Below are 137947 nucleotides of genomic sequence, written 5' to 3' on the forward strand. Positions count from 1 at the left end.
GTAGAAAGCAAGTTTTATAAGAGACACAGAAAGAACAGACTTCTCCAGAAAGAATTCAGGTTCCAGAGCCAGATGCCAGTGGGAGGGGATGGTCCCTTTACAGATCTCTTCTTCTCCCCACCTCCTCTTTCTATCCAGTGTATGTGCCCAAAGGCAGGAAAAGAGCAGCACAGGGGACATCTCCTTGTGTTGGGAGGAGTGATCCCCAGAGGGGTTAGCCACTTCTAGAGAGAAGGAATGCCTGGAGGGTGTGCATCCCATTTTCTTTTCTTTGGTAATTAATTAGTCCTTACCTTTTCCACCTCCTCATTCAATATCTATGCTGATTCCCTGTCCTTTGTCCCGTCTCAGAATCAAGGTAGAATGCAGAGTGATGGGCCTTGTGGGCAGAGTTCTAGGTCATTAAAATCACATCCATATCTCCCCTCCAGATCACCAATTTCATTATTCTAGCCTGACACTCTTGCAGGATATAAAGGATTTTAGTCAAGTTCCCCAGAGAAAGGGAAACGGAGTGCTTTGGCTGACCATCTGTGCCAGACCTTAGCGATGCCAACCAATAGATCTGCCATTTGACATACGTGCTGCCAACGACCCCATCATTTCAATTACATTCTGACTCTCAGGAGCAAACCGCTTCCCACCAGATTCCCATCACAAAAAGAACAATAGACTGAATAGATCTGTAGTACATCACATCTATCTGTGACAGGATGTTTTACATGGATGTTGGTACATGATGGATGTAGGAGAGAGGGAGATTCAAATAGAGATGTGGGGTGGACCCATCATTTTTCACACCTTCATGTGTCACAGGTACATCTTCCAGCCAGTGGATAACCATGTGTTTGTTTCTTGTGGAGAATTTTCATCAGCGTCCAAATTTTAATGAAGAATAAAAGCAAATCAATGTTTATTAAACAAATTATCTACCATTATTAAATGTGTTCTGTAGAGGGCAAAACTTGCAAACCTTCTGCAATAGGCAGTGTCATGGAAGCAACAGTCAGGCACTGCCCCCTCGTGGTCATGTAGAAAATGACACAAGAGCCGCAGAGCTAGGTGATTGTCTGCAAAAGGGAGACTTCTTCAGAAGCCTGCTGTCACATCATACCCAAATTCTGTAAGATCAATGCTTTGGTGGTGTCATCTTGAAATCACTGTTTTGTCACTTCAAATGATGACAAAGAGGAGCCTTTTTTTCAAGTGCAGTACTTCAAGAAATATTCTTAGGTCACCAGAGTCAGGACCTGGGTTCCAGGGCATAAATAGAGATGAGGTTTCTGTCTCACAGGAACAGTATGGCATGGGGAACAAAGTACTTACAGGTACTTACAGCCACTTTAAAGACAAAAGGACAACACACCAAAACATATGGATGGAATTCTTGTGCATACAGAATTTTAGATAATTTAAAAATTATCACCCCATACATCTCTAGATGTTCAACTAAATTTAGACAGTTTTACATACTTGGATAATCTGATAGTCCAGTTACTTTGATAATTCATTATGAGCATTTCTCCATGCCCTTCAGTGTTTTGAAAATAGAATTTAAGCCAGGCCTAGTGGCCCACACCTGTAATCCCAGCCACTTGGGAGGCTGAGGCAGGAGGATTCCAAGTTCAAAGCCAGCATCAACAACCTAATGAGGCTCTAAGCAACTTAGCAAGACCGTGTCTCAAAATTTTAAAAAATGAAAAGGGCTGGGGACGTGGCTCAGTGGCTAAGTGTCCCTGGGTTCAATCTCAACAATTAAAAAGTTTAAAAATAAAAATACATCACATGATATACCAATTTCATTTATCCACACTTGTTTTTAGTTTATTGCAACTATTTTTTTATCAGCCAATTATCAATTATATTTGATATGATTCGATTGCTTGTTCACATTAAAATCTACTTAGAGATCATGTCTCTTGAAGATTTAGGGATCACTCTTTGTGCATTTTCAAGTGTTCAGTCTGGGATAGATCCCAGACTTGCCCCTTTCTCTGGGATTGAAAAATCACTAAGAAAAGAGAGGCTGTGTAGGCATGGAACCAAGAGAACCCCAAATAAACTCTCCAGCTTCACTTGCTTTTAGTTACCAGCTTTTAGTTCACTTTAAAAATCACTAAATTTGGAGGTGGCACAGCTGAATGATGTTATTAGTCTTCAACTGAGTTCTGCTGTCGTGTGGATATGAGGTGTTCCTCAAAAGCTCTTGTGTTAACATAGGAAGGTAGAATGAGTAGATCGAGAGCTGTGGCCTATTCAGTCCATCCCAGTTCCAACAGGACTGACGAGAAGGTAACTAGGCAGACGGGGCATGACTGTAGGAGGTATGCCCCTAGGGATGTCCCTGGAGGGATGCCATCTTCCCTGTGGCCCTTTCCCTCTCCCCTCTCTCTGCTGACCAGGAAGTCTCAAACTGTGAGTCAAGACAAACTTTTCCTCCTCTAAGTTGTTCTTACCAGGTATTTTGGTCACAGTGATAAAAACCTAAGAAATCCCCTGGTGTGGGTGTCATATTGATAGTCATTGCTGAAGTCACTTTTCAGGGACTTGCAGGCTGCTATTGTAGAAACCACCAACTCTTCCATGGGGCCTGCCTGCATGCCCTCACCAGGAACACTGCTCTCCAGTAACCTCCACATGTTCAACTACCTGGAAGCTTCTCCATACTCCTTTTGCATTTTTATGAAGACTTTATTATGGAAGCAAGGTTGATTACATCCTTGGCCATGGGTGATCAACTTAACCTTCAGCCTCCCACTCCTTCAGCCTCCCAGCTCCTGAGTGGAGCTGAAAGTCCTAACCTTCTAATCCTGCTTTGCTTTTGGGGGGGACTATTCCCCACTCTGAAGCTTTTTAGGGACTGCCCACCACCAGTCAACTCATTAATATACAAAAAGACATTTTTTTGTTTGGTTTTTGTGGTACTAGGGTTTGAACCCTAGGGTGCTTTATTACTGAGTCACACCCCCCCCCCAGTCCTTTGTATTTTAAGATGGAATCTCGCTACATTGACAAAGCTAACCTCAAATTTGAGATCCTCCTGCCTCAGCCTCCAGAGTCACTGGGATGACAGGTATGCCTCACCATGCTCACAAGTCACATTACTTTGGAGAGTCTAAGGATTTTAGGAGTTACACGCCAGCAAAGAGGAATAAAGGTCAGATACATATTTCACAATATCACATATGTCAGTATCTCCCATCACTTCCTGGTCAATATTCTATATCAAAAACCTTGGTCTGCCTGGGTGCAGTGGCACATGCCTGTAATCCCAGCAGCTTGGGAGGCTGGGGAAGGAGGATCGATAGTTCAAGGACAGGCTTAGCAAAAGTGTGGTGCTAAGTAACTCAGTGAGACCCTGTCTCTAAATACAAAATAGGGCTGGAGATATGGCTCAGTGGTTGAATGTCGCTGAGTTCAATCCCTGGCACCAAAAAAACAAAAACGTCAGTCTAAGATAGGAATTTAGGGACACTGAATCCCAAAAGAGAACCACCCACAAATTCTTGGAATGCAAAATTAATAACTCAAGAGCAATCCTGCCCCAGTCCTTTCACCTGTGTCCTTGCCCACAACTTGGTGACTAACTGATAGAAAAACAAGACCACAGGACAACCAAAAGGCACCTACAGGAGCCATTCCTCTACTGGGAATGTGCATTAGATACTTTGGTGACCAAGAAATGACCCTACCTTCATTATAATCATGAAGGGCACAACCCTGGGTAGAGATTTAAGATGCTAATGACAAATGCAATGTAGGAAGTACCATGATTAAAATATGCAAGGGCAAGGAAAGACCCCAAGGAAAACGGACACAAAATTGCATCACCCTGCTAACTCCACCTCTAGTTCAGCCTCCTACCTACTCCATAAATGTTAGAATCAGATCAAATGAATACATAACAATAAAGCCTACTATTATGCATAATTATAATGTGCCACTAAAAAAAAAGGGAACCCCAGACTAAGATAGTAGGACTCACTCTCTCCAAGCTCACCCACACTCCCAGTCTCAAGTGTGTACTTTCCCTTTATAATAAATCTCTCCTTGCTCTGCTGCTCAGACCGGACATGTCCTTAATTTTTTTAGAGAGAGAGAGAGAGGGGGGGGGAGGGAGAGAGAGAGAATTTTAATATTTATTTTTTAGTTTTTTCAGCGGACACAACATCTTTGTTTGTATGTGGTGCTGAGGATCGAACACGGGTCACACGTGTGCCAGGTGAGCGTGCCACTGCTTGAGCCACATCCCCAGCCCCTCTCAATTTTTTTTTATATGATGTGGCCTATGACCTGGAAGGTATTTTGGCATGGTGGCACACACCTATAATCCCAGAAACCTGGGAGGCTGAGGCAGGAGGATCACAAGATGGAGACCAGCTTGGGCAACTCAGCAAGATCTTTAGCAACTTAGCAAAACCCTACCTCAAAATTAAAAAAAAAAAAAAAAAAGGCTAAGATTGTAGCTCAAGGGTAGAGAGCCCCTGGGTTCTATTCCCAGTGGTGGGGCTGTGGAGGTTCTTCCCCTTCCCGCTGAAACCACTCCCTGCTGCTCAACCCCACCACCACATGTAAATACAAGCAAGCAGGCATACAAGAAAGCCTCAAAGTGGGTCAACCAAATGCCCAAGTTTATTAACATGTCCCAGAAGCCATTTCACTGTTAGATGCAGGATAATTCCTGAAACCTACAGCTCCTGCGCTCCAGATCGAGATCCGAGTGGGCTGAACAGAGCTGTTGATCCTGACCTGCTTCTTGAGCTCTGGCTGCCTTCCATTAAGCATTAGATGGCACCAACAGGAGATATCTGGGCACCAAATAACATAAAGCTTTTCTTTCCCCTCTTCCTATATATCATCAGAAAGTGTTAGAAGACAGGAGAGTGAGCATGGGGCTTTCTAAGGGTGAGTCAGCATTAGGCTGTAGACTGTGCTCAGCACTCTCAGCCCAGCCCCTGAGGGTCCAAACCCCAACAGTGGCTGCTCCCACCACTGTCCATCTGTGTGGCTTTTCTTTTGGGGAAATGATTCTTCAGGTCTGCTTTTTCTATCTGTAAAATGAACAAGGGCTGGTGTAAGGATCCAATGAAGTAATGAATGTTAGACTGATATAAGCATGTCACTAAAACAGCCCCAAAGTCGGGTGCATTTGTGCACACCTGCAATCCAGCTACTTGGTAGGTTGAGACAGGAGGATCACAACTTCAAGGCCAGTCTTGGCAACTTCATGAGATCCTATTTTAAAATAGAAAAGAGCTGGGCTGGGATTGTGGCTCAGTGGTAGAGTGCTTGCCTAGCATGCATGAGGCAACAGGTTCAATCCTCAGTACCACATAAAAATAAAGAAATAAAATAAAGGTACTGTGTCCATCTAAAACTAAAAAAAATTAAAAAAAAATAAATAGAAAAGAGCTGGGGATATAGCTCAGTGTTAGAGCATCCCTGGCTCAATCTCTAGTACCACAAACCAAAACCAAATTGACCTAAAGAAAGTAACTCAGAGAACGCCTGAAACTGGGGTGGCGGATGGGTAAACAGCACAAAGGTGACTTTCCTGTAAGAACTAATCGTTTGAGCAGCTCCGGGTAGAGCACAAAGTCCAGGACATACCACAAACAAATGCAAAGCAAATTATTTTTCACCTGTTCCTGAAACAAATTGAAAACATGAGCAAAAAGATGACAATTACTTCAGTCGCAGCCATTACTAGGTTCTTACTTGTGCCAGGTGTTGTTCAAATAACTATGTTCATCAACTTATTCAATTCACCAACCAGCTCTTCAAGATTGGAACTCTTCAAGATTTAAACTCCTCAATTTGACAGATGTGAAGGGTTTAAAAAAATTGCCCAAGGACACACAGCTGAACAGGGCAGAGCTAAAGACCAAATGAACCCCTTAAGCTAAGTTGTCAAATTGAGTCACAGAAACCCCAAAGGAGGCAGATGTGGTGCTGTACACCTGTAATCCCAGCTACTCAGGAGGTTGAAGTGGGAAGATTATAAGTTTGAAGCCAGTCTGGGCAACTAAGCATGACCTTGTCTCAAAATAAAGGAGCATAGTGTTCAGTCCTTCAGTCCTTGCCTCCCCTGGCTCACAGGAGAAGGAGGCTGACATCAGAATCGAGCCACCAGGTCCACTCTGTCACAGCCACCTCCTGCTTTCTGTCACTTTCTCTTCTCAGCCTGCTTAGCTGGGAGGATTTTGCATGTGCAAGGAGAGGTGGAAGGAAAAGGTCTGGAATTGGCCTTCCCCCAGTCAGCTGTGTGAGCCATAAAGTGGCACACAGGTGTAGCTCAGCGATACCGCACTTGCCTAGTGAGACCCTACATTTAATCCCTAGTACCAAAGGAAAAAAAGAGAGAGAAAGAAAGAAATAAGAAATCCTAAAGTTGTAGAATGTAGTTTTCAATAGGCAAATGTTCAAGCTGGCATCTCCTAAAGGTATAAGTTAACAGTGCAAGAGCAGAACTGTCTCAGAGAGGCAGGCAGGCTGCGTGGAGCAGTATCACCCTGGACAGGTCTGCCCTGCCAAGCCCATGGCCCATCTGGCCCAGGGCTTAAAAGCCCTGTTGTAGTTTGGATACAAAATGTCCCCAAAAGCTCCTGTGTTAATGAAAGTAGTAAAATGATCAGATGAGAGCTTGAACCTAATCAGTGGATTAATCTATTTGATGAATTGATAATTTGGACAAATGGTGGTAACCATAGGCAGGCAGGGCCTGGCTAGAGGAAGTTAGGTTACTGGGGGTATGCCTTTGGAGTATATGTTTTGTTCCTGGCTCCTCACACACTCTGCTTCCCAGCTGCCATGAGATAAGCAGCTTTCCTCCACCATGCCCTTCTGCCATGATGCTCTGACTCACCTTCGGCCCAGAGCAATGGAGCCAGCTGACCATGGCCTAAACCTCTGAAACCATAAGCCGAAAATAAACTTTTCCCTCCAAGTTGTTCTTGTCAGGTATTTTAGAGCAATAGAAAGCTAACAGTCTCCATTACTCCAGATCCACTCTGGGAGGCACTAGGAGAGCTGTCAAGAAAGGATATATCAAATAATGAAGATCTTTATAGTATATGAAAATGGGGCTAAGAGGGCTTTCCACCATGCGACCAGCGCACTGGTTTCATTAAAGAGGTTCTTGGCATAAAAGTTAGCTAGTGAGATCGAAATAAACACACAGACTCAGTTACCTTTTTCTATGACCAGGTCCGAGACGGCTCCCCCTCTGGCTGTCACATCGAACCACCCGGTAGGGCAGCAGGGATTACTCAGGGCTAACAGGAGAGAGAGAGAGAGAGCAAGCCAGGGAGTGGCCTTTTATTGAGGAACAAGAAATTCAGGGGAGAATTCCATCCAATGAAGGTTGAGGGGGGCAGCACTCCAAGGTCAGGGTCAGTGATTGGCCCCAGGGTCAGTGGTCAAGTCACACCCCCACACGGACAGGCTCTTGCACCAGGAGAGGGTCGGGAAAGCTCCAACACAGTTTAGCCAGAGCACCTCAGACCCAAACCGGGAGTTGCCCAGTCACGTGTGAGAATGGCTCCCCACAAGGGCTTCTACAAAAAACAAGATCCTACAGGTAATGCCCTTGTACAGCACACTCAGGACAACAGGGCCAGGGCTCCCTGGGCTGATCCTTACTCCAGTCACCGCTCCATCAGGGCCTCTGCTGTAGACTGCACAAGATCATAATGGCAGCAAGAGATCAGCCTCTGCTGTTTGTTCTGATTGGTGAATCCACCTTATAAGTTTGCCTTCACCTCTAGCACAAATGCTGTGATTTTCTTTCTTTTTTTTTTTTTTTTAGTAGAGTTTTCCTGTATACAATGCTTTTATAGAGGGATCATTTCTGATACTTTCCCAATTCAGATAAGGAAGATATCATCTTGACTGGGTCTCCCCTCAAGGACAGTATCTCAAGGGCTTTGATAAACAAGAAAGTGACCTGGGAAGGTCCTTATGTAGTCATAGGACTACACAGCTTCAAGGGTCCAGAAGAAAATGGTCTAAAGCCACCTAGAAGTGGATGCAGATGCTTCAAAGATGCAGGTATCAGGTGTGACAAGATCAAGTTCTCTGAGCAGTAGCTGCTCCCTGTGAAGTAATCTTTTCTATGGAAACACCAATTGACCTTTCTTTATTCCAGAAAAAAAAAAAAAAAAACTTAAAATTGCTTACAGAGACTACAAGTGTGACTAGAAGTGTGAAGCTTTCCAACACAGCCTGTGCTCCAATCACACTACACAGCACCTCAAGGATTTTTAAGTAATATGAGCCCATGCCTTCATGCCCAGCAAGTCCAATTCAACTTTCTCTTTATCCTTGGACAGTGAGGCAGCCTGACCCTAACATTAGCTCCTCCTGAGCTGCTGCTAGGTCTGACTCTAGTGAGGACAGAAAAGCTCCTTTTGTGGGAACCAGGAAGCACTGGATCATAGGAAATAAGTCATCAGCCTTCACTGAATGTTATTTCTCTTAACTAAAATGATCAAAACTCAAAACTGGGTGTCGCCACCATGTATACGGCAGCAGGAGTGCTGTCACTGGGGTTTAACCCAGAGGTGCTCTACCAGTGAGCTATACCCCCAGTCTTTTTTTTTTTTTTTTTTTTTTCTGAGACAAGGTCTTATTAAGTTGCTGAGGCTGGCCTCAAATTTGATTCTCCTGCTTCAAATTCCCATGTCTCCAGGATTATAGTTGTGCATCACTGTAACCAGTTTGAATGTTGCCATTTTTTAAATATTTTTTTAGTTGTAGTTGGACACAATATCTTTATTTCTTTATGTGGTGCTGAGGATCCAACCCAATGCATCCCACATGCTCAGCGAGCCCTCTACCACTGAGCCACAACCCCAGTCCTGAATGTTGCCATTTTTAAACACAATATTCTCAGACCACAAGAGAAGCTACTGCAAATGCCAGCACAGAGGTGAGCTGGAGGGAGAAATACCATCCTTCCTGAAATGAAACAGTCTCAGGACAACTGAACCGAAACAGGAACCCAGACGTGTCAGATATATTGGTTTGGAAGCACAACTCCCATGTCCTCACGTCCACTGTATAGTATTCAACTTTCTCCTTATGACCCTTGCTGGCACTATGCCTTAACAATAGCCTCCTCCTGGTCTGGTTATTCCTCTCAGTGGAAGGAAGGGAACACAGGGATGTGAGAAATAACTATATCAAGATCTTCAAGACCAGTCAGTATAGGAGACAGTTAAAATAAATCTTAAGAGTAGGAATAGCTAACTAGCAAATTCATGATTAATTCCTCTATTTACATCTGTAATGGTCCACAATTTTCCAAGTATTAAGCCAGAGGTGCTCTACCGGTGAGCTATACCCCTAGTCATTTCTTTCTTTCTTTCTTTCTTTCTTTCTTTCTTTCTTTCTTTCTTTCTTTCTTTCTTTCTTTTTTTTTTTTTTTAAGACAAGGTCCTACTAAATTGCTGAGGCTGGTCTCAAACTTGTGATTCTCCTGCTTCAACTTCCCAAGTCTCCAGGATTAAAATTGTGCATCACTGTGACCAATTTGAATGTTGCCATTTTTTTCTACTTCATGAAATAGGTGGGGTAGGGAGGGGGAACATGGGAGGAATAGACAAATTCTAGATAGGGCAGAGGGGGAGGGAGGGGGCAGGGGGTTAGCAATGATGGTAGAATGTGATGGACACCATTATCCAAAGGTCATGTATGAAGACATGAATTGGTGTGAACATACTTTATATACAGAGATATGAAAAATTATACTGTGTACATGTAATAAGAATTGTAATGCACTCTGCTGTCATTTATTTTTTTTAAATCAATTAAAAAAAGAAATAGGTGATATGAAATTTAAAAATACACTAGGTGCACACCTGTAATCCCAGCTACTCAGGAGGCTAAGGCAGAAGGATCATAAGTTTCAGGGCAGCCTGAGCAACTCAGCAAGACCCTGTCTCAAAATTTAAAAAGAGCAGGAGATAGAGCTCAATGTGAGTACCCCTGCCAGTGTAATTCCCAGTACCCTCCCCCAACAAAAAAAGAAATTAAAAAATACTCATGGAAACATAAAGCACTTGTTTATTATTATTGCTATAATCAAGGCAAAAATCTCTTAAAACAATCAGCCTTGATAATGGAAATATAATCAGAACCATTACTCATAAATTTACAGTTTGTTCTCTGCTGTTGAGAGTTCACTGTTTCATACACACTAACAATAACAAGACCTTGACTACACAAGAGGAAGAAGAAAGAACTTGGAAGTTACAAAGAATGGCTTGACCACTTTCCTAGTTCCTGACTTCAGACTAATCACTTACCCTCTTTGAACCTGTTTCATCATGTGTTTAAAAAAAGTTAGAGAGGGGGCAGAATAACCCTACCCACCCACACAGAGGATCAACTGAGATAATACAGGGGAGAACATGGAGGAAAGTGTAAACTCTAAAAATTATACAAAAATACAGTATCACTAAGCAAGAAGGGGAAGTGATCATCAATTTATGGAAGCCTGAAATACAGTCACCAAGAATCTTAAATCCTGGGAAATCCTGGGATGTGGCAAAGGACCTTAATGACCAAGTCCCCAGACTAAGGAAGTATCTGCCTTGACCATTTAATATGGACCCAACTGTAACCTAGAAACACTGTCAGTTTTATTTTACCTTAATATACTTTTGTATAGGTAATAATAAAAAGGCTATTACACAACAATTCAGTGAGTTTTAACTAGTTTCAAGAATAACGCATGCAATTACAAATGAGAGGTAGAAAGACACTGTATTAAAGACCTAAAAATACAAACATCATATAAATAAATGTTCAAATTAACTGCTGGAATTTCATACAGATAAATAAAGTAGAAATTACATTACTTTGTCAAAGTAAAGGAAATCCATGTTTGTTTATTTTTATCAGTACATTAAAATTAGAGTAATGCTGAAGAGCTTCTGCACACTGTCAGTTCAAAATATTTTATGTAAAAGGCTTAAAATAATAGGATTAAAACTGGTGAATGGTTTATTCAAGTATTCAAGCAGGTAAGTAAAAGAAACCAAATAATATACAATGTATGAAACATTACTAAAAGGATGTTAACTGCCTGCTTTTCCATTACAAGCTATTTGGTGAACTGTCAAGATTAACATTAAAAATACACGTTAGGCTGGAGAGAGCTGCCATTTTCCTAAGAGAAAACAAACCTAATTTTTCACTAACTTCATGTAGAAACTCCACATCACTAACAAGCCTTTGATCACCAACTTTGTTTTGGCCCTATGAAAATTCTCAAGAGTATCTCTTGATTCATGATAGTTTTTCTAATACTGTCCAAATAAACCTATTCTTTAATAAACCTAAAGTCACAGGCATCAATGCACATTTTGCATGCACAAGGAAAAATGCAAACAAAGTAAACATCAGCAACTCAAAATATTACTAAGAAGATCTGTAGGTGTAAATAAACAAATAAAAAATGCAAAGATTCACATGAACACAAGTTTTGATCATTTAAAAGTTCAATAGTGATTACATGTGAATTCTGGAAAGAGTATATGTATATAATCAAGTAAAATACTTTAAACAAGTCCATTGTGCCTTCAGTTAGTTTTGAATTGCAAAATCCAATACACAGTTGTTTTAATAAATTAGTGCAATATGAAAGATTTTGGAAGAATTAACGAATGTCCATACTAGATCAAATTGAAGATTTCAAAATTTCTTCCAAGAGCCATCTTTTGCTTCTTCTTAAACTATTTCTTCCTGAGCTGTTGAAAGATGCATGCTCAGGTTCAGACAAACTCACCCCAAACATCAAACTGTCTGACGAGGTGTATATTCTTGCTTGTGTACACCTCAGCAAACACATGGCATTTCATACATTGCTCTATGAACTGAGTGAAGTGCCACTTGCCTTATTTCATGTTTAATTATCCATAAGAATAAATGATAATTCTAGTTCTAAGGTATGTTTATTTACCAAGTTCAAACAGGGAGCAAACTGGAATACTCTTGCTTCTGTTTCTACAAAGAAAAAGGGAAAAGGGAGTATCTTCTCCAGTAAGGCAGATTTTCTACAAATGTAGTTTTTGGATTGTTTTTCCTTTTTGAAATTGCTGCTTGTTCTTTGGTAGTCACCAGTTAAACTAGTTTCCTGGGGATGGGTGACAGAACCAAGCTGTAATCTCAAATGTATCACCTCATGCTCCCACGCCGGTCCATGGACATGCCTGCTTCTCACACAGTCGCAGTGCTACAGCAGAGTGCTGACAATCTTCTTTCAATACTAGATTTATCTAGAAATAATTTTTTTAAAAAATCAGAATTAAAAGTACTTATATTTTCAAAACCAAGGAAAGAACAACTAAGGGGAAAAAAATCACTAACTCTATTGGAATCATTGTCTCTTTTCAATCTTTTCCCGGAAGGTAATAGAATATATTTTCTTCTATCTGGTAATAGTTTAGATATATGATTTTTAACTTAGCGGTAAAATTCAGAGAAGCACATCGCATAGAGAACATTTGGATTTTAACATCACCTTCTCCTTGAAAATCAGATTGCTGGTCTTATATCTGATAAGTAGTAATATCCCCTGGAATCCCATCCATCTCTAGTACATATCCATTACATTCTCCATTACATATTCTATACAGTATCAATCTGCAATACATAGGCTCTTTATAGGATTCTTCAGTCACTAAGCCCAGGATGCTTAAGAGTGTTATGTTCAACAATAAAAACAACATTCTCCTACATACATGAGCACACACTTGCTAAAAAGGGATGCAGAGTAGAAATCTAAAAACCATCTGTAATTTACACGCATAATCTCTAATCTTCACAACTCTGCAAGGTAGGCATTGCTATCCGCATCATATAGTATAAGGAAAATAAGACAATAGAAAGGTTAAATGGTTTACTCAAGTTTGGAAATCCAAGATTCAACCTAGGCAGTATGTTTATAATCCCTAAGCTCTTTTGTTTTAATATTTTTTAGTTATAGGTAAACACAATATCTTTATTTCATTTTTATGTGGTGCTGAGGTTTGAACCCAGTGCCTCATGTGTGCTAGGCAAGCACTCTACCACTGAGCCACAACCCCAGCATCCCCCTAACCTGTTTTTATTATATACTGCAAGAGACTACTAAATTGCCATCAATAAATATAATGGTCTTTCCTTATCCCCAACGGATATATTCCAAGACCCCCAATGAATGCCTGAAAGCATCAAGAGTAACAAACTATCTATAAGCACTGCAATACTAAGACAAGAGATCTGATAACCAAGAGAGCTACTAAGTGACTAAAAGGTGGGTGGCATATCTAATAGCATGGATAGGCTGGACAAAGGGAAGGAGCAATTTATCACACTATGGATTGTTTGTTTCTGAGTTTTCCATTTAATATTTTTACACCTTGGTTGACCTTGGGTACTAAAAATGTGGAAAGCAAAACTGTAGATACTGGAAGACTACTGTGTAGGTCAGCTTACATTTATGTACATTTTCAATATCTGCAGGGTCTTGTAGAATCTTGGTTAGGCCTTCCAAGAGAAGGGCTGCCTTATGGTAACGATAAACAATATCTTCAGTCTGCTGAAACATCTCATCCAGGGCTGCAGACTGAACCTGGAACCAGTCAACAAAAAATTCTCAAATTTTCCAAGAAAATACAAATTTATCTTAGCAATGCAGCTTTTAAATAGCATCTACCTAAAATTAACACATTTTGATGAAATGCTATAGCCTACTAAACTATACAGAATTTAGATTCATCAGGATGAGCTACTTAAAGTAAACTTCATTAAAAGATTGTTACAGTAATATGATGAAATGATGTTAAAAGTCTAGTCAAAAGAATTTTCAGGTATGTGTAGTTATTCATTCATAGATAATTACTGAGCACCTACTAATGCCAGGCACTCAGCATATAAATAAAGGAGTGCTCACAGTCTAAAGCAAGACATAAGTCTGCAAAACATGCATTTCTTCTTTTCTTTGGTACCAGGCATTGAACCCAGGGGCACTTGACCATCAAGCTACAGCTATAGCTCTTTTTTGTATTTTATTTAGAGATGGGGTCTCCTGAGTTGCTTAGGGCCTCTCCATTGCTGACGCTGGCTTTGAACTCAAGATCCTCCTGCCTCAGCCTGAGTTGCTGGGATTACCATGCCGGGCCAAAATATGCATTTCTAATTCTAAGGGACAAGTCTTATTTCAGGAGAAAGCATCAGGATGGTACAGAATACACAGGAAGTCCACCTAACCCTGCAAGAGGATATTAGGGGAAGCCTCCAGAAGATAATGTTTAGGCTGAATTATAAAGAGGAGCAAGAATGAGCTGAGTAATGGGAAAGGTGGGAAGAGGTCTTTGCAGAAAGAGAGAATGGTAGTTATTCATACGGGTTTTCCCAACAGCATTCTTATGTTCTCTTTGATCACTAAATGCCAGAACTCTCAGTAATCTGGTATTCTAATTGTTAATATGCTCTTTCAAAAAATAATTTAAAGATATTTACAGTCAACCAAATAAAATAGATAAAGAAAATCAGAGCCATGAAAACGAAAGAGAAAAATATAACTAAAATGTAACTGTTGATACCTCTAAGCTTCCTAAGCACTAGGCAAAAAGAAGAACCTACTTAAGTTACAGGGCTGTTATTATCAGAAAGGAAAGAAGCATTATAATTCCTTATGAGAGGACATTTTTCTGGGCACAAAATTCTTAAAAAGTCTTTTTTTAGGGGGAGGGAGGTTGCTGGGGATTGAACCCTGGGGCACTTTACCACTGAGTTACATCTCCGGACCTTTTTATTTTTTATTTGGAGATAGAATCTCACTAAGTTGCCCAGGCTGGCCCTGAACTTGAGATCTCCTCATTAGCTGGGATCTTTTTCCCTGTTAAGAATACTGAATAACAGAATGCATCCTCATCAGAAACACTCTCTTCAGTGGCCTTATGAACTCTTAATTCAGTGTAAAGTAATACAATGCATATTATTCCTATCAACAGTTTAGAACAATAAAATATATATTATTCCTGTCATTTTATATTCTTGTTATTTTCATGTGACTATTCATTTTAATGGCTTTTGAAATAAGACAAAGAGTATAGTAATAGTACAATTCAAAGTACACAAATAGGTAAAATCAATTACATTACTATGGTTAAAAAAAAAGATTAGTCAAAAATAAACTTTCCCCACTTAATCACTTATTTAATAGCTTCTATTTTTATCTATGCTTCAGAGCAATTTTTCCCCAGTAGAGAAAGAAAACAAATTATTTTTGATATTATAACCAGACAATTAGAAAAGTAGATTTTACTTGATGCTTATACTTTAATAAGGTCAGTTAAGTGGAATCTGTGCCCATGAATTTTTATATTGGTTAACAAAGCAGTATATTTTCTAACAGTTTTACTAAGCTAAAATTTCTTAAATAATAGAAAATGTAGAAACAAGTCCAGTTAATGCTTTTAAATGCAAACTACTAAAAGATGACACCATGCCTAATCTTAGCAAAGTTTAGCAGCAGCTATAAAAAAATTCTGGGCTGGTGATGCAGTGATAGAGCACTTGCCTAGCACAAGGCCCTGGGTTTAATCACCATACCACAAAAATAAAAAGAGAAAAGAGAATTTTATCAAAAGTGGTAGCCAGACTTAAGGAAGTTCATTAAATAAATTATATTAAATGTTACTTCAATGTTGGTAAGGATGGGCGTGGTGGCACATGCTTGTAATCTCAGCACCTTGAGAGGCTGAAGCAGGAAGATCACAAGTTCAAAGCCAGCCTCAGCAATGGAGAGGAACTAAGCAACTCAGTAAGACCCTGTCTCTAAATTAAATACAAAATAGGGCTGAGGATGTGGTTTAGTAGTTGAGTGCCTGGTACCCTCAATCCCCAATACCCTCCCCCTACCAAAAAAAAAAAAATGTTAGAGAACTTCAATTCCTCCTTTTGTAGGATGTTATCACAATAATAATTACAATACTCTGGATTCAAAAGATAATCTTAGAGATAAGTACTGCCGTGCTATACAATATTAAACCTTAAAAAAGCTTACCATTTCCACAGCACAATTATAGATGAGTTTCTCTGCAGTTACACTGTTGATTTCATCAATAAATCTCTGTTTGTCAGAGAAGAAGCGAGTCAGCTTTTCTGTGAGTTTTTTGCACATGGTGATGCAGAGTTTATACCGATCGTTCAGATTTTTGACAACTGGAAAAAAAGTTGAGATGAGAACTAATTTTAATTTTCCTCTAGAAATGATGACACAGTGACACACACCTTTTGTGATGATTTAAGGAAAGTAACATTATATGATCACTGAAAGGAAGGATCAGAAATCCAGTTCTATGATCTCTATTTCAGTATGAAATGACAAAATAAAGCCCTTACAACCTTTCTGTATCAAATACATGTACCAAAAACAAAACACCAGCATCTTTTTCCCTATTAGGATACTGAATAGCATAGTGCCTCTCTCTCCACTGGACAGGAAGGGACGAACTCCAGGACTCCTAAAGCCACAGCTGCCATACCTTGTTTCACGGCTGAGGATGGGCTCAGCTTCCCGGACTTGATCTGAGCTTTGGCAAGATGCAGGGAAGCTGCAAGCAGCTGTGCTGCTTTCATGTATAACACCAGCTGTTCTACCCGCCTGTACCAGGAAGACAGGAATAGAGAGTTACCTTGAGAACCAACCCACCAGACTTGGGGCTCTAATATCAGGCCACCATTCAAATATCCTTTCTATAAGCATATTCTCCTCCTAGTTTTTTAATGCAAATATAACCCCTGAAGGGAGAAGATTTGACATGAAGACAGATGTGTGAACTTTGACTACAATAGAAATGCTCAGATAAAAATCCACACCATCTCCCAATAAAGGCAAGGCTTAAAATTATAAAATTCTCTTGGCTCATATAGTGGCATCTTACACAATGAAGTAACTTAGAGATTCCTTTGAAGATTTTAATAATATTTGACCTTCAGTAGCTGACAATGCCAGCAGCTCAGGCACAAGGTTACAGAAAGCATGAATATAGCAATAAAATGACAGGCGGTGGCACGTACCCCCAGTCTTTACTCAACTGGCTGATCTGGTCCACAACCACACTCTCTTGAATCTGGTACAAGGACACTGCAGATGTGCACAGCTCAGGGTTCCCCCCCCTCACAGCTGTTAGGTCCAGCACACACTCCGTGAACATCAGCATCACATTCAGATGGCGTAAGGTATCTGTGTGTTCTCGCTGCAGCAAAGACACTGTCTTAGAACATTCTAGATAAAGAATTTCTATATATAGCTGGGTATGGGGGCACACACCTGCAATTCCATCTACTTGAGAGGCTGAAGCAAGAAGACAAGTTTGAGGCCAGCTTGGATAACTCAGAAACAAACAAACAAAAGGACTGGAGATAAAGTTATGCAATTCACTGGTAGAGTGCTTGCTTAGGCCCTGAGTTCAATCCCCAGTACAGGAAAAAAGAAAGCTTGACTGTAGTTTTTCTATATGTAGTGTTTTTCCATACTTATGAATGTCAGAATAATCAAAGGAAATTGACATTTTTAAATTTCAAAAAGCTGGTAAGAAAACAAAAATGAAACCAATGTGGGTTTGTGCAAGTGTTTATGTATGTTTCAGAGCACTCACATAAGTTAGCTCCAAAAAGAGCAAGACATTGTGCTTTTACCAGAATTAAAACAAAAGAATTAAAAAAAAAAAAAAGATCAAATCAATATATTCACGACAAAACAGATATCAAGACTGCAAGGACAGCTACTTGGGAGGGTGAGACAAAAGGTTCAGAAGTTCGAGGCCAGCTTGGGCAACTTATGAAACGCTGTCTCAAAACAGAATTTTTAAAAATGGGCTGAGGATACAATCTCATCAGTGCTCAGTAGGAAAATACCTGCCTAGTCTATGTGAGGCCCTGAGTTCAATTTCTGGTACCAAAAAAAAAAAAAAAAAAAAATTAAATGCAAGGATACTCTGCACACTAAAATCACTTTTTTAAATTTTTTGAGATGGGATCCCTGCTATGTTGCCCAGGTCATCTCTTATCTCCTGGGCTCAAGGAATCCTCCTAAGTAGTTGGCATTACAGGTATGTGCTAGTATGCCCAGCTCTTAAATCACAATTCTTCATAGTTCAGTGAGTTGTTATTTTAGTTTCTGTTGATTTTTCAGTCAATAGTAGATTCCTAATACCAAAGCTCTAATTTTCTGTGTTCTTTTCAGTTAGTTAAAGAGAGGAGCATAGGAAGATAGAACAGCAATCTGAGGGATGCTGTAATTTTAAAATATGTAGTCAATTTTTGCTTTGAGATTTTTGTTTAGTTGTAAATGTATTTTGAAATCTTAAGCATGGCCTAAAAGTTAATTGAATAACTTACTCTCCTTTTATGATTAAAAGAAGAGAATAGTTTTCTTAGATACAAGAGAATAAACCATTCAATTTTTGAGTCTCTCTGCTCTGTGACAGCATATTGTCAACTATATGCTCCAACATGTTCAAACATGTACTGGAATGTAATTTATGTCTAATTGGATGTAGACTAAAAAAAAAAAAATACTCAAGTTTATTTTTTCCAACTTTAGATTGGACTAGATACACTTTCAAAATTACTACCACAAAATCACTACTAAAAATTTGCATGCAATATTTTGTAATTTTTATGTGAAAAGCTATTATTCATACAAAATATTAATATTAGAGATCCTAAATGGAGAAAAAATTTGCTCTTTAGTTGGTCCAGAAAGTTGATCATTTTAATTTAAACCTCAGGCTAAGTTAAGACCTCAGGCATTCAGGGACTGAGGACAGACACATCATCCTACAGAGTGTTTTCCTTGAGTCAGGATTGAGGAACTAAGCATACACAGCTCTGAAATCATAAAACATACTCTGGTTCTGGATTTACGCTCACATATTTCAGGTTATATACAATATGTTTCTTTTCTGGAGAAGTGGACCCACAGAGAAAAGGTACTAATCTATAAACATGAGCATCCAGTCCATTTGGCAGGTATATTACTTTGTTAATGAACAAAATATGTCATTACTGGTTTACTATTATTGTTAAAAATTTTAAATTAGCTGGGCGCCTGTAATCCCAGACTCAGGAGGCTGTGGCAGGAGGACGGAGAATTCAAAGCCAGCCTCTGGAACTTATCAATGTCCTAAGCAACTCAGTGAGACCCTGTCTCTAAACTTAAAAAAATACAAACAAGGGCTGGGGATGTGGCTCACGGGTTAAGTGCCCCTGGGTTCAATCCCCAGTGCCAAATAAATAAATGATGTTTTATTTTTAAAATTTAAAATTTGTAATTTAAAATAATAAATAAATTATGCCTATTTATTTTTATCAAAGAAAACTTTGAGAATAAAAGCTTACTTTTTAGGACACAGATTATGCTTCAAAATATTATAAATAGTAAATAAACTTTGGATAAAAAATTGAGAACACATAATGTGTCACTTCCTATGAACATGGTTGCTATGGATGAGTGTAGCAACATTATTTTGAAAATATAATATTAATGTTTTTCAAATAGAAAAGAAAGAAGCAGACATGGTGGTGCACGCCTGTAATCCCAACAGCTTGGGAGGCTGAGGCAGGAGAATTACGAGTTCAAAGCAGCCTCAGCAACTTAGTGAGGCCCTGTCTCTAAATAAAATATAAAAAAGGGCTAGGGACATGGCTCAGTGATTGAGTGCCTCTGGATGTCTGTAATCTCAGCAGCTTGGGAGGCTAAGGCAGGAAGTTCAAGGGCAGCCTCAAAAACTTAACAAGACCCTGTCTCAAAATAAAAAATTTTAAAAAGAGCTGGGGATGTAGCTCAACAATAGAATGCCCCTGGGTTCATGTTCCCAGTATGGGGGCAGGGGGAGGAGCATAATTTCAGAACTGCTCAATTTATTTTATCCTTTTGTCACCACTAGAACACTCACATCATATCAACATTATATTAACACACCACTGTAGTCTTTTCTCTACCTCCATCAGTGTCTCCTCTGGCAGTTCGGGGGCTTCAAAAGTGATAAGCCCCTCTAGGCTGGGGGGTGAAGCACCATAAGGCACATATCTCAGGCTGGGAGCTGCCTCTGCTCCCGGTGGGGAAGAGCCCAAGCCCGGGCCAGGTGGGGAGCCCACACACACACGGCCACTTGCAGAGCACAGAGAGCCTCCTGAGCTGCTGGACCCCACTGCAAGGAAACATAAAACACAGCACAGCGTCCTGAGTTAGGTCACAGAGGGGCTTTTACACCCACTGCTCCTCTTATTTACTGAACAAAACCTACTGAGTAATAAAGTTCAAACAAAAGTCCCTTATCCCCACCCAACTTTACCATACGAATAGTTTTTAGTTTTCCATGTTCACTTACAATCCTTGTCTATGTGTATATTTTACAGATATCAGAGCTAGTTTTCTTATATTCTACTCTAAAAAATTTGTACCATAAACATTTTTCCTGGTTGCTCCATCAGTTTCATAATTATAAGATTCAATAGATGTATAGTAATTTACAATCTGGAGTCATTTATACTATTTCTGATTTTTTTTCATGTTACAAATATCACTGCAATGAAATTAACCAAGTTTTTCCTTCTTTCAAATGACTTCTATGTGATAAATACTCAATAATGGTATTATAAACAAGAAAGGAATTACCAGATGAATATTATAAGCATTTTTACAGCTTTTCCTAAGAATTGACACATTATTTTCTATAGCAGCTGTAAGCACATATCCACTAAAGCTTGACAAGACTGGGCATTAAGTTTTTAAAAATGTCACTACAATTAACAGATATAAAATGTTACTGTTTTAAAATGGCATTTTCTTACTTATCGTATAAAATTATAAATATTTATAAAACTAAGATTTTAGTTCTACCTATCTTCTTTTATTGATAGCAATATCCTGATTAGCAACTTATTTAGAATAAGAGAACTTAAATAACACAAAGCACAATATATATGATGGTATTATATACTGACTTTGAGTCCAATCTAAATACTTTCTTATTTTCTCTATTAATAAACTACTTATAGAATATGGATAATAATAAAAATATATTAGCCTATCTAAACATAATGTGTCACTTCCTATGAACACGGTTGCTATGGATGAGTGTAGCAACATTATTTTGAAAATATAATATTAATGTTTTTCAAATAGAAAAGAAATACTGGTACCCAAAGTTCAAAAATAAAACTTAAGCTTCTAGAAAAAATAAACAAACAATATACTAAAATAAGATTTCAAAATATAAGTTGAGAATCACTATGGTTAGACAGCTGCTTCTTCATGGATCAATTATTTATATTTTATATTATATATATTACATATGAACATACAAGCATAATGGATATTTCTAGATATATATATATATATATACACACACACACACACACACACACACACACATAATGTAGCACTTTTACTTTACAAAGTCCCCCCATCCAAAATGCTGCCTCATTTAGTACTTCTAACCCTTGTTCACTGGCAAAGAAACTGAAGACCAAAGAAATTCAGTGACTTTAAGTTGTAACACTACATTACCCTCAGAATACCACACTCCAAATACTTGCCACAGATTGTCCTTGAATAGGACAAACATTTCTCACCTGAGGTGGTTCTTGTTCGTAGGACCATATGGGTACAAGTGGGGCCTGTGGCGCTGTGTGGAGGAGACCCCACAGTGAAGAGGACAGCCCTAGAATTTGTAGCGGTTCCTGCGGGTGGTGCCAGTACAACACCACAGGCTCCTGCAGGAGCTACAATAAAGAGTTTACAAAATGTCAGGTTACCTTGACAGTGTATTTACTATCTACAGGTGGAATTACAGGGAGACTTTAACTTTTGTATTAGTTTTCCTTAGCAAAAGCATTTATTACTCAAAATCAGAAAATTTGATGCCACACTTCCATTAAAATATTATAATCTCAGATGTGAATCTTCTTCATACCAAAGTCTAATATTTAGTTACTTTTGTTTTGTTGTAGTGCTGGAGATTAAACCTAGGACCTTGCACACACTAGAAAAACACTTCACCACTGAGCTACATCCCCAGCCCTTTTTGTTGTTTATTTCAAGACAGGGTCTCACTAAATTGCTGAGGCTGGCCTTGAACTTTACAATCCTCCAGCCTCAGCCTCCATAGTAACTGGTATTACAATTGTATGCCACCTTGCCTGGATCATCTCCAGTCCTTCATAGTTACTCCTGAATACTTCTAAAATACATGAACTGCCAAGTCATACCTGTTTAAGATAATTTGAAAAAGCAGAAACTGGGAACTGGGAATACAAATGTGAAGTCAAAGTGAAATGGTGATCAGAAATATCTATTGTAATACAGCTTCAGAAAAACACAAAAAGTTGAGACAAGTATAGAACAAAAACCTAACATCTGTCAGGATTTGAAAACAAGAAGGACAGATGTCAAAGGGACTGAGGGACAAAGTTTGGGCTACATGAAGAGTTGGTGAAAAGCCCTTCATCTATCAAACAGGCAGAATCAATAAAATTATTGATTTTTACATTCAACCATTACATTTCTGGGAACACAGAATGAAGGCAGGATTAATTTAATCATAAAAAGCACTTAACAAAATACAGAACAAGATTTCCTCAGTGCCCATCTTATCTATAGTACCCAACAAAATAAGAGCACATATCAACAGAGGTAGAAAGAGCTCATAAAGCTCAATTCACAATAGTTAAATTATGGAACCTACCTAAGCCTTTCAACAGATGAATGGATAAAGAAAATGCAGTACATAAAAACAATGGAATATTACACAGCCATAAAGAAGAATGGAATTATGGCATTTGTCAGTAAATGGATACAACTAGAGACTATCATGCCAAGTGCAATAAGCTCATCCCCAAAACGCAAAAGCCAAATGTTCTGATATGCAGATGCTGACTCACAATAGGGGTGGGGGGAAGAGGAGTTTACCAGATTGGACAGGAGGGAATTTGGGGAAAGGAGGGGGATGGGAATGGGAAAGATAGTAGAATGAATCAGACATAACTTTCTTGTTCATATATGAATACACAATCAGTGTAATTCCACATCATGTACAACCACAAGAATGGGAAATTATACCCCGTATATGTATGTCAAAACACATTCTACTGTTATATATAACTAAAAAGAACAAATAAAAATATAAGAAAAAAGTGGGAGGAAGCTCATAAAAATGTCATAGGGAGCAAGGAAACAGTAAGCAGAAATTAAAGACCACCTACTGTTACAAAAGATGTACCTTCTCTTTACTTAACGTTCCAAGAATTTATTTAAGGGATGTTCATGGGTAGATTTTAAGACCCAGTGACACAATTTTTTTCTGAAGGTCTCAAAGTTTTCCTATTTTCAATAGTTTTTGTTTTATAAAACAGAAACTTCATGGTTAGAAAACAGAAGTTTGTAACTTCAAATGATATAACAAAGTTCATGTGCCCAAAAAAAAGAGAATACAAATTATCAAAGATGCATTTTATGCCTAAATATTCTTTAAGGAAAACTTAGTTTCACATCTATTAACCTGGACTTAAAACTATAATGCACACTCACATGGAACTAGTAAGCTCTGTAAAATTCAGATTTATATGTAAAAGAGAATAAGACATAATAAGGTCACACTTAAACAAGCTGTTTTCCAAAACTATTCTAACTCCTGGTGACTTGGTGACTTTTGGCAAAAAACACTAAAAAAAAAAAAAAAATGATTCCATATTCTTAGTGTGAAGAGCTCCACAACCAGTTCCTCAGTGAAACAACTATACTGATGAAATGTTTTTAAAAACAACCACTTAAGGCTAGGGGTATAGTTCAGTGGTAGAGTCCTTAGCCAGCATGAGAGAGACCCTGCTTCAAATCCACAGCACTGCCCAAAATAACAACTTAAAGTGTCTAGAAATTGTCCTTGAAGACATATAGGAAGAGACATGTATTCAAGAAAATTCATGTCTACACACCCAAGCACAATGACACATGCCTGTAACCCCAGCAACTTGGGAGGCTGAAGCAGGAGGATAATAAATTCGAGACCAGTCTCAGCAACTTAGCGAGACCCTCAGCAACTTTGTAAAATCTTGTCTCAAAAAATAGGTAGGTAGCAAATGTGCCCCTGGATTCAACCCCAATAAGCTGCAAAAGAAAAGAAAAGCAGCACAAACACATCTCAGCAATAATTGTGTCTGGCCTCTACTCACAGGGTGCAAGTTCTGGCCCAGGCCAGTGGACTAGGGCCCTTAAACACGCACTTCTGCTTATTTATCTAGCAGAGGTAATCAAGAAGACCAGAGGCTTCCATCTCTGTCTAGCACCAGGCTTACAAAGCTGGGGTGTCCCTCCAAGACAAATGAGCAACTGTTATCCCTAGCTCCAGAGCAGTGGTAGAGAGGTATTCCCCAATGCTGGGGAGGCAGGGAACAGAGAATTCTGAAGCTCTCTCCAGGGCACCTGACTTTGTTTGAAATAAGAGATCACCTAAGGGTGCTATCAAAAAGGATGAAGATTTGGGTGATGAGCAAGTAAAAAGAAGCTGGTAACTCCATGAGAGCAACAACTAAATAACAGACCAGCTAGAAGTTTATCAGAACCAGGGAAAGATAGCCAAGAACCCTCCTGCGGTACATACAAGGTTCAAATACTATCCTCAAAGACTATTTCTACAAATTGGCTAGAATTTAACTCGACCTGTGAAACAATTTATCTCCCAGGGCACTGTTAAAAACAATAAAGCAATCAACTGGTAATTAGTGGAGGCAAACAGTTGAGTGTGATACCATGAGGTGAGAGATCAGAGAACATAAAGAATCCTGCTAGAACTGTGAAGAATGGCCAGGTAGCTAAGTGGTAGACCACCTACTGTGTCTAACATGTGTTTAAGTTCCTGGATTCAAATCCTAACACTGCAAAACAAAACCCGAAATTATTGTCTACTTGGCCAAGGTTGTATCCTTTAAAGATTGACATCAGGCTGCATAATGCAAGGCAAACAGACTTCACTGAAATAGTCCACCATGACTAAACAAATAAGAAAAGAAAAACCTAAGCTGGGTGGAAGAGAGCCACACTTAGAATTACTACAAAATATTACATAAAATGTTCAGTTTTCAACAAAAATTATGATACAAACAAGTTATTAGGGGCTGGGGTTGTGGCTCAGTGATAGAGTGCTCACCTAGCTTGTGCAAGGCCCTGGGTTCGATCCCCAGCACCACAAAAAAAAAAAATAAAGGTATTTTTTAAGTTATTAATAAAGTATAATCCTACACAGAAAAAACAGAAACTACCTGAAGTCTAAAATGTCAAACTAATCAAAGACTTCACAGTAACTATTTTAAACATGTTCAAATATTGAAAGGAAATCAGGCTTTAAAAAGTAAAGCAGCCAGACATGGAGGCACATGCCTATATTCCCAGCTACTCAGGAGGCTAAGAGCTTTGGCAGCTTTGTGAGACCCTGTCTCAAACAAAAAAATAAATTTTAAGGGCTGGGTGTGTAGCTCAGTGATAGAGTGCCCCTAGGTTCATTCCCTAGTACCACAAAAAAATAAAAATAAAATAGAAAGTAAACGTATGTATGATGATAATGTCTCATCATTCAGAAAAAATAGAAATTATTTTTGAAGTAGAAAGTCTGGAATTTAAAAATACAGTCATCTTCCCTTATCCACAGTTTTGCTTTCTGTAATTTATTATCAGTCAATTGTCCAAAAATGGAGAATAAACAGTTCATAAGTTTCAAACTGCTCTCCATTCTGGGAAGTGTGATGATATCTCATGTTGTCCAGTCTAAGATGTGAAACATCCTTTTATCCAGCATATCCAGAGTGATATACTACCCACCCATTAGTCAATTAACGGTTATCAAATTCACTGGTGCAGTATCACAGTACTTGTGTTCAACTCTTATTTTATTTAAAAGTGACCCAAAAGTGAAAGAGTAGTCATGCTGGCCAAAGAGAAGCCATGAAGTTCTTCTTTCAAGAAGAATGAATATACACCAAACCCCCAGCCCCTGCCAAAAAAAAAAAAAAAAAAAAAAGCAAACACTGAGATAGCAAAAGAGATAACCATGTTTCACATTTTCACATAACTTTTATTTGTTATAATTGTTCTGTTTTATTACTGTTATGGTAAATCTCTTACTGTGCCTACTTTATAAATTAATCTTGGGTATGTATACGTAGGAAAATGGGACACATGGGGTTTGGTACTACCTGAAGCCTTCAGGAATCCACTAAAGGTCTTAGAATGTACCCCCAGCTGCAGATAAGGGGAGACTACTATATAATAACATAAAATGAAATTCACTATAGGGCTCAAAAGCAGATTTCAACTGGCAGAATAAAGAATCTCTGAATTTAAAGGCAGATCAATGAGAACTAGGTAATCTGAAAAACAGAGAAAGAGAACATAGTATAGTTGACCTCTGAACAATATGGAGTTTGTGGGGCGGCAGAGCACCAACTCTCACACAGCTGGAAATCTGAGTGTAACTCCTGACTCCTCCCAAACTTAACTAGTAATAACCTGCTATTGACTGCAAGTTTTACTAATAATATTAACAGTCAACTAACAAATATTTTGTACATTACATGTATTATATATGATGAATAATATGTAGGAATGACAAGAGATTACTTTGTTGTTTTTTTTTGAGAGAGAATTTTTTTAATATATATTTTTTAGTTTTCGGTGGACACAACATCTTTATTTTATTTTTATGTGGTGCTGAGAATCAAACCCAGCGCCTCGCGCATGCCAGGCAAGCCACATCCCCAGCCCAAGAGATTACTTTTTACATTTAATTTTTATTTTTTACTTGACATAATATTTGAACTTATTTATACAGGGTACAGTATTATAATTCTAAACATGTATACAATGTGTTATGATCAAATTAGGCTAATTAGCATTTCTATCTCCTCAAATATTATCATTTCTGTGTGTTGAGAACCTTCAAATTCTTCTCTGGTTATTCTGAAATGTATAATTAATTGTTGTAGACTACAATTACCCTACTATGCCAAAGAACATGAGAACTACTACTCTCCCTGCACCAAACTGTATTTTGGTATCCATTATCTGCCCTCTATCTTCCTTCCCACTACTCTCTCTATTCTCTAGTGATATCTATTCTATTCTCTATTTCTATGTGATCAGCTTTGAGAACATGTGTTATTTCTGTCCCTAGCTTATTTTACTTAACATAATGTTTACTTGGGTTGCCAAAAAAGTAGGGATTTCATCCCTTTTACTGTTGAATAACACTGAAATATTTTCTTTATTCATTCAACAATCAATGGAAACCTATGCTGATTCTGCATCTTTAGTACTGGGAGAAGTGCTGTAATAAACATGCAAGTACATATGTCTCTTTGGCATACTTATTTCATTTCCTTTGGATATTTAGCCAGTAGTGAGATTGCTATGTCATATGGTAAAGTTTTCCAGTTTTAAGGAAACTCCATCCTGTTTTCCACAATGGATGTACTAATTTACATTCCCACCAATAGTGTATGAGAATTCTCCTTTTTCTACATCTTTGACAGCATTTGTTATTTTTTATATATTTATTTATTTATGTGGAGGGTGAGGTTGCTAAGGATTGGACCAGGGGAATTTCACCACTAAAAATTATATCCCAAGTCCTTTTCTTTTTTTTTAATTCTTCATTAATAATTTTTTTTTTTTTTGGTACCAGGGATTAAACCCAGGGCACTCAAACACTGAGCAACATCTCTAGCCATACATACATACATACACACACACACACACACACACACACACACACACACACACACATATATATACATACATACACACACATACACACACACACACACACACACACACACACATATATTTTAATTTAGAGACTGGGTCTCACTGAGTTATTTAGGGCCCCGCTAAGTTGCTGAGGCTGGCTTTGAATTCATGATCCTCCCACCTCAGGCTCCTAAACTGCTGGGATTACGGGTATGCACCACTCTGCCTGGCTCAAATCCTTTTTTTAATAATTGTTTTCATTCTGAGACAAGATCTTGCTAAGTTACCCAGGTGTCCTCAAACTTGCAATCTTCCTGCCTCGGTCACTGCAGTCACTAGATCAGAGACATGGGCCACTGAGTCCAGCAGCATTTGTTACTACTTGTCTTTTTGATAACAGTTATTCTATCTGGGTGAGATGTTACCTCACTGTAGTTTTGGTTTCCATTTCCTTTATGATTAGTGATTTTGAGCAGTTTAGCTCTCTTTTGAGAATTTTTTATTCAAAAATTTGCCCTATTTAAAAAATTGGATTATTTAGGGTCTTTTGCTATTGAATTGTTTGAGTTCATATTATTCTGAGTAGTAACTCCTTGCCAGATAAATAGTTTGCAAATATTTTCTCCCACGCTGTAGAGAACTAGGTATTACTATTATTTCCTTTGCTGTGAAGGGTTTCTTAATTTGATAGTAATCTCATTGCTCTTGCTGCCTGTGTTTTGGGGGTTCTTTTTTTTTAATGTATTTTTTTCTTGTAGTTAGACACAACACCTTTATTTTATTAATTTTTATGTGGTGCTAAGGATGGAACCCAGGGTCTCACATGTGCTAGGCGAGTGCTCTACCACTGAGCCACAACCCCATCGATATTTTTAGGTTCTTATCCAAAAAAAAAAAAATTGCCTATAACAATGTTTTAAATTGTCTATTTTCTTATGCTAGTTTTAGTTCTTACTTGTTTAGGCCCTTGATCCATTTTGAGTTGATCTTGTGTGCTGTGTGTGCTACTAGGGATTCCACACAGGGCCTTATGCATGCAAGGCAAATGCTTTAGCACCAAGCTACACACTCCTAGCCTTTTAATTATTTTGAGACAGAGTTTCTCTAAATTGCCTAGATTGGCCTCAATCTTGTGATCCAACACAACTGACATGAGTTGATATGTTGTATATGGTGAGAGGTAGGAGTCTAGTTTCATTCTTCTGCATATATATATATATATATATATATTCCTTTTTTTTCTTCTTCTGTTGGCACTATATTTTTTAATCTAGAGGTGCTTTATCACTGAATCATATCCCTAATCTTTTTGTTGTTGTTGTTATTTTGAATAGGGTCTCACTAAGTAGTTGAAGCAGTCCTTGAACTTACAGTCTTCCTGCTTCTGCCTTCCAAATCTCGGGGATCACAGGTGTGTACCACTGCTCTTAGCTTGTATATCTAGTTTTCCAAATACCATTTATTGAACAGGCTATCCTTTCTTCACTGTATGTTCTTGGCACTGCAATATGCAATTCACTGGAGAGACAAACTGCTCAGGTGAAGATGATTACAGCAACACAGTAATTTAAGCAGATATTCATAATAGTTAAACTCACTGCAATAGTATCAAGAAGTAGCTATGAAATTATTAAAGTAGTACCATATATGCTATAGTTAACTTTATGCTGTTATGATTTAATACTGCATTTTTATGTTTGTTTATATTTCTCTCAATAGTAAAGGCAGCCTTGTACATTTTTTCAGTATCTTTGATCAGTTTTAACTTTTCAAAATAGATTGTGTATATTTTATGGTGATAAATGATAAAATAAACTTTTATATACATGTATTTTATGCATTCATGACACCTGATTTAATTTTTTCAATATTTTTAGGCTACATGATTTGTCTTTTAAGTTTTTAATCAAACTGTTGTAAATCTCAAAAAAAAATTGTGTGTATGTGTATAAATGGACCCAGATAGTTCAAAACTATGTTGATCAAGGGCCAACTCTACAGTGAACAGAACCTTGGAGAAACATGAGACACAATTGAGTATACCAATATAAAAATAATGAGGATTTAAGAAGAAACAGGAATAGAAAAAAATATCCAAATAAAGAATGGCTAAATACTTTAAAAATTTGATAAAAACACTAATCTACATATCAAAAAAAGCTCAAGAATTCCCAAGGAGAATAAAGGCAAATACCCAAAATCATCAGAGTAACCAGTGAAAGACACAAACCTTGAGAATAGAAAGAAAAAAATAATTTGCAAAAAAGAAATCAAATAAGAGTAACAGATAACTTATGAGCAGAAACTATGGAAGCCAGAAGGCAGTGGGATGGCATATTTAAACTATTGAAACAAAAAGCTATCAACCATGAATCTTCTTTTCCTCCAGTAGTGGGGATTGAACACAGGGCTCTTATTAAATTGCAGAATCTAGCCTCAAACTTGAGATCCTCCTGAGTTGCTAGAATTACAGATATGCATTACCATGACTGACTGGGAATCTTTTATGAATCAAAACTCTTTCAAAAGTGAAACCAAAAAGATATCCCAAAATGTCTAAACAAAAGCTGAGAGAATTTATTGCTAGCAGACCTGTTATTCTAACAAGAAAAACCAATGAAAGTTCTTCAAGTCTAAAATAAATGACACCAGAAAGTAATTTTATCTGAGTGAAGAGAAACAAAAGAACACAGATAAAAGGTAAATATATAATTATAAAACATTATAACTGCATCATTTTCTCCTTTATTCCCTTACATGATTTAAAAAGCAACTGTATAAAACAAGATATATATATAATTGCATTGTTGGACCTAAATAGAAATGGAATATAGGAGGCAGATGGGAGCAGAAATTTCTTGCAGTAAAAAAGTGACACCAGATGACAACTCAAATCCATAAAAACAAATGGAGAGAACAAGAAATGGTAAATAAGAAGGTAAGATAACTATAAAGAAAAACATGTTTTCTTTTCCTACCTCAGCTTCTTTAAAAGACATAACATACAAAGTAATTATATAATAATGTATCACTGAGTTTCTATAACAACAACAATAGCATTAAAAAAAGAAAGCAAAAATATAGTACTTAAAGAGGGAAGAATTATTTAGGAGTAATGTTTCTGTTTCACTGGAATCCAATTAGTATAAATCTTAAGTCAACTTAAAATAAATCTTAAGATAACTTACCATGATTATTATAAGCCCAAAAACAACTAGGAAGAAAAGAACTAAATCAGGCACAGTGGCACATGCCTGTAATCCCAGTGTCTCAGGAGGCTGAGGCAGGAGGACAGCAAATTCAAGTCCAGCCTCAGCAATTTAGCAAGATCTTGACTCAAAATAAAAAATAAAAAGGGTTGGAGATGGGACTCAGTGGAGAGCACTTACAAAGCATGTGTGAGGAGGCACTGGGTTCAATCCTCATCCCCACATAAAAATAAATAAAGATACTATGTCCATCTACAAATTTTTTTTTTGGGGGGGGGGGCAGTACAGGGATTGAACTCAGGAGCATTGGACCACTGAGCCACATCCCCAGACCTATTTTGGATTTTATTTAGAGACAGGGTCTTAATGAGTTGCTTGGTGCCTCACTTGCTGAGGTTGGCTTTCAACTTGAGATGCGCCTGCCTCAGCCTCCCGGGCTGCTGGGATTACAGACGTGCATCACCATGCCTGGCCACTCTGTCATTTTAAATAAAGGGCTGGGGATGGAGCTTAGTAGTAAAGCATCCCTGGATTCAATCCTAAAAGGAAGGAAGAAAGGAAGATAGAAGTGAAAAACATCATTAAGGGGACCAAAATATGAAACTAGAAAATATTCACTTAATGCAAAAGGAAAAACAAAAAGAACAAGAAAACAAGCCAGGCGTGGTGATGTACACCTATAATCCCAGCAACTTGGGAGGCTGAGGTAGGAAGATCACAAAGATCAGCAACTTAGTGAAGCCCTAAACAATTTAGCAAGACCTGGTCATAAGATAAAAAATTAAAAGGAGCTGAGGATGTGACTCAGTGGTTAAGCACCCCTGTGCTCAAGCCCCAGTACCAAAAACTAAGAAAAAAATCCAAAAAGTAAAATGTATAGGTAAAAACAACTGTGTCGATGATACTAACATGTAAACAAATTAAATAATCTAAACAATAGGTGGAGATTGTCAGATTAAGGAGACCCAACTCTGTGTTTACAGAGGACATACTTTAGTGTCAATGATACAGCAAGGCTGAAAGTGAAAAAAAAAAAGGGGGGGGGGGATGACACCATGCAAACAACCATCATAAGAATTACACCGGCCTTCTCTTCAAAAACCTTGCAGACAAGAAGAGAGCACTGTGAAATATCCCTTTGGATTAGAAACCACATTCAATCAGATATTTTGTTGGCCCAGGTACTTTGTCCTTTAGATATTCAGAAGTGAGTCAATTTAAAAATCAGAGAAAATAAGAACAAAGAGGTTACAATAGACTCCAAATTTTAATATACATAATAATTACCTAGGGATTCCCAGAATCCATCCGCAGAAAACTTGATTAAGCAAGTCTAGGTTAGGGTCTGGAACATCCATTTTGTTTTTGTTTTTGTTTGTGATAAATAGTTCACAAAATCTAGATGTGAGTGTCTATGGATGTAACAGTCCCTAAAACAACTATGAAAGGTTTAGAGATCTCAGTAATCAGACCTTTATAGGATTCAAGTTGTTGTCAAATGCTCACGAGTATCTGTGTTTTTAAGCTAACTTTGGCCTATAAAATCTTACTAATAAAAAACATTCTTGGAAGGAATTTCTTCCAATTCAAAGGCTGCTGATCATCAAGATACCAAATAAGCCTCTGTCATCATAGATATGAGAAATGACTGCCAATACTTTAAGATTATACATCTGAGTTGTTTTAAGCCACCAGTTTGTGATGATTTATCACAAGAGTAATAAGAAACTAATGCATATACTTACAAATTACCTGCCTAAAAAGAAACTAGATTTTTCTTACCTATATCCATAGGCCGTTCTGTATTTAAACTATCAGTGCTGCCCTGGTGTCCACCTAAAGATGCCTTTACTTGTTGATCTGATAACTTCCCAGTACTGACAGATCTAAAAAGAACAGTGATGCTATTAATGGGAAATTCACTTTTTAAAAATAGAAGGGTTAATAGAACATTAGAAAGCAAGGAAACGAAAAATAGATGCCAAACAATTCAAGGTAAAGATAAACTTCCGTAACAAAAATAAAAGACAGGGGCTGGGGTTGTGGCTCAGCGGCAAAGCGCTCGCCTAGTGCATGTGAGGCCCTAGGTTCAATCCTCAGCACCACATAAAAATAGATGAATGAAGCAAAGATATTGTGTCCAACTATAAGTAAAAAATAAATAAAATAAAAGACAGAAATAAAATGTTCAAATTCAGGGAAAAGCTCTTTATTCACTCAGTTATAGTAAGTTTTCGGACCCTCTGAAGTACACCATGTGCATTAACAATCATATAGCTTATGCTGGCTACTAATGTAGTCTGGTTGCTTTTATAACAAAAATGTACTTATTTTGCTATTTCAGTTTTCATTTTTAAGATTAGAGAAGAAACAATATCTTACCTGCCAAACACTGCTTTGTTCTGTTGTTCAAATCGATGCCTCTCACTTCCTTGTACCAAAAGGCAATGGGAACATTCCCGTGGGTCATTCCCATCTTTGGACTGCCCTTCAGCAGGCCCATGACGAGTAACCAAGGCTAACAGGTTGGAAGACGCTTGTGTTTTAGGGATTTTGAAAGGAGCTGTGGTCTAAACAAACATATGTAAACTAGTTAATATGATGTATAAATTTTGGCAGGCTTTGAAGTTAGTCAGACTGGATTCAAACATTGGCTCTTCCATTTACAGCCTGTGTGATCTTGGACAGTTATTTAAGCTCTCTAAATCTCAATTTCCTTTTCTGAAGATTAATGAGATCATGCACATAAAGCATTCAACAAATATTTACATGGTGCCTGATGCATAGTAAGTAAGTGCTCATTAAAATTATGGTTATCTTGTATTCTTTCCATAAAGTACTAAAGCAGTTCATGATCTACAAAAAGATTTAAGGAACACACCTTAGTAGGAGAACCAATGATTGTTGGTAAAGGAGTTTTAAAGAACCAATCAGAACTCCGTGGAGAAGATCCCATATGCTTGGTGGGAGATGTTCCAAGGCTGCCAGGCCGACTGGGCTGAGGTGAGTAGTTGTATCCAGCCCCAGTATGGGATGGGCACACAGGGTCAGAGTGCTGTTTTCTTAGCTTCTGTTTGTTCTGATAGATGTCAGTAAGGGTAGGGGCGCTCTGCAGTCTAGCACCCAATAAGAGAGACTGTGGTGACTGAGCCTGTGGTACTGGAGAACCTACCAAGAAAATGAATGAAAAGGTGAACCAATAGTGAAGTATACAGCAAAAATTTAGGAAACAAGAGGGCAAGTTTTAAAATGAGAATTCTGATGAATGTCTTATTCTTTTTAAAGTATTTTTAGTTGTAAATGGGACACAATACTTTTATTTATTTATTTTTATGTGGTGCTGAAGATCAAACCCAGTGTCTCACACGTACTAGGCAAGTGCTCTATCTCGGAGATACATGACGGGCACAAGATGAAATATATTGATGATGAATAAATATATGAGCTATTTTTATCAAGAGCTAACAATTCAGATTAATGCAAGGTCTAAAAGGATTATGTAGTAAATAGTTAAAGTTAATGAAAACAACAAAAGGCAACACTGGATTTCTGTTCTTGTTTTTTTTTGTTTGTTTTGTTTGTTCTGTTTTGTTTTTTTGGTACTGGGGATTGAACTCAGGGGCATTCAACCTCAAGCCACATCCCCAGCCCTATTTTGTATTTTCTTTAGAGACAGGGTCTCACTGAGTTGCTTAGTGCCTTGCTAAGTTGCTGAAACTGGCTTTGAACTCGCAATCCTTCTGCCTTCTGAGCCTCTGGGATCACAGGCATATGTCACAGCACCTGGTTATTGGTTCTTTTTAGTTATCTATAATGATTCATTTTAACATAATTTTAAATACAGAATTTAATTTGCTCTAATTCAGTCTCCAGTGCTTCCTTTTTCCTTCCTCTCCTTCCTAACCTGCTTCCTTCCCTCTATTCTATTGATCTTTCTGCTATTACTATTTTTTTAATTAGTGTCTTGTGGATTCACATGAGATTCACTGTGGTATATTCATATTTGTACATAGGAAAGTTAGGTCAGATTCATTCCACTGTCCTTCCTTTATCCCATCCCTCTCCCTCCCTTTCAATCCCCTTCCTAAACTCCATGATCTTCTGTTTTGATGGAATTCCCACCTCCCATCTTTTAATTTCCCCCCTTTTTTTTGGATTAACTTCCACATATCAGAAAAAAAAAATTCACCCTTTAATTTTCTGAATCTAGTTTATTTCATTTAGCATGATAGTCTCCAGTTCCAACTATTTACCAGTAAATTCCATAATAAAATTTCACTTTCTAAATTATCATCTGTGTAACAATGACCAAAATTTATCTAATTGTCTAATTCCTTAAATTATTTTCTTTATTTTTTTAATATATATGTTTTTATGGCTTTATTTTATTTTTTTTTAATGTGGTGCTGAGGATCAAACCCTGTGCTAGGCAAGCGCTCAAGATTCTAAAAATCAGGATAGCATTGGAAATATTTCTTACCAATGCTGTCCTTTTGATAAGGCTAGAAATACAAAATAAGTCCATTCATAATAAAATTCAAATTTCTAATATACCAAATGTATTTTCCTACCTGAAGAGTTTCTACTTCTGGATTCATGGCCCTGAGAATGTCCACAACAGCACTGACTAAACTGCTCAGGAATGGTACCAACTATGAAGTAAGACATGGAGAAAAGAAGAATAAATTATTCAAAAAAACTAATTAAGAATGGAAACAGGCAATGCATGCAAAAATTGCTTGGTACATAATTTGTAAAAATGTAATTATCAAAAATTTAGTTGAACCAGTACTTACTGAATAACCAATATGCTAGGCAGTAGGTAAGCTAAGATAAAAAGTACCATATACATCCATCCTTGAAACAAAATCATTAGGAAAAAAAGTCTAAATAAATAAATAAATGTCTATATAGACATGTAAGAGTTTATACAAAGTGCTTGGGGATTGCGGAGCTGCAGGACACAGATGACAGCCTAGCAGCTGTCCCTATGGATTCACATTTGTCTGAAGCCAGGCTTCCCCCAGGGGTCAACAACTGATTCAGGCATGTTGAGCGTGGGTCATAGAATTCCTCTAACAGACCAGTGCTTAGGACTACTCCCATAGTATGGTTAAACCTTTCTTAGACCTGTGCTATAGTCTCAGACTTTTCTTGCCTTATTGTCTCCCTTATTACCCTCCTTTCCCAGGTGTCAGACCTGAATCTTGGTCTGAGGACCCTCCCTGGCTCCCTACTTCCCTCAGCCTCTTACATACCTAATACCTTCTTTGCATCCACCTTCCTGAAAACCCAAACTGACACAGAGAGAGAATCAGGGACAGTACCAGGGAATTTAAATAGACAAGAGACATATCTATAACAAGAAGGAGCAATGTCCAGGTGATAAAGCAATAAGCAGAGATTAGATACTAAGGACCTTTTCACTGACATGCAAGGATAATCTTTGTCTTTGGAGACCCTGGAGTGCCAAGATTTTGTTTAAAGATTTTTCAGCTGAAATCATTGCAACAAGTGATAAAGCAATTTAAACATTACACACACACACACACACACACACACACATCATCATCATCATCATCATCATCATCATCATCATCATCATCATCTTGGGGTTCCTGGGGGACTACCTACAACCCTGCTCTGTCTACTAAGATTTCAGCAGCTTTAACTATAGATGGGGCTCCTCTGTACCACCTGTTCTTCCCACTACCTCATGGTTTTTCTCACAGATACTGCCCTCAGTGGCTTTGTTCTCACACTTTCTGAGTTTGAGCATTTTGACTCTTATATTTCACTATTTGGTCTCTTTGTTTTTCGGCTTGGTAGGGTTTCTTTTGTTGCTCTGTTTAAGGTTCTTTCTGTTTCCAAAATCATTTTCTAGGCAAAATGGGGAGATATGTAACAAAGCTGCTACTATACTCCTATTAGAGCTAGAAGGTGTGTAGTGAATGTGACTCAGAGATGCAATGTTAATTTTCATGTGTCTGAGCAATAAGAAAGATAGGCATTTTATGCACTTTAATCTAGAGTTTCTAACATTGTATTTGGATGCCAAAGCCAATGAGGATGCTTTTGACATGTAAAATTAATTTATATTATTATATTTTCAACATAAATTCTAACAGATTTATGTAGAGATTCTCGAGGAGGAACTGGGAATAGGGTAGTGCAGGAGGGATGGCCTCAAATCAGCTCAGCCATGATGAATCAATGTCCCTAAAAATAATATTTCATACCAAATTTGTTACAGAGCAGAAAAGATTAAAAAACAATTGCTTTAAACTCTCCTTACCCAAAGGGGAAGGTGAATAAGGCCTAGAAGACCCAATAGACAGTCTTCGTCCAACTGTCTGAGCTGTGTCTGCTGGTGCAGGGGAGCCAGATCCCAACCGGAGGAAGCCCATGGGGCTGGTGTTAGACCTTCGTACCACAGCAGATCTAAAGAGAAAAAAAGAATTATTCCTTCTCTGGCAGGTTCTAGGATTTCTTCTTTATTTCTGTTTTTTTTTCCCCCTCCCTGAAATTTTCTAACAATAAGCCACAAAGAAGAGCTTTTAAAAACAGGTAACAGTCACATGGAACAAATATAAAATGGTATAAGGTAAAGTCTACCTATCCCCACTGATAAATTCTAAATATTTTCCCAATCTACTGGAAAGGTTACCACTGTTTCTATAGTATATCTTTCCTGAGTTCCTTAATGTACACACAAGCACTTTCATCTTGTTTCAACACCAAAGGTGATATATTACATACCAATTATTCTCTTTTTTGGGTGGGGGGCAGTTACCAGAGATTGAACTCAAGGGCACTGGACCACTGAGCCATGTCCTCAGCCCTATTTTGTATTTTATTTAGAGATAGGGTCTCATTGATTTGCTTAGCACATCACTGTAGCTGAGGCTGACTTTGAACTCACATTCCTCCTGCCTCAGCCTCCCGAGGTGCTGGGATTACAGGTGTGCGCCACCACACCTAGCTACCAATTATTTTCAATCTTCTGGGTCTTAGGTCCACAGATCCCAGAGCATTTTGTTTATGTAACCTTATGTATTGATCTTAATGTATTCAAAATAAAATTCAGAAATTTAAAATTTTATAAATTCACTAAAAATAATTAACATTACATTTAACATAATATTATGAAAATATGTATATTTCTAAAACAAATTAGCATGACATTATTATACATTTCTGCAAATCTCTAATATCTGGTTTAACAGAAGACATTTGGATTCTCACAACTGATTCTGCAGTCTGTTACACAATATGTCATTCTAAGGTAAGTTTTCCATGAAGAAGATCCAGCCTAACACACATATGTACAGAAAAAGGAAGGAGTATTTCAGTCTTTTCAAATCAATGATACTCTTCTTTTTGATACTAAACCAAACCTCAATAAGTGTTGGTTTTATCTAAAAGATTAGTTTGGTTGCAATGTGGAATCTGAAACTATCTCCTTGAACTCTTTTTTTTTTTAACAAGGGATTGAACCCAGGGGCACTTAACCACTGAGCCACATCTCTAGCCCTTCTTTATATTTTATTTAGAAACAGGGTCTTGCTGAGTTGCTTAGGGCCTAAGTTGTTGAGGCTGGCTTTGAACTTGTGATCCTCCTGCCTCAGCTTCCTGAGCTGCTGGGATTACAGGTGTTATGGGCCAAATTATATGTGCCTTGACCAGACAAAATCCATTTTACCCCAAGACTCCACTTAATATAAGAAATGCTTCTCCCATGAGAAAACACTGCCTCTGCCACCTCCTGCTGAGCACACACATAACAATGTATGGCAGTTAAAAAAATTTTTATGTATTATTAAGAAATGCATTTCTAATATGTTCTTTTTTTGTTCCCATTTTTTCTTGGGCAGTGTACTATACCCTGAACTGGATCATTCAGACCTGCTTCCTAGGCTGCTATGATGTTGACTTACTGGTAGCTTGTAGGTTTGGGCTATAAAGAAGATACCCTGCCTTGTGCAAGGGGTCAAGGGGAGCAAAGTCGACTTGGATACTGTCCCTTGGCCTGCAAGCGAATAAAGTCCCATGTCCTGCTTCAAGACTGACTCTGTGATTTATTTCAAACATACCACAACATTTAGTCAGGGTTATGGCTTCCAGGCACACAGGGATTTAGAGGCGCCCTCCTTTCTAGTTGTGGGATCTCTTGGTCTTCTGAGGGTCTAGGCTTTCTGTAGTGACCGATTTGAGCTTGCCCATGAGGGAGGATGTGCAACTGCATGTGTTTGGAGGTACCTCATCTGTTCTCTCCTTTTGTGTTTCGAAGGGTGTATGAGGAGATCCAGGGCTGTGACCCAGAGGGCCGATAAACAGACTGTGATCTTCATGGTCTGACATCTGGGTATTGGAGGAAAGAGTGTCTTATCCATGGCTCTGTCTCTTATCTAAATCCAGAGAACCAGTAAATAGACCATGGTGACAGTCTGGTGTCTGGGGGATGGAAGACAGGATATTGGTCTGTTTGTCCATGTCTGTCTCTGTTCATCCACATCTGTTTCTTGTTTGTTCATGAATTTCTGCCTATTGTTTTAATTGTTAGTCTTGTCATGGGAAACCTAATCCAAACCTGGCCTGATTACCAACTGAGAAAAAAAATGGTTAAAAAGCCCTAGCTCACTAAAGCTTACATTGGAAAGTGAACAACTGCTGACAGACTCAGCAGGGGACCAATCTGAAAACTTCTCCCTGGTTACAGCTCAGGGAGAAAAATGATTTCAGCGTTGTCTTTCTCTGTCACTCTCTTTCTCACTCTCTCATGCTAAAATAATTAACGGCCATAACATTTTGTCTAGGAAAAAACTCTCAGGCCTACATTTGGCTTTTGTCTCTTAGTCAACCCCAGATATTCACAAAAAACTCCAAAACCATAAAGGATTTGCAGTCATGAATACCTCTCAACTATTAGAGGAGGCCCAAAGGATTTTCAACAATCATGACAGCCCAGCTGATAAAGCTGCAAAATACCAGGATAAAAATTTTGGTGACTGCTGTCCAAGAGACCAGACAAACCAGTTTAGAATCAGATTTAAAAGAGAGAGAGAGAGAGACAGAAAGAAAGATATATACTTCTGGGCCCCATGAGTCCACAAGCCCTCATTTCTTTTCTTGAACTCTTTTCACCTCTGATGAGCAAGACTACAGAGGACAGAGGCCTGGTAGGCTTTTAAAATTCTGTATTTTTTGAGCTCATAATTTTGATCCAGCATCCCTAGGTTAATGTGTTTTTCTGATCAGACTTATTTTATGCAACTATAGAGGTTCTTTTTTACATTCTGCTTCATTCAGAGGCCAATTTTTTTTTTTTTCAGATTTGGTATATCCATTGGACAGAATAGGCACAGTGCCTAAATCCAATGGAAATGTTTTATTTTGAAATCCTACGAAAAATAAATAAATGCACTCTGTCATAAATTATATTTATCTTCATACCAGCCCAGTAGCAAAATGTAACTTTTAAGCTTCTTTGCACAGGAAGGAGCCCATGAAGAAAGAATAAAGTGTCTAAAACTTTCTAAAGTCACAGGCCAATTTACAAGGGTTAGCTCTCAATCTAATAGGTTGGTGTGAGTATACTATGCATTCAACCAGAGATATGAAAAATTGAGCTCTATATAGGTAAAAATTGTAAGGCATTCCACTGTTATGTATAAATTTAAAAAATTAATTAATTGATTCAAAAAAATAAACTACAAGGCCTTTGTTTGTTTTGTGTGTGTGTGTGTGTGTGTGTGTGTGTGTGTGTATACACCAGTTAATTGTCATGTCTACATGTGTTTAGAAAATATAAAAGGGTTTAAAATTGCTTTGTGCCATCATTGGGAAAAAGGTAACTAAGAGTTAAAAGTCCCAACAGGTATAAACAAATAAAAGTCAAGATATCTTTAAAGTTACTAACTCACAGTTTGTATTTTTTTTTCTAGATGGTCAAACAACTGTTAAGTTGTTGATGTCTACAAAATGTCTAATATCCATTGTTTCTAGGATTTTTCTTCAATAAGGAAGAGATAGCTGATGCTGTTCAATACACTTGTCTGATATCTTGGTTTTTAAAAATAAGTAAATTAGATTTGACACACCTGAGATTAATCATAAATGTATTTGTTAAAAACATCTGATTAATTTAGGGAAAGTTAAAATACTATTACTCTTAACTCCTTAAATTCCATAGGGTAATGTACTTAAAATATTATTGGTATTTTCACAAACTGATAATAAAAAAATGTTCTAGGTATTAAAATATATTTAATAAAATATGGGAAAAAAACACTTCTAGGTAAGAAAGTCTTTATGTGGTAAAAATAAAGTTGTAATACATCTACATAAACAAGAGAGTCTAATTATGTGATAAAAAGGTCTGTATAAATAAAAGGCAAATTTCAAAAAAAAAAAAAAAGGTTTGTGTGTAACTAAGTTGATTATAAGTAACACAAATCAGTTAAAGCTCCAGGTTTTTCCCCAAGATCAAATATTAATGTACTAATATAAACCAAAGTTTAATCTATCTGTTAAAATAACAAGAATTTCTTAAAACAGTAATTTACTCCTAACATTGTGTCTGTTATATTTCATTCTCTAGAGCAACTAGTCTGAAAAAATTAGGGTTTGTACAACTCTGATTAAACAACAACTATTATTTTAGAGTATTATACATTACAAAGTCTAAATTTTCTTTAAAAGCTAAACTAGGTTAATAAAAAACATCAATGTAATTATGATGCTATTAATCTTCTTTACATATTAAATGTATTCATATCTTCCAGGTATACACATCTTTAAAGTAAAAGGTTTAAAAGAGCATTTGGGAACATTTATAAAATGGTATCTAAGAAAGAGGCAAAGATCAGTGGTTGAGTGCTCACCTTGCACATGTGAGGCACTAGGTTTAAACCTCAGCATCACATAAAAATGAAATAATGATTTTGTGTACACCTACAATTAAAAAATAAATATTTTTTTAAAAAGAGCACTTTATCAAGCTGGTGTTCTCCAAACTGAAGTAGTCTGTAATGGTAATTTTAATTAGAGATTTATTTATATCATTTAATATTCTGTAATCAATGTTCTGTAATCAATGGGATATAAAAAATTTAAAGGTATTTTCAAAAGACAAGAGAGATTGTTCTGTTTAAAGGTTAAAAATGTAAAACAAAAATATTTTGCCACTTTTCCACACAAAAGAAAAACTTAAAAGCTCTCTCAGCCTTTGATTTGTGTTTTAAATATAATGTTATATTGTGTTAACTAACATTATATAGACTCAGGAAACAATATTATGTAAACTTTATAAAATGGATCTAAGAAAGAGGCAAAGATCAACTTCAGAACTAGAACGCTTCACCTAAGATTTGTGAAGAACCCCACCTTACCTGAGTAAAGGCTCTGCCTCCCACCTTACTACATGTTAGAATGGCTTTAAAATAGGCCAGGCTTCAGCTCATTTAAAGTTATATTCAAAAGATTGATATTTATTGTAAAAATTATTGTGATCTCAAACAGGGGATATAACATATAATCAGCCAAGGTTCAAGATTGTATACAAACTAAATATGTTTTTACTCTTGTTAATTTCATTTTAAATTTTCCTTGCAAACTTTAACTGCTATCTGCTAATGCCTTATAATAACCTAAGTTACTATGAGATATTAGGCCATTATCTATAGACAGCATATAATGCTAACTTCCAGTATTAATACAGACCCCAATTAAATAAAAGGGGTTAAAAATAACTGTAAAGTTTTAAACACTAAATTTAAAGCCCAGTATTCATACGTTAAGACTTGTAAGACTGGCTTGCTGGATGTTTAAGACCAAGGCTTAAAGATTAAGGTTAAAATAAAAAATCAATATTTGGCTCTTGCCCTCTGAGTCAGCTTGAATCCAGGGGACAAAGGAACTTCTCATCAACTGTGGGTCACATGAACCTCCCAATCAGGGAGATTACTGGGTCCCTAAAAGAGAAAGCTAATCAGTGCCCATACTGCAAAAGAGGAGGATAAATGCGGACATCCCTGACGATTCCAAGGGAAGCCACATGGTCAGCAAAACCTTGAGTTATCCTGGTGGATGGCACTAGCAGAACTAAAGGCTGCTCATAAGTTCCCCAGAGAGTAACCCACAAAGGAACAAGTAACCCCCAAGGAACAAGGTTAATTTGACCAGCTTCATCTTAAGCACCTAACGGAAAACAGTTAAAACCAAAACACAGCCATTCCTAGACACTTATAAAACTACAGTTATCTTAATATACCTTAGAATGTACACTTGGGTTAGCACCCCCAAGAATAAATGAGACTGGAGGTGACAAAAGAGATTCTTAGGCAGGAGTGCCTGATAACTATCAAGAGAAACTGCCAGAGTCAGGAGTTTTTAGTCAGTTTAAGGCCTACAGATCTTCCCAACCTCCTACACAGATAGGCTTAATCAATGTTTGCTAGTATAATTATCTAGCCCTAAGTAACAAAGATAAGGGACCCCTATTAACCACACAGGTTGCGACAATAAAATATTTTACAAAAATCAGATGACATTAAGCAATTTAACCAAATGTTGTGTTTACTTTCCTGATAACTCTGGCAATGTTAAAGATTTACTTCCCAAATAAAGGCCATGTTAGGCTTTGTTAGGCCTTGTTATGGGAACAATTTCTCAGCTCTTCCACCTCCTAAGGAAGAGATTATTGATTTCTATCATCTTTGTGATATTCATTGACATGTTCCAGATGCCCCAACATTTATTTTGTATTAATCTCATTTCAGTACTAATGTCTTTTTGTTTCTCTCTCATAGAAGCACCCACCCCTAGATGACTTTACAACCTGTTCTTCCTGAACCAGACTTTTAGCGTGGACCCCTTGACTGAACTGATTTCTAAAAGGGGACTCCAAACTGATTGCCCCATCCGACATCACCCCCTCTCAGCTCAAAGCAGCAAGAGCAGTCATCGCCCTTTTCTCTACAGCATGAAAAATTCCCTAAAATTAGGAAAAGTAGACAAAAGAAAACAAAAATTAAAGAGTCAATCAGTGTAGATATGTAATCAAATCAGATCACAAAAATAGAGGCCAGTTTGAGTCCAAAAATTTAGAAATTGCCTCTGGGGGATTAAAATGTTAATGCCTCCAGAGCCTTTCCTCCACACTTACCAAGATAACCTGCTCCTGTTGCTAAGTCTCTACAATAGGTTCAACTTAAAGCTCATAAATTCCTTTGAGAAAACCAGCCCCAAGAGACTACATATCTCCAACAACCATTCTAGCCAGAAGACTAGTCTACATCAAACGGTTCCAAAAAAGAAGAACTAACATCCAGCTGGAGGGGACCTTATGCAGTCACTACCCCAAAGGACTCATAGGATTCACACCTGAGTCAAGACAACAAAAATGTCTCCTGCAGAAGGAGGACAGCCCTCTGAGACCCCAACCACCCTCTAAAGATAAAACTAAAAAAAAAAAAATATTAATCATGTTTTTCCTCTTGTTCAGATTATGTTACAAGGCCCAAACTGCTAAAACAACATATTTTGTTAGTCATATATATAGCCATTATAATCCCTTACATAATCAGAAGGTAAATCAAGGGTTTGGTTTTTTTCCAGAAAAGGGGAGAATGCTATGCCTTGACCAGACAAACTCCATTTTGCCCTGAGACTCCATTTCATGTAAGAAATGCTTCTCCCATGAGAAAATCCCACCTCTGCCACCTCCTGCTGAGCATACCCTGTCTGACAATGCAGGGTGGTTAAAAAATGTTTCTGTTATTCTTATACAATGTATTATTAAGAAATGCATTTCGGGCTGGGGTTGTGGCTCAGTGACAAAACACTTGCCTCACACATGTGAGGCACTTGGGTCCAAATCTCAACACTACATAAAAATAGACAAAATAAAGATATTGTGTCCATGTATAACTAAAATATATCTTTAAAAAGAAAGAAATGCATTTGTAAGATGTTCTTTTTTAATTCCCATTTTTCTTGGGCAGTGTACTGTACCCTGAACTGAATCATTCAGACCCACTTCCTAGGTTGCTATGTTTTGACTTACTGGTAGCTTGAGGGTTTTGACTGTAAAAGAGATACCCTGCCTTCTGCAAAGGGTCAAGGCAGGCAAAGTCAACTTGGTCACTTGGCATACCAGTGAATAAAGTCCCATGTCCTGATTCAGGACTGCCAGTGATTTATTTCAAATGTGCTACAACACAGGAATGCAGGCCACCATACCCAGCCTCCGTGAACTCTTGCACTGTTACATTAAACTTCATTGTTCTGCAAAGTATCTTTTACTCTGAATGAACCTTTTATCTGTTCAATGATTTTTTTAACATTCATAATTTGGATATGATAATGGTTCATTTAATTATGCAGATATTCCAAATATTTAACATATAATGTCAAAAAGTCACATTCATACCAAAATGTCACCATCAATGTTTACAGAAATGTCTGGCAAGACTCTTCTGATCACAAGATCTTTTGATCTTCAAGATCACAGGGGTTAATATAAGTTTTCCAAAATTCTACTTTTTACTTGAATGCTCCAATTTTATTATTGACATTTATTGTCACTTATGCCTGTAATCCCAGCAACTCAGGAAACTGAGGCAGGAGACTCACAAGTTGAGGCCAGCCTGGGTAATTTAAGACCCCGTCTCAAAGTGAAAAACAGAAAGGACTGGCATAGCTCTGTGGTAGGGTATCCCCAAGTTTAATCCCTAATATCACCAAAAATTTTTAAAAGACATTTATTGTCACTTGTTCTCTCCAAAGTAATAAAACTTAGATTATATTTACAAAACAACTGCTAGAAACATATCATAGTTTGTCAGTCATTCATTGAAGTAAAAAGAGTGCTCTATAAAAAAAGTGATTATTTAGCTTACAATCATACCAGTGCTTTTCCTAAAACTATTGTAATAGCAAAAGTGCTTTATATGCACATTCTATTCAATGATTGTGATTTTCAATGAGAAATAATTTAGTCCTTTAATAATTTGTCAAGGACATTCCTTTATAACACAAGTATGTGGTGGTAAAGAGCCTAAAGACTGACAGTACAGTTGAGTGTCATCACCCTGGGTTCAAGTTAAGGCACCAGCAGTATTACTCATCTTTGTTTTCTGCATCATCAGTGCATGTATGATGCAGTGAAAAAAGGAAACAATGTCCTAGCACTATTATGAAAACACTTTTAACCTCATGGGTCACTGCTTGATATACTATAACCATTCTTTTTTTTTTTCATTTTATACTATACTATAGTAATTTTTCTGCCTCAATACAGAGCTTCCTTACCCTTTTGGAACAGAAGATGCATAGGATTCCATTGTCTTAGATGAATTATAGCAAATCAATGAGCAGTTGGTGGGCAGTTGGCTTCTTTTTCATTCTTTGCTATCATAACAGTTAATAACTTTTTATATATACAATTTTATATTCATAGGCTATATATCTAGAATAGAATATGTAACTGACTAGGTACATGTATATGTACAATAAGTTACCATTAGTTGAAGTGCTAATTCCTCCACTTTACTTGAGTTCTCTCTGAGATTTAGGTCTCTCTGGGGCTAGAGGCATAGTGATTCTCATTCTGTCAGAATCCTCGATTACATGCACATTTACATCTGCCTGCTAAAGCAGGAACCCTTCCTCAGTCCTCTTCATTTCCAAAAAATTTACTGGAATCTGTCACCAGTAAATATTTTTTTTCTTATTTTGCTTATTTTTGTGGACTCAGACTTTGTTATTCTTTTACTATCATCTTAATGGGGTCTCAAAATGGGAAATAAACAATATATAAATAATTTACTGCAATTTGGGATTTCATTTTTTAACAAGCTCTTTCTCAAATTCTCAAAAGTAATTATACCTGTGGGCAAATATATTTATATATTTGAAATTAAATCTGTTAATTTCAAATATATAAATATATTTATATATTATAAAAGAAACAAATTTTTAAAAAGGAATCCAGACACTGCCTTACCTTGGAGAACCATGCGGATTTGTGCCAGAGCTGGCAGTAGATGTAAGATTCTGTTCAATGCGTTGATAATTCCTTATTTGAGTAGGAACTGGAATTGGGGCTGTTTCACTGTGAGGTGACACGGTTGGTTGACACTGCCTGCCACCATAATTTATCAAAAAAGGAAAGAAGTATCAGAAAGACTGCTTTTCTTTCATTTGAGCTGCCAGTGATAGAAAATTCTAGAAAGAGCCAAAATGATCACTTCTGTGTGTGAACAAGAAATAATCTTGTTAAAAATTTAAAAATCCAATACACATCCACACCAACATCCACACATATATACATCTTCATCTATAACTCTCTTGGCATTCATGTGCATATTAAGAACTAAGAATTCTATCACAAACCTGGGGAAAAAATTCCCTTACAACAGGCAAAGTCAGCAAGATTTTCATCCACTCACAGTGTGCTTTTCATTAACATATGAAAGGAAAAAATATCTATGAATAAGGATTCAAGAACAGAGATGACTGGAATGTTTACAAGTCATGCATGGAGTAAACATTCTCAAGGAACTCTTCTTAAAGACTGAAAATATCGTATAACTCTCAAAACATAGAACTACCAGGAAGTCCACATTTTATAACTCTCAAAGCATAGAGATGATCTGAGGTCTACATTTAACTGTCAGTTATTTGGTTTCTTTAATAGCTTCTTACTTTTCATAAATTCAGAAATAGTATGTCCTCAGAAGACTTTCAACTTGTTTTACAACATATCCAGAAATATATTAAGGATAATACTGGGCCTTAAGAAAGATGATTTATTTCATTCTTCTATCCTACAATTCTAAAAAAGAGACATGCATCTCACTTTTTCTCAATTATAATTCAGACATAACGAGATTAAGCTGGGCATAGTAGCGCATGCCTATAGTCCCAGAAATTCGAAACGCTGAGGCAGGAGAATTGCAAGTTCAAGACCAGACTCAGGAACTCAGAAAAACCCTGTCTCAAATTTAAAAATAAAAATGACAGCCAAGTGTAGTTCCAAGTACCAACAAATTAAAAAACTATATGTATATTAATATATATATATATATATATACACACACACACACACACACACACACACACACACCACAATCACACAGCTGTCATTCAAACAAACAATATGGTTATTTTCTGAAGTATTACTTTAGAACTTTTTGAACCATTAAAAAGTATTTTATATTGAAATAACAATTTCATCTGTAGCACAGATGTTAGTTGCTTTTCAATATTTATTTACCCATTATTTCTTATTAACAGAACTCAGAATGTATTGATATGTTATGTATCTAGTTAAATGACATCATATCCCTAACTCCCTTATAGCCAAGGGTAGCCACGTGTTTCTTAGCCAATGAGATGCAAATGGAAGTATTTTGTGCATTATTCCTTCTTCCTGCCCAGAATGTGAGTATGCTTGCTGGAGCTTTAGCAGCTACCTTGGAACCACAAAGAAAAGGTCAAGAGAACTCAAGATATTTAACTCAAGATATTCTCTTTCACAGAAACAAAGGCAACAACTATTGATCTTGGCTTTATTTATTTATTTTTTAGTAATATACAACACCAGGATACACCCTGAAATTATCACAAAAGCATGGAATACAATCCACTCCAACTCAGTCCCCAGCACTTCTCACCCACATCTAGCTCCTCTCCCTCCACTCAATGGATCCCTCTTCAATCCATTTACATTTTTTTTTTTAATTAGTGTCCTGTGAATACACCCTATGCTGGGACCCACTGTGCACATCCATGCACATAAAAAAGTTCAGATTCATTCCACTGTACTTCACTTTTCTTTTCCCTTCTTTCTCCCTTTGCCTACTCTACTTATCTTTCCTCTATTTTGATGAAATTCTCTCTCCCCTTTTTTTCTTAATTCCTATCCCCTTTTTTCATTCTGGATTAACTTCAACATATTATAGAAAACATTCAACCTTTCAAGTTTTGGGAACTGGCTTATTACACTTAAGGTCATGATGTCATTCTTCATTATGGGTAATATTCCACTGTGCATATGCACCACATTTTCTTTATCCATTCATCTGTTGAAGGACACCTAGGTTGGTTCCATAGCTTGGCTATTATGAATTGTGTGACAATAAACATTGATGTGGCTGCATCACTGTAATATACTAATTTCTAATCTTTTGGATATATACGGAGGAGTGGGATAGCTGGGTCATATGGTGGTTCCATTCCTAGTTTTTTGAGGATTCTCCATTCTTCTATCCAGGGTGGCTGTACGAATTTGCAGTCCCCACAAACAATGTATGAGTGTACCTTTTTCCCCACATTCTCAGCAACATTATTTGTAATTGCCATTCTGGCTGGAGTGAGATGAAATCTCAATGTAGTTTTGATTTGCATTTTCCTAACTGCTAGAGATGTTAAACATTTTTTCATGTATTTATTGACCACTTATATTTCTTCTTTTGAGAATTATTTATTTTCCATTGCGGGGAGTTACCGGGCATTGAACTCAGGGGCACTCAACCATTGAGCCACAACCCCAGCTCTATTTTGTATTTTATTTAGAGACAGGATCTCACTGAGTTGCTTAGTGCCTTGCCATTGCTGAGGCTAGCTTTGAACTCACCATCCTCCTGTCTCAGCCTCCCAAACCACTGGGATTACAGGCATGTGCCATTGCACCTGGTTCTTTTCCATTTATTGATTGGGTTACTTGGTTTTTTTGGTGTTATTTGCACACTCTGGATATTAATGCCCTATTTGAGGAGCAGGTGGCAAAGATCTTCTCCCATTCTGTAGGGTCTCCCTTCACACTCGTTTCCTTTGCTGTGCAGAAGTGTTTTAATTTGATGCCATCCCACTTTTTTTTTAGAGAGAGAGAGTTTGTGTGTGTGTGTGTGTGTGAGAGAGAGAGAGAGAGAGAGAGAGAGAGAGAGAGAGAGAGAGAGAGAAATATTTATAAATAAATATTTATTTATTTTTTAGTTTCCGGCGAACACAACATCTTTGTATGTGGTGCTGAGGATCGAACCCAGGCCTCACACATGCCAGGTGAGCACGATACAGCTTGAGCCACATCCCCAGCCCCCCACTTATTTTTTTACTTTACTTCTTGCCCTTTGGTAGTCTTCTTAAGGAAGCTAGTTCCTGTACCAACATGTTGGAGAGTTGGACCTACATTTTCTTCTAGCAGTTACAGGGTTTTTGGTAAAATTCCTAGGTCTTTGAAGGGTGAGAGGAGTCAAATTTCATTCTTCTACATATGGATTTCCAGTTTTCCTAGCACCATTTGTATAAAAGGCTACCTTTTCTCCAACATACATTTTTATGTGGATTTATTTCCATGTTTTCTGCTCTATTTCATTGTTCTTCATGTGTATTTTCTTGTCAGTACCATGTTGTTTTTGTTACTATAGTTCGTAGTATCGTTTAAGGTCCAGTATTGAGATGACTCCTGCTTTGCTTTTCCAAAGACTACTTTGCCTATTCTGGGTTTCTTATTTTTCCAAATGAATTTCAGAACTGTTTTTTCCAGTTTTATGAAGAATATCACTGGAATCCAGACCAGGATTGCATTAAATCTGCATAGTGCTTTTGGTAGTCTGACCATTTTGACAATATTAATTCTGCCTCTCCAAGAACATAGGAGGTCTTTCCATCTATTAAGAGCTTCTTCAGGGGGCTGGGGATGTGGCTCAAGCGGTAGCGCGCTCGCCTGGCATGCGTGCAGCCCGGGTTCGATCCTCAGCACCACATACCAACAAAGATGTTGTGTCCGCCGAGAAATAAATATTAAAAAAATTCTCACTCTCTCTTTAAAAAAAAAAAAAAAGACCTTCTTCAATTTCTTTCTTTAGTGTTCTATAGTTTCCATTGTAGAGGCTCTTCACCTTTTTTTTATTTTATTGATTCCCCTTTTTTTGAGGCTACTGTGAATGGGATAGTTGTCTTAATTTCTTCTTCAGCAGATTCATCATTTAAGTATAGGAACACGATCGATTTATGAGTAATGATTTTGTACCCTACTACTTTCCTGAATACATTTATCAGTCTCAGAAGTCTTCAGGTGAAGGTTTTTTGTTTTTTTGTTTTTTTGGAGGGAGAGGTGTCTTCTAAATATATGATCATATCATCAGCAAATAGAGATGATTTGAGTTCTTTTCCTATTTGTACCCCTTTAATTTCCTTCTCTTGCCTGATTGCTCTGGCTAGAGTTTCAAGGACTATGTTGAATGGGATTGGTGGAAATGGGCATCCCTGTCTTGTTCCTGTTTTTAAAGGAAAAGCTTTTAAGTTTTTCTCCATTCAGTACTATGTTGGCCTTGGGGTTTGTCTTATATAGACTTTACAAATGTTGAGGTAAATCCCTCTATCCCTAGTTTTTCTAGGGTTTTAAACATTAATAAGTGCTGTACTTTGTCAAATGCTTTTTCTGCATCTACTGAGATCATTATGTGATTCTTGACCTTGACTCTTTCATTTATTAATTTCTATATATTGAAGCAACCTTGCATCCCTGAAATGAAACCCACTTGATCATGATGCACTGTTTTTAATGTCATCTTGTATGTGGATTGAAAATATTTTATTAAGAATTTTTGCATCTATGTTCATCCAGGCTATTGGTTTAAAATTTTCTTTCCTTGATGTGTCTTTGTCTGGTTTTGGCATCACGTTGATATTGGGTTCATAGAATGGGTTTGGCAGAGTTCCATTCCTTTCTATTTCATGGAATAATTTGAGGATTGGTATTAGTTCTTCTTTAAAGGTCTGGTAGAATTCAGCTGGGAATCCATCAATCTTGAGCTTTTCTTTGTTGGAAGGCTTTTGATAGCCACTTCAATTTTTAGGGGACAGATGAGGCAAGACACCAAAGACAGCAAAAAACAGATTTATTTGGCTGCAGCCAAGTTCAGAGGGCAAAGCTGTCGCTGTAATCAATAGCCCTGAACCCCAAGTTCAGGGAATTTCAGAACTTTATACCCAGAGTGTAAGGGGAAGGGCTCAGAAGTTCACAATCTACAGAAGTTCACACAAAGGCAGCTTTTTCTTTCACCATTCTAGGCAAATTAACCCTCCAAGAACATTGCCTGAAAAGGGGAGAGCTTCTTCTCCCCTTTCTTCCCACCCCCTGCTAGCTGTTACTGTGTTACATCTCCTCTTTGAAATGTAAACATTTCTGTTAAGCTCGGAAAGGCTAGAGGCCTCATTAAAAGAAACTGTTTCCCTTATCATATTTTGCATTTGTAAACACACTCTACAAACTATTATATATAGTTACTATACTACTATATATAATAGTTTGTAGATAGTTACTATACTAGATAGTCCACAAATGTTTGTGAAAAAACTAGTAAAGAGGTATTCATTTACTTCTAAGAATTTTTTTCTCCCCTGATTTCTCTGCTATCCATTCATCATCACTAAACGCTGTATTATTTAATCTCCAGATATTAGAGTGGTTTCTATTTTTTATCTTATCATTGATTCTAATTTCATTCCATTACAATCTGATAGAATGCAAGGTTATTATCTCTATTTTTTATATTTGATAAGATTTATTTTGTGACCTAAAATATGATCTATTTTAGAAAATGTTCCATGTGGCCAGGCACAGTGAAGCACGCCTGTAATCCCAGCAGCTCAGGAGGCTGAGGCAGGTGGATCCCCGAGTTCAAAGACAGCCTCAGCAATTTAGCAAGGCCTTAAGCAATTCAGTAAGACCTGGTCTCTAAATAAAATATAAAAAAGGGCTGGGAATGTGGCTTAATGGTTAAGTGCCCCAGGGTCCAATCCAGAGAGAGAGAGAGAGAGAGAGAGAGAGAGAGAGAGATATCCATGTGCTGCTGAGAAAAACGTAAATTCTGTGAGGGATGTAATATTCTGTAGATGTCTGTTCGGTCCATTTTATTAATTGTATTTTTTGGTTCTGTAGAATCTTTGACTTCTCTTGATGTGAGCAAACTTCAGTATTTAACCACACAACAGTCAGGACCCAGCTGTTTATAGTCAAGTGGAAATACTAAGTGATTCACCAATTAGTGTGCTGCTATATGCTCTATTTTTCATTTAGGTATTTCCATTAAGTATCTTTTTACACAATGTTTAGTATTTTCAATATCTGCCCATCTCATTCTGAGCTTTGCCTGCAATGGTTTGTTTTGTTTTATTTTGTTTTGTTTGGGGTAGGGGGTGGTACCAGGGATTGAACCCAGGGGCACTTAACCACTGAACCACATCCCCAGCCCTTTTCATTTTGAGACAGGATCTCAGTTTGCTGCTTAGGGCCTCACTTAATTACTGAGGATTTGCAATCCTCCTGCCTCAGCCACTCAAACTGCTGGGATTATATGCATGCACGACCTTGACCGGCTAGTTTGCCTGCATTCTAAAAGCAGGGGAAAAAAAGAGAAAAGAAAAACAAATATCCACCACCTGAAACTTTACTAACCAGCTCTGCTGCCTATAAGCCAATACACACACAACCTAAGTTTCTTCATTAAAAATAAAAAGACAATCAGTACAACCATCAGTTATCAGATACAAATAAACAAGTGGTATCTTCCTATTTCAACTTAAGAAATAAATAAAAACTTGTTTGAACATTCATTCTCTAGAAGTACACTGGGAATTCTTTTAACTTACACATTGTCAAGTTCTAATATCTCCCCCATACTGTTAATCTCCAAAGCAAAGTTAAGAAACTACATAAAGGTACCCTACGATTATAAACCCAGCAACCTCATAATTCAAAGTACCTCTCTCAGAGAACAACCCCACTGAGTTTCTCTAATGACTCTAATTCATCTTCCTATCAGCATATGAAGAGAACAGCCACAGCCAGTATTTTGTAAATGTTGTCTACTAAGTCTCTGGACAGGACCTGCAAACAGGCTTGATCAGAATCTAGACAGTCTTCCCTAGTTTCCGGAATATGTAAGAATTTCAAGCAACTCAACAACAAATCCAATTAGAAAATGGGTGAATGGGACCTGAATACACATTTCTCAAAAGAAGATATCCAAATGGTCAAATATATGAAAAATAATCCGATGTCACTAATCAATAAGAAAATACAAATAAAAACCACAATGAGTGTCTAAAAGAATAAAAAGTAGGCCCAAATCTCCTACCATGTCAGCCTAGCATTTGACTTTCTTAACAAGACTCCTAAAGCACAAGAAATAAAATCAAGAATCAATAAATGGGATGGATTTGGGGCTGGGGTTATGGCTCAGTGGTAAAGCACTTGCCTAGCATGTGTAAGGCACTGGATTTGATTCTCAGCTCTATATATAAATAAATAAAGGACCATCAATAACTAATAAAAATATTTTTTAAATATTCTCTTTTATTGCTGAGTAATATTCCATTGTTTATAAATGACACATTTTTTAATCCATTCATCTACTGAAGGGCATCTAGGTTGGTTCCACAATTTAGCTATTGTGAATTGTGCTGCTATAAACATTGATGTGGCTGTATGCCTGTAGTATGCTGTTTTTGTCCTTTGGGTGTAGACTTAAGAGAGGGATAGCTGGGTCAAATGGTGGTTCCATTCCCAATTTTCCAAGGAATCTCCATACTGCTTTCCATATTGGCTGCACCAATTTGCAGTCCCACCAGCAGTATATGAGTGGTACCTTTTCCTACACATGCTCACCAACAAGTATTGTTGTTTGTCTTCATAATAGCTGCCATTCTGACAGGAATGAGATGAAATTTTAGAGTAGTTTTGATATGCATTTCTCTAATTGCTAGAGATGATGAGCATTTTTTCATATATCTGTTGATTGATTGTATATCATCTTCTGAGAAGGGTCTATTCAGGTCCTTGACCAATTTATTGGTTGGGTTATTTGGGTCTTTTTTGGTGTTTAGCTTTTTGAGTTCTGTATATACCCTAGAGATTAGTGCTCTATCTGATGTGTGAGGGGTAAAAACTTGCTCCCAAGATTAGGCTCCCTATTCACCTCACAGATTGTTTCTTTTGCTGAGAAGAAACTTTTTAGTTTGAATCCATTCCAATTATTGAGACTTAGAAGAGATAATGCTAAGTGAAGTTAGTCAATCCCAAAAAACCAAATGCCAAATGTTTTCTCTGATATAAGAAGGCTGATTCATAGTGGGGTAGGGAGGAGAAGCATGGGAGGAATAGATGAACTCTAGATAGGGCAGAGGGGTGGGAAGGGAACAGAGGGGGTAGGGGTTAGAAAAGATGGTGGAATGTGATGAACATCATTTTCCAAAGTACATGTATGAAGACACAAATTGGTGTGAATATACTTCGTACACAACCAGAGATATGAAAAATTTTGCTCTATATGTATAATATGAATTGTAATGTGTAAAAACAAACTAAGAAAGAAAGCCACAAGTAAATAAATAAATGGGATGAATTCAAACTAAAAAACTTCTCAGCAAAGGAAACAATCAAGAATGTGAACAGAGAGCTTACAGAATGGGAGAAAATCTTTACCACATGCACCTCACATCGAGCATTAATCTACAGGTTATATAAAGAACTCAAAAAACTTAATGCCAAAAAAACCAAATAGCCCAATAGGCTAAGGAACTGATCGCATATTTCACAGAAGAAGAAGTACAAGTGATCAACAAATATATGAAAAGATGGTACAACATCTTCAGCAATGCAAATCAAAACTACTCTAAGATTTCATCTTACCCCAGTCAGAATCGCAATTATCAAAAATACAAACAACAATAGATGTTGGCGATGATGTAGGGGGGAAAAGTACACTCATACATTGCTGGTGGGAATGCAAATTGGTGCAACCATTATGGAAAACAGTATGGAAATTCCTCAAAAAACCTAGAATGGAACCACTATTTGACCCAGCTATCCCACTCCTCGGTTTATACCCAAAGAACTTAAAATCAGCATATTACAGTGATGCAGCCACATCAATGTTTACAGCAGCTCAACTCACTATACCTAAACTATGGAACCAACCTCGGTGCCCTTCAACTGATGAATGGACGAAGAAAATGTGGTATATATAAATACGATGGAATATTACTCAATCTTAAAGAAGAATGAGATTATGGTATTTGCAGGTAAATGGATGGAGCTGGAGAATATCATGCTAAGTTTAATAAACCAATCCCAAAAAAACAATGGTCAAATATTTTCTCTGATATATGCATGTTAATTCACAATAAGGTAGGGGCTAGGGAAGAATAAAGTTACTTTAGATTAGGTAGAGGGGAATGAAGGGATGAGAGGGGTTATGGAGGTAGGAATGAAAGTAGAATGAATCAGTCATTATTACCCTATGTACATATATAACGACATGACAGGTGGGATTCTACATAATGTACAATCAGAAAAATGAGAAATTATACTCAGATGACATATGTATGGTATTAGCAAAGTGCATTCTACTTTAATGTATAACTAATTAGAATAAATAATTTTTTTTAAAAAATCACATTGAGTTAACTGTGGGAGACCAACCTTACATGTGACTGAGTCACACTCCCCGGCTGGGTGTTGAGGCGCTCAGTCACAGAAATGTGGCAGAGCTTTCCCCACCCTTCTTGGGTTCGAGGGTCGGTGTTTCATGCATGGATGGGTCTTGATATAGCCCTGTGGGTGAAGCTATGCTCACCTGTTCCTTTGTAATATAATCCCTTGCCCTGTTTAGGATAGAATCTTCCATGGAAGTGCCTTGGTGTGTCTCCTTCTCTTAATGTGCCCTTGGGTGTGGCCTACCCAGGTGTCAGTCAACCTGCTGACAGTGGACATCATGAATAGACTCAGCCCCCTGAAACCTGACCCCTTGCCTCATTTGAATAGCTTTTCCTCAATAAAAGGGGTCAGCGAGTGCTCTCACTCTCTCTTTCTGCGGACCCTTAAGGTCAGAGGAGCTGTCAGAGCGACCCCAAAGAAAAAGGTAATTGTGTCTCTTGTATGGTTATTTCGTGCAGCCCAGTTAGCTCAGTTTAACTGGAGTGACCCCTGAGCCTTTTAGTCGCTAGAACAGAAACCCAGCAGTTAACATCTCACCCAAAAAAGAATGATTATTGTCAAAAAGACATGTGTTATCAAAAAACAAACAAACAAAAAAACACAATAAATGCTGGTAAGGACGTAAAGAAAAGGAACTCTTACATACTACTAGTGGAAATGTAAATTAGTAAAACCATTATAGAAAACAGTATGAAGTTTCTTTAAACAAATGAAATAGAACTACCATATGACCCAACAGTACCACTACTGGTTACATACCCAAAGGGAAATGAAATCAGTACATCAAAGAGACATTTGCACTTGCACATTTACTGTAGCACTCACTATTCACAATAACTAAGATACAGAATCAACCTAATTGTCCACTGATATGTCATTGGATAAAGAAAATGCAGTACCATATACACAATGGGACATTATTCAGCCATCAAGAGATAAGATCCTGTCACTTATGGAAAGAGACGGAACTAGAGGACATCACCTTAAGTGAAATAAGTTAGGCAAAGGAAGACAAACACTGCATGTTCTCACTTACATGTGAAAACTAAAGGTGATCTCAAAAAGAAAAAAAGAGTGAGAGAACAGAATAGTGGTTACCCAAGTCTGAGGAGAGTACGCAGGGGAGGGATAGTTGGAAATAGGATGGTGAATGGCTACAGAGGTACAACTGGATAGGAGGAATAATTTTTATGTTCTATAGCACAAAAGGATAACTATGGTTGACAATAATAAATTGAACATTTCAAAATACTTGAGAGGAATCTGGGTTTGTTTGTTTCCTGTCTGTTCTGTTTGGTGTGGCATGGTACTAGGGAATGAACCCAGGTCTGTCTCTGAGACATATATCCAGTCCTCTTTATTTTTTATTTTGAGACAGGGACTCACTACATTGCCCAGTTGGCCTCAAATTTGAAATCCTCCTGCCTCAGCCTCTAGAGTAGCAGGAATCTCAGATGTGCGCCACCATGCCCAACAAGAGAGATTTTTGAAAGATCTCAATTCAAAGAAATTATATAGTTCTGCAGTTATAGGTATGCCAATTGCCCTGATCTGATCATTACATATTGTATACATGTTTTGAAGTGCCACACTGCATCCCATAAATACATACAATGAATTCGTTCCAATATAGAAACTACACTAATTTTTAAAAAGAATGAAAGAAAACAGTCTTCTCTGAATTTCCAGTTAGATAAGATCATTGTTACCATTTTTCTATCTAGCTTTATATGAACCATCATTCAACTCCATAAGCCCAACATGAAAAGAGAGGTCTATGTATGTCCTGAGTCTCCAGAAGTCCTGCAGTTTACATGGTTTACTATGCAGACTAAGCAGTCTGACCACACAGTAGCACAATCAGATATCATTCAATCTACTCTCAAGAATACTAAGCTGCAGAAAAAATCAGGTGAATGGTCCAGCAAGAAAAAAAAGGGGCTGTGTATGCAGGTGGCCTTCATCAATGGCTGGTAACAACTAATCTCATAATTCTGATACACTAACTTCATGTCTTTGCCTACTTTTTGCCTGGATACACAAGGAATGGATATTATATTCCAGTTTCTACTGGACACTGTCATATACACAATGAAGAAACCATTACCAAGAAATGTTTCTTTAGAAAGAAAAGTTAAAGGATTATTCAATAGGAAGAGAAGATGAAAGGAACCAAAAATTATTCAAGAAGAAAAAAGAGCAGCAAATCAAAAGCAGCAAAAACTAGCACTGTGCAATTAATGCCTTTATCCTCTAAAAAGGCAGCAAACAAGTTTGTATAAGACTTGTTTACCCCCATGGAACTCACACCATGTACCAAGAGACCTCAAGATACCACTGCTATTCAAGGGATCCCCTAGAGTACATCAAATTTTTTAAAAAGACACATGGAGACCTAACTACTATTACTATTGTAAACTAAAAGTACCAAGTTGTTTGAATGGAACTTCTTAATAAATTGTTATATTCCTATTAGCCTAGAAACATCACTAAAAAAAATTACTGAGACATTAAGGGAACCTCTAGTTGAACCTATTTTACAATAAACTAACATCCCACAATTCCAAAATTCCTAGACTCAAATTTGGAGCTCTTTTTATACTTTTTTCTGTTTTTCCTATTAAAAAAAATTCCTTCAAAGTAGTAAAGAGCATGTTATGGTTTAGATATGAGGTGTCCCCCACAAAAGCTCATGTGTGGGAAAACACAAGAAAAGTTTAGAGGTACAATGATTGGGTTATGAGAACTTCAACCAAATCAGGGCATTAATCCACCTGAATGAATTAATTGAGCAGTAACCATAAGGAAGATGAGGCTGGAGGAGGTAGGTCACTGGGGGCATGCTTTTAGGGTATGCATTTTGCCCCAGAGTTTTCTCTCTGCCTCCTTGTTATCATATTCTGAACTGCTTTCCTCTACCAGACCTTTTTGCCATGATGTTCTGTCTCATCTTGAGCCTAGAGCAATGGAGTTGGCCATCTATGAACAGAGACCTCTAAAACATAAGCACCAAATAAACTTTTCCTCCTCTATGTTGTTCTTGTCAGGTTTTTTGGTAATGTGACCAAAAAATTCACCAAAACAGAGCATCAATACTATTTAGAAGCAGTGTAGCAAGATTTCATGACTACCTGGTAAGCATTCATGAGTGACCTAGGAGCCATGTATCATCCAGCTGGCATCCAATGAAGGTGAGTAAGCATCAATAATGCCAAGTACACGTATATAGGGTAACAATGGCTGTCTTATTCTACCTATATACTTGTATGATTACACTGCTGGTGTGACTCTGCATCATGTATAGCTGCATCATGTATAGCTAGAGGAAGAAGGTATGCTCCATTTGTGTACAACGTGTCAGAATGGATTCTACTATCATGTATCCTAATTAGAACATATATATATATATATATATATATACACATACACCAAGAACAACTTTCTATACACTTTTTAAAGACAGATGAAATGAAAACCTCAGAGGAGGAGGTATTAAGTGGAACATTTTACTACTAATATTTCCAAGAGAAATAACTATCCATTTAAGTGTTGCTCACAACACTGCCTAATTATATTTTATAGCACTAAGCAATACTTTCCTGAAATGGCAGGCTAATTTTGTGCCTAATAATGCCAGAACACTGTGGGCCAAAAACTTTAGGTCTTCAAAGACTTGTGAACGCTTTAGTTATACAACATGTGCGTGTTTGTCCTCAATTATGTTCTCTAATGGATGCTAGGAAGTAAAATTCTATATACTGAATTATGTTTTCCTAATACAAAATTCTATATCCTAAAATTATATTTTTCTAAATAATATTGTAAGACTAGAACTACTGCCAAGCGCGGTGGTGCACACCTGTAATCCTAGCAGCTGGGAAGGCTGAGGCAGGAGGACTGCGAGTTCAAAGCCAACCTCAGGGCTGGGATTATGGCTCAGTGGTAGAGCACCTGCCTGGCATGTGTGAGACACTGGGTTCAATCCTCAGCACCACATAAAAATAAATAAATAAAATAAAGCTATTGAGTCCAACTACAAAAAAAAAAAATTGTTGATTTTTTTTTTTTTAAGCCAGCCTCAGCAAATGGTAAAGCACTAAGCAACTTAGTGAGACCCTGCTCTAAATAAAACAGGGCTAGGGATGTGGCTCAGCAGTTGAGTGCCCTCGAGTTCAATCCACTTTACCAAAAAAAAAAAAAAAAGACTGGAACTACTGTTTCTAGGAATTTTTCTCACTCTTAGACAAAAATCACTCATTTCAACAAAGTATTTCCAAGAAATTTCAACGAGCTAGGCTCTAGGAGAAGAATTAAATATACCATGCTATGGTTTAAATGTGAAATGTCTCCCAAAAACTCGTGTATTAAAGCTTGGTGGCCACTGTGAAGTGGTGAAGTTCGAAGATATGGAGCTAGCTGGAGAAGGTGGGTCACTAGGACATGTCTTTGAAAGGTGTATTTTGTCCCTAGCCCCTTTCCCTCCCTCTCTCCTTCAATCGGCTTCCTCACTGCCATGAGGTAAGCTGCTTTGCTCTACCACTCCCTCTGTGCCACAAAGCTCTGTTTTACCAATGGCCCAAAAACAACAAAGCAAAGCAACTATGCACTGAAATCATAAGCTAAAATACACTTTTCTTCCTTTAAGCTGACTTTCTTGGTATTTTGTCACAATGAGAGATATCTTAGCACATACCACTACTAAAATTACAGGGATTGTCAGGCAATCCGAACCACTGAGATATGAATACAAAATCTTAATGGTTTCAAGAAAAATCTGTTTTTCACCTGTATCGACTATTTTAATCTTGTATACAGCATAACTTTTAATACTCCCTTTCTACTTCTGTTTTTAATTATATTTAACATGTTATGAAAGAATGCATTATTAATATTTTTCAAAGTATTCATAACCTCTCTCAGGACCCATTTCTACATTCCATTATTTACCTCCCACCCTGCCACAATTCTCTGGAAAACAGTTTGAAAAGCAGTTCCCATTTGAGACATGCTGTCCTCAGAGTGGAGGGTGAGAGAGTAATGAATGGCAGGACAGAAGCTTTCAGGGCCACTGAAGTTCTGCCTTCACTCTTATTTCCTCGGCATGTCCCAAACAGGAGCTGATCTTCCAACCAGCAAGCCAGAAAGAAGGTAAATGAAGTAAAGTTACAGCTGATCCACAGTTGGTAGTAATATGAATAAAAAATAAGCTCTTGTTGCAAGCCAATGAAGTTTTGGGGTCAATACCATAGCAATAACCTAACAAACATCATCTCTTTGGTATCAAAGCCCTCCATTCCCACTCTTTTAAAAGCTAAGAAATCCTTTGTCTTACTATATTCACATCTCTCTTGTCTAATTTCCATTACTGACTTCACCACTGTGGCCCAGGACATTTAAAACCTCAGTTCAACCTTTCAACACTTTCTTGTTGCATGAAAAAAGTGTTTGAAAATAAAACACATATTATGCCACTAATATAAAACATGCAAAGGTACTATATACTATTTATAGATAACATAAACACCTTGTTTTGACTGACCTTAAGATATTTTTACCTCTCTTAGCTGTTTAAAGGCAAAATTTTAAGTCGGAAGAGAATTGAGGGGTGACTATATAGGTAACATTGTGGAGGATAGTGAGGAGTACTGGGAATTTAACGCATTGGGACTCCACCACTGAACTACATCAGTTCTTTTTATTTTTTTATTTTGAGGCAGGGTCTCACTAAATTTCTTAGACTGGCCTTGAATTTGCAATCCTCCTGCCTTGGCCTCCCAAGTCACTAGGATTCCAAGTTTGGGCCACCACACCTAGCTACAGATTAAATATATATCATTCTTCATACTCTTCTCCATACTTTGCTTAAAATATCACATTTTGAAAAGAATGATAACACATGATGCCATTAAGATGGAGGACTAGGAACCTACAGGTTCCTCATTTCTCCATGGAGACATTAAATAGCAATATGTATAATAAAGCATTTTGGGGGAAACTTTAGAAACTAGTTTTGGGGTAGCAACACCCAGTTGAGCGCATAAACAAGAGGAGATGGTAAGGAGAAGGATAAGAAAGTTCACATTTTGTTTGCCCTAATTCCTCCTACCTCCAGGCATGTTTAGGTAGGATCAGGAGAATATTAACCCAACTCCTAGCTCTTCCTGTAAGAACTTGCACCTAGCATTATGGCTTATATGGAGTCTGTGTGAGGAACTGGTTTCTATCTTGCCTGGCTCAGAGTATAAATGGAAAAGGCGACACAATTTGATTACCAGATGGGAGGCCAGTGAAAGCAGAGGCAAACTCCAGAGTACATTAGAGCAGCAGAGACTGTAGTTCTGAAAGCAGGCACAAAGGAGCAAGAGATTAAAAGCAGAGGAATATAACACACATGAAACCAAAACACCCTAAGAAAAAAACAGGAAATTAAAACAATCAGAAACAACATGTATAAGGGCTGAGACTGTAGCTCAGTACTAGAGTACTTGCCTAGCATGCACAAGGCTCTGGGTTCAATCCCCAGCACTGCAAGGAAAGGACAGGAGAGGAGAGGAGAAAAGAATGCTAGGATAAAAGCACATGCACAACCCCACAGAAAAAATACCCCAGAAAAGGTCTGTGGTCTTAGAATCTCTACCCAGGCTAATTGATAAATATCTTTCCCTTTATAATGCAAGTTCATAAATATTGAGAGGAGACTGTCTTCAACCCAATTTTCAACAAAAGATCACAAAGCATACAAAAAAAACCCCACAGAAACATGATTCAACCAAGGAACAGATAAAGGTCCAGAAATCAATCCAATTTTCTTAAACACATCTATGAAGAGCCCAAGAAAAAATTTAAAGCAATAATCATGAAGTTACTCAATGAACAAAAAAGAAAACAGGCAGATAACAAATGAAATCAGGAAAATGAAGCTTGAAACGAAATGAGAAAATCAAAAAGAGGAAAAAAAAATATTAAAAACAACCAAATGAAAATTGTGGAACTTAGTGAGATCCTGTCTCAAAAGAAAAATTAAAAGGGCTGGGGATTTGGTTCAGTGGTAAAGCACTTCTGGGTTCAAACCCCAGTACCAAAAAAAAAAAAAAAAAAAATGAAAACAGGATCTTGAAGAGATATTTATACATTCATTCAGCAGCATTATTCATAATAATCAAGAAGTAGAAGCAACCCACATGTCTATCAATGGGTGAATGGATAAACAAAGTGTCTTTTATAATGCAATATTTTTCAGCCTTATAAAAGAAAGAAATCTGTCACATGCTACAACATGAATGAATCTTGAGGACAGTACCTTAAGTGAAATAAGCCAGTCACAAAAAGACAAAATACTTGTATGATTTCACTTACATGAGTTATCTAAATTAGTCAAATTCACATAAACAGAGGGGAGGGAGAAATGGGGAGATGTTGTATCATTTAGTAAGAATCAAGTTTCAGTTTTATGAGATGATAAAATCCAAAAGACTGGATGCACAATATATATATTTAACATTACTGAACTGTAACCTTAAAATGGTGAATAGCGTAGATTTTGTGTGTTGGTTATCACATCATTTTTTTCAAAGTGATAAATTTTGAAACAAAATTAAATTAAATTAAATCAAATACCAAAAGTTCTATAAACTTGCAAAAATAACAAAATACAAAACTTTTAATAAAATACAAGCAAACATACCCTCCACACACCAAGAACTCATTTGAAGCACGTCTGCCAGTAGTTCCCATTGGCATGTCATCTAAGAAGAAAGAGAAAACTACAATCAGTTCTGTTATACCCCATGCTTTGAAAAAATGCAAATTTGTTCCAACATGATTATTATGAAACATTTGGAGTACAACATGAATGATCCATTTATGTTTCAATTCCACCAATGAAAATAATAGGTGAACACAGAAAATTGCACCCATCTGAATATACAGGATGTTGACCTTTCCATGCCAGTTCTACCAGCAAACTTATTGTCTTTTCCAAGGTAAACTGCCGTATCTGTTGCAGTATTTAAGTATTTCTTCACCATCCAACATGTGTAGAAATTGTGCTTTTATTTTTAATTAGATTCCTTTCCATAGGTCACTGACAAGTTTTGAGTGTAACCATTTAGCTAGCCCATAAGCTCTGTGTTTTTTGAAACCTTTTTTCTTCACTAGGTTTGTGTAATAGTGCGGGGGTGGGGGGGGGCTGGCTTTGTTGCTGAGATAGGGGTCTCATTATGTTGCCCAGGTTAGTCTCTAACTCAGGGAGCTCAAGTGATCCTCCCACCTTAGCCCTCGAAGTAGCTAGGGCTACAGGCATGCTCCACCACATCAGGCTTGCTCTGTGGTTTTTATTGTACCAGTCTGCAAAGAACACATACATCACACTATACCAGAAATTATCATATAACAAAGTCTATCTCAATCTATCTCAATCTAATGTTAAACAACCTCATCCTCCTGAATAACTCTTTTGAATATACTATGGAAGCTGAGGACTCCTGGACACAGTAGCACATGCCACAGGCCATCTTAGTCTACTCTTACGTTTCCTCTGAATGTGGGAGTACTGCACAGCTCAGAACTCAGGGACCCTTCATTCCCTGCCACTGTTATATTCACTAACACACTGCTCTATGTAATTTTATGTGATATGCAACAGAAGTATTGATCAAATAATAGATGTTTACAAATAAACCGTGTTGCTAACCTATACTCAAAAGAGGGAAGAATCACAAATATTCTTTTGAATAACCCTACATAGGAAGTGAGACAGATGTTTATTTGTCACATCTCAGGTCCCTATTCTCAAAAAGGGTATATTCTAGAAGTGAAAGAACCTAATAATGTCAGGTAGTGATTGGAAATATAAAGGAAAATAAATCAGGGCAAGGGAACAACAAGTAGTAGGATAAAAGAAGAGTCTATATTAAAGATATTTAATAATTCCTATAAGTAGAAAGGAAGAAAAAGGGAAGAAGAGGCAAGCCTAGAAGCTAGGTTTCCCTTGTTTTGTAGCGTTGAGTTTGGAGGCACATATGATTATAAAACAAAATTAAATTTAAAAAAAACAAAACAATCCCTAGAAATCAAAAGTAAAATGAAGCCTGGCACAGTGGCACACACTTGTTGTCCCAAGTTTAAGGCCAGCCTGGGAAATAGAACAAAGCCCTGTTCCAAAACAAGAAAGGATTGGGGATATGGCTCCTTGTGATACTGTGTTTATCTAGTATATGTTAGGCCCTAGGTTCAATCCCCAGGACTGCAAGAAACAAATAAAATGAAGCAAAGGAATCTAACCACAGATCAACTTGGTAGCTTAATCAACAGCAGGAAATTATTTCAAATGACTTTAAATGTGTAATTTGTGTATCTCTAATGGATTATCCTAGAACAAAGAAACCCAGAAAGAGATTTTAAACGACTTTAGTAATTATACATTAAGTAATATTCATATTGTTATTTCAATGCAATATTGCTATTTTGAAACTCCAAAGAGTGAGAGAAAAGATTACAGCCTAAATTCACACAGATTAAAACACACACACACACACACACACACACACACACACACACACACAGAAAAGTCTACTGCCACAAAAATTGGGTGGGAAGATAGAAAGCTGGTGGACAAGTGATATTGACCTACTTGACCTAAGAAGATAGAATTTTTAACCCCAGAAGTAAAGCAACTTAATCACAGAACCCCAAAAGGCTTGAGTAATTAGCAGTACCAGAGACCTTGAAAGTAGAAAAAAACAAACAAAAAACACCCCCACAGGCTTATTTGAAAGTCTATTTAGAAGCAGTTAAAATACAGTAAATTATAACATTGTAGTGTCTTTAAATTTTTTATTAAATGAGTAATTATAACTGCTCACATGGGGGGGGGACAGGTAACTATATGAGAGAATGGATATGTCAATTTTTTCGTTAGAGTACCCTTTTTACTAAATACGAATATATCTATATCATTAACATCAGATGTGTACCTTAAATAAACACAGTAAAATTTATTTTCAAAAATACAGAATATTTTTTAAAATACAGAATTTTAAAAAAGCATTAGAATTTCATGTCCTTTCTCTAACTTAATGTAGAAAGGCAATGAATGCCCAGACCCCACTATTGTGAAAAACTGGATGTTTCTATTGGGACAAAGTAAAACTGGGTCTCTGGATCATAGAGCACAAGGAAGAATTAAAGGCAAAGGTACTATGGTTTAAAAAGGTTAATGAGGGAAAGTAAATAAGTGAAATTTTACACTGACAATTGAGCCTCCTGACATACTACTTTACTGGTTCCCTTAAACAGTATCAGATTTAGGCAGAAGATTGGATAAATCTTCTTTGAGGTATCTAAGTAGCCCTTCAAAAAGGAAATAGTCCAAGAAAATGCCCCAGCCATAGTACCCAGTACTATCAATCAGACGTAGCTCTAAACAGAGATTTCAGTTTTTAAATCCTCCATTTTTAACTATGATAATCAAACAACAAAACAGAATATTACACCTTGAAATAAGAACAGTGTCAGAGCGGGGAGACAAAGGACTGAAAATTAAAAACATGACAGCATAAATGAAAAACTCAACAGAGTGGTGTTAAATAAAACTTACAGGAGGCCATTGTTTTGGTCTAAGCTCTATACTAGACCCCAACCAACAACCAGGCTAAAAATAGTCACTCATGCTGAAACTCCATCAGCAATCTGATACTAACCTTTTATCTGACCTTCCAAGAAATCAGGATTAGAGAGATAATAGTCAAATTTTCCAACCAAAGTAGTTTCAAGTGGTGTGATCATAAGTTTTCTCTGCCTTAATCCTTTCACAGGAAAGGTAACCTAAGTTTTTACTCTAGGTTACCTGATGTTGACTCATCAGTTATTTTTTCATTATTCTGTCTCCCAGTCTGAGCCTTACAGGAAAAGTAACTTTGAAATAATAATTAGCTCTTTGTTTTTTGTTTCTGCTTTCTTTTATTTTTTTTTTTCATATTTTTTAGTTGTTAATAGGCACTTATTTTATTTACTTATTTTATGTGGTGCTGAGGATCGAACCCAGTGCCTCACACATGCTAGGCAAATGTCTGATCTACCACTGAACCACAACCCCAGCCCTGTTTCTGTTTTCTTCAGTCCTTTACTGTCTCTAAAATCAAGCTCCTCTGCTCAGTTTATAGGAACAACACATTCTGTTTCATGCAACAAAGTATTGTTCGATTCTAGAATCGAAAATAAATCCAATTAAGAACATTAAACTAAATTGTTGTAATTTTATCCTTTGATAGGATTAGAAGAAAACATTAATGATATTTCCTAAATATAGAGTATTAAGTCAAATAGATAGAAAATCATGGGCTGGGGCTGTAGCTTAGTGGTAGAGCGCTTGCCTAGCATGTGTGAGGCACTGGGTTCGATCCTCAGCACCACATAAAAATAAATAAGTAAAATAAAGGTGTTATGTCTATCTATAACTAAAAATATTTTTAAAAAATAAAATAACACTCTAGGAGAGTACAGTAAGAAGAAGTGACAGCATACAGAATACTACAGGACACAGCCACAACAATGTTTATAGAAGCACAATTCACAATAGCTAAACTGTGGAGCCAACCCAGATGCTAGCGGTAAAAAAGCCCAACAGGTCCTATTGCTTAGCTCAGGACCTACAACTCATCAACACCTCCATTAGGCACATACATCCTTTGGTTCCCAACCCATACATCCTGCTGTCTCAGATGCCCCACACTGCCACCCACTTCTTGGTCACAGACTTAAAGGATATCTTTTTGCCTTTAACCTAGACTGTCCTTCCTCAGGGATTTTGAGATAGTCCACACCTCTTTGGACAAACCTTGGCCTTCGACCTTCAATCTTTTCACCCCCAGTGCCCCAATCCACCCTTTTACAATATGTTGAAGGCTACAGTGGCCCTCAGGGATTAATATCATCTGGCAAATCTCCTTGCCCACCTGCAGGGAGGAAAGCACCCCACCACAGCCTTTAAGGCTACGCTAGCCCTCAGGGACTCCTTCCTTGGGCAGATTCCTAAAGACCTAGTCCTCTCACCTTCTGCTGCTAGAGAGATGCTTACCCTCCCCTTCCTCTCTGCATGCCCTGCCTCTCCCCCTCTTTCTAGCCATGGGAGTATCCAGCCTCTCCAGGAGGGGTCCCAAAAAGCCTTGGCCAAGGTCTCCCACGGTTCTGGCTCTGTCCAGGACAAGAGCTTCGACTGTCAGGATTCGGTGACGACCAATCTCTGCAGCTCAAACCTGCCACTTAGGCACTCTTAATTTTTTGGCTCTAGCGGGGACGCCCCTTTTGCCAAAAAATCAGTTTCCTCCTTCTCTGCGTCCTCTTCCCTCCTCCTTACATGGGTAATGTGTCCTCTCTGCCAGTCGACTTTCCCCTGCAATGCCTTTTGGATCAAATATAGCACCCAGACCTGGCCCACTTATCCCTTAGACAACCAAAGCAGATGTCCCCTTTTTGGATCCCTGGATCCCTCCATACTAAGGGATCTCTAGAATTACTGTGCAAAAAAAATGGGTAGAGATCACTTATGTCCAGGCTTTCTTCTTGCTCCAATCCAATCCTGCTCTCTATACCTCTTGCAAACCTCTACAAATTCTTCTAGCCAGTCGAAAGGGCGCTCAACAGATAACACAGTTTTCCTACTTATATCAGGCCTCTCCACAAAAGGCCCAAATAGCAGTAAATAGGTCACACATCTAGGGTTCTCTCTCTCTCAAGGGAAAAAGGTCATTACAGTAGACAGAAAACAGCTTATTGTGTCTATACCTACACCAAAGACATACTCTCCTTCTTGAGTTTGGCTGGGTACTTCAGGGCCTGGAATTTCTCCCACCTTGCCAGGCCACTAATCTGGCCATGGACCTCCAAGATGAACCCCTACCCTCAGCGACAGGGAAGCCCTTTACAATCCTTAAAAAGGCCCTCCTGGGCTGGGGATGTGGCTCAAGCGGTAGCACGCTCACCTGGCATGCGTGCGGCCCAGGTTCGATCCTCAGCACCACATACAAACAAGATGTTGTGTCCGCCGAAAACTAAAAAATAAATATTAAAAATTCTCTCTCTTTAAAAAAAAAAAAGGCCTTCCTTTGGGCATACGCCCTGCATCTCCCCGACCCTTCACCCTCTATGTACATGAAAAACAGGGACAAAGTCTGGGCGTTCTGGGTCAGGAATATGGACCCACATTTGCACCAGTGGCCTACCTATCCAACCCCACCATCAGGGGCTGGCCCCCATGCCTCAGAGCCCTAGCAGTGGCCCATGACCTCCAGAAAGAAGCACACAAACTTACCTTTGGCTCCCTGGCTAACCATCTTATCTCCTCATCATCTAAAGAATTTCCTCACTTACAAAGGGCTACAGTCACTTCCTCCTTCCAGGGTTCTATCCCTCCTTGTCTCATTCCTTGACTCTGCCTCCCTCCTCCCATCCTCTCCCTCATAAGATCCCACCCACAAATGCCTGAAGGTATTAGAGTCGATTTTACCCTGCCCTACCACCATTTCTGAGGGACCCCTGCCTTCTTATACACGAAGGGGTTAAAGTGGCAGGTTAGGCTATCATTTCCCTCTCATCCATCATAGAGGCAAAATCTCTCCGACCCAATACCACCAACCAACAAGATGAACTCATAGATGCCACAAGGGCATGCAAGCTAGAAGAGGGAAAAACCCTCTCCCTATATACAGAGTCCAAATACGTCTTCCATATCCTGATCTCCCACACAGCCATTTGGAAGAAAGGGGGCTATTGACCACCTGAGGGACGGCAGTCATTAATTCCACACTTATTTCTGGCCTACTAGGAGCCTCCAGGCTGCCTTCCCAACTGGGAATAATCCATTGCAAGGCCCATCAAACTGACTCCTCCCTTACTACTATGGGGAATTCCAAGGCCAAACGGCTCATTCAGCCTCCCTACAGAGCTTTACCTCCTCTATGCTACTCTTCGTTACCACCAGGGATCAGCCCAAAGATCCCCAACAACTCTTCCAGTTTCTTCACTCTCTATTCCATTCTAGTCCACGGAGTCTCACTACTTTCCTTCACTCCTTTATCACCCTTTCCCCACGTGATAAGACCCTCCTACAACAGATCACTTCCACTTGTCAGATCTGCAAGAGAACCATACCAATACTCCATTAAAACCTAAACCTTTCCCTTCTCATCAGGCCTGCAGTCATACCCCGGCTGCAGACTGGCAGATTGATTTCACCAACATGCCCCGAGTAAAAAACATAAAATATCTTATTGTATTGGTAGATACTTTTTCAGAGATGGGTAGGGGTTCTGTAGGCAGTCCAGGAGGAATGAGGGGATGGCCATACATGACTTCGAAAGGTGAGAGATTAGAAGGCTTCTTTGGCAAGGCTCTAATGCACAATAAAAACAAAGGGAGCACCTTTACCCAGTCCAGGCTTAATTGTTGAGAGCCACAGTTTAGTCAGAATGACGCCCGGCATTTTTGCCAGAGGGAATGGTTGAAAGGTGACCCTGCTCTGGGATTAGGGTGGCTCCCGGATTAGGGCTGATCCTGCTAGGATTAGGGCGGATCCAGGATTAGGGCGGATCCTGCTGGGAATAGGGGGGCTCCCGGATTAGGGCTGATCCTGCTGGGATTAGGGCGGATTCTGCTGCCTCCTACTTTGGAGTTCCTGTTGAGTTCTCCCGGGGAGGGAGTCCAGTGGAGGGAGTGTGTTACCTGGAAGAGCGTGTAGAGTGCCAGTGAGTGTTTGGGAATAGAGTTGCTGTTTGAACCTACAAGGCTTTGTGGCGGCTCAGTTATTTGTGCCCAGCCAGACTGCTGCATTTGGTGGCCCATGTGGGGAACGCTTGAAGCTTGGAGGTAAGTGAAATTGCTGGCCCCTGAGGAAGAGCGAAAGAATGGGTGACCATTTCAAAAAACAATCTGTTCTGGTTTTGATTTATTTTGTTTTTATTTCAAGTTGCCTTTCCCTAGAACTTTCTCAGGCAAACTGGGGAAAATGGTTGACTCAAGGTTTGAAATTGTTAGAGGAAGGAGGCACCCCAGTAAGACCAAGAACAGTTAGGGCGTATGTTGATACAATATAAAAATGTAGCCCATGGCTTTTTTTTTTTTTTAATCTTTGTTTTTTTATTTATTTATTTTTATGTGGTGCTGAGGATCGAACTCAGGGCCTCACGCCTGAGGGGCAAGCGCTCTACCACTGAGCTACAGTCCTAGCCCCCTAGCCCATGGCTTTTTAAAGAGGAGTTGTTGAATATATCACAATGGGACCATCATGGTATCCTGTAGAAAGATTTTTCTTCAACAAGAAAGAGATGGCTAGTTCTGTTTACTACACTTGTCTAAGATCTTGGTTTTTACAGACATCTGATTAATTTACAAAGCTAAAGTGTTGAAACATCAACCACTAAATATAAAACCAAGTACTCTTTACTTATTAAGTTCCATAAGATAATATATTTAAAATATTATAAAATAAAAAAAATTATGTGTGTTTTCATAAATTGGTAAATGGAAAAAAAAGTTTAATATTGCTTTGTGTCTGTGTCTTTGCTGAAACAAGGTTACTAAGAGTTAAGATTCTATCAGGTGTAATTTATATACAAAGAGTATAAGAAGTTTCAGTTGGGTTTCAATTATAGTATTATAGTACCATAAAAAACATAAAAATATTTCATCTTATTAAAGTGGAGTAATTTGTCTAAATTCAGAAATTTTATAAAGGTTGTTTCAGAATGTGAATTTATAAAAAGGGTTAACAGCTAGAAAAGAGACATAAAAAGATTCAAGATGTAGAAATATATTTTAATATGGAAGGTTAAAGGAAAAAGAAATGTTTCTAGATGAAACATTTACTTTATCTTTGTGTGATAAAGTAAAAAGTTGTAAAATGTCTAAGTAAGTTGCAAAAGGCTTTAAAAGGTTAAATTAAAGGTGGTTAAGATGCCTTCATGGCGGAGGAAAGATTGCTTCATTCAAAGCCTAGTTAATCTTAAAAGCATTACTTGAAAAAAAAAAACCCATGAAAATGGAAAGATAATAGGATAAAAGCAATTTGGATAAAGAAGATTAAAAATTTAAAGTGGAAAACTTTAAAGACAAAAGTCAGAAAGGTAAAAAAAAAAAAGAGAGAAGATGTAGGAAAATAGAAAAGATGTAGGAAGACAAGAATTTTAAACCCACAAATAGTAAGCAAAAAAAAAAAAAAAAACTAGGAGGAAAAAAAGCAACTAAGGATGAATGTACAAACCTTAGAAGAAAACTAGAAGATAGAAACACGATAAAAAAGGTTAAAAATGTCAAATAAAGGTATTTCAGATTAAAAAATACAAAAAGCTAAGACAACTATTAGATACAGACATTCAAGATAGAAAAAAATAAAAGAGAGAAGTTTAAAGTCAAATATTGGATAAAATAGAAGAACAAGGAGATTATTAGTAACTTTTTCAAAAAGCCCATCAACTTTAATTTCTGGTGGTGCAGAAATTAGAAGTCTCAGATAAGGGTGTTAAAATTTATAGACAAGAGCCAATTTAGAAAACATTAAACTAGAAGGAAATTGGTTTAAAACCACATCAAAAAATTAAAAGGACTAAAGTAATTCTAAAAACTAAACCAAAATGCTTTTGGAAGACTTGAATTTAAAAGGATCTTCAAATTTCCAAAGGATGCATATAGGATGTTTTGAAACATCATCCCTGAAGAAAAATCAGTTAATGTTTTACTTAACAGGAATCCCATACAATCCACAGGGACAAAGCATAGTTGAAAGAGCTCATCAAACTATTAAAATGTACTTATTAAAACAAAAAGAGGGAATTGGAAAGGGGTATATATCCCCCAAAGATAAACTTAAAATAACCCTTTTTACTCTAAACTTTTTAAATTTGGATTCATCAGGGCTTAGTGCTTCAGAAAGGCATATGTGTCCAAAAAATGTACATAAGCCCAAGGTACTATGGAAGGATATTCTAACAGGACAGGTCCTGACCCAGTGATTGGCTGGAGTTGGGGGTCTGTTTGTGTGTTTCCACAGGGAGAACAGCAGCCGATTTGGATTCCACAGAGATTAACTAATGAGATTTCTACAGACTAAAAAGAAGATGATTTGGCTCAAATCCATAACAGCTGATATTCAGAACTCCAGTTTGGCTATTCTTACATCTGCGAGAGTGATTCTCCCACACCTGGAAACTAATGAATAATGAACACCATTAAGACCTATTTCAAATGTAAGAAATCTTGAGGCTTACTTGTGGGAATACCTTCAGATTCATATGCAAGTTACAGGAAGAAGGATGGGATATCATAAGAAGAGTCAAACCCAGGTGGTAACCAGGATGCTTTTTTTTCAATATCTATTTTATTATTGCCTTTTCCCACATCATGAAGTTCTATTTTATTTTTTGAGCTCATACAGACCTAGGTTAATATTTTGCTGATCAGTTCTATTTTTTGACTATGGAGTTTTTAAACATTGCAATGGAGATTTCACCTGTGAAAAGCTACAAGGCCTTTACTATTATGTTATGTGTTGTATGTATTGTGTTATATGTGCACACTTCTGTTTTGTGTTGTATGTCTGTATGTGCATATGTCCATATATATGAGGAGTGCTCATGAAAAAATGGATCTGAATTTTTTTTTTATTCACGTGATTTAAATGGTTTAATTTAAATTGGGTAAACAACTGTTGAGGATTATTTTAATATGTGAACAAAAAAGAAGGTTAACAGATCTGTTTGTTTACTTTTACCTTTCCTTTTCATTATATTTAATAATTCTGTTCAGGATAATGTAAATTGTTCAGAAAATTGTTTTCTTAGTGCCTGCTGGAATGTTACATAATTTTTTTTTTAGCCATCATTGCCAGAATTCCTATTTTCATCCCAGTGCCGGTGAAGACAAAGATAAAACTAAGCTACAGCTTCTTCGAAAGCTATCACAGTAAACTGTATAAACTGATGCATCAATGAATAATAACTCAGCAAGTGATGCTCAATCAAGGAGTCGATTTACTTTGGGAGGAAATGGACATATTAATACATTCCTCTGCTTTGAACTGCTTGCAGAACTTGCATGGACTATGTATCACTTGCATACATTGTAAACTATCTGTTGGTGCAGTGAATTGTGGTATTGCTGGGGTATCTTTGCTGATGGTGTCATCGGTGGTACAATTTTTCCAATAAGAGCCGTCATTTGGCTTGGTGCCATGGCATTTTGCATCCTCCTCCCTTTCTGCTTGTGATGGTCTAAAATTTGGGGGCCAACAGAGGTGAGGCAAAGAACCTCACCCCCCCACTGGTGCAAAGGCCTATCCACAAGTATGGCTGTATGCTGGACCGGTAGCCAATGACAGGTAAGATCCAATTACAATGGTACCAACCTAAGACAGGAGGCTGACTACTTGAGGTCAGCTCATCCAATGATGGGTAAGGACCATATGTAGTATTGGACAACCTAAGACAGGCACGGTCCCTAAGCCACATGCTTGTTTAATTAGACAGAAGGGGGGAGATTTTGAGAGCCACAGTTTAGTCGGGGTTCCGGGAAAATTGGCACACGGAGCCCAGTGGAGGGAGTGTGTTACCAGGAGGAGCGTGTAGAGTGCCAGTGAGAGTTTGGGAATAAAGAGTTGCTGTTTGAACCTACAAGGCTTTGTGGCAGCTCGGTTATTTGTGCCCAGCCAGACTGCAGCACTTAATTCCATGGTGAGCTTGGTGAGGGTCTCTTTAAGGTACCCATTGGTCCTTTCAACCTTTTCAGAAGCCTGGGGGTGGTAAGGGCAATGCAAATGCCACGGGAGTGATAGCGCATGAGCCAGTCCCTGAGTTATCTGGGAGGTGAATTCTGGGCCATTGTCTGATTGGATAGAAGTGGATTTATGTGAGTAAGCAACAGATCAACTACAGTAGAGGCCCGCTTGTTAGAAGTGGGAAAGGCTTCAACTCATCCACAAGTCTTGCTGGTATGGCTACAGTGATTAAAGTTGCTTTTCTTTCACTATTACTATTGTTTGTTTGGGGCAAACAGGCCAGACCTGTGTTTTGCGGACCCTAAATCCTCATTAGAGTCAGCTCTTTAGCCTAAGACTCTAGTAACACTAGCAAAAAAAATAAATTAAAAATTACATACTTTCATATAGGAACATATAAAATGATGTGTCAGAAAACATTAAAGAGCATATAACATGGTGCGATGCTTCATCATGTACAGAGAAGTGCAATGTTGTGCTACAATTGTGTACAATGAATCAAAATGCATTCTGTGTCATATATATACCTAATTAAAATAAACAAATTTAATTTTTAAAAAAAGCATTTAAAAATTAAAGAAACTTAAACAATGGAGACACAAACATCTTGATGATAATTTAACACTGTAAAAATCCTGGAACAAGTCTATTGAATCAATGCAATTCCCATCAAAATCCCAAAATGGTTTTTTAAGGCATTTTTTTATGGAAGCTGATACTGAGAAAAGCCAATTGCCAGAGCGATTCTTAACAATATATCACTCCCCTACCACCATTTCCAGATCACACATATGCTTGACACACAAATATAGAAATTATTATAAAATAATACAAATAGACCAATGCAATAGAATGGAGAATCTCAAAAGAAATCCAATCCTATATTTAAACCTGAAATGACAACTCTGTCACTGCATTATCAGTGGAAGAAAAATAGAACATTCAATAAATAATACTGATATAATTACAGATCCCTACACCTTACTCTATTTACAAAAATGAATTCCAGGTAAAGTTAAATATGAAAAAAAAACTAAAAACCTTCAGAAGGAAATACAGGAGAATACCATTCTAACATTGGAGCAGCGGGATAAAGACCACTGGTACAATTTGCTTGTACCAATATTTTATAGAGTTGGAAGTTGTCCCCATCTAGTGTTTCTACTTAGAAGAAATTCTGGCACATGTATACAAGGACACCTATTAGAGTACAATTTAAACAGTGAAATGGCAGAAATAATCTAATATAAATCAGTAGGGAAATGGGCAATCTGGGCTTTAGTTGTGCTATAAGATTCAAATATGAACAAAACACAAACAGTATGTATCCAGATCTATAATAAAAACAGGAAAAAGCAAACTAGAGAAGTAAGCATTCTATAAACCATTTACTTAAAAACTATGAAAAGATTAAAATACTATCTATTATATATGAATACGTATTAAAGGAAAAAATATCTATAGGAAGAATATCTGTCTAGAAAAAACAGAAAGAAGAAAATGTGAATGTTCCTATAGAATTTTTATACCTTTAGGGAAAACATTTAAAACAAATATGGCAAAATGTTGACATGTATAAAAAGCAGCATAGGGGGCTGGGGTTGTGACTCAGCCACAGAATATTCATCTAGCATCTGTGAGGCACTGGGTTCAATCCTTAGTACTACATACAAATAAATAAAATAAAGGTATTGTGTTCAACTACAACTAAAAAGTAAATATTTTTTTAAAAAGCAGCATAGCATGGGGGAGGTAACTTGAGTATTATTTTCTGTTTAAAATATTTCATAATTTTAAAAGTTTTTTAAATTTTTGTAAAGAAATCAAACCACTGTAGTGAATGATTTTTAAGGGTAACTTATGATTCTCACAGCTCTGACTATAAATTGTACACACACTTGCTGTGGTCCATGTTTTCCCTCCCTGGGTAATAAAATCCTTAAGTTAATCTGGGGATTTTGACCTTTGCAATGATGAACACAACACCTGGCAATACCTATGAAATAAGTATTTGACAAACAACTAAATAAACCTCTTGATGCAAACTTCTGCATATAGTTAGTACTTAGTACTACTCAACTGCTAAAGGAACCAGATCTTCTAGCTTCTCTGATCTATTCTTTCATACTCAAATCATGGTTTTCATCTAACACTTTTGTCTAATTTCTCTCTCTTGTAGATTTTCTGGTACACTTTACTATTCCAAAGAACACTGGCTATACTTAGTTATAGTATAAATCTGCATTCTAGTTCCTTTATTAAAAATTCTTTCTATATATTTATGAAGCTTGTTCCTGAACTTATTCCTGAATATATTTCCTAAAAGACTCCAATCTTAGATTTTGTTCTTAAATGAGTTATTCCTTTAATTCCTTCCCTTAAAGTTAATTTTACTTATTATGATGGTTTCTCTCTTTTTTTCTGTTTGGATACAAAATTTGAGATAAGTTTTATAAACTTTCATGTAACTTCAGCATCCAAAATTGTTTTATAGATGACTGAACAGATCTTAGAAAGGCAAGTGAGTAATTCTAAGAACTCAAACAACTAAATAAAATGCCCATTTGAAAAGGTGTCCTACACAAGAAAGTGTGATACACAGGTTAAAAAATGCTAATTTAGCAACTTAAGAAATATAATGTGTACAAGTAGAAAGATTCTCACATGAGTGGTCTGACGAGATGTTGTGTGGTACCAAAACAAAGTCATCCGTGTCACAAGAAGAGTTCTTGCTACTAGTACTGGCAGAATCTTTAGACACTTGTAGATAGTTGGGAGGACCCAATGGTGGGGAGGATAAGTTTTCTTCCTGAATATGCTGCATATCTGGAAGGGACTAAAATTAACAACATAAAATTAAAACTGGCCTAATAATCAAATGCAAGTCAGAACAGCCATTAGACTAAGGAATTTTTTTTTTTCATGAAATGGGGCACAAAGTTGAATTCAACCTAAGATTTAAAAAAAAAAAAAAATCTCTCTGGAAAGTTTTTCTTTTAGAAAAGCACAGTTTAGAAGTATTGCCATAAAGACTTCTAAAATATTTTCCAAAAATGATACTTAAAAATACAACTTATCACATGTACCTATCTATCTGCCTCTTGTGAAGCCTTCGAGGTGAATTTTTAATCACTGAAATATCTCCTGCCCAAGCTTGTGGCCCAGCAAAGCAGATACTCAGTAACTATTCACTTAATAACACAAAATGTCCAGGTATTTTAAATTAATCATATCTTGCAAACAAAAACAAGTTCTAAATCTACCGTGAAGAAAACATTATAAACAGGAAGTGAAAGACTAACATATTATGTAAGATAAAATAGATAAGTCAATAAGGGTAACTATGTTAGACTAGAAATTCATTTACACTCACAGAAAAAAATATTGGAAAACTTTACAGGTGTGGGTGTGTTACTTTTGTTTGTATTTTGTTATGAGGTGAGGTAGTTTGTGGAAGACAGGTCAGGAAGAGAAGAAAATCTATTTAAGCAAATACTTAGGTATCACTAGCTATGTACTTTTCAGCAATTGCCTCAATCAAGTTCTCTCGTGATAGCTCTGAATGTCTTGAATATACAATGGTTTTCTAAAAAATTGAATTTGCACTACATCATGCTGTTAACATCAAGCTTTAAATGCCCAATTTACTCCTGCTGCTCCTCTGAATATCACCATGCAATGAAATCAGTCTCAAAGCACCTTATTACTTCCTTTTCTGTATGTGACATACATAAAATCTTTTTGAAGACTTTATATCTGAAGGTAATACGAAAAGGCAAGAGGAGTTCAAAGCTTTCCACTTGTTATCTAACTGCAGCCTTATTCTGAACTCCCTTTTGCATCTAACTAAACAAAACCTCAGATGGTTAAGTAATTTTCCTGAGACCATATAACTAAAAGGCAGTCGAGTTGAGATGTGATTGCAAGTATCAAACTCCACAATTTCTTGACAGTGGGTTAAGGAAGAACTTTCTCAATTTCTTTCCCTGCTATTAATGAAAGTATCTACATCTACAAATGGTCTTCTCATTTCTCATCTTCACAGAAGAGTTGCTTCCCTTTTATTCAAAACTAATCTTTCCACCTGGTCTTGCTCCTCATTCCACCACCCATACTAACTCCCCAAGGACACAGATCAGCTCCTGACATTTTCACCCTCTCTGTTGATTCTGGCTTTTTGTACCTCTGCACATAAATATGTTTAATTTTCTCACATCTCAAATGCAAGTCCCCAAGGAGAGCTAGAGTTCCTTCAGTGGTTCACATTTCTATCACTTTTTATATGGGGGGTTCCTGTCTATTATACCATCTTTTTGCTAATTCATTCATTAAAAACTCAGCTCAAACAATACTCTCTTTAGACAAGCCCTCCTGAATCTTCAGTCTGATTATAATGCCCCTAATCCTTATTCCAACCTTTCCTTTTGTTGTTATTGTTTTTTTTTTGTTTTTTTTTTTTTTGTGTGTGTGTGAGAGAGAGAGAGAGAGAGAGAGAGAGAGAGAGAGAGAGAGAGAGAAAGGGAGAGAGAAAGATAGATAAATAGATACTGGGAATTGAACCTGGGACCACACTTACCACTTACGCTAGGCAAGTACTCTATCATATGCTACAGCCCCAGCCCTCTGTTTTTCTTAACAATATTTCTTGAAGTTATTTTTACTGACTCAAATTCCTTAACGCTTATATATCCCTTAATCTACCATAATCCATTTTTTGTCTTCAACTCTCCAATAAAACTGTCTTTATTAAGCTTACAAATACTGTCAATACTTCACCACAAAAGTACTTAACGTTCTTCCCCCTCACCCCACGGCCCCGCTCTTATTATTTTTCCTCCTACTTCATGGAGACCCCTCCTTTATCTCTATTTATTTATTTATTTATTTATTTATTTATTTATTTATTTATTTATTTATTTTTACTTGGTGCTGAGGATCAAACCCAGAGCCTCATCCGTGCGAGGCAAGAGCTCTACCACTGAGCTACAGCCACAGCCCTCTTTGTCTTTTTTGGAAGTACATTTTCTCATTTGTCTCTTGAAAACCAGAAGAAAAATACAGAACTTCTCAGGGCTCTCCCACCCTTCAGTCCTTACTTTGTATCTTTATCCTATTGACTAGTCTCTCCCCAACTTCATCTATCAAGTACTTCACATGGTGCTGGTATGACTATTTTAAATTCTAACAAATTTAAATGCAAGTCCCCAAGGAGAGCTAGAGTTCCTTCAGTGGTTCACATTTCTATCACTTCTTATATGGGGGGTTCCTGTCTATTATACCATCTTTTTGCTAACTCATTCATTAAAAGCTCAGCTCAAACAATACTCTCTTTAGATAAGCCCTCCTGAATCCTCAGTCTGATTATGATGCCCCTAATCCTTATTCCCACAGGCAATTGAGGTTTATATACCTCAATTGCCTGTGGGAATAAGGAATTGGGAATTGGACCCAGGGTCTCATGCATGCTAGGCAAGTGCTCTGCCACTGAGCAATGTCCCTAGTTTTTTTTTTTTATTTATCTATTTTATCTATCTATCTATCTATCTATCTATCTATCTATTTATTCATTGGTGGTACTGGAGACTGAACCCAGAGGCACTCTACCACTGAGCTACATCCCCTTTTATTTTTTGAGACAGGGTCTCACTAAGTTGCTCAGGCTGGCCTCCAATCTATAGTCCTCCTGCCTCAGCTTCTCAAATAGCTAGGATTACAGGCATGTACCACTATGCCCAGCCCCTTGCTCTGTATGTATATACTATGTATGTATATAAATGCACTTATACATATAATTTTTATATGTATAATTTACACATACACATGACTAACTTACCTATCTACTGTCACCCAATTAAATTTTTTAAAAAACCCTTAATGGTGGTGGTTATATGTGAAAAGGGCCTACCCCATAGTAATTTTAAATTTTATTATAAAGTATATATTTGACACAATGTGATACATAATATGGAAAGCAAATTAATTAATGAATTAAATAAACAAACAAAAAAACAAACAAACAAAAAAAAAAAAACCTGCAAGCAAAGGTTAACCAGACCTAGTTCCACAGGAGAACATCCAGACTCAGTTCTCTAAGTGGCCAGCTCAAAGTTACCAGTGAGAAAGTAGTGGGGCCAGGATGAGGCCAGTCTACCAGGCTCCAGATAAAGTTTTGTATGTCAATACACTTCCTCTACCTTTCTCCCTGACAAGCTCCAAATCCAGAGTAGCTTTTTTTGTTTTTCTTGGGTTCTTCAAATATTCCAGACTGACATAGGAAATATACAAAGTTCTTTCTCCTCTCTTAATTTTTCACCTTCACAGGAATATAAAGTAAGTCTTACTAATACATCCACTTTTGGTTTGGATTTACAGGGTTCTACAAGAAAGGTTTTTGCCAGTTTCAAGATTTGTCTGTTAGCAATAGGTTACTTTCCCATCTGCTTTAACTAGGAACTACTAGATTTCACTGAAAAATAATAACAGCTGTCATCACTGCTTGAGTACTTACTGTGTACTATACACTGTAGTAAGGGCTTAAGCCTGTTTATCCTTAAAGAATCCTATTAAGGAAGAAAATCATACTCGTTTCGCATACGAGGAGGGCTCAGAGAAATTAAGGTCCTTGTCCTAGTTACTATGCCAAGTAGGAACTCCCAAACTCCATGCTCTTAAACCTGAGTTGTCTCAACTGTCTAACCACAAAATTACTTCCTTTTATGGCTTCTCCACCATTCTGCCAACAGAATTCAAGAAATTCATGTCTGTCAGGCTAACCTGAAAAATATTCACAATAGCTGACACAGAGCCTTGGACCTTCAGCTGTGTAAAAGCCTCAAGGTCACAGGCTGCAACACAGATTTGGGGGAAGGGTCAATTAAAAAAAAAAAAAAGAACATAAGAGAGCTAAGTAAAACCCTAGGAGAGGCTAGAGTTGTAGTTCAGTAGTAGAGCATTTGCCTAGCACATGTGAGGCACTGGTTTGATCCTCAGCAACACAGAAAAATAAATAAATAAAATAAAGGTGTTATGTCCAGTTACAACTAAAAATATTTTTAAAAAATAAAATAACACCCTAGGAGAGTACAGTAAGAAGTGGTGACAGCATACAGCATACTACAGGGACATAGCCACAACAATGTTTATAGAAGCACAATTCACAATAGCTAAACTGTGGAGTCAACCCAGATGCCCTTCAGTGAATGAATGGATAAAAAAAATGTGGCATAAATACACAATGGAATATTACTCAGCAATAAAAAAGAATAAAATCATGGCATTTGCAAGTAAATGGATGGTGTTGGAGAAGATAATGCTAAGTGAAGTTAGCCAATCCCAAAAAAATAATGTTTTTTCTGATATAAGGAGGCTGACTCATAGTGAGGCAGAGAGGGGGTTGCATGGGAGGAATAGATGAATTCTAGATAGGGTAGAAGGGAGGGAGGGAAAGGGATTGGGCAGGGGATTAGCAAGGATGGTGGAATGTGATGACATCATTATCCAAAGTACATGTATGAAGACACGAATTGTTGTCAACACACTTTATATACAACCAGAGATATGAAAAATTGTGCTGTATATGTGTAATAAGAGTTGTAATGCATTCCGCTGTCATTTTTTTTTAAATCAATAAAAATAAATAAATAAGAAGTGGTGACCAGAGTGATCAGAAGTCCTGAGGATCAGGAGAAAGTACTTAAACTGGAGGGAACAGAGTCATGGAAGAAATGGCTTGGGAACTTCAGAAGAAGAAAAGAGGTTTGAGAAGAAACTTTAAGGGGTCAGTAATCACAATCAAACCAATAAAAATATGACTCCAAAGTCACTACTCCACACTAGAAATCCTATATAATCCCAACATTTATAGTATGCAGGCAAAACAAATATTTATTGCTTATTCACCTGTAATGGGTAGTCTTTGTTTGCAAGTATCACCACCAAAATCCTATAGAGTATAAAAAGGTGGTAGTACTGTGCTCAGTGTTCAGAGGAAATGGCCCAGAGAGGTAATATTTTTTGCTGAAGCTACACAGTGAAGAAAGGAAAGAGGTTCAAAAATAGGTCCACTTGATCCAACTCTAACACTTTCTCTTAAACTTCAGCTTAATTAGTAAACACTAATAAAAAAAAAAAAAAAAAAAAAGAGCCTCCAGAGCAAGCTCCATTTGTGAATAAATGCAACAGCACTAATTCTGGAATTATTTCTAATAAAATGGGAACTTACTGGTGGAGAAGCAAAGCGACAAGACGGAGAGCTGCCACAGGAGTTTCCAGGGACAGAACCAGCATACACAGGCACTGGGACTGGGCAAGCTGGGGAATAAACACAGCCAAAGAGCTATATCATACTATAGTACATTACAAGCCCTGCCTAATAGAATAAGCTGTCAAAATTACTACATTTTGTGTTAATCAAAAATTTGCATTCAACTACTTACTTAATTAGTAAGCTGCCATGGAGGCAACTAAAAATTACTAGATCTTTTTCAACTTGGATATGGATAGAAAAACAACTGCTATTTTGGAATATAAAATACTAATTTTTTTATTAGCTTACATTCACTCTTTAAGTAAAAAATGAAAAAACAAAGAGTACTCACATTTTTTTACTGGAACCTGCTCTAGAAAAGGATGGCTAAAAAATGCTTCTGCAAGGAAAAATGAGAATATAATCTTTAAACAGACATTAATCAATGACAGCACAAAGGAGACAGGCAAGAAGGAATTATGCTAGAGCCACAAAGTGATACTAAACAGTAATCTGAATCCACAAGAAGAAATGAAGAATACCAAGAATGATAGATATACAGATTTTTCACTATTTTTTTCTTTCTTCCCTTAACTTCTGAAAAAGACATAAAACTATATAAAGCAATAGCTATAATACCACACTGTTGAGATTATAACATAGATGTGACATATGCGAAAATTACAGAATAAAGGGAGGAAGGAATGGAGCAATATCAGAAAAACAAAGTTTTAATATTTACTGGGATTCAGCTAGTATTTATATGAAATAGACTATGCTAACTTACAATGCATACTGTAATCGCTAAAGCAACCATGACTCAACAGCATTCAAAAAAAGAATCAATAAAGGAACTTAAACGCTATACTAGAAATCAATGTTTAAAATATATCACCCCATCAGCTGACAACTCTCAAAAATAAACCCCTAATCTTTCCTCCGTAATTCAAGTGGCTTCTGACAGCTGCACTTAGATATCTAATGATTATCTTAAATGTGACATAACCAGCTGGAACCCCTCTTCTGGTCCCCATAGTCTTGCCTTATCCATAATCTTCCCTAACTCTGTAACTAACAACTCCACCCTTACAGCTGCTCTGGCCAAAATCCTCAGAGTTGTTGCTGAATATTTTCTTTGTTTCACACCCCACATTCAAACCATCAGTAAACACTGTTGCCTCTGCCCTCAGAAAAACTCAGAACCCAGCTTCTTCTCACAACCTTCACTGCTATTATACCAGCCTAAGCTCCATTTTGTCTCACTTGGGTAACCAAGAATGTCCTGAAGAGTCTCCCAGCCTCTGACCTTCTCCTCATACACAGTCCATGCTCAAGAAGCAGCCAGATTTATCCTTTTAAAAACATTAGTCAGATCAATTTCTCTCAACTCAAAACCTTCCAATGGCTCCGTCGTCTTTAGCCGCTTTCTAGTTGTTCCTCAAGCTTCCATGCATGCTCTCTACTCTGAAACTTTGAACGGGCTATTCACTCTGCTGAACAGCTCTTCCCATACCTATCCTCATAGCTCACACTCATTTCAGGTTGATCAAGTCATTTTAATGCCACTTTCTCAGTAAAGACCTTACTTCTGACCTTAAAATTTCAATCCTCTATCCCTATTATTCTCATAGTACCTTGTACCTTCTAATATAGTATGCAATTATAGTTTATAATTTGTTTGTCTCCCCCCCCCCAATAGAATATATTCTAATGAGGACAGGAATTTTCTTTAATTTGTTTATCTCCGTACCTAGATTATAATAAGGACTCAAAAAATATCTACAAAATTAGTGAAAGAAAATAAAGAGGGGCAGAATAATAAAATGATAAAAAAAGAAAATTTAAATTAACTGTAATTTGCAGAATACAACAGACACTAGTATGGCCGTATGTAAAAACGTAGATGTGTAACCGATGTGATTCTGCAATCTGTATACGGGGTAAAAATGGGAGTTCATAACCCACTTGAATCAAATGTATGAAACATGATATGTCAAGAGCTTTGTAATGTTTTGAACAACTAATAAAAAAAAGAGAAAATAAATAAATTAACTGTAATTTTCTTCTGACATCTTTATAGTATCAACTTTCAATCTCTTCAAAGTACATAAAAGTAAAATTAGAAAGCACACAAAATTTGAAACTATTACTTACCAAAATCCATTCTGTCTTTTTGGTTTCTCTGAAGCAAACCCAAAAGGAGACTAGCCAAATAAGGTGATGTTTCTCTAGGAATACTGGGGAAAAGGAAAAAAACAACCTAAGTGGTAAGTTTATTTATATTAAATACATTATTTTTGCCTTCATTATGGCAAATATGGAAAATGTATATGCAGTTTCACAAATACAAAAAGACCACAGCAAAGCATAATATTTTGGTGGGAGAGGGTAGAGCATTACAATAGCCCTTGAAAAACAACATCAATTGTGACTATTATTGTTATTGGTTTAGAGAATTTACAATTTACAAGAATAAAGCACTCCAGAAGCACAACACAAACATCTCTGAGTTTTTAAAACAACTTGCACAAATAGTTACTATGAAGCTCTCTATTAGAAAAAGAGCCACATCCAGTTTTGTCTGGAAAGGGGCAGAGCTTAAATAAGTTCAAATAAGAATATAATATCTTTGGGGCTGGGGTTGGGGCTCAGCGATAGAGTGCTCGCCTAGCACATGCGAGGCCCTGGGTTCGATCCTCAGCACCACATAAAAATAAATAAATAAAGATATTGTGCCCAATTAAAAAATATTTTTTTAAAAAAAGAATATAATTCTTTAATATGAAAATGGCAAAGCAATGGAAAAGTGAGTAACAGTAATATAGCAATAATGAAATAAAAACCACAAAAGAATATTAAGGCAAATAAAAAAAAAAAAAGATAGCTAGCTTTGCTGGGGGTATAATTCAGAGGTAGAGCACTTGCCTAGCTTGCAAGGGGCTCTGGGTTCAATACCCAACATCAAAAGGAAAAGAAAAACAGCCAATTTCACTAATGAAGAGAATAATGCAAATTAAATTAATATCTACTTGGTCCTACTCCATTTATGAGGCATCAAGTTTGGAAATTCAACATTACATGTTGGTAAAAATGTGAGGAAAGGGGCTGGGGCTGGGGCTCAGTGGCAGTGGGCTTGCCTAGCATGTGTGAGGCACTGGGTTTGATCCTTAGCACCACATAAAAAAATAAACAAAATAAAGGCATGATATCCAGCTACAACTACAAAAAAATTTTTTTTAATAATTTTAAAAAATGTGTGGAAAAAAGCTTACATGGCTATTTCATCTGGGACAGCCTATTTGGAAAGCATACCTTTCAGTCCAATAATTCTATTTCTAGGAATCCATCCTAAAGAAATGCACAATGATATTGTGTACATACAAGTGCATACCCCCCCACACACACACACACACATTCACTAAAGCGTGCTTGTAGCAACCAAAAAATGAAAACAACAAGGACCTGATTAAATAAAATATGGAACACCTAACTATAGGACTCTAGATTTCCATTCAAAAGGATGCAGTATCTCTCTATATACTATCATTGAATGTATATACTAATGTATACAGTAAGAAATACTAAAGTTTCAGAACAATTCATAAAATACAGTGTAACTTGTCTTGAACGTATGTGTGAACATACTCATAAATGAGCAAACATGTATAAAAAAACTCCCACATAAAAGATTCAGAAAGACTCAGAGCAAACTCTTGTTAATCCTACAGAACAGGGCAAAGCATAGACAGGAATTTACTTTCTACTTTATGCACATTTATTCTGTCTGCCTCCCCACAAAGAACACATTTAAAACTTCTGTAATTTTTTTATCTTAAATTTACTTTATATTTAAAAAACAAAAAATAAAATGGTCCAGCACTATACAAGTACCTCCATTGTGTTAGCAATTTTCTAATTTCCTGCCATAACATCACTGTCAGTTGAAAAAACACTCACAGAAATACATAAAACACCTAAGGTTCAAATAAATAACACAATGCTCACAAAGAGTAAAATTCTACATAAAACACCCAGGGTTCAAATAAATAACACAATGCTCACAAAGAGTAAAACTCAGTGTAATCTAAATACATACCTAGGCATTAAGCTCCTGTTTTTTTCATAAAACATCCTTAGGTCTTGAGGACTATTGGCCTGTTAAAAGAAAGAAGGGTGGGGAGCTTAGTTTCCTGACAAAAGTGGTGATGTGGGAGGGGATTGTAGAACTTCCAAATCATATGATCAATATTTGTATTCTTGAGAACTAGAATTTTAACTTAAAAGCCTTGAATTGCTGAAGGATTAGTCATTAAGGAACTGTGCAAATTCTACACATGGATATACTGTACCTTTTCTAAAGACAAACTATTAAAGTTAAGAATTGTTATTCTAGGGCTGGGAATGAAACTCTGGAATTACATCTGCCTAGCTTGTGCAGTGTCCTAGGTTAGATTCCCAGCACTCCAAAACAAACAAGCAAACAAAAAAATCTACTATTCTGGAGGTTACATGGTCTAATCAAAAGGTAAATTATTATTGTGTAAAATAGAAGTGTATTTAACTTAGGACCTTCAAAGAATTCAAGGAAAGGAACTACGTATATTGGCACTATCCAATCTCTCCATAGGAATAAATAGTATCCTTATAGCAAGAGCTGCAGAATTAGTGAAACTGACTCTATATACAAATTAGATTGGAAAATTAGAAATTATTAACCTGGTTTCACTGATTTTGTTTAAAACATTTTGGGCAAATAATTTCACTTTGTTCCAAGTTTTCAGATTTAAAAAATCTTTGTAACTAAGAAATCATAACATCACAATATGAACCCAACAGAATTCATCATAATTATTATCTGTAAGGCCACTTCTTTACATGGTAGGGAAAAAGAAGAAAAACCCAAAGTAATTTACATAAAAACCTCAACAATTAACTCCCTCTCACCCAGCATTGTCAGAGTTGGAGATACGATTTCCAAGGATCTCCCAGATCAGCTCCAATCCTCACATGGATTCTAGGACCCCAAAACCAGACTAAACAGAAAGTGCTTTTGTCAATATTCACACCCACCTCCCACCACCGCTAGACTCCAGCCAGTTTTCTCTACCCTGGAACACATCCTCCAGCTTTCATGCCCAGTCTAATTACAAAAGGCAGGCAGATAAATGAAAAGCAAAAGATGTTCTAGCTCACCATAGCAGTTTCTTCCTGGAACAAAATCAAAGTAAGTCACAAAGGATCCAAAAACACTACTTTCAAGGTATTCATTTTATAAGTCAAAGGCAACTACAAAATGAGAAGATTCCAAAACTGAGGACATAAAGAAAAAAATCAGGCTACCTGAAAAGGTGGTTTTCCAACTAGGCATTGATATATCACTGTTCCTATGCTCCACAAGTCTGCCTTAGCATCATAATGTTGAGACATAATAACTTCAGGAGCCTGAATATAGAAAATTGAAGAAACATGAATGAATGTTAAATACATAATTAACTGCATGTATTAGTTGATTGGCTATGGTCACACTCGTAACTACTTAAAAAACTAACACACTGTGGTATTTCTCTAATCAAATGACACTGCAATGAATTTAGATCGACATAATTATGAGGTCTTGAGATTTGCTAGTAAATCTCAAAAACAATGCTACATGAAAAGGAGAAACAAATATTTCTACATATTATGATGGACACAAAGTACAGTAAAAGTATTAAAATAAGAAGGAAAAATACACACCAATTATAGTACAGAACAAAGATTCCCTCAAAGTTATGAGAGGTGGAGTGTAGGTAATGAGATTAGGGAGAAGGTAATTGGGTTGTCTGAAATATTTTAATTTCTAAACAAAGCTCAAGCCAAACATGGCAAAATATTAACTTCATTAAATATGGATGGTAGGTTCACAGGCATATGCTTCATTTTTCCCTACATTTTTTCTGCATTTTGAAAGCTTTTCTAATTACAGAAAAACTATGATGTAAAACACAATAATAAAATGTATCTTAACGGGCTGGGGTTGTGGCTCATCGGTAAAGTATTCACCTTGCATGTGCGAGGGCCTGGGTTCGATCCTCAGCACCACATAAAAATAAATAAATAAAAATAAAGGTATTATGTCCAACTATAACTAAAAAATAAATATTTAAAAAAATAAAATGAATCTTAAAAGCAAAGGCTTTTCTCTACTACTTGTTACAGGTATTTTTCCCACTTCTCATAAAGAGATAGGGGTATACCACACTAGCCCAATTAGAAGAATATAAACCTATCTTATATATAGAACAGGAACAGACATTTATTTATGTCACATAATTCTGAAGTTCCAGAATTAAGTTATTTCTAAACTTAATATTTCACATTAGGTCTATACATATAGCTCAGCAATAGAACACTTGCCTAGCATATACATACGGGGCCCTAAGTTAAATTCCCAGTACCAAAAGAAAAAAAAATGTTTTTCCCATTAGTTTAGAAGTTTCATAGCCTACAACTAACAGATATAATAATAGGTACATGAAAGAATAAAGAGAAAAGATAAGATTTTCATCATTAAGTGTGGGGATGTCTACAGTTCAGGGATCTTGTCAAGACAGAAAACATGGAGAAAATGGTATTAGCAGAAGAGGTATTTTTAAATATTCCTAAGAACTATGTCAACTATTGCATCTTTATACTTAATGAATTTTTATTTTCAACTTAATAGGGTTTCTCTCTTATTATTATAAAAATTATTTAAAAATAAAGGCAAATGGACAAAAATGACTTAATTTCATAGCCCACTATGCTAAAGCAAAAGATAACTGCAGTATTGGTACTATAATTAACATCAATAATAGAAATAACAATGTTCAACCATATATAAAAATTAATATTACTCAGAAAAAAGCATTATATGTAAATTTCAATGCTTATGGTGCATAAACTTACTTACCATGTACATTGGGGATCCACACAGCGTTGCAGCCATCATATTACTGTGTAGGTAACGAGCAAAACCAAAATCCGCTATTTCACAAAATAAAAAGTAGAAAAACAAATGATACTTTTGGCTCACTCTTAACAAATATCATATGATTCTTTAAGACACGGGAATTGTGAAAAACAAAGAACTTACTGAATAAGTCTGCCACTGAAGGAAAAGTAGTAGCTATCTCAATTTCAACAAACTAGTTGTTATAATCAACTGTACAATTCACTACTCAACAAGTTGTGTAACCAAGGAATACCAATCTTCCCAAGTAAAAATGCTAATACAATAAATGATTTATTAATATAGCTCTCATTAAATATCAATACCAGATACAAAATTTGAACTGTTCTTTTACTGACGGCTTCAAGTAATTTTTATACCAGAGCACCAAAAAACTGACAAAAGAAGCTGAACTAAAATTATCTAAAAATACTGAGTCTCAGAAACATCCTTTCCATAAAGCAAAACATAGCTGTTTACCTATTTTGATGCGAATACCACTGACACTTGACTTTCTGCGATTGGCGTAAGACAACAAAATGTTCTGCGGTTTGAGATCCCTGTGGATTATTCCTTTGCTGTGCAGGATTCGCATGGCAGCTGCAATCTGATGTAGAAACACTCTGATAGTATCTTCACTGAGAGTTCCTTTAGCTGGTAGAAAAGGAGTCACATAAATATTTAAGCACACAAATCAAATACCATCTGTATATTCCATCAAGAGAATTGAGTTGTGAAGGAGGGCATGAAAGGAATAAAGAACTAGGATTCCTTTTTTACTTTAATAATTAAGTCTACCATGAAGGGATATAAGATTTCTCCAACATGGTAACCAAACTGATGTAAAGAGAGTTGATTTGCATTTGCATTTTTGTTTTCACTACGGTTTTTTATTTTTTCTTTTGCTTTTTCCTTCTTGTATTTACTTGCAGAAGGTATACAAACAGTTCTGAACACAAGAGGTGCTCAACAAATGCAAATCTCCTTTATAAACCTTCATGTTAGTCAAACACCTGGAATAATCGTTCTTATTTAGACTCAATCATCACATAAGCATGAATTAAAAACAGGGGAAATCTTTGTGTGGCATCTACCACCTCTTGTACCTGACAGGGATCTGAGCTCCTCATCTTTTTCCTCATATCTTCTCTGTTGCCCCAACACCCCTGACCCTCATAGGATCTTTCATAACTAAAGATACCTTTAACAAGGGGGCTGGGGCTGGGGCTCAGCGGTAGAGTGCTCGCCTAGCACGTGAGAGGCGCTGGGTTGGATCCTCAGCACCACATAAAAATAAATAAATAAAATAAAGATATTGTGTCCCACTACAGCTAAAAAAAAAATTTTTTAAAAAAGATACCTTTACAAGCAGATATTTTCAACAATGAGAAAGTGTGTACATTATTAGAAGTATTCATTAATCATTAACTCAGCAGCATTTAGGGTAGGTAATGGCTAATCACCTCTGTCCGGTAAGGCTGCCTTTGTTTAAATCCCAGCTCCACCCTCCCTGTGTGTCCTGGAAGATGATCAATTCTCTGCCTTTTCCACACAAAGCTGATAAGAGGCTGATCACATGAGATTGTTGTGAGGATTAAATAAGATAACACCCTTAGTAATGAAGACTTCAGAAGGCCTAACTCATAATACACACTCAAATGTAGTAAGTATGCAAAGAGAAACTTTTTACTGTAATGGACCTAAACATCACAAGTTCAATTACTTGACTCCACTTTAAATATCCTTAAACCTGTTTAAAACGTTTGTGAACACATTTCTGCCTATACAATTTGCAGAATATGTTCTACATAACTGTTCCACATATAATTTTAAAAGGTAAAAGTTAAAACCTGAAATAAGTGTAATATTAAGGTTTAAAAATCGTTTTTAAACGACATGTCAAGTGACAAATGGTTTTAAAAATCACTATAAGGTAACAGTAAGTGTTGGCAAGAAAGTGGAGGGAAAAGGCACACTCTTAAATTGCTGGTGGGACTGTAAATTGGTGCAACCAATCTGGAAAGCAGTATGGAGATTCCTTAGAAAACTTGGAATGGAACCATCATTTGACCCTGCTATCCCACTCCTCGTTTATACCCAAAGGACTTAAAAACAGCATAATACAGTGATACAGCCACATCAATGTTTATAGCAGCACAATTCACAATAGCTAAATTGTGGAACCAACCTTATGCCCTTCAATAGATGAATGAATAAAGAAACTGTGGTATGAATACACAAAGGAATATTATTCAGTCTTAAAAAGATAATAAAATCATGGAATTTGCAAGTAAATGGATGGAGCTGGAGAATATCATGCTAAGTGAGGTAAGCAAATCACAAAAAACCGAAGGCCGAATGTTTTCTCTGATAAGTAGATGCTGCTTTGTAATAGGGGTTGGGGGAAGCATGGGAGGAATGGAGGAACTTTGTATAGAGCAAAGAGAAGGGAAGGGAGGGTTTGTGGGTAGGAAAGGTGGTGCAATGAGATGGACATATTTTCCCTAGGTACATGTATAAAGACATGAATGGAGTGACTATACTTTGTGTACAACCAGAGAAATGAAAAACTGTGCTCCATATGTGTACTATGAATTGAAATGCATTCTGTTGTCATGTAAAATTAGATCAAATAAATAAATTTTAAAAAAACAAATTGGGGGGCTGGGGTTGTGGCTCAGAGACAGAGCGCTTGCCTACCATGCGTGAGGCACTGGGTTCAATCCTCAGCACCACATAAAAATAAGATATTGTGTCCACCTATATCTAAAAAATAAATATTAAAAAAATGGGGGCCAGGGTTGTGGCTCAGCGGTAGAGAGCTTGCTGATCATGCATAAGGCACTGGGTTTGATCCTGGCACCACATAAAAAAATAAACAAAATAAAGGCATTGTGCCCATCTACAACTAAAAAGTATTTTTAAAATGGCATTAATAAAAACAGATAAAACCAAAAAAACTCACTTTAAGGGCTAGGGATACAGCTCAGTTCGGAGAGCGCTTGCCTTGCATGCACAAGGCCCTGGATTCAATCCCCAGCATCACAAGAAAAAAAAAAAAAAAATCACTTTAATATCAGCAGGCATGGTTGCACACACCTATAATCTCAGCAACTAAGAAGGCTGAAGCAGAAGGATCACAAGTTCAAGGCCAGCTTCAGCAATTTAGTGAGACCTTACCTCAAAGTAAAATATCAAAAAAGATTGGGGATGTAGCTCAATGGTAAAAGTACCCCTGGCTCAATCCTCAGTACCAAAAATAAAATAAAACCACTTTAATGACAACTGACATTTATGTTCTTAATATCTTCAGATAAAACAAATCAACATGGTATAAATTTTATCAAATATTTTTCCTGTGAGGACTGTTCTTAACTTGTCCTCCGTCTTTTTATTCTCTGGGGCTCTTGTCCTGATGTTCAATATTAAAAAAACAACAAACAAAAATATATAAAAACGAAATCTATACTATTCTTGAAAAAGAACAGAGTTAAGAATTTGAGCCGGGGCTAGGGATGTGGCTCAAGCGGTAGCGCGCTCGCCTGTCATGTGTGCGGCCCGGGTTCGATCCTCAGCACCACATACCAACAAAGATGTTGTGTCCGCCGAGAACTAAAAAATAAATATTAAAAATTCTCTCTCTCTCTCTCTCTCTCTCTCCTCTCTCTCTCTCTCTCTCTCCTCTCTCTTTAAAAAAAAAAAAAAAAAAAAAGAATTTGAGCCAAGCACAGGAGCTCATGTCTATAAACTAGGAACTCAGGAGGCTAACAGGAGGATGCAAGTTCTGGGCCAGCCTCAGCAATTTAGCAAGGCCGTATGCAACTTAGTAAGACCCTGTTTCAAAATAAAAAATAAAAAAGGTTTGGTGTCAACATACCTTATATATAATCAGAGATATGATAAATTATTGTATAATGGTGTATTAAGAATTGTAATGATAATAAATAAAAAATCATTTTAAAAAAGAATCTAAGCAGATAGAGGCTACAGGTGCTATTGTTAATGCTTGAGAGGTAATTTTTTCTTTCATTATAGTTTTTAAGGTTATATTTAAAAAAAAAAAACAATAGAATTTGGCCATTAGCAGGAGAAGAGAACAAGATGAGGAGAAAAAAAAAAAGACAGTGAAAATGTTACTGGAGATTACAAAAGAGTGTAGAGAGTGTACAGGGGAGGGGCAAAGTAAAACAAGTGGAGGATCATGGAACTTTAAGCCAATCAAATACCCAGTTTAGGTATTAGGCAATAGTATAGGCTTATAAATGAAGACTTTCTTTTGAGTCATATTTCTAATAATCAAATATCTGTTTACTGATTTTATTTATTAAAAAAAATAAAAATTAAAAATAAAAAAGGGCTAGGGATGTGGCTCAGTGGTTAAGCGCCCATGGGTTCAACTCCCATTCCCAGTACCCCCCAAAAATGAATAATTTAGAGTACAGAGCTGGGGTGAAACTTAGCAGAGCACCTGCTTAGTATGTGTGAGGCCCTGGGTTCATCCTCAGCACTGCAAAAAAAAAAAAAAAAGAAAAAAAAAGAAAAAAAAATTTAGAACACATTCTTTCAGATCTACTTTCTTGTAAATGTCAACATACACATTACTTCATATTAGCTAGTGGGGCAAATCAATGATGTTTTACTTAAAATTATATTCCAACAAAATGGATATCACATCTTTTTCATTTTACTCATTTATAATTTCAGTTTGGGGCTTAGAATAATTTAGCTACTTTAAAATTACTGCAGGTGCTTAAAACTTATATCTATGTCCTGTGAAATAACATTGAACACACCTGAAATATATCTGATTCAGAGTCCAAATTCTAACACTTATCCCATGAGGAATAAAAACTACTACCAACTCGGGGCTGGGGTTATGGCTCAGCAGTAGAGTGCTCGCCTCGCAAGTGCAAGGCCTTGGGTTCGATCCTTAGCACTACATAAAAATTAATTAATTACAACTACAAAAAAAATAAATACTTAAAAAAAACAATGACTAACTTTAAGCTGTTTCAAACACAATTCTGGAAACTGAAATTCTCACTTCAAAAACAGCAAAGGCAGTGACAACGTCAAAACTATTTTGAATGAATTCTTGAGGAAATTAACATCAAAAGAGTAGGCTCAGCTATAGATGCCACACTTAGAATACTATAACTAATGTTAAAACACAGTTTACTAATTAATTTAGAAATTTTTTAAGCTTCCAATTGACAGAATTTATTTTCTATCTTTTGAAATTGTGAATTTTTATTTATCAGAGCAAATAAAAGGTTTGAATGATCATGTTATCATACAATGGCAGTCCACCTTCCAGACATTCCAGACCTTGCAAACCAGAGCTCTGTGATAGAAATGCCATGTGAACCATACATGTAACTTTAAATCTTCTAGTAGTTATATTTTTAAAAGTGGAAAGAAGCCAGGAGAGGTGGTACACACCTGTAATCCCAGCAACTGGGGAGGCTGGAGCAAGAGGATCACTAGCTCAAAGCCAGCCTCAGCAACTTAGTGTGACCCTGTCTCAAAATAAAAAAACAAGAGCTAGGGTTGTGGCTCGGTGGTAGAGTGCTCGCCCAGCACCTGTGAGGCACTGGGTTCGATCCTCAGCACCACATAAAAATAAATGAAATAAAAGTATTGTGTCCAACTACAACTAAAAATATATATATATTAAAAAAATAAAAGTATTGTGTCCAACTACAACTAAAAATAAATATTACCAAAAAAAATAAAATAAAGGTATTGTGTCCATCTACAACTAAAAAGTATTTTTTAAAAATAAAAAGGGGAGGACTGGGGATATAGCTCAGTTGGCATAGTGCTTGCCTCACATGCAGAAGACTGGGTTCAATTCCCAGCACAACCAAAAAAATAAATAAATAAAATAAATAGAAAGGGGGTGCCAGGGTGTGGCTCAATGGTACAGCACTTACTAGCCTAGCATACATGAGACACTGGGTTTGATCCCTGGTACCACATACAAAAGGAAAACAAATAAAAGAATTAAAATAGTAATAAATAAATGAATACAAAGGGCTAGAGATGTGGCTCGATGGTTAAGTGGCCCTGGGTTTAATCCCTGGTAGCAAAAAAAGGAAAGAAAGATGAAATTAACATATTTAACCCAATACATCCAAAATTTTATCATTTTAACTTGGAATGATATCCAAAAATTAATGAGATTTAATCGTTCTTTTGTTCTATTTAAGTGCTAAAAACTCAGTATGCATTTTACACTTATAGCACAAATGAATTTAGCCACAGTTCAAGACCCCATGTGGTCAGTGGCTACTGTGTCAGACAATGCAACTGCAGGCAATTCCTTAAAGACCATAACATTTTTTAAGTCTTTAGAAGTATTTTTAAGCTATAGGAGATCCCCTTATGGACTATGATAGTGAAGTTCTGGAAAGAGGTTAAAAAAACAAAAATTATACAGCAATTAAGTGATATAAATATTAGAACTAGAACTATGATTGCCTGGTTAATTCCAACATTCAAACTCCACTATTTGGTCCCCTGATTTAACAATACTACTCTAGAAATATCAAACACAAGAGTTCAACATCAAGTACATAACTGTCAAAATTAATTTAAATCTGCTTCACTGGATAACATGCTTGTATTGTTTATGAAGCAAACTCTAAGCTGATTAAGTACTGTAAGCTGATATAAGTACCACTTGGTCTGACCCTAGCACAAAGATGTCTGTACCAGGAACCCTTAGGATGTCAAGGAACACAAGATTCACAAACAGACAGCAAGACAGAGCAAGGTGCTTCCTAGCTTCAACTTCTTTCACTGACAGTGAATCAAAGTACTCATCTTACTGCATTCTATCTATTCAAAAAAGACATTTTGAAAACATCATTTTATAAATTGACAGATTTTTTTAATCTATCAAATTCAGGACAATAGTTACCTATAGATGAAAGATGGGAATGGAACTGCAGGAGGACTTACAAGAAGTTTCAACTATATTTATAATTCTTTTTTAATTTGGAGTATATACCAGTGTACTTTGTTATTCTTTACACAGATTGTGAATGTGGGCAATATTCTATATTTTAAAGGGTTGTTTTTTTGTTTTGTTTTGCTTGTTTGTTTGTTTGAGTCATTGTTAATTGCACTCCCTGGCTGTTAGGTAAAATAAAATCAAACATTTTTTTAATATATTTTTTTTAGTTGTAGAAAAACACAATATCTTTATTTTTATGTGGTGCTGGAGATCGTACTCAGAGTCTCATGCGTGCAAGGCAAGCGCTCTACCCCAGCCCAAATCAAATATTTTAAATAAATTGTTTCTCTTTTATAAATTGTCCATTTTGTGTGTGTATTCACTGGCCTTAATGCTTTTACCACCAATTGCTACAATCTGTTTATAGGTTGAACGTTTATTAACCTCTTACTTTCATTTTGCATATTTCCCTTGCAATTTTTAAGTGAAGAACAAATAGATATTAGCCTCCTATATAGCATCATTAAAATAAAATACTTTGGAGGTACACAATTTGATCTGAATGCTTCAAACCTTATATGTATGCATTTTGGGTACAAAATTTCAAACACCTTGTCACATTTAATCCATTATAATGCTATTGAATTTTGTTGGGTTTATTATAAGAAATGTTCCCATAAATAGATTCTTGGATACATTCTTCCCCTACAAATTTTTTATTTTATTTTTTAATTTTGGGTTGCTAGTGGCAACCTCTTCAAGTCTTTTTGTTCAATTGCAGAACAACGGATTGGATCCAAGGGTGCTGGCACTACCACTAAGCCACATCCCCAGCCATTTTTATTGTTTATTGAGACAGGGTCTCGTTAAGTTCATCAGGCTGGCCTCGAACTTGTGATCTTCCTGTTTCATCCTTCCAAGTTGCTAGGAATACAGGCATGTCACTGTGGCAAGCTGAAATTTTTTGTTTCTTGTTTTTTGTTTTGGTGCTGGCAATTAACCCCAGCCTTCATTCATGCTAGGCAAGCACTATACCACTGAGCTAAATCCCCAGCCCCTCCAATAAAGTCTTTTGAAGGAGAGAGATTCTATTTGGTTCCTTTCCTCCTGGGGAAAGGATCCCCTTTCTCACTGCCAACAGAGACAGCAAAAAAAGGTAACTATATGTAAATAAATATGAAAAAAACTCACAATAAACAACAACTGATCAGCAAAGTGACTATGAATTAAACAAATACACAAATATTTATTGATTGTTTCTACACAAGTGCAGGAAAAAGACAGCATATTTCAGAACCAACTCTGAGGATTAAACAGATTGCAATATTATCTTTATTGAACATTCTCACACACACAAAATTACCTTGCAAATAATCTGCCAGGTCTCCACCATTGCAATACTGATACACAAAAGAAAAAGTAATTAAAATTAAGATAGCAATTCAAGATAAACTCAATCTATTCTAAGTAAAATTTGCATATAAATGTCATCAAAAAACATAATCAAAATTTTAAATTTTTATATTCTTATAAAGTAGAATCTAAATCACCAAATCAATTTTATTAATTTAAAATTTATTTTTTTGAGGGGGGCATACTGGGGGTTAAACTCAGGGGCACTCGACCACTGAGCCATATCCCCAGCCCCATTTTGTATTTTATTTAGAGACAGGGTCTCACTGAGTTGCTTAGTGCCTCACTTTTGCCAAGGTTGGCTTTGAACCCATGATCCTCCTGCCTCAGCCTCCCAAGCCACTGGGATTATAGGCGTGCACCACCATGCCCAGCTAATTTAAAATTTCTAATAATAAACTAGTGTCAATTTAAAAGTACAAATTAATCAAAATGAATTTGAAATGAATTCAACAGAAACTTGTATAATACCTACCTCCATCACCAGAAAGACAGAGTTCGGCAATTCCTAAAAAGTAAACATATTAAATATCACACTTAAAAAAACTAAATGCCAAATTTTAAAATAATGATACTTTAAAAACACACTTGATCATTATTAAATTAATAAAGTGAACACACAAAATCTATCAGAAAGTGAAATGAAAAGTCCCAATACAATGATTTAAGCACCTCCTTATCAAAGTCAAAGCAAGGTTTGATAACGAGGACACAATTTATCAAGAAATTCAATTCTGTTTATGAAAAAAACTAAAGAGCAATTCATCTTTTGGTGATGACTAACCTAAAACAATATCTCAGACAAAAAGCATGGTAAATTTACTAATTATGAAAAGGGAAAGATTATTGGGTCCTTAGGGAAATAGTTGCACTTTGTAAAGTATGAGTTGGGGCTGGAGTTATAGCTCAGTCGGTAGAGCGCTCACCTCACATGTGTGAGGCATTGATTCAAGCCTCAGCACCACATAAAAATAAAATAAAGGTACTGTGTCCATCTACTATAAAAAAATTTTTTTTAAAGTATGAGATGGGCAGAAAAATGACTTATAATCCTTCCTAGTAACTCCAAACATATTTTTTTTAGTCTGATTTCTAGAAAACATGACTCAGGATGCACTGTTCTTTTCTCCTGGTTTTTATGTTTACTTGGGGCAATCACATAATCAGGCAAATTGTTGGCAAAAAAGGTTCATCAGATGTTACACCAAGATATGTTCCAAGGTTGTAAGGAACTAATTTGAGAAATTTTACAAAGTCCTTCAAATATATATATAGCTCCAGGTCTGTTTCTTGAGTAAATAATTCAAAGACTGATTAGCTGGCTCTTCAATGACAATTTTTATAACATTAACTAGATTTTAAATTGGGTCTCCCTTGGGTTTAAGCCTATGCTCAAATGTGATTCAAAATATAGTGCTTCCAGGTAGCACCTGGTTTCACCAAGATCCTAAAATCAAAAGATAAAGTATTCAGTGGGAAAAGGAAGAGGGCAGGGCAGAAGGGGGGCAGTTTAGAGCAGTAGTACTCATTGGTTCAAAGATCAACAGAAGAGGTCAAATTCCCATTTTGGTAGATATTCACAATTTAACAGGTATACCTAACTATTTAGTTTTCTCCATTAATTCACTATCTAATAAACAATTATCAACTATTATCTCACACTAGCCCACTAGTTAACTACAGAAATTAATGGAAGAATTTGAAAAGGTTTAAAGCAATTCTACAAAGGTAATTTTGTCTGCTGAACCTAATAATAAAAACTCTGGAAGCTGAGGTGTAGCTCAGTATTACTGGGTTTCATCCCCAGCACCTCCAAAAATAAAAAAGAAAAAAAAAAAGAAAAGCAACAAAAACTAGATGTCCATTTTTAGGCCCTCTTTATTTCACCTTTATAATAATTCAAATTTACAAAAGTCTCGGTTCATCCAAATCAGTAATATAAACTAGTGCTTCCTGACAGCTGGTATAGATAACATTCTTCCCTGCAACAAGGAGCAACACAAAAACTGCCATGCAGATACCACAGGTCCAAATGCTGCAATTCAAAAGACCTCAATGTAAAAGTATGTCTATAAAAAACTCAGGACTGGGACTGAGTTGTAGTTCAGTGGTAGAGCACTTGCCTAATATGTGTGAGGCACTAGGTTCAATTCTCAGTACCGCATATAAATAAATGAATAAAATAAAGGTTCATCAACATCTAAAAAAATTTTTTTAAAAAAACCTCAGGATGATTTGCTAAACATTTCTCAAGAAGACTAATAAATAATCAAAATACATTCTGCCCAATCAATGCTTTGATCCAAGAGTTATGCAGAAGTTCACAAGAATGGAGATGCCATTTTCTGTTAAGGAAGGAGGAGCCAGTTTCTACCATAGCAGAACCCCAGAATGAAAAGCCTACAAAACTAGCTTGACTTCCTAACAGCAGGGCTCCACTGACAAATCAGAAAGGAGGCGAGAACAGCCAGCACCCAAAAGCTGAGAAGATCAAATTTGTAAGAAATAAATGTTTCCTCACATCAGAAATGAAAACAAAATATATTTATAAGAGTTAAATCATCTTTACTGCAAACCAAATAGTTTTCCTCACAAAACCTGATCAAACCCAAACCAAATATCATGTAATCCCTAAAATAATGAAAAATCATTCAACATTGACAACTTTCAATAATATTTTCTTCTTCTCAAGTATAAAGTACAATATTATCTCAAATCAGTGTTGCTTACTCTTGTAACAGCACCATATCCAAATACTGCAGAGAAAAGAGAGCTAGGAATTCTTAAGAGAGGCTCAACAGCCATAAATAACTTCCGATCACTCAACAGAAGAGGTCAAATCCCCATTTTGGTAGGTATTCACAATTTAAGAAATATACCTAACTATTCAGTTTTCTCCACTTATTCACTATTTAATAAATAATAAATGAAATATCCTGATCTCTCATGCACACCTCCTTTTGCCCACCTTCAAAGCCGTGAAGATCTCATTCTTTTCTCTTGAATACCCCCTCCTTTTAGGCCCCCCTTTACAAAATAGTGCATTTTTAAAAATGAAGTACATAAGTAATATGGAACATCAGTCACTAAGAGACAGGAAAGAGTTAATAAAGAAAAAAGAAAATGTTCTTTTTCTTAACAGAATCAGTCAAGTCACTTATAGACAAATTGAAACAACTGGTATTGGGACACCAAAGAACTTCAAAGACAGGGACTTGTATAATCAGAAAGACTGAGAAGTGAATCAGAACGCCAAGAATTTGCCATGGCTACACACTTCACATAAATTCTCCTTTCCTGATACCTAGAAATCCTCATTCTCTGCTTCTCTCCAGCACCTCCAACCCACAAAATTAAAGTCATAGAACTTTCACTCCATCATTCCCCTACTCAAACTCCTTAATAACTAACAATTAAAACCTGTAAGAGTTAAAACCTAGTTACTGGGCTGGAGATATAGCTCAGTTGGTAGAGTGCTTGCCTTGCATACACAAAGCCCTGGGTTCAATCCCCAGCACCACCAAAAAAAAAAAAAAAAAAAAAAGCATAAAACCTAATTACTAAAAACCAAAAAGAGATATTATGAACAATTGTAAGCCAATGTGAAAAACAATTTGATGAAAAACACAAAATAATAAGAGAACATTTGAAAAAGCTCTTAGCTATTAAAGAAATTGAACTGTAATTTAAAACCTTTCTACAAAGAAATTCCCAAGATTCAATGTAATCTCAATAAAAATCCTAGGATGTTTTGGTTCTACAGAAACTGAAAAGTTGATTCTAAAATTTATGTGGAAATGGAAAATGTCAAAAGTAACCAAATGTAATCAGAAGAATAAAAACAAAAATTGAAAGACTTATCACTATGTTTCAAGGCTTAACTATAGTAAGAAAAAAACAATGGTAAAATCCTGAAGTTAGAGAGTTTAGAAATGAGCCCACACATAAGTGGCTACTCATTTATGACAAAGGAAACACTACCAGACAAAAGGAAAAGGGTATTTAGGTCAATAAATGGTTATAGGTCAAATGGCTACCCATTTGTAAATGTGACTAAATCCTGACCTCTATTTCATGCCAAACATAAAAATCACTTCCAGGTGGATGGCAGAGCTAAATGTGAAAGGCAAAACAATAAAGACTAGAAAAAAAATACAGAATATCTTCATGACTGTAGGGTAGATAAAGTCTTCTTAACTATGACACAAACAACTAAATACAAAAGGAAAATAAACAATAGCATGGACTACACTGAAATCAAGAATTTCTGTTCATTAAAATAAACCACTAATAGAGTAAAAAGGAAAGTTACAGTGTGGGATAAGTCACCTCAAATACATATGTCTGGTAAGACTCAAGTCCACAATAATATAAAGAAATACAGGGGCCAGAGTTGTGGCTCAGTGATAGAGTGCTGGCCTCACATGTGTGAAGCACTGGGTTCGATTCTCAGCACCGCATATAAATAAATAAATAAAGTCCCTAAACAACTAAAAATATATATTAAAATAATATACTTTAGGGTCTAAATTGCTCAGGCTGGACTCAAGCTTGCTATCTTAGACTCCCAAATCACTTAAATATTACAAGTATATGCCACCATGATTGGCTAATCTCCAACAAATTAATAACAAAAAGGCAACCCAGTGGAAAAACAGGCAAGATATTTCCATATTAATTTCCAAAAAAAAGATATTTATTTATTGGTACTGGTGATTGAACCTAGAGGTACTTTTCCATTGAGCTATATCCCCAAGCCCTTTTATATCTTTTATTTTAAGATAGGATCTCACTAAGTAGCTCAAGGCCTCACTAAATTGTTGAGGCTGGCCTTAAACTTGTGATCCTCCTGCCTCAGCCTCCCAAACTGCTGAAATTACAGGTGTCAGCCACCACACCCAGCATCAAAAAGATAATTATATGGCTAATAAACATACAAAATGTGCTCAAATCAGTAGTCAACAGGAAAATGCAAATGAAAATCATAATTAATGTCTAAAAAAGCCAAGTGTTGGCAAGGATGTGGAGCAACCAAACTGTCAAACATCTGTTAGTAGGAGTACAAAGCAATTCACTGGCAGTATCTACTAAAGTTGGGCCCCCACATGCCCTATGATCCAGAAATTATTCTCCTAGAGACTGTCCCTAGCTATACTTATTTCAGCACAGAAGAATGGTGAAGGGGAAACTGAAGGAGAAACCACAGCAACAAGCTGTTTTCACTGCTCCTATGTACTTCTTAAGGGGGCGCTGAGGTGGAGAGAAAGTAAAAATGCTATAAAATCAAGAAGGAGGTCAATTTGGAAAAATGTAAAGTCAGGACCAATTAAAAAGAAAAAAAAAACTGTTTAACTGGGGATGTACCTCAGTGGTAGAGTGCTTGCCTAGCAGGCTCAGGGCCCTGGTGTCATCCTCAACATGGGGGATGAAAAAATAATAATAATAAAGTTGCATGCTTCCAAAGAATGTTTAGTGTATGTATACTTGCATACATGCATTAACAAAGGAAAAAAAGGGCTGGGGTTGTGGCTCAGTGGCAGAGAGCTTGCCTTGCACATTGTGAGACACTGGGTTTGATCCTCAGCACCACATAAAAATAAATAAGCAAAATAAAAATATTGTGTCCGTGTATAACTAAACTAAAAAAACAAAGGAAAAAAGAAAGCCCAGGTCAATGATGTACAATTGTAATCCCAGCTTCTTGGGAGGCTGAAGCAGGAAGATTACAAATTCAAAACCAGCCTGGGCAACCTAGCAAAACCCCATCTCAAAAACATGGGTGTAGCTCAGTGTTAGACTGCTTGCCTTGCATGCAAAGGTCCTGGGTTCAAAAGAAAGAGAGGGGAGGAAAAAAGGGGGAAGGGGGCAGGGAGTAAGAGAGAAAAAAAAAGAAAAAAAAATCTTTATAAAAGCATATACAGGGGTTGTAGCTCAGCAGTAGAGCATTCACCTAGCACGTGCAAGGCGCTGGGTTTGATCCTCAGCTCCACACAAAAGTAAATAAATAAAATAAAGGTATTGTGTCTAACTACAACTAAAAAAAATATTTAAAAAAAAAAAAAGCATATATAGGGCTAGGGATGTGGCTCAAGCGGTAGCGCGCTCACCTGGCATGCGCGGGGCGCTGGGTTTGATCCTCAGCACCACATAAAAATAAAGATGTTGTGTCCACCAAAAACTAAAAAATAAATATTAAAAAAATTCTCTCTCTCTAAAAAAAAAAAAAAAAAAGCATATACATAAACTTTAGAGAGATCTCCAAAACTGATGGCCAGTAAAAATGATGTTCTTTCAAGTCGATAAAAGTACAAATTGGTCTGGCTGTGTTAATGGAACTTTGGCTTTTACTCTGACAGAAATGAGGAGCCAGTGCTAGAGGAGCAGTGTACCTTGATTTGCATTAGCAAAATCATTTTGATAAAAACATTGAGAAGAATACTCAGGATGGAAGCAAAGGAATAGAAACAGGTATCACCAGGCAGCATTTCAAAAAATGTTTTCACAATTTACATTTCTGTAACTGGCACAAGAGACCATCTCACACTATTCTGTTCTCAACTCTACCAGTGAGAACACTGCATTTTTAAAAAATATTTTTGGGTTTTTTTAGTTGTAGTTGAACACAATACTTTTATTTTATTTTTAAGTGGTGCTGAGGATCGAATCCCGAACCCCACACATGCTAGGCGAGTGCTCTACCACTGAGCCACAATCCCAGGCCCGACTGCACATTTTCATTTCACCAATTGGTTCGGTGAGAAATGACATCTCACTGTAACTTTGACTTACATTTCCCCCGAGTCCTTGTTTGTGAGTATAAATACGTATAGTTATTAGTCATTTTATTTTTCTTATGAGAACCAATAATTTACATCCTTTGCTTATTTTCTCTTTGGATTATCTTTATCAATTTGAGAGAATTTGTACACTTTAGATATCAGCCTATGGCTGTCATGTTATAAATATTTTCTCAAATTATTTTTTGATAAATTTTTTGTAGTTGTAGACGGACAGATGCTTTTGTTTATTTTTATATGGTGCTTAAGTATCGAACCCAGTGAACACATGCTAAGCAAGTACTCTGCCACTAATAGAGTAAAAAGCCCCAGCTCATTCTCAAACTATTATTTGCCAATTATGCTTTTTTACACTTTCCTGAAGTATAATTTATATACACTAACACAAACTTAAATTTAAGTGTAGAGTTCAGTGAATTATAACAAATGTGTGTATATATACTGTGACTATCCTTCCAATAAAAACATGTTATATTTCCATCTCTCCAGAAAGTTCCCTTGTCTCCCTTTAACATCTGTTCCAGCTACCAAGGGGCATTTCTGTTCTGATTTTCCTCATTTCAGACACATTTGCTTAGTTCTGTCTCTTCTTAACATGCTGAGATTCGTATATGTTATATAGCATGTACTATTTGTTCCTTTTTATGGCTGCATGGTATTTTTTGCCATATAAAAAGTCCCTACTAAGCTATGACCCCAGCCCCCTCCCAACCCCCCTTTTTTTGAAACAGGTTCTCACTAAGTTTCAAAGGCTGGCCTCAAATGTGCAATGCACAGTCGCCCATGCCTATAATCTCAACAGCTTGGGAAGCTGAGACAGGTGGACTGTGACTTCAAAGCCAGCCTCATCATCTTAGAGAGGCCCGGAGCAACTCAGCAAAACCCTGTCTCTAAATAAAATATAAAAAAAGGATTGGGATGTGGGTCAGTGGTTCAATCCCCAGTACCCCCCCCCCAAAAAAAAAAAATTCATTTGCAATCCTTCTGCTCTGATTGTCTTCTCTTGATTTAAAATGTCTTTCTAGGGGCTGGGGTTGTGGCTCAGTGGTAGAGTGCTTGCCTGGCATGCACAAAGCACTGGGTTCGATCCTCAGCATCACATAAATGTAAAATAAAGATATTGTGTCCACCTAAAATTAAAAAATAAACATTAAAAAAAATAAATGTCTTTCTAGGGCTAGGGATGTGGCTCAGTGGTAGAGCACTTGCCTAACATGCATGAGGCACTGGGTTCAATCCCCAGCACATTAAAAAAAAAAAACAAAAAACTAAATAAAGGTATTATGTCCATCTACAACTAAAAATATTTAAAAAATAAAATAAGGGGCTGAGGTTCTGGCTTAGAGGCAGAGCGGCTTCCCTAGCATGTTCAACTCTCAGCACCACATATAAATAAATAAAATAAAGGTCCATTGACAACAAAAAAATATTTTAAAAAATGTCTTTCTAACCCTTGGAGTATATATTGTCATCTAAATATCATTCTAAGTTTGTTATTATTTATGTTTCATAGTTAAGCCTTTGATTCTTTTGGAAAATGATGAAAATGCAGTTCCAACTTTATTTTTTCTCATCTATGAGTTTTGTCAGCAATCAAAAAAATAGGTAAGTACAGTATTCCTGACAATACTTGCCTCTTAAAAAAACAGACATGACTTCAATCTCCTCCTTTAACATGGTTTTTGCACTATCCTTAGAATAAAGAGCACATCTGGTCCCTGTAACCTCTCCAGCATCATTGAGCACTACTCTCTCTCTCATTCTGTGGTCTGGTCACACTGACCTTCTCCCTGGTCCTCAAACTTAGTGATCTTTCTTGCCAGTGGCCTTTATAAAAAGCTTCATTCTCCCATGCAAGTTCACTTGCTCTTCTACCACCAACCCCTGGCAAGTCTGTTTAAACATCTTTAGGGAACCTTTCCTAGATCCACTCTTCTGCCCCCATACTGTTTCCTCCAAGCCCCTCCCAGAGTTCCTTATAGCAGTTGGTACACTTAGAATTACCAACTATTTGCTTATTATCATCTTCCCCTTATATAGTTAAAGCTCCACAAAGACAAAAAACATTTCTGTTTTGTTCACTACTATACTCCTGTACATCTCATTAAATGGCTCAAGTAATATTAATCACAAAGAAATCAGTACGAAAATCATAACACAAGGGCTGGGACTCAATGGTAGCACACCTGCCTGGCATGTGTGAGGCACTGGGTTCAATTCTCAGCACATATAAATAAATAAAGGTCTATCAACAACTAAAAAATAAACATATTTTTAAAAAAACACAACAGAAGCATCATAAACCAGCAATGGAAAATTTAGAAGAGATACAACATGGTCCATATACTAAAAATTAATGAAATAAAAAGATAAAATATTTTCCTACTAAAAATTGCCCCAAAAAAAAGGTCACTATTGGTAAAAATAAATTGCTTTAACCTTTTAGAAAACAAAATGATATATCTTTGACCAAGCAATTTCAGGAACACCATAAAACTAATTAAAGATATGTACAACTTTCTCTGCAGCATTGTATCCAAAAGGAAAAGACAAACCAAAGGGCAATAATCGAGTTTTACGTAAATAAATTGCCATTTATTCCTTCAGTGTTATAATTATGAAAATTTAAGATACATTAAGCTTAATAAAAGTTGTATTCATGTATAAAATCATTAATAAATCTCTCATAATGAAAAGCATAAAAATATCGATGACAATGGATTAATATATTTAGAAAAATCTAAGAGAAATACACCAAATTGCTCTCTGGGAATTGTCATTTCTATCTGTCATTCTGAAATGTTTGATAATTGTAACTAGGAGCAAAAAATACTCTTGTAATCAGAGAGAGAAAATGTGTTTTAAGTGTCATCTGAACTGATATTTATGTCAAAAGTTCTCAATTTGGGGGCCAGGGATGTAGTTCAGTGGTAGATATGTGCTTAGCAGTTTTGGTACTAATTCAAACCCAACACCAAAAAAAGAAAAGTTCTCTCTTTTAAAAAACAGATGGGCTAGGAATGGTGGCACACACCTGTTATCTCAGTGACTCAGGAGGCTGAGGCAGGAGGATCAGAAGTTAAAGGTCAGCCTCAGCAATTTAGTGAAGCCCTAAGCAACTTAGCAATCCCTGTTTGAAAATATAAAATCAGAAAAGCTGGGGATATGACTTAGTGGTTAGGTACCCCTGTGTATGTATACACACACACACACACACACACACACACACACATATATAATTTCTAAATTTTTATATATAATTTATATATATTTGTTTATTTTATAAATATTTATTTATATTGATGTAGCTCAGTGGTACAGCAACAGCATGACTGAGGCCCTGGGTTCTAACACCAATATTTATAAATAAATTTTAAAAAGCATAAACATACACTTTAGACAGATCTCCAAAACTGATGGTCAGTAAAAATGATGTTCATTTCAAGTTGATAAAAGTACTAGTTTCTAAACTTACTGTACCCCTTGAAAAACAATCAGAATCAAGGAAGAAAATCTAAAATACTAGATTGAGACTGTTTACTTGATAGCTAAATGCTCAAAACAACATTTATTTCACTGATATTTCTTAAGTTTATTTTTTACACATTAGTTCCAATAGTATACAGTGTACAAAATAATAAAACATTTTAAAACAGTCACCTTGAAATTCAGAGTTTTTGAGTACATGTCTCAAAAACTAATGTTATCTCATTCTACAACCAAAAATGGTACTTAAAAATACTTCTCATTCTGATAGAAAAAAATCTAAGTATACTCCACTATGAAAGCAAAACAGACTCAGCAATATTGGGGTTTTCCATACCTCTCTAGAAAAGGGAAATTAAGAGTTAATATTATTTAACAATTTTTGTACTAGGCACTGGCTTGTACCACTTGGTGCCCTCTATCCATAGAATCTAAGACAAACTACCCAAACAGCTCTGAAGAGAATGGACATTTCAACTAGGGACTGTGAGATGAATTTTGTTTTGAATTTAAAGGGTTTTTTCCCCTTTTCTATATTGCTTTGAATTTCCTTAATGAAGGAATAAATTACACCTTTTTAAATAGGTAATAAAATATACCCACAGCACTCATATATTCTGTACAGGGGAATTTAAACTGCAAATGTGAAGCACAATAATACTCTATTTTTTTAAAATATACTTTTTTGAGAGAGAGAGAGAGAGAGAATTTTTTAATATTTACAAAATAGTTTTCGGCGGACACAACATCTTTGTTTGTATGTGATGCTGAGGATTGAACCCAGGCTGCACGCTACCGCTTGAGCCACACCCCCAGCCCACAATAATACTCTATAATCAAAAACTTTAATTTAGCATTAGGTAACAAACATGCTGTATTTCTTTTATCTGATAGGTTTTATCTAAAACATTCTGAAATATAACTATGAAATATAACTGTGGATTAAAATTAAATTGTTGCTTTCAAAAAACATCAGAAAGGGGCTGGAGTTGTAACTCAGTGGCAGAGCGCTTGCCTAGCACATGTGAGGCACTAGGTTCGATCCTCGGCACCACATAATGAATAAATAAATGAAATTAAAAAAAAAACTTTAAACCTGCGCAGGTTATTAATCTGGTACTTCCAATTCTTAAACTTAAAGAAATAAACATATGGGGGCCAGGGTTGTGGTCTAGTGGTAGAGCGCTCGTCTAGCATGCGTGAGGCACTGGGTTCAATCCCGGGACCACATAAAAATAAACAAAGGTATTATGTCCATCTATAACTAATAAAAAAAGAAATAAACATATGTTCAGAAGGGATACACTATTTTTCTGTAATGGCAAAAACAAATATTAAGTGGATTTAGTTTCTTTTTAGCACAATATGACATCATCAAAATTAGTACACAGGGCTGGGGTTGTGGCTCAGGGGTAGAGTGCTCACCTAGCACATGCAAAGCCCTGGGTTCGATCCTCAGCATCACATAAAAATAAACAAATAAAATAAATGTATAAAAAAAATTAATACACAGGGTTGGGTTGTAGCTCAGTGGTAGAGAACTTGCCTCGTATGGTGAGGCATGGGGTTCGATCCTCAACACCACATAAAAGTATTATACCCATCTACGACTAAAAATACTTTTTTTAAAAAGTAGTGCATGTTTTGAAAGCATATCTAGAACAGTCCATTTCGTTTCACCCCACTAAAATTAAGCACACTGAGAGCAAGAACTTTATTTTTTTATTCCTAGCACTTAGTACAATGCTTGGCATATGGTAGCCACTCAAAAATTTGCAAAAATGAATGAATTTGAATAATGTAAATGAATACAGAAAAGTTTTTAACTAGAAGTAAAAATAACAGAATCACATATATATCCATTTGCTTTACTGGAATTCAACTGTAAAACCAAGCAAAACAAACGAAATGTAAATCATGCATACGGATCTGCCCTAGAGTGGAGAGAAAACCTGAATCTGCAGTTCTCTCCTTATGTCTGTCTTCATAGCTCTCACACAGTGGACACCACAGTAGCCACGTGTGATTTAAGTTATATAAAAGAAAAAAATTTAAACATAATATGGACCAACTAATTGAACTGGCATACTACCCAGAACACAGTACTTTTCTCCAAAGCTGGCCTCTTACAAGGACTTCCAAGAATAATTCTGACAACAGAAAAATTTCACCTTAGAAGATGACTAGAACACAGCTTTCCCACATACAAATACAATGCAATTCTATTTTATGCCATGTTGACAACTATAGCTGTACCTGAGAAACATGCACAGTGTTCTTGTTTTTATTCATTTTATTCTTTAATATTTCTTTTATGATTTACAAATGTTGTTTTCATAACTTAGCAAGACCCTGTCTTAAAATAAAAAATAAGAAAGTATTGGGGATGTGGTTCACTGGTTTAGCACCCCTGATTTCAATCCCTGGTACCAAAAAAAAAAGAAAAGTAAAACATTCTATTAAGTTTTTACATAGCCCACAAAAGTCCTTTTCACATTTATCATGGAAATGCTATATCTGATGTCAGTACTCCTGTACTTGACCTAAAACAAAACTACCCCTATGGTATATTTTTAATTGTTAATAAATTTACTCACACAACACTTTTTAGCCTACTGCTATATGCTACCTTAACAATTTAACTAATAAACATGCCATTCATACTGTATCTTTTCAAAAAGAACTGACAATTTTTAATTAAAATTTACTTAAATATATATGAAATAGAAAAAACAATGATCCAAAATAAGTTACCTGAACATCATAGAGTGCTACAATATTTTCGTGCTGAAGTTCCTGTTAAGGAAATTGAGAAATAAATAAAGATCCTAGTAATTTTAATATATTTCAGTGTGTAAATACAAATTAAAGTATACATATACATATGTTCTAGTATATCACACCTTTATTAATAGCCTGGAATAATTCAATTTATTACAACAAAATAATATGTCTGACCAAACTTTATTTGGGATCTAAATATTTTCTTTACCATAATATTTTTGGATTTCTAATAAAGTGAGTACTCTCCTTTACAAAGCAAATGTTACTTAAATAGAGCCAAAGACTTTCTACTACTTTTTTCTAGTTTTCTAAATTTGATATTCTTTGTAATGGCAATAGAGATAAAATTCCAAAGTGCTTTTAAAAAGCATATTATAAGGGGGCTGGGGTTGTGGCTCAAGTGGTAGCGCGCTCGCCTGGCATGCGTGCGGCCCGGGTTCGATCCTCAGCACCACATACCAACAAAGATGTTGTGTCCGCCGAGAACTAAATAAAATAAATATTAAAAATTCTCTCTCTCTCTCCCCTCTCTCCTCTCTCACTCTCTCTTTAAAAAAAAAAAAAAAAAAAAAAAAAAAAAAAGCATATTATAAGCTTGCAAGAAAACAAACTATAATTCTTAGCCCAAAGAACTGAAACTCTTTCCAAAGAACTCTCAGCAGGATAATTATGAGGAAAGCTGGTGAGTATTGGGTGAAGGTTCCATGCTCATTTTAGTTTGGGAAACACTGGGTTAAGTACACTGAAACTGGTAAGATTTTTCACTTTAATGAGCCAAGTGTTTTGTCACTGCCCAAATATTTAGTAAACAGGATTTTCCAAATTTATTTAACCATGGAACCCTTTTTTCCTCAAAGCCTCTCCCTTGGATTATACTGGCTGTAAATCATCTAAAAAAAAAACCACCTCTAAGGAAAATAACTTTCTTCAATTTATAAGGAAAGAAAAAAGACCCCAAGAGTCCCCACTATTCCCCAAAATTTAATTATATGTGTAAGAGGTCAACATTAGAAGAAAACAATGTATCAGATGAGACTGCCTGGCCCTTTTCTCAAACAGTAACACAATAACTAGAAAAAAGAAATTTGAGAAGCTAAAATCAGTCTTCACAGAATCCCTGTAAGTCTGGCCAAGAACCACAAGTATCTATTTTTTAAAAATTATTATACATAACAGTTATACATAACAGAAAAATACATTTCAGTTCCTAAAAACCGCCTCAGAAAGTCAGGAGCTCTGGGGCACACCAGTAATCTCAGTGGCTCTGGAGGCTGAAGCAGGAGGATTTCAAACTCAAAAATCAGCCTCAACAATTTATCCAGGTTCTAAGCATCTTAACAAGACCTTGTCTCAATAAAAATAAAAATAAATAAAAATTAAAAGGCCTGGGACCATGTTTTAGTGTTCAAATACCCCTGGGTTCAATCTCTGGAACCAAAAACAAAAAACAACAACAAAAAAAAAAAAAACAGCTTCAGAGCAAAAAACTGATCATGCAAAAATGAGCAGCAGCTGAATTCTCAAACTTGGGCTCAATCACCAAAATGGCAAAGAATGTCATTACATATTCATTAAATTTAGAATAGTCTTTAACCTAGAATATTACACTGCATAAAAGTAACATACCTTTAAGATTTTAATTTCCTTTCCAAGCAGTATTTGTGATTTTGACAAGTTCTTTTTATTAATACTTTTAATAGCTACCTCCCAATCAGTTTTCTGAAAAGAAAAACAATGTCACTCTTGGAAAGTATTACATAGAAACAACTCAACAGAAAAAAAAATCTATAAGCACAAAGATCCTTTTAACAAATAAATGTATGGCACTTGGGAAAATGAAAAAGAACCTCAATCTCAACAAGAAAATGGTCTCATAAATTATATTTTAACAAGCCAATGTCCTACAACACAGCTACTAAAAACAGCAAATATGAAGTCCAAAACAGGAACTGGCATCAAATGAAAAAATACAGTTTACAACCACCTAAGAATTATGGATAAATGTGTTTACAAATTTGGAAAGTGATATGGCTAACAGAAAACAGTATGTTAGCTTGACTAGCTTATAGGTGTTTTAATTTTTTTTCTTGAGTTTTTCCTTACTTTCATAACAAATGAAAAGTAAGACAGCCCACTTCTAACATGCCCCTTGGCAACTATCACAACAGTCCAAGCCTTTATAATTTCCACCACTCCCAATGTGCCTTCCCAAATTCTTTAGATTCTAAAACCTCATGTGACCTTTCTTGCGAAACAGCAAAGGCTTTTAAAGAATCTCTCAAAGGCTTGAACATGCATTCTTCTTTATTTTCATTATAAATGAAGCGTCCAACTATCTTTTCCACTCGGGGCCCTTCTAACCAGGAGGGGAAGATAGTATGGAGCTCCTCGGGGTGTAGAGGAACAAATGCTGGGAAAAGTAATACTTCCCAGTTTGAGAAAGCCTCAGGCGGGAAACCCGCCCATTTTCCGCTGGGTCTGCAATTACCAACCTCAAAGGTGACAAGTCCCGGCAACCCAGGGCTGGAGCTGCGAGGGACCAAAGGTCCATGATTGAGCCTCCAGAGATGCAAGGAACAGTGCTATCATTTGGGTTAACTTCAGGTGGAAAAGCTTGCCTGGGCGGCTTACGGGGTCGAAACCCTAAGCGCACTACTGACTAGGAGGGGACATCAATGACCCGGCGCCCGTCGGTAGGTGGAGTGCTGCCTAGAGGGAGGCTCCGGCCTCAAAACAATCCTCGCACTACCAAAACAAACCCCGCGACACTGACAGCGCGCACAATGGCAGGCCCCAGGCGGCAAGCCATGATAGGGGGACCTCGATTCCTGCGGCTTGGTCAAGTTTCAGGACCCCTCAGTCGGGCTGCGGCCCAGGGGTCCCGGCCTCGTCCTGGCCAGCTGGGCAGGCAGCGCTCACCTGGCGGTGCCGCCCCCGGAAAACCACGGCGAAGGCCCCGTGTCCCACGAGGTCCCTCTTGCTGTACTCGAAGTCGCCCACCACCTCCATGGCCGCGCCCGGGGGGCATACAGCGGGCGGGCAGGCGGCGCGACGAACCGGGATCAGCACCGCGGGCTCGCGAACCCCAAGCGCGCCCGCGGGCAGCGGGACTGGGGCAGCCGCGGCCCCGGGCCCGGGCGGACACTCATGCCGTAAGGCCGGAGCGGAAATGGGGGAGGCCGCCGCGCGGAGCCGAGGTCAGCGAGGCCTGGCCCGGCCCCGGACGCTCCTCATGGCCCGGCCCGCCGCGAGCTCTTTGGCGAAGCGGCCTCGGCGATGCCGGGCCAGGGGCGCCGTCGCCGTCACTGTGCGACTCCGGAGTCGCACACGCACCCGAAAGAGGTGCGGCACCCGGTCCTCCCCATCCCCAGCTTGCTCGGCCGCCAAGGCCCTCTCCGCCCGGGGCGCTGCTGCTGTGGCAGCCGCCGCCCTAAAACCCGCACAGCCGCTGTCCTTTCGTTTCCCCGCCTCGCGGTAGCGCCCAACGCACACGAACTGGGACGCCGGCCGCTCCGATGCCGACTGCCGGCCCTCCGCGACGTAAGCACGTCTTGTAGGACGCAGCACGCGGCAATGCCCGCTCCTTCCGCTGAGAAAAGGAGTTCGTGCATCTGGGCGCGGCGCCCTCAGCCAAAGCAAATCCAGAGGCACTGAGGCAAGGAAGGTGCGGGCTCGCGCGGCCAGAGGTAGTTACCCGCTGCAGGCTCGGAGCTGGCGCTGGGAGCCGATTAGAGCCGGCCACGCCCTGGCTTTGAGTCCGCTTGCCAGGAAGCGGGCTTCAGAGAAACCCGTATTCAACACCATTTGCAGGCAGGACCTGGGTATTGCTTGTGCAGTGTAGACCCCCAGGAGTCCAGGGAGGGCAAAGGAGCAATTCTCAGAACCCGGGCTTTCCCTTGACCTCTCAAACCAGAATACGTACTGCAGACTTTCTCCCACCCTTCTTAGGCTTTGCTCTCTCCGGGTCTCTAAAGGGATTCTGTCCTGCAGGGATTCCTCACGTTTTGGGGGCTCCCTGGCCTCTGTGCAAAGCTGATGACAGTGCAGGAAGCCCTTCTCAGAGAAATGCTTATGCCCGCAGAGGTAATATTGTACATATTTGTATGGTCTGTCCTAGGCAAGTGACCTGCAAGTTTGACCTCGGGTTTACCTTTGACGGCTTTAAGGAAAATTTCTTTTTTTTTTTTTAATGCTTTTACTTTGTTTGTTTATTATTATTTTTTTAATGTGGTGCCTGGGAATCGAACCCAGTGCCTCATGCATGCTAGGCAAGGGCTCTACCACAGAGCCACAACCCCAGCCCCTTTAAGGAAAATTTCTTTTGTACCTAATTATTAAGGTTGTTCAAGTAACAAGGAGCTTCTTTTTCAACTTCGAGGAAGTCTTTCATGAAACCATTTTATAAACAATACGCTTGAAAATGACAAAGAAAACTCAGGCCCCTAAAAACTCAACGTGTTTTTAGGGCTTTTGCTTTCCTGTTATCTCTTACCACCTCAATAACATTGCCTATCCCTGCACTCCCAACTCCGAAGGCCAAGCAAGGACCCTAAAAAATTCCAGCCTTATAGCAATCAATTCAGAATTCCAAGAGAAACCTCTGTTTTCACTCCATTTTCTGTTTCTAGTAACACAATACCACAAACTGAGTAAGTAGGTTAGTCAATTTTCCATTGCTATTACAAAATACCTGAGGCTGGATCCTTTATAAAGAAAATAGGTTTATTTAGCTCACAAAGAGCTAAATATTTGGCTGAAAGTCCAAAGTGTGTAGCACCAGCTCTGGTAAAAGCCTCCTGGCAAATTGCATCATGATGGGAGTGGTGGGAGATGGCGAGATCACATGATGAAGCCAAAGAGTGGGAAGAAGCCAGTTTTGTTCTTTTGTAATGATTCACTCTGGAGAAAACTACCTAGGATCCCAGAACTATATTAACCCCTTCTGAGGGTGGCACCGCTAACGGCCTCTCACTAGGATCCACCTCTTAAACATGTCTCACCACCTCAACACCACCACATTAAGAACCAAGCTTCCAGCACATGAAACTGTGGGGGGCTAAGATCCAACCATATCCAAACCATAATCAGCAAGTCATAAAGAAAAAAAGATTTACACTGATTCACAGTTCTTGCCTCAAATTGAGGGGACACATCTGGCAATGACTTTCTTGCTGAAGAGTCACATGGTAGCACGTGTCATTACAATAGAAGAAACAGGGAGCAAGAGAGGAACCTAGCCAAACTGGCTCCCCTTCTTCCCTCACTACCCCCAGCAATCCTGGGGATCCAACACAGGGTCTCATGTATGCTAAGCAGGTGCTTTACCCCTGAACTACATCCCCTGCCCCAATCTGGTTTATATAGCAGACTCACTCTCAAAGCAACCCATTAATCTACTCATGGTATGCACAGGTTAACCCATTAATGAAAGCAGAACCACAATTACCTGTGAGAAGTCCTGTATCTTTTTTTCTTTATTTTTTTATTTTTATTTTTTTAGTTGTCAATGGACTTTTATTTATTTATTTATATGCAGTGCTGAGATTCGAACCCAGTCCCTCACATGTGCTAGGCAAGTCCTCTACTACTGAGCTACAACCCCAGCCCAGGTCCTGTTTCTTAACATCTCATGATGGGGATTAAATTTCAATATGAGTTTTGGAAGAAGCAAACCATATTTAAACCGCCTTCCTCACACCCTCAAAATGTAAGGGCTTGGGGCTTCTGTCCCCACCACTGTGCACACTCACATAATTGATCTCTACTTCAAAATCTGGCCTTGGTGGTTGTGTTAGACTCTGAACCTCTGGAGCCTTCAAATTGAGAACAGCCACAACCTCATTGGATTATTAAGGGGAGTAACTGAGCTAAAAGTAAAAATAATGACAATGATGATGATGATAAATGAGCTAAAAGTGTAAAGTGATCAGATCATCTCCTGGCACAAATAAAGAACTATTGAAGTCTTGGTTAAGTATAGTGAAATCAGGGCTGGGGCTGGGGCTCAGCGGTAGAGCACTCACTCGCCTAGCACGTGCGAGGCCCTGGGTTCGATCCTCAGCACCACATAAAAATAAATAAGTGAAATACAGGTATTGTGTACAACTAAAAAAAATAAAATATTTTAAAAAAATATAGTGAGGGCTGGGGATGTGGCTCAAGCCGTAGCGCGCTCGCCTGGCATGCGTGGGGCCCGGGTTCCATCCTCAGCACCACATACAAACAAAGATGTTGTGTCCGCCGAAAACTAAAAAAAAAATAAATAAATAAATAATAAAATAAAAAAATAAATAAAATAAAAAAATATAGGGAAATCAAAGCTACTCCGAGGCAAGCTTTGATTTCTATATATATATATTTTTTTTTAATTAAAAATATTATCTAAATATTTTTAGACCTTCAGGATCCCATGTCCACTCTTCTCCATCTACTCCCCAGGTGATTTACAAGTGAACAGAGACCCAATTTCTCAGCTTCAGGGATAAACCATCTATACCTGTTAAGGCCAGTTTATCTGCAGACATCTGGAGAATTCACTTCCCCAAAAGCAATGAGTGTAAAATGTTCGCAGAGCAGGGACGCAGCGGAGGGAGACAACACAGCTGGAGTAGGGCAGCCGCAGTTTTCACAGTGTCTAGCTCACATCATGGAGAACCAGAGGAGAACCCCCTCTGGCTGCCAGAGTCAGAGAAACTGCAGGCTTCAGCATCTGTCCCTGGAGCAGCCCTCAGTGCTCCTGCTGGTCACCTCACCGTCCAGATGAGGACGCAAGTGTAATCTTTGTTAGTTGAACCAATGGAATCGATGGATATTTTACACATATCTGTGTCTCCATGTTTTAGTGATGAGATACAATCCATAATCCCTCAAAGTCCTAAAAGACCCTAAAACTCCCATTTACAAGGTTGTATCTGTTAGAAACACATATATGTTTATATATGTACATGTATGTACATATTTTATATACGTGTAAATATATGTATAAGTATGTATATGTATGTATATATTTTATATATGTATGTATATGTGTGTATACATACATACATAAAAATATATTTACACACATATATAAAATTTTGAGATGTTTTAATGCCACTAAAAATCACATCCCCACCCTAGGGCGTTACAAAGGTATTGATTAAGAAGCCACCTCTAGGCCCTTAATGTAAACATCATTTGCACCCTGTATTCAAGGCTAAGCTCTTGTAGCTCACCCATATAAGGATATTTTTTTACATTGACCCTAATTATCAAAAGAAGTGGTGGGGGGTTGGGATTGTGGCTCAGAGGAAAAGCGCTCACCTAGCATGCGTGAGGCCCTGAGTTCGATCCTCAGCACCACATAAAAATTAAATAAAGGTATTGTGTCCACTTACAACTAAAGAAAAAATATATTAAAAAAAAAAGAAGAAGAAGAAGTGGTGGGGTAGGAAGAGCTTTGCTAAAGAAATGTTTAGTTAGGACTATGTGGGTAACAAATAAGAAGAATCAAATGTGATAAAGTTAAAAGTAAAGAAATGGAGGCTGGGATTGTGGCTCAGTGGCAGAATGCTTGCTCGCTTGTGTGAGGCACTGGGTTTGATTCTCAGCACTGCATATTAATAAATTTAAAAAAGGTCCTTTGACAACTAAAAAATAAATAAAATAAAATAAAAATTTAAAAAGTAAAGAATTGGAGATAAAGGTACAGGTGCACCTCTCTCTGGAGTTTCCAGGCAGGGCCTTCAAAGCAAACTACCAAGAGAACTAGGGACCTAGAGAAGACCACTTTCTCCTCTTGTCACAAACCTCCAAAGTGGCTAAAAGAGAAGCACTGATAGCCATCAGTCTGATATGCAGATGCTAATTCACATTAAGGGGGTGGGGGCTAGGGAAGAATAGAATTACTTTAGATTAGGTACAGCAGAGTGAAGGGAGGGGGAAGGGGTTTGGGAGTAGGAAGGACAGTAGAATGAATCAGACATAATTATCCTATGTACATATATAACTACAGGATAGGTGGGATTCCACATCATGTATAACCAGAAGAATGAGAAATTACACTCCATTATATATGACGTATCAAAGTGCATTCTACTCTCATGTACAATTAATTTAAACAAATTTAAAAAAATTTTTAAATCTCAAATCCAAATTCAGAAGGGATTATTAGCTTTACAACTTCAGTCAAGGTGCTGGGCAGTGAACGATCATCCAAAGCTGAGGAGTAGAACTGAGGAAGTCTGGGTCACCTTGTATAACTAAGGCTGCTCCCAATACAGCTAGCAGGTGGGTCTTTGCTGTTGTTTTGGAACAGAGGATTGAACCTGAAGGCACCTTACCTTTGAGAGACATCCCCAGACAGGTTCTGGATGGACTCCAAATCTTTTTTTAAATATATATATATATATTTTTAGTTGTAGATGGTCACAATACCTCAATTATTTATTTTTATGTGGCACAGAGGATCGAACCCAGCACCTCACATGTGCTAAGCAAGCGCTCTACCGCTGAGCTACAACTCTAGCACCAGCCTCCAACTCTTAATCTACCTGCCTTAGCCTCCCAAATTGCTGGGATTACAGACATGTGCCAAGGCACCAGACCAGTCAACAGGTGTTGAGGGAAAGAAGTGATTCCCCAGAAGCAAGGACAGAATAGGTACCCCAAAAAAGTGTTCGACATAGTGGCAAGGGAGGATATCTAACTTTATTCTAAAATAGTTGATTGGATTCATTTTCAGTTCTTAATTTATCCTATTAACGATACATGTATGTGAATATATGTGAACAAACAGGTACATATGATAAACTATTGAAAGGTTTCAGTATCTGTTAGTAAAAAGTACAATAATAACTGCAATGAGAGACAAAATTAATGATGAATGTAAAATGCTAATATAAATTCATTAGTTCATCAGCCCAATGATGTAGGATTTTCTGGTAGTGAAGGGCCTCCTATGAAAATCAATGAGAGAAGTATTCTGCTTGGCAGGAGACATTCTGAGATTTAGGAGAGTAGCCACTTCATTATTATCTTCAAATCACATCGTTGGTATTGCTTCTATTTTGGTTAGATTGTTTCTGCTTTGATCATGAATTGCTGATGATTTGAATTTCTTGTGAATAGTTAAGAGTGTGGTGTTTGGGTATTTGTTTGTGAAGGAAGTTGCAATAAAATATGGAAAATGAGCACATGAAAGGAAGGGACAGTGAAGTTTGTATATGTTTCTTAAAATTTTGAAGAAATATTATAACCACAAACCTTTGGAATCATAAACATAAATCTTTTAAAGTGGTAATAATAAACTTCAGCCTAGGAATCTTCTGATACAATGCAAAATTGAGAATGGCAGGGAGCAGTTTTGGGGGTTTCTGTTTTTGTTTTTTGGGCACTAGGGATTGAAACCAGGAGCACTTAACCACTGAGCCACATACTCAGCCCTTTTGATTTTGAAACAGGGTCTCACTAACTTGCTTAGGGCCTTGAGAAGTCGCTGAGGCTGGTTTTTAACTTACCATCATCCTGCCTAAGCCTCCCAAATTGCTGGGATTATAGGAATCCACCACCACACTTGGCAGGAGCAGTTTTAATATTGTACAAAAATCAGTCTAAAATGTGCACTTCTGCTATTTATGGTAGGTAGCACATACCTATAATCCTAGCAACTCAGGAGCTGAAACAAGAGAATCACAAGTTTGAGGGAGACTCAGAAACTTAACCCAGACCCTCAGCAACTTAGGGAGACCCTGCCTCAAAATAAAAAATAAAAAGGACTGGACTGGGGTAATGTAGCTCATTGGTAAGTGCACTCCAGAATAAACAACAATTTAGCTATTTCAACCCAGAATATGAGTGACTTACTTTGTTACTGTTACATAATCAGTAGCTTAAAAATTCATATATTTCATAGGAATGGCAATAATGTTTTACTAATGCTAATGGTTGAAATAAAGAACATTTGTGGGCTGGGGATGTGGCTCAAGTGGTAGCGCGCTTGCCTGGCATGCGTGGGGTGCTGGGTTCAATCCTTAGCACCACATAAAAATAAAAAAATAAAGATGTTGTGCAAAAAAAAAAAAGATGTTGTGTCCACTGAAAACTAAAAAATAAACATTACAAAATTCTCTCTCTCTTTGAAAAAAAAAAGAGAATATTTGCAAACATCACTGAGATACATTTCAAATAATATCATGAGTCTGTTTCCCAAATAAATATTTGAAATGCCAAAACACCTAAAAGAAATATTTTTCTCCACTTTCCACATTTTAAAAAAGATATTTTACTGATGAGACAATAAAGAAAATGAACTTTTAAAACATAATACCGGGGATTGAAGTTAGAACCTGGCACATGCTAGACATGTAGCACTCTACCAATGAATTGCATCCTCAGCCCCTAAAATTTAAGATGAAAAAAATCTTAAATTTTTTTAAAAAATTAATATTTATTTTTTAGTTTTAGGTGGACATAGTACCTTTATTTTATTATTTTTATGTGGTGCTGAGGATCGAACTCAGTGCCTCACGCATGCCAGACAAGCGCTCTACCACTTGAGCCACATTCCCAGCCCCAAATTTTTTAAAAAAATTTAATCAGAAATTTAAACAGACTCTACTGTGTGCTTTTTTTTTTTTTTTTTTTTTTTTAATGAGCATCTTTGGCCATTATGGGATTTTTTTAGTACGTTAAAAAAGAATGAGACCAATACAGATGTCTCATCAAAATCTAGATTTTTGTTCTCTCTCATAAAACAAAGTCTTTCTAAAATGACCAAACAGCTGTCTAAGATTGGGTTCTCAAGAAACAGATGCTGGTTCATCTTGCTAATGCCACTGTCTATTGCTGAGATCCTGAAGGAGCTGATAGCTGGAGTCTGTGTTTCCCCAGTGGGAACCACCTCCTTCTTCCAAAGGGAGTCTGGGCAGCACACCTCTGAGGCTACTACAACTACTTAGAAAATTTGAAGGGCAGGCTGTAATTTTCCACTATTATCAATGCCACATCTGTCTGTGTGTTTGTTTGTTTTTAATTCTGGGGATCAAACCCAGGGGCACTTTACCACTGAGCTATGTCCACAGCCCTTTTTAATTTTTATTTCGAAATAGGGGAAACAGGGTCTCACTAAGTTGCCCAAGCTGGGCTTGACCTCACAATCCTCCTGTCTCAGCCTCCAGAGTTACTGGAATTAAAGTCATGAAACACCACACCCCACCCTTGTGTCTCTTTTTTCCATATAGAATCATTTTAATAATATACTTAAAATGCAAATTTTAAGACTGAAGATTGTTTAGTGAGTCTTGAAAATAATGTGGAACAATGACTGAAAGCATATATTAATTTTTTTCCAAGTACTGGGAATCAAACCCAGGGGCACTTTACCATTGAGGTACATCTCCAATTTTTTCTATTTATTTTAAGACACGGTCTCACTAAGTTGTCCAGACTGGTCTGAAACTTGGGATCCTCTTGCCGCAGCCTCTCAACTCACTGGGATTACAGGTGTGCACACCTGGTTAAGCATATATTCAAATTGACTGTCAGTGCTCAAGAAAATTTATTTCAATGAGAAATATGCATATGAAAACTTTCTTGTGGGACATAGCTCAGTATAAAGATGTGCTTAACATGTATGAGGTCACAAATTTGATCCCCAACATAAAAACAAATAAAAACGAGAAGAGGGCTGGAGATGTGGCTCAGCGGTAGCGCGCTCGCCTGGCATGCGTGCGGCCCCGGTTCGATCCTCAGCACCACATAGATGTTGTGTCCGCCGAGAACTAAAAAATAAATATTAAAAAATTCTCTCTCTCTCTCTCTCTCTCTCTCTCTCTCTCTCTCTCTCTCTCTCTCTCTCCTCTCTCACTCTCTCTTTAAAAAAAAAAAAAAAACGAGAAGAAATTTTTGATATTAAATTTTGTACTGATAGTGCCAGTGTAATACTAAGGGGAAAATCTAGTGTTTCAACCAAACATTAAGATAATTTTCAGATATTTGGCTTTTAGTCGTTATATTCAATTATCTCTGGATGATGCAATACATTTGTAAATTAAGTAAATCATTTTAAATCTTTCCTTCATAAATTTTATATTTACTGCCAGATGTCAAATACACTGAAGGGAAAATGAAATTAATATCTGAATATTGGAATTAAAATATTGACAACTGAATGAAGTCCTGGACCTTGACAGGCAGTTGTTGCCCTGGATGACAAACCAGCTAAGAAATGCTATCAATTCTAATTGATAAAGTCTAATAAAAATTGTAAAACAGGAGTGGCTAAAAAAGTAATAAGTAGCGGGCACAGTGGTGCATGCCATAATCTCAGCAACTCAGGAGGCTGAGGCAGGAGAATTGCAAATTCAAGGCCAGCCTGGGTAACTAGTGGGACCCTGTCTCATAATAAAAATTAAAAAAGGACTGGGAAGTAGCTCATTGCAGGGTGTCCCAGGGTTCAATCTCCAGTACTGGGGGGCTGGGGGTGGGGATTCAGCTGGGCTGGAGATGTAGCTCAGTGGTAGAACATTTGCCTAGCATACACCATGCCCTGGGTTTTGTTCCCAGCATTGCACAAAGAAAAGTGAAGTTGATAGATCAATTTAATGGTTATCAAAATATGAACTTACAGGTCTCCTGCAGGTCTCCAAGACACATTCAGGGGTTCTATGAAGTCAAAACTATTTTCATAATAATACAAACTGATGATTTGCCTTTTTCACTGTGTCAGTATGTGAACTGAGATTGCAAAATCAGTGATGGATGAAATATCTGGCATTTTAGCAGAATCTGAACAATGTCACTAAAATGTACTAGTTGTCATCATGTTTTTCACCACCATGTCATTTCCAAGATAAAAAAAAATAAAATTAAAAAGCCAGTTTCTCATAAGAAATATTCTTGGTGCAGCATTACTGATTTTCTAAGATCAACCTTAAGTACATTTTTTTTTAATACCATTTGTGACAAAAATGGGAAGTCCACACAGAGCACTTCTGCATACTGAAAAGCATGGCCGGCTCTAGGAAAAGCGTTTGTCCTATGTCAGCCACCATTTTCATGGAATGCATTTTTACTTGAAAGGACAACTGACAAACTGGCTATTCAGACTTGGTATTTAAAAGACATTTTTTTCCTTAAAATGGAATGAATTGGGCCTGTCATATCAAGGAAAATAATACCCACAGTATTGCTGAGAATAAAATTTGAGTTTCTGATCAAAAATCATGATTTTAAAAAACATCAGTTCACCACTGTGAGCCTGATAGCTCCCCAATACTGAAATACATTTCTGATGAGATCTGGTTAACAAATGTGATTTTTTAAGTGTTGTATAATAAAGTGTGTAAACATTTGGAAGACCTGCATAAACCCAATATTTTCTAAATAACCAATGTATGATTTAAAAAAAACACTGGTAGGTAAAAGTTCCATTCAAAGAACAAAATCCACCAATAGATTTTAATCTAGAGTATGAAAAGTTTGCTGATATGGTTCAGAGCCTACATTGTAATGAACCTGTTTGTCGTTTTTTTTCCCCCCCAATACTAGAAATAGAGCCCAGAGTTATTTTACCACTCAGCTACATCCCCAGTTCTTTTTATTTTTTAATTTTATTATTATTTTTTTTATTTTTTAGTACTGGGATCTAGAACCCAGGGGCCTCTTTATCACTGAACCACATCCCCAGCCCTTTTTATTTTTTATTTTGAGATAGGGCCTCACTAAGTTGCTGGGGCTGGCCTCCAACTCATGATCCTAAGCCTCAGCCTCCTGGGCTGATGGAACTATAGGCGTGTATCACAACAACCAACCATTGTAAATAACCTTGAAGAAACAACCACTTGTCAAATTTTGCTGCAGTATCAGAGAAGATTATCCAAAAGGCTATTAAAATACTCCTCTCTTTCTTAACTACTTACCTAAGAGGCCATATTTTCCTTATATACTTCAACCAAAACACAAATTGAATCAATCAAACAAATTTAATATAAATATAGACATGAGAGTCCAGTTGTTTTCTGTAAGCCAGACAGACAATAAAAGACTTGCAAATATCTCACCAATTTTTGATTTGAATAGTATTGTAATTTTTCATAATATATCATTTATGTTAACATTACTGGATTTAATATTCTAAAATAAATATTATAAAATAAAATATATATTTTTTAATGTCTCCAGTATAATTTTTTCTTTTTCTTCTTTTTTTTTTTTTTGGTAGTACTGGGGTTTGAATCTGGAGCACACTATGAATGAGCTATATTCCCAGGCCTTTTTACTTTTTATTTTGAAATGATATCACTAAGTTGCTAAGGCTGGCCTTGAACTTGGCAATCCTCCTGCTTCAGCCTCCCAAGTCATTATAGGCATGTACCACTGCTCCTGGCCCCCATTTTAGTTCTTGATATAATATGTATATCAAAGATAGAACCTGCATAAACCAAAGCTTTTTGAGACCCTGAAAACATTTTCAGGATAGCCGCGTGCAGTGTTATGTGTCTGTAGTCCCAGCAACTTGGAAGGCTAAAGCACAAGGATCACTTGAGCTCAGCTGGTGGTGGCAGAGAAAGATGTTTGCTGACTGGAGAAACATTTGGTGGTAGAATCTGGAGGTCCTGATGAAGTAGGACTATGAAGTAGAAGGTGAAGTTGGTTTTCTTTGGCTTATTATAAGCAGAGACTCTGTTGAATAGTCTTATTTTCAAGGCTACTTCACCTAATACAGATCCAGTAGCTCTTGATTCTTCATTAGATAAGTCTCTAATCATAAGGATTTATTTATAGTTGAGTAATTGCTAACGCTGGGAAACTGAAATTTCCCTTTTTTTTCTCTCCAGTATGGTGAGAATTGCTGATCTGATATTTTCACCAAACTCAAGAGGAAGTGAATGCTTTGTCTTGACCACAGGGCTCAAAGCCATCTCCTCTGCTTCTCCAAGACCTGGCCTGGAGCCCTGCCTGAGGTCAGCCACATAGTACACAGCTGATAGCCGCAGCTCTCAGGAAGGAAACCTGTGGGGGCTGTGGGCCTTCCTCAAGGGAGGAAGAAGCAAAACCCACTGGCAACAAGGGAAAAAAAAAAAAGTGTGTGGTCTCAGTGCAGAAATAAGTAGACAGGGCGCTCGGGATGTAACTCAGTGGTAGAGCACTTACCTATCATGTGCAAGGCCCTGGGTTCCAGTCCCAGAATAGGAAGGAAGGAAATAAGCATGGGAGGGAGGGAGGGAGGAGAAAAGAAAGAAAAGTAGAGAGACCCAAAGAACCAACAGGATCCCTGCTGTCAGGTTGGTTATCCTGCAACACTGCATGTTGGCAGAAAGGGGGTCATCAAGAGAAACTAGAGGCCTCCTGTCCTCCTCCTAATGAGAAACTGATGTGACTCCATTTTTGAGAAACCAGCCTCAATCTCAGAGCAAAGTCTGTCCAAGGAAGGGGGTGTGACCCTTGTGCTTGGAAAAACCCACAGAGCACTCCTAGGCAGATACCCACCCTGCTGAGTTGTTTGTCTGTAAATAACAGGAGAGAACTGCAGTGCCAGGTGTCCCTGACTCAGTTAGGCTAGGTGAAGAACCCATAGCAACCCCCTAGCAGCCACCAATCAGCATGAGACAGGGAAAATACCTGGAATGCCAGATGACTAGTTTATGGTGGTTGATAACATGTTGGGAAACCATGTAGTTCAGCACGTACACCCCTCGTGGCCTAAACCAATCAGTTCAAACAAATCCCCCTCTTGTACTAACCTATCACCCCTACCCAACTTGTTCCCTCCAGTGAATGTGCTAATCAATGTTGTTGTTTCCCACGGTGTGGAATGATTTGCTGTGTGATGTTGTGACACATAGAGTATCCCCTAAAAACCTATAAAATCTCACTAAACAAAGGACCGGGGCTCTCTCCCTGGGACCACTGCGTTGGAAATGGAGCTGGAGCTTGCAATAAAGACTCTTGTGTGATTGTATTGGATTCGGCTCCTGGAGGTCTATTGGGGTCCCACGAATCTGGCATTACAATAACACCTCATTTTTTTATTTTTTAGTACTGGGATCTAACCCAGGGGCTCTTTACCACTGAGCCTGCTTTACAGAGACCACAATTCAAGGATGTGAACTTGGCCTGCCAGGTCCATGCACCAGATTTTCATGAGCACCTAGAGATCTGAGTGAGATATCTCTGTCAAGAGCAGTTCACATTAACACATTCCCCAGAAGTTATGAAACACACACTCCAGGGAGTCAATTTATTGATCTCAGAAAAAGTTCAACTGTTAAAAGGTAAACCAGTAAAAGGTGTTTGATGAAATCCAATACCTATTCATGACAAAAACTCTCAGCAAACTAGAAATAGAGCAGCATTATCTCAACGTTGACATTTGCCGGAATCTGTAAATATACAACACTAAGAATAAAAACTATTCATGGGAATGGCTGTGGGGGAAGAGACAAAGACTATTTGGGAATTCTTTGTTATCTCTCTCTGGTGTGTGTGTGTGTGTGTGTGTGTGTGTGTGTGTGTTGCTGAGGATTGAACCCAGGGCCTTGAGCATGCTAGGTAAGTGCTCTACCACTGAGCTATGCCCTGGCCAGCCCCAAATCTCTGTACTTTCTGCTCGATTTTACTCTGAACCTAAAACTGCTTTTAAAAAATAAAGACTTTTTTTTTTTTAAGTAACCCAGATTATGTTGTTCTTTTGTTTAAAATCCTACAAAGACTTCTTGTCTGACCCAGGGAAAAACTCAAAGTCCTTAAATGATCTGAGACCCTACTATACCTGGCCCCCTTTTTCTCTTTGTCTTCCCTTTGTGTCCAATCATCTTCTTTCTGGTTCACTGGGCTCCAACATTGGGCTACAAGCAGCCTCCTCCCTCAGGGCCTTTGCACTTGCTATTTCTTTCACTTGGAAAGCTCTCTCTCTAAATATCTTAAGGGAGCACACCTTCACTTCCCTCAGGTCTTGTTCCAGATATTACATTCTCACCTGCTTTAAAACGGTCTTTCCCTTTCTATTTCCTATCTCCCTTCCCAGATTTAGTTTTCTCCCTAGTACCTATCCCTAGCTCATATCCTATCTATTTTATTATTTTTTCCTCTCCATGGTCTCTTCTAGAGAACTATCTTCCTGAGAACAGGGACTTTGTCAGTTTATGTTTGCTTCTAAATTCTTGTTGACTGAATAAGTAAATGAATTGTCTGTGGGCTACAATGCTGGTAGCAATAGATCATCACATACCCTCGTCCTTGCAAAGCTACATGGGAAATAAAGCTTCCATGGTACTGAGTGAGCTCAATTAGAAGCCAGGATGTCTGCTGACCTCAGACAATGTCATTAGAGGTATCGCCTGTGTCAAGGAAAATAAAACTTAAACCAATATTCAGTCTCACCCAGATTGTCTTCTTGTGCTGGCTTTTTATTTTCCCAGTATCCCCAGCCTCTTTCTGATTGGTTCACTTTTGTTTAACACATGCTCAAATTTAAGGTCTTGCTAACTTGGAGTCATTATTTCTCTAAACGTGTTGCATTTCCTCTGCCGTTTGTGCTGATTTTGAACTTTGACTCTCGGGGAGCCAAACTTCTCTTCACATAACCCTTCTGTGAAATGTCTATTATTCATACCTCCTCCACAATAGCCCCAGGGCGCCTGATATCTCTCTCTCTCTCTCTCTCTCTCTCTCTCTCTCTCTCTCTCTCTCTCTCTCTCTCTCTCTCGTGTGTGTGTGTGTGTGTGTGTGTGTGTGTGTTTGTGTGTGTGTGTGTGTGTACTGAACAAATGAGACCTTACAAAACACAGGTGCCTCATTTAATTATCTTGGGAAAACTAAACAGCAATATTTACAAGTACAATTTCATTTTTGTAGCTTAGGAAAAAAATCTCAAATTAAATGTAGGGCTGGGGCTATAGCTCAATGGCAGAGCGCTTGCCTAGCCTGCGTGGGGCACTGGGTTTGATCCTCAGCACCACATAAAAATAAAGATATTGTGTCCATCTACAACTAAAACAATATTTTTTTAAAAAAATTAAATGTAAAAGGAGAAAAAGGAAGTTTCCAACTAAGACAGGAAACCCAGAAGATGAACAAAAATAACACAAAACAGAAAGGCATATTTGAAAAATTTTTAAAAAAATGTATCATAAAGGACTCCATAAGCAAAGCCAACAGGGAAATTACAGATTTGGAAAAACAATTTTTCCAGTCAAAAGGCAAAGTGTGTGTGTGAATGCATACTATATATACATGAATATGTATACATCTTAAATATTTCTACAAAGAGATCTGACACATTGCCAAATACTCAAACAGGCAAATCACAAAGAACAAATCCAAATGGCATATAAATATATGAAAAGATGTGCATATTCCTTAGTTTTTTCTTTATTATTTTTGGATATACATGACAGTAAAGTGTGGTTTGACAAGTTCAAAGCCAGCCTCAGCAACTGTGAGGCGCTAAGCAACTCAGTGAGACCCTGTCTCTAAATAAAATACAAAATGGGAATGGGGCTCAGTGGTCAAGTACCCCTGAGTTCAATCCCTGGTTAAGAAAAGAAGAAGAAGAATCAGGGAAGATTCTCTTTTTCCTGTGGTGCTAGGGAAGGAACCTAGGGCATCACACATGCTAGGCATGTGCTTAACCACTGAACTACACCTTCAGTTTCAGTTTTTTTTTTCTTTAAGATTTACTAGTCTATTATAAAGGATACAAATGAACATTCAGACAAAAAGGTACAAAGTGTGGAAGGACCCAGAGCTCAAAAGCCTCTGTTCCCTCAGAACTAGGGTGTGAGAACCTGTCAGCATGCACGTATTTTCACCAGTTTGGAAGCTCTACAATTTCACTATTCAGGAGTTCCATCTTCAGACCCCTCTACTGGGATTCTACCCTATACTCATTTGATCTTTATGGTGACCAGTCCCACTCTTTATCACCTCATTATGATAAACTCGGGTGTGAATAAAAGGACTTCCTTGTGAATAACAAGACATTCTTATCATTTATGAAATTCCAAGGGTTTTAGCTCTGTGCAAGGAATCAGAGACAAATATCAAACATATTTCTTACAATAAAAATTAGTTTTCTCTGATATAAGGAGGCTCACTCATAGTGGGGTAGGGAGGGGGAACAAGAGAGGATTAGATGAATTCTAGATAGGGAAGATGGGTAGGAGGGAAAGGAGGGGCAGGGGATTAGCAAGGATGGTGGAATGTGATGGACATCATTATCCAAAGTACATGTGTGAAGACACGAATTGAGTGTCAACATACTTTATACAGAGATATGAAAAATTGTGGTATATATGTGTAATAAGAATTGTAATGCATACAGAGTACATGTATGAAGACATGAACATAATTTATATACAAAGATATGAAAAATTGTGCTCTATATGTGTAATAAGAATTGCAATGCATTCCGCTATTGTGTATTTAAAAATAAACAATAAAAAATAATACATGGTTTATCAAGATGTAGTATTTCAAAAATACCTCTGAAATAAAGTTTTTTTTAATACAGAAAAAAAATAGTGATGTAGAGAGCAATTTTTCTAAATTACAGAATTTAGAAGACAGAGAGTATAGCTCAGTGGTAGAGCACTTTCCCCTAGCATGCTTGAAGGCCCTGGGTTTGCTGTCCAGTAATCAGTGGGGAAAAAACATGGAATCACTGGCAAGGCAGCTAGAAAGGAGGTCTGGGGCAGCCTTCCTGAAAATGCAGATCAGTGTATGGTCTAATATACAACGAGGCTAGACTCAAAAGTCCTCAAACATTCATTTTTACTGGACTTCATTTCTTCAGAAGCTCTCCGATATTTTGCTAAAGGTGGTCTACATTTAACATATTCAGAACAGTTTTATTTTCTATCTGATTTCCTAACAAACAATGAAGCAGAATGTGTCATTAAATCTTGTCATATTGATTACCATAAAATTATTCTCCAGTGTGAACACATGACACTAATTGAGGTATTGTTGCTGGGTAGAAGCTTTGCCATGGTCACTGCTATTTCTGTCAATTAATGAAAGCTCATCATCCATGATGAGCCCTGATAATAATGAGCCGAGACATTCTGATGAAGGTTTTCTCACCTTCAATGCATGCAAGAGATCTCTCAATTTTTTGAGTTTTCTGATGCTTGAAGACTTGAAATTTAGAATCTGTGAATTTTGTACTTTCAGGGAATTTCATTTCTGTATACATGTGTTCATCATTATTGTGTAGGTGGATTTTCTTACTTCCAATAAACTCAACAGGGTTATTTATTTCATGTTTTCTCTTCTGGTTAACAAAACAATCTTGATTTCAAAAATTTTCTTTACAAATTATGTTTTTTTAATTTATTTATTCTAATTTGTTATACATGACAGCAGAATGCATACAAATCATGACTTATGATTTTGCAGTATAATAAAATGTGTTTTGCTCAAATGAATGGTATTTTTAAATGCATTCTGACCACTGCACTGATGCATGCTCTTCAGGAATCTTTGGTTTTGAGAGTACTCCTGGCTGATGCCATCAACTTTCCTGACTTCTGGACAGGTCCCATTTTCGACCTCATCATCTATTATCCACAGTTCTTCTTGCTCCAAGTTGGAGAGTGCATTTGGTTGGTAGTAGTTTTAAATTTCAGTGAGACCAGATTATTATAATTCTCCTGGTGCAGTTTCTTCTGAGCAGGATCCAGGAACTGCCACTCCTCTAAGGTGAAATTCACAACCACATCTTCCAAAGTCATCAATTGTTGAGGCGCCATCATTTTCCTCTATACCCAGGAGATAATGGATAACACGGGTTCTAAGCTTTCTCTCTCTTCTACATTAGCCATGGAGATCTTATGGCCAGAAATCTTGGTATCCAGTTTAAGGTGTCCTTAGAAATGATAATATTCTAGGCTAGGATATTCCTCTGTCTTCCTTTATTCTTTTCCTCCATCTTTCTTGCTTCTGGGGACCTAGGACCTGTGGGCTGCCCCGACACCTCCACACTCTGATGTCCCCCCAACTTCGCTGGGGGCGACACTGCTCCGCCCAGTCATGCCATGGGAACCCCGTGTCCCCGCTGCCTGTCCTCCGTGAGGTAACCAGGCCACGCCCAATGCTGTACTTCTGACAAGGGGGACCTTATGGCCCATACCCCAGGGTTTTTTTTTTTTTTAATTTTAAGAGATAGGGTCTTGCTATATTGCTCATTCTGGCCTTGAACTCCTGGGTTTAAGTGAAACTCCTTCCTCTGCATCCTGGGACTACAGGTGTATACCACAATGCCTGGATCAGGAAAGATGTCTTAATACCCACCCCCACCCCCACCCCCACCCCACTAGATGCTCCATACAGTATTTATTTTTTTAAAGATAAAACTTTAAAAAATTTTAATCGTAGATGGACATGAAAGGTTAATAAAATAGGTACTTGTCACTCCGTTTTTCTATATGCTTAACAAAACACTGTTGAAATCTTAATAACTGTTTGCTAATCTTGTTCCCAGAATGTGCTGTCCCCAACTGTGAACTGTTTGCTAATCTTGTTCCCAGAATGAGCTGTCCCCAACTGCCAAACTACAAAATGTAACTTCTCTCCCTGCCCTCTCCAAGGAAAGTATATAAGCTCTGCTTAAGCTGTTCTCAGGGCTCTCTCTCTTTGCTCTAGTGAGCTCTGAGCCCCAGCATGCTGGTCCCCAAATAAACCCTTTTCTGTTGCATGAGGCAGTCTCTTGGTGGTCTCTTCCTCCGACGTTTCGCCGGTCCCTTACAGACACAATACCTTTTTTATTGTTGTTGTTCTAATTAGTTATACATGACAGTAGAATGCATTTTGACACATTGCACACTAATGGAGCACAACTTCTTCCTCTGGCTGAACATGGTGTAGAGTCATACTGGTAGTGTAATCGTCGTCTCATTCTATGTCCTTCCCATCCTTACATGCCCTCCCCTCCCTTCACTCCCCTCTGCGAAACTCAAAGCTCCTTCATTCCTGCCCCCATTATGGATTAGCATCTGCTTCTCAGAGAAAACATTTGGCCTTTGATTTTTTGGGTTTGGCTTATTTCACTTAGCATGATATTCTCCAGTTGCATCCACTTACCTGCAAATGTCATAATTTCATTTTTCTTGAAGGCTGAGTAGTATTCCATTATGTATATGGACCACATTTTCTTTATCCATTCACCTATTGAAGGGTATCTAGGTTGGTTCCATAGTTTAGCTATTGTGAATTGAGCTGCTATAAACATTGATGTGACTGCTTCATAGTAGTGTGCTGATTTTAAGTCCTTTGGATATACCTTTATTTATTTAGTTTTAATATTTTTTTTAGTTGTCAATGGACCTCTATTTTATTTATTTATATGCTGTGCTGAGGATAAAACCCAGTGCCTCATACATGCTAGGCTGGGGCTTAACCACCCAGCCCCAGGATTTTTTTATGTTTCCAAGGTCCCTCCCTCTCTCTGTTCTTGTCTCTTGTTGTCTAAACACTTGTTGCTGCTTTATCTCCTGAGCATTCACTGATGACTCCCAACTTTCTCTCTTGTCCAGGTATTCAACAATTATTCGTTGAATGAAGAAATGACGTGGCTCCTTTACTTCTTTCCTCACTTCATCTCCTTCATCCTCTACTTGATCCTTATACTCCAGCCCTACTGGGTTATTTACAGTTGCTGTACTTGGATATAACCTGCTAACTTGGCCTGAGGACACTTCTTCTCATGTACCCATGAATTGCTTGCTTTTCAGATTAGTCTCGCATGATCCGTCCAGATCTGCTTAGTTGCTTCTAGTTCTAGTTCTGCTTCGGACAGATCACACTGGTTTCCAGACACTGCATGTCAGGCCAAGCTAGGTGTGAAAATACAGAGCTGCCTGAGATGTGGTCCCTGCGACCAAGGAATGGATTTTGTAGAGGAAAAAGAGAGGAGGAAATAGCTGCTACAAGAGAGTCACAGGAGCAGGTGAATTGAGACAAGATTTGTTCATTCAACAAATAGAGGCTTTCCTGTGAGTCAGGCACTTTTTAGGCGAGGGACTAGAATGATGAATTAAGTAGATAACAATTGATTGATCACAGAGAGCTTACCTTCCAGCGGGAGGAGCCAGGCACTAAAAAGATCAATGAGTAAAAGAGAGAAGAAATTGTTGAGGGAGCAAATCACATGGAACAAAAAGGGTTTCAGGCACGGGTGACCGCAGATGCAAAGACTCTGGTGCAAAATACAAGTTACCGTGGTGAAGAGTTTCAAAGAGGCCTGGAGAATCCAGGAGAACTTTATAGAGAATCTAATATATGAGTTGGACTTTTGAGAACGTGGAGGGTTTTGATAGAATAGTCATACCAGGCAGAAGAATTATAACAGCAACAAAAATCTCAAGAGGTGAAACCGGCTAATATATTTGGTTGTTTTTTTTTACTGGGAATTGAACTCGGGGCACTTAGCCATTAAGCTGAACCTTCTGCCCCTTTCATTTTTTACTTTGATACAGTGTCTCACTAAGTTGCTTAGGGCCTTGCTAAATTGCTGAGGCTAGTCTTGAACTTGTGATACTCCTGCTTCAGCCTGCCAGATTGCTGGGATTACAGGCATGCAACAACATATCTGGCAGGGGCTGGTATATTTGAGAGCTGACTGGTACTGAGTGTGCAGATCTGAATTCAGGGTATGTGGAGATGAACTTTAAGGAGTAAGGAAGTAAAAAGGAAATGGAGGGATCAGGATGAGGATCCATGTCTCCTATTTCAGGGTCTGGTGATGCCACAAGACACCAGATGAACCAAGAGAAACCCCTCCCCTCATTAACTTGGATTTTCAAATCACCTGACAGGAAGTTGATTTGCAATTCCTGGGGGTTACTTTTCATGGCTACAGAGGGGAGGTAACATGTAACGTAGCTTATCCTTATTGTCTATCAGGAGAAGGTTAAAACTGTACTGTCACCCATCAAATGGAAAGAGAGACTGACAATATTAAGTGACAATATATACTGACAAGGTAGAGCAACTAAAACCCACATACTTTGCTGGTGAAGTGTAATTGGTATAAACACTTTGGAAGACACTTTATTAGTTCTATCAATATTGAGTATGTGTATTGTCTATGACCCAGCAATTCCATTGCTAGGTATATACTGAGCAGATTTTTTTTTTTTTTGTACCAGAGATTGAATTCAGGGGCACTTGACCACTGAGCCCCATCCCCAGCCCTATTTTGTATTTTGTTTAGAGACAGGGTCTCCCTGAGTTGCTTAGGGCCTTGCTTTTGCACAGATTGGCTTTGAACTTGCCATGCTCCTACCTCAGTCTCCTGAGCCACTGTAATTACAGACTTGTCATCACAGTGGCTGGAACAGAAATGTTTATATATATATATATGTTCACTATTGTTGATTTAGATATGAGGTCTCCCCCCAAAACTCACGAGACAAGGCAAGAAAAAAAAATTTAGAGGTGAAACAACCAGGTTCAGATTGTTCCAGAGTCTTAATCTAATCAATACATGGAATGGTTTAACCAGATGGTAATGGTAGACAGGTAGGGTGTAGCTGGAGGAGGTAGATCCCTGGGGTATGTTTTGGGGGTATGTATTTTGTTCCTGGTGAGCAGTTTTCTCTGCTTCCTGGTGGGCACATTCAGTCTATGACTGAGACCTCTGAAACTGTGTGCCAAATAAACTTTTCCCCTTCTAAATGTTCTTGTCAGGTCTTTTGGTCATAGTGACAAAAAGGCTAATACAAAAAATACTACGTGACCTAGAGTGTTCATAGGAGTACTTGGCACTACCTTAATAATTACTAATGAAGGAGTGGATAAATTATGATTTATGCATACCACAGGATATTTAATAGTAAGAATGAATGCAGGAAAAGCAATATGTAGATGATTCTCTCACACACATAATTCTGAGTAAAAGAAGCCAAAGAGGAAGCAGGTCATGAGTTGGTATACACCTATAACCCCATTACTTGGGAGACTGAGGCAAGAGGATCATAAATTCAAGGCCAGCCTTGGCAACTTAGTGAGATCCTGTCTCAAAACAAAAATTTAAAAAGGCTGGGGATGTAGCTTATTGGTAGAGCACTCATGCATGAAGCCCTGGATTTAATCTCTAGTACCCAAACAGACAAAAATCCAAAAAAGTAAAAAAAAAAAAAAAAAAAAAAAAAAGAGAGAGAGAGAAAGCCAGACATAAACCCAATAAAATTAAATCTAGAAGTTAGGATAGTGCTACCCTTTGGAGGATAGTGACTGGATAGAGCACAAGAAGACTGATTGGAGAATCAAATTTTCAGTTATAAGTGAATCCAGCCCACTCTACCTAACAAGGCTGGGCACTCCCAAGCAGTCCTAAGTGTTCAAACCATGAGTGGAGAGAGTCATGGAACATTTTAGTGAGGTGTCTTGGATCCTTCAGCCCCAATACCATGTGGGACAGAGATGAGCCATTCTTGATGGGCCTGCATGAATTTCTACAGAATATGTTTTTAAAAAACAGTACTTGTTTTTTTATTTTTTTTAAGTTTTTGTAATTTAATTTAATTTTTTTAAAGACTGTTTAAAGAGAGAGAATTTTTTAGTTCTCGGGGGACACAACATCTTTGTATGTGGTGCTGAGGATCGAACCCGGGCCGCACGCATGCCAGGCGAGCGCGCTACCGCTTAAGCCACATCCCCAGCCCCTGAGCCACATCCCCAGCCCCAACAGTACTTGTTTTAAATAATTTTTTCAATATAGCAATGTATTAACTGGAACAGTTTTACTCATTGAGGGGCTACTGAGAACAGGGACCAAATCTTTCTTTGATTTGGGGTGTTAAAAATACTTAATTTTAATATATGGTGACATAAGAATATCATATGCTGAAATATGAATAAACATTCTATTTTAGTCTCTGAATAAACCAACACATACCGTGAAGCTTCTTACCAATGTAAGGTTAACACAAATTATTTGTTAAATTACTTTGATAATTCCTAAATAATTTGTTAGGAACTTCAAAACTGTTGGGTGATCATTTGTCTGACGTGTCTCTCATTCATTAAATC

The 137947-nt window shown here is 37.4% G+C and overlaps 1 protein-coding gene across 2 annotated transcripts; it reads right to left on the reverse strand.

The window, feature by feature from the left end:
* Positions 1 to 10066: 10066 nt before the first annotated feature.
* Positions 10067 to 114952, reverse strand: Ulk2 (unc-51 like autophagy activating kinase 2). Of its 2 annotated transcripts, XM_026411357.2 has the most exons (27): positions 114854 to 114952; positions 113561 to 113653; positions 111905 to 111946; positions 99343 to 99375; positions 98818 to 98854; positions 90974 to 91147; positions 90455 to 90528; positions 88864 to 88965; positions 87620 to 87678; positions 85678 to 85760; positions 83876 to 83923; positions 83500 to 83588; positions 77943 to 78114; positions 64200 to 64260; positions 47015 to 47152; positions 37304 to 37449; positions 35580 to 35660; positions 33890 to 34176; positions 33391 to 33578; positions 32791 to 32894; positions 21637 to 21786; positions 20002 to 20210; positions 17074 to 17252; positions 16539 to 16657; positions 16058 to 16215; positions 13483 to 13618; positions 10067 to 12281 (listed from the first exon to the last, which is right to left on the reverse strand). In XM_026411357.2, exons 1-27 carry the CDS (start codon positions 114941 to 114943, stop codon positions 12223 to 12225), a joined length of 3111 nt encoding a protein of 1036 aa, XP_026267142.2. In that variant the 5' UTR covers positions 114944 to 114952; the 3' UTR covers positions 10067 to 12222. The 2 variants fall into 2 exon arrangements, with proteins under 2 accessions (XP_026267142.2, XP_077656799.1); XM_077800673.1 differs by lacking the exons at positions 47015 to 47152; positions 111905 to 111946; positions 113561 to 113653; positions 114854 to 114952 and having other exon boundaries at positions 99343 to 99371.
* Positions 114953 to 137947: the final 22995 nt, after the last annotated feature.

The sequence above is a fragment of the Urocitellus parryii genome, chromosome 7, assembly GCF_045843805.1.
Source record: "Urocitellus parryii isolate mUroPar1 chromosome 7, mUroPar1.hap1, whole genome shotgun sequence".
Taxonomy (NCBI): Eukaryota; Metazoa; Chordata; class Mammalia; order Rodentia; family Sciuridae; genus Urocitellus; species Urocitellus parryii.

What these genes read in the sequence shown, in the direction of transcription:
- Ulk2 (XM_026411357.2), bottom strand. Translation starts at nt 114,943, where the DNA reads ATGGAGGTGGTGGGCGACTTCGAGTACAGCAAGAGGGACCTCGTGGGA. An exon ending in TCATTGGTTCTCCTACTAAG is followed by an intron (nt 33,579 to 33,889) that starts GTGTGTTCCTTA and finishes ATGTTTGTTTAG; the next exon opens with ACCACAGCTCCTTTCAAAAT. An exon ending in AACAAAGCAGTGTTTGGCAG is followed by an intron (nt 32,895 to 33,390) that starts GTAAGATATTGT and finishes TGTTCTTTTTAG; the next exon opens with ATCTGTCAGTACTGGGAAGT.